This window comes from Calliphora vicina, chromosome 3 (genome assembly GCF_958450345.1).
Source record: "Calliphora vicina chromosome 3, idCalVici1.1, whole genome shotgun sequence".
Taxonomy (NCBI): Eukaryota; Metazoa; Arthropoda; class Insecta; order Diptera; family Calliphoridae; genus Calliphora; species Calliphora vicina.
Window position 1 is genome coordinate 45,718,937 of NC_088782.1, and position 144,179 is coordinate 45,863,115.

Sequence of the window (144,179 nt, forward strand, 5' to 3'; positions counted from 1 at the left end):
TGCTGGGAATAAAGTTAAATCATGAAACACGCTATTAATGAAAAGATTATGGTTTGTATTAACGTTAAATATCATAAAATATGTAATTTTTAAGCAATCTCGAACATTAGCTTCTTGAAAAATAAATAAGAATATTTTAAGAGAATATTGTTTAAATTTCGAATTCGTGTTATAAATAATTGAATGAAGAACATTTTTAAAAATTTAGTAAATTGTTAAATATTTTTATTTAAATGTTACGAAAATATCACTGAATCAATTCTGAGATTATTAAATCAGTACTTTAGGATTCACTTTGTCACAAAAATCTCTCTAACTTGCTACAAAAAAGTGGCGATCACTTCTTAATATCTCTCTTAAAGCTTTGTATTTATGCACAACCACTTACCAAAGCTTGAAATCTCAGCAGTGTGTTTCAAATTAATTGTTTTCACGATATTATTTCACCGTTTAATTAAACTTCTATTTCATTTTTATAGTTTGTTTGACATTTTCAAAGTATCACAATTATGGGTTGTGAACAACCTTGTCTCTTGAGAAAGCAAGATCGCCGAAGTACATCAACGTTTTTGTTGCATATATACAGAATTTCTAATGGAAAAAGTATATGAGAATTATAAAACACTAAGAAAAATACACAACTTGGCCAAGAATTATATTTAGAAGATATTTCGAAGAACAAGTTTTGCACATGCCTGTATGCAAGGATGTTGCGTCAATAGGGTAGTTGAATTGTTTATATCGTTAGTGCAGACAAAAATGTCTTTCCTTATACTTAAGTCAGTAAATTAACGCTCATAACCATTAGGGATGAATGTGATCAATTATTCTGTTGTACATGACACGAATAAAAGCGAAACTGCATTATTAATGAGACGATTATGATGTGTCTCCACAACATATTAGTAATAGGGGGGTCAGACGGCATGTATTGCTTGTGTATTGGGACATGTATTCGATACATATGGAATTCCATGTGTATGTCAAAATTCACGTTATACATACGATTCATAATTTCCACGTTCAAACGTACATATGTAATTGCATGTGACATAACCTCTATTAGTTTATTAGTATGTTGTTTTTAACAATATATTTATTTAAAACGTTTTTAAATCACAATAAATATATTTAATGCAATGAAACTTATTTTGTTATGATTTTTCTTTACTTGTTTTTGTTTTTTTTATTTTGCACTCACACAGTGTTGTATTTCAAAATACAACACTGTTATACATACGAAAATAGAACATGATCTAATTGCCAAAAATGTCACGAGTAATACACATGTATTTTACATACACAAAGTTTTATATGGATCACAGGGTATGTATATGTTTACATGTGGAAAAATTCCCAATACATGGCACAAAACACAAGCAATACATGCCGTCTGACCCCCCTTTAAGTGCTTCTTAATGTACGAATTATTCTTTAATCTTGAGCTAAAACTTCTTGTATAATTTAATCAAAAGGGTACATTCTGACATTATTAATCTCAGTAGGAATTAATTTGTCATAAAATTCTATCTAACTTGCTATTAAAAAGGTGGCGCTCTCTTTTTAAAGTCCGTCTTTAAGCTTTGTATTTATACACAAACACTTACCAAAGCTTGAAATCTCAGCAGTATGTTTCAATATAATTGTTTTCACAATATCATTTAATAAACTTCAATTTCATTTTTGTAGATCATTTCACATTTTCAAAGTATCACAATTAAGTTTTTTTTTCACATAAACATTTTGTCACCAAATTTTTTTTATCCAAACATTCTTTCCACTATTATATTTCCAACATTTTTTTGCCAGATTTTTTTTTCACCAACATTTTTTAATATTTATCTTCAATTATACTTAGGCGAATGGTAAATAAGATTTGGTACATCCGAATATAGTATTATTATTTGTTATTATCAAGTTAAGTGTAATTTTAAAATTTTTCAGGAGTATGCTAAAACTATTGAATTGATCGAAAATTATTTTTTATTTGTCCTTAAAGAAATTTCATGCCAATCGCATCAGCCAATTATAAATGACAGATTTATTTCAATGTTGAAAATTTTTGGAAAAATATATAAAACATATTGGTTCAAAACATTTTTCTACTAAACCGATTTTGCCTAGGGTGGATCGATTTTTTTCACAAAAAATCGTATAGCAGAAACGCATTCTACGAAAAATTCTAAGAAATTTTCCCCAAGAAACCATAGGTCTAAAATCAAATTCGATCTTGCGCATTTCGTCTTTAATCCAATGATATTTCAATATATATTTTTATACCTTTCACCTTCGTGAGAAGGGAATATATAAGTTTTTCATTTCGTTTGTAATTTCCGACCCTATAAAGTATATATATTCTGGATCCTTATAGATAGCGGAGTCGATTAAACCATGTCCGTCTGTTTGTCTGTTGAAATCAATTTTCTGAAGACCCCAGATATCTTCGGGATCAAAATCTTCAATAATTCTGTGAGACATGCTTTCGAGAAGTCTCATGTCATAAATCAGCAAAATCGGTCCACAAATAGCTGAGATATGAGGAAAAAACCAGGACCTATATCTGGATTACTAAGTCATTAATATAGACAATACGGATATCTAATGATAGATATTTCAAAGACCTTTGCAACGACCTATATAAGACCATAGTAAGTTGGACCTACAATTGGTCACAATCGGAAAAATATTTTTTAAACCGAATTTTTATTCTCTCAAAAAAAAATATTAAAAAAAAAATAATTTAGCGAAGGGTGTGAGCATTTCTAAATAAAACAAGTCTTCTAAAATCTGAAAAAATACTCTTTTTTCAATACCTTAAAATATAACAAAAATGTTGCTAACAAATAAATAAAAATAAGTTTACAAAAATAATAATTGAATCGCAACACACGAGTAACTCTTGCAACCTTTTTTGTTTGTTTGTTTATTTGTTTGTTATCACAACCTTCAGTTCATAAACTTATGTACTTTCTACAGATATGGGTCATAAAAAAATCTTTGCCAGAAATATGGGCTCATAATTACAGCTTAGTTTGCCCACAATTTCTTTTTTTTTGCACTTTTTTACGCTTCAGTTTCTTTATTTTTTATTTTATAGCTTTTCTGTTTTGTTTTTTTTTGTGACTTTTTTATATTTTTTCCCTGCCATTCTCTTATTAAAGTCAATGTTCCACATTCTTTTACTGATTACACACTGTTGACATGACTTGAATCCCATTTTAATGAGAAACTATAAGTAGAACTCATAATATTTTTTTGTCTCTCTCCCTATTTTTTTTGCATCTTTTAGTTTTTTCTATACAAATATGGGGGATTTCATGTCAAGTGAACCAACTTTTGAAATCGATGTCTTCCGATCGGGATGAAATTTGCACCAAGGTTAGCTCTATTGGATAGTAACTCAGACACAATTTTTCAACAACATCGGTCGAGAACTCTCTGAGTTATAGGGGGTAAAATTTTGACAATTTGGTCAAACAGGGGTTTTTTCTTATCCATGTAACTTATTACCTATTGTTCTTAGCAAAATGTGTTCCAAATAGTATAGATAGCTATTTCTTCGATCTTTCGAAAAAAAATATTTAAAAAAAAAAATAAAAAATTTTTAATATTTTTTTTCCGAAATCAAAAACTTTTTTGACTTTTTTTTAAAATACGCTATTTTTTTTATTTTTTTTTTTTCTTAAAATAAAGTTTAGATATTTTCCTTGAACACCTACTTGGTCGCTTAGTGGGATGCGAGTGGGATATCTATCAAAATAAATATTTTGTAACTCAAAACATAAAATTTTTGACTTTTTTTGCAAAATCAAAAACTTTGTTGACTTTTTTTTTTCAAAATGGACCCTTTTTTAATCTTTTTTTTAGGTCAAACAAAAGCTTAGATATTATCCTTGAAGACCCTTTTGGTCGCTTAGTGGGATGCGAGTGGGATATCTATCAAAATAAATATTTTTTAACTCAAGACTTACAATTTTTGACTTTTTTTTTTGCAAATACGATTTTTTTTCCAAATGGGCCCTTTTTTTAAAATTTTTTTTGTAGTCAAAAGAAAGCTTAGGTCCATTCCTTTAAGATATTTTTAGTCCCTTAGTGGGATGCGAGTAGGATATCTATCAAAATAAATATTTTGTAACGCAAGACATACAATTTTTTAATTTTTTTTTGCAAAATCAAAATTTTTTTCCAATATGGGCCCTTTTTTAATTTTTTTTTTTCTCAAAAGAAAGCCTAGGTCCATTCCTTTAAGATATTTTTAGTCCCTTAGTGGGATGCGAGTGGGATATCTATCAAAATAAATATTTTGTAACTCAAGACTTACAATTTTTGACTTTTTTTTTTGCAAATACGATTTTTTTTCCAAATGGGCCCTTTTTTTAAAATTTTTTTTGTAGTCAAAAGAAAGCTTAGGTCCATTCCTTTAAGATATTTTTAGTCCCTTAGTGGGATGCGAGTAGGATATCTATCAAAATAAATATTTTGTAACGCAAGACATACAATTTTTTAATTTTTTTTTGCAAAATCAAAATTTTTTTCCAATATGGGCCCTTTTTTAATTTTTTTTTTTCTCAAAAGAAAGCCTAGGTCCATTCCTTTAAGATATTTTTAGTCCCTTAGTGGGATGCGAGTGGGATATCTATCAAAATAAATATTTTGTAACGCAAGACATACAATTTTTTAATTTTTTTTTGCAAAATCGAAATTTTATTCCAATATGGGACTTTTTTTTAAAAGGTTTTTGCTCAAAAGAAAGCTTAGGTCTTTTCCTTTAAGACCTATTTTGTCACTTAGGAAGATGTGAGTAGGATATCTATTAAAATAAAAATGTTGTAACTCAAGACATTCAATTATTGACTTTTTTTTTGCAAATTCGAATTTTTTTTCAAAATGGGCCCTTTTTTAAAAATTTTTTTTTAGTCAAAAGAAAGCTTAGGTCCATTCCTTTAAGATATTTTAGGTCCCTTAGTGGGATACGAGTGGGATATCTATCAAAATAAATATTTTGTAACTCAAGATATACAATTTTTGATTTTTTGGCAAAATCAAAAACTTTTTTGACTTTTTTTTAAAATGGGCCCTTTTTGTAATTTTTTTTTTTGCTATAAAGAAAGCTTAGGCCTATTCCTTTAAGATGGTTTTGATCGCTTAGTGGGATGCGAGTGGGATATATATCAAAATAAATGTTTTGTAACTCAAGACATACAATTTTTGTGTTAAAACATTTATTTTGATAGATATCCCACTCGCATCCCACTAAGGGACTAAAAATATCTTAAAGGAATGGACCTAGGCTTTCTTTTGAGCAAAAAAAAAAAATTAAAAAAAGGCCCATATTGGAAAAAAATTTTGATTTTGCAAAAAAAAATTAAAAAATTGTATGTCTTGCGTTACAAAATATTTATTTTGATAGATATCCTACTCGCATCCCACTAAGGGACTAAAAATATCTTAAAGGAATGGACCTAAGCTTTCTTTTGACTACAAAAAAAATTTTAAAAAAAGGGCCCATTTGGAAAAAAAATCGTATTTGCAAAAAAAAAAGTCAAAAATTGTAAGTCTTGAGTTAAAAAATATTTATTTTGATAGATATCCCACTCGCATCCCACTAAGCGACCAAAAGGGTCTTCAAGGATAATATCTAAGCTTTTGTTTGACCTAAAAAAAAAGATTAAAAAAGGGTCCATTTTGAAAAAAAAAGTCAACAAAGTTTTTGATTTTGCAAAAAAAGTCAAAAATTTTATGTTTTGAGTTACAAAATATTTATTTTGATAGATATCCCACTCGCATCCCACTAAGCGACCAAGTAGGTGTTCAAGGAAAATATCTAAACTTTATTTTAAGAAAAAAAAAAAAATAAAAAAAAATAGCGTATTTTAAAAAAAAGTCAAAAAAGTTTTTGATTTCGGAAAAAAAATATTAAAATTTTTTTATTTTTTTTTTTAAATATTTTTTTTCGAAAGATCGAAGAAATAGCTATCTATACTATTTGGAACACATTTTGCTAAGAACAATAGGTAATAAGTTACATGGATAAGAAAAAACCCCTGTTTGACCAAATTGTCAAAATTTTACCCCCTATAACTCAGAGAGTTCTCGACCGATGTTGTTGAAAAATTGTGTCTGAGTTACTATCCAATAGAGCTAACCTTGGTGCAAATTTCATCCCGATCGGAAGACATCGATTTCAAAAGTTGGTTCACTTGACATGAAATCCCCCATATATGTATTTTTATATATTTTTATGACCCGACATGTGTGTTTGGATTTCTTTTTTAATAGTGTTCCTTTTGTGTGTGGGTGTTTGGGTGGATATTGTCAATGTGATGTAAATATTTTTTTAGCTCCTTTTTTTTGTTGCCCCAGCATCATCCATCGCCTTTTTTCAAATGGGTCAAATGTGTAACGAATTGTGAAGGATGAGATGCACATTTTATTCAAAAATAATAAAAAAAGATCTCCATATAAAAATAATAATATTCTTATTAATCATAATATATATTACAAGTAAGTATATTTATATTTATTTATTTATTATGTGCATGTGTGAATAAGGCTACTTTTTAATAGATTTGAGTTGATAAGAGTGTTTGTTTGAAATATTGATTTGAAAATTAAAACATTTTCGAATTTAAATGTATAATTTATGAAATCATCGTCCGACATTTTCTATTTTCAACACCAAACAAACCTTATCAGCAGATAGTAGTTGTGAAAAATATCAGCCAGCTAGCTCCTTTCATTTCAGACCTATCGTTTGTTCAACAGACAGACAAACGGACGGACATATCTAGATCGAAGCTTAGAAGCTTATGAGGACCCTGAATATATATTGTTACGAAATTGTGCTTGAATTCAAATATAACGATTTTAACGGCTGATTTAAAGTTGCATAATGCTATTTGAAAGCAGAGCCTCTCAAACGTTAACATATCTGTGGACATTATTAACATTAAATAAAAGCTTTGAGTTGATCATTGATCGTAAGTATGGCAACGCTGAATGTTTGCTGCGACTCGTATATTCGAATTCGAATATACGAGCTTTGACAGTTAAAGAACATTGTATAAAGTTCACCAGCGATGGTGTGTGTATTCGAAAGCTCTAGGCTTCGAATATACGAGCTTTGACAGTTAAAGAACTATCTAGAGTGCAGATGGGAGTGTTATAAATAGTGGCAGAGGTTGCAGTCGTGAGTCAGTTTATCAGAGACGCTATTCGAATAAACATCAACTGAGTGCCTTAAAGTGTGCTGTATTTTTCAAGTGAATTGGTGTACATTATAAGTGTGTCTGTATTTCTGCGAATTTATAAACGTGTATAAAAAAAATACTGAGTGCCTATTTAATTCTGTTGTTGTACATTTTAAATAAATAAAGAGTTGTTACAATTTTCAAACTACTAAACGGCTTTTATTTGTAATCAAAAGTATCCGGTTTATTTAAAGAAAATAAACCAACGTTTTGAAAAGGTTAAAACGTAACAATATACTTGCATGGGTCTGCGACAAATATTTTGATTATAAACGAAATGACAAAATCAATATACCCCAATCGTTTTTGTCCAAGAATGTATGAAAGATTTGAATTAAATATAAAATATAGTTTTATTTCTCTAGGTTTTTGTTCTTTATCTATGGAATACCGCATCGATTGAATTGCCTCCAAGGCTTTGCTGCCGGAATTATCCTTGATCCTTTTGAATTAAGTTAATACAGCAATCAATTTCCTTCTTCAATGCACAGGACTTTATGATCTTCATGGCATAGATACTTCACTTCAAATAACCCCAAAAAAGAAATCCATCAACAGTTAACATTATTACACGATCTAGTGGTCCAGTTCTGATCACCGAAACGAGAAAGTACATGACCAGGCAGTAAGTATCCAAAACCGATCAACCGGTTTTTTCATCTTTGTTAACTCCACCGGTTTCGGTTTTTTGACAAACCAGTTTTTGTAAGACGATTAACCGATTTTAATGAAATAAAATTTCTAAAGCTAATTCAAACATATTTGAGCAGCCGCAGAACAAAAGCTACTTTTTCGAATTTTTTTACAAATTAATTTTTTGGTATTTTTATAATATTTGGGTTGAAATCTTCTAGAAAAAACAATTTCACAAAATTTTTAAATTTTCAAAAAAGTAGCTTTTGTTCTGCGGCTCCTTAAGAATACAAAAATACAAAAATTCCGAAGATTTAGTAGACAATTCTCCACAAATAATAATAAATTTAAGGACACCTTTTTCATATTAAATAAAAATTTTACTGAAACCGTTAAACCGGTTTTTTAAAAGGCAATAATTAAAACCGGTTTTTTCAAAAACACACTTTTTCGGTTTTTGGACACTCTACCAGGCAGTAATTGAATTATTTCACGACATGTAGCAGCGACTTTAGACAGCAAGAACTCTGTTATCATGTCGCGATATCGATATCAGTTTTGTCAATTTTGACACCCTGAAGCTCAGCCAACATTCCAACAATAATTTTCTAATATCTTCTCTAATTTTTATGTTATTATTTGTGTATTTAAAATAACACCCTAACATTATTTTTTATAAAAATATCATTAAATATACACAAGTTTTTTCCTTCTAATATTCCCATTTTATTTTTTGTAATGTAACAATTTTAACTTTATTCTAATTCCTTCATATATTTCAAACATTTAACACAATGCAACAGATTGTCCAACATCTAATGTTGACAACAAAACTATTGTAAAATGTTAATTGTAGAGAATAACATGCATATGTAAAAAGTTATTGTTACAACTCTAACTCAGACATAAGTAAATACAAGTTAGAACTCAAGTATTGACAAAAGGATACTTTGTGTATTTACTTTATTATTTTTTGTAAATTTATTGAAATTTTAATGCAATTTTCTCTCTATTAACACATTCAATTTTATATCTAGTTACTTGAGATAATAAATAAATCCAAGTAATAGACATACAGGTAAACATTGGTAAATTTTCTTTCATATTCATCATGTCATAAACACCTGTATGGAAACTAGGGAGACCCTTATTTTGGACCAGGGAAAGGCAAAACATGGGCGCCGCGTTTTTCATTAACTCTTCTCTTACGTACGTGTGCACACGCATTGTAGAGAAATAAACAACTTTTAATCAGTCTAGCTTGAGAACTCAAACAAGCAGGTTGTGTATCGTTTTTTATCGCACAATTTAAGAATCAGCGTTGCCAGTGAAAAAAAATATGTCCCAACATTTAAAGATGTATGATGAACAATATGAGATTTTACATTTTTAATTGGGGAAAAGCGACGAAAGTTTACTGGCAACACCGATTCGTGGTGAGAGCGGAGAGAGTGTATAACTAATACAATCGTAAAATGCAATAGTATAGGTTGCCTTTCCCTGTTTTGGACTATGACGATTTTCAAAAATTGTTCTCCGTAAGTTTATGTTAAAATTTGTATAACGAATCGTATAACGTTTAGAGGTTAGATATTTAATTTGAAGTTTCCAGTTTTGGGGTCAAAGTTGAAATATTTTCAAAAAGTTCCTATTAAAAATGGCATTTCTTTTATACAAAGATGTTTAAACATTGTTCGTCAATGATACCCCATTATAATTCCAGATTAAAAAAAAATCATGAATTTTACAAATCTCAAATTTTACATTTAAAAAAATTTGTGTAACGAAATTTAACTTAATTGTTACTGAGATATATCTCAGCCATTTGTGGGCGATTTTAAATAGCAATCTAAGTTTGACTTAGCGGATATATTGATAAATCAATCATTTATATTACGTATTCGGTGGCTTCGGACATGACTATATCTACTCTGCTATATGGGCAATTTCACGAGAATGACTACCACGACTGAAAGCCCAAAAACCCTTGAAACTTTTTTTCAAGATGATTTGAATAGGAGAAAACACTAAAATATTACTATGTGTTTTTTATTGGCAAAAATAATAGTCTATACCGGTTAAAACAAAGCTCCCAATTATCATATAGTGTGAAAAGAATTTGACTCTGATTGTTTATTTGCCATTATAAAATTGTTTATTGAAACCGAATGTATATTTTCTATTAATTTTTTTAGTTTTTGTATACATATATTTACAGAACATATATTGTTTTACTATAACAGAAAAATCTGTCACGTACGGTATGTCACGTACGATATTATATTTTATTTATTATAAAATCATCCAAAGATTTTTTTTTATTTAAATATGACGGTTTGTAAAGGAAAAATATTTCGTTTAGTGTAAGAAATTAAAAGAAAACATAATGCCTATCACGATTCTAAAATTTTCGCATATTTTAACATGACTTCCGTTTTATGTCACGTACGATATACCCTAATTTCGCTCTATATTTTGGACAACAATGTTTCAAAAGAACTCTTTATTATTTTAAAATATAGTACCCTCTGAATGAAACATAAGGACAAAATTATTTTTCTGATACTCTTATCGTACGATGATATGGAATTGCCCATATATAACAACCCATAATATATATACTTTATGGGGTCGCAAATGAATAACTCAATTGTGGGGACCAGTTTGAAGAAAAATATACATATGTATTACTATTAAAATAATAATATATTTTATTTCATGAGCTTCATTAACCCAGGGGCCAAATTACCGCATTCGATATCGAGTAAAATTTATCGTAATTTTCTTATTTGAGATTATGGCATTCGATATCGAGCAACAAATTTAGTACATTTTATCATAATTTCGATATCGAAATGATTTTTCGATACGATAGCTCATTCGATCACGAATGCGGTAATTTGGCCCCAGGTTAACCTAATGTCTAAAATACAGTTTTTATTGCAATTTCATACAGTAATTTAAATAAAAACGTTACTTACAAAATAAGCTGAAAAATAATGGGAATTTGACGAAAATACTACTTATTTATACCCTTCAACTTTGTGAGAAGGGTATATATAAGTTTGTCATTCCGTTTGTAATTTCCACAATATAATTTTCCGACCCTATAAAATATTTATTCTAGATCCTTATAGATAGCGGAGTCGATTAAGCCATGTCCTTCTGTCTGTCTGTTGAAATCAATTTTCTGAAGACCCCAGATATCTTCGGGATCCAATTCTTCAATATTTCTGTCAAACATTCTTTCGAAAAGTTTCCTATTTAAAATTAGCAAAATCGGTCCACAAAGGACTGAGATATGAGGAAAATACCAGACAACCTCGATTTTTGACCTATATCTGGATTACTTAAGTCATTAATATAGACAATATGGATATCTAATGATAGATATTTCCAAGACCTTTGCAACGACGTTTATAAGACCATAGTAAGTTGGACCTAAAATGGGTCAAAATCGGAAAAAAATATTTTTAACCCGAATTTTTTTTTCACCAAAAAAAATTAAAAAACCAAAAAAAAATTTTTAAATTTTTTTAAAAAAAAATTAAAATGACACTTCGAAAAAAAAATTTTTCCAAAAAATTAAAAAACAACTTAGGAAAAATAATAAATTTTGTTTACCTAAAAATATTTAAAATTTGTATTTTGAAGTATAATTTGGTGAAGGATATATAAGATTCGCACAGCCGAATATAGCTCTCTTACTCGTTTTTCTACTAGGAAAAGTACTTATTTTTGTCGGTATCCAGACAATTTAATATAGACATATCTCCCATACAAGGTCCACTTCCGAAAATCACTTTAACGAGCATGAATCTCTTAAAAATGTTGTTATTTAAATAAAATTAATCATAAAGAAGTTTTATATAGACATAAATTGATATCGATCGGTACATAATTGGTCATAGCCAATTATCCCATCTGGAAATAACTCACGAAAATAAATTACTGAAATTTTAAAAGAAAAAAGTTTTTGCTCATTTACTCAGTGTAAGCTATCATATTTGTTTTTTTTTTTTGTATCTAGATGTATTTGGTTAACGATATCAGAAATGTTTGTTATTTTATATTTTAAATGCAAATTGTTAGCCGATTTTTCTCAAATGTTCAGCATTCGGGTTTCAGCTGACATATAACAATTTTAGACCTTGGGAGCATCGAAAATTGGAAAAGTGCAAAGAAGGGCCACTCTAATGCACACGAATACACTAAGCCATAAACATACATATTGCACAGTGGTACCAATTCAAAGAACCTAGTGATAAATATAGAATTTTGTCAAATTTATAACTGCAATTAAGTATGTATTACAAAACATTTGCACTACTGTATCCCTTATAGAGAGTAATTGTCACTAATGTCTGATCACTTGCCTGAATCCAATTAATATATTTTTGTCATTTGACATTTGGTAATGCAGCGAGAAGTCAGTTGGTTACTTAATACATCCCAGGTAATCTAGCGTGAAGTCAATTGTCACTTAAGTGTCTCTAAGTAATCTAAAGTGTAGTTACTTTAAGTTAGCTGGTGGGTAATAGGAGTAATCTATTGAAGAGTTGTCCAAGAAAGGTTTGCTTACAAGCAATCGGTTACTGGATTGTCTATGACATGTCTTTTTAACTGATTGATCGTGTAACCAGATAGATAACTGGTAAGGTAACTGACTATGTGTAACCGATATGTGACCAGCTACCAAAAGGGTCAACTGACCATCAACTTAGGATATGCAAGAGTTAAAATAACTAGTCACGTAAATAGTTATGTAACTAGTTGTCACCCTAAATGATTGTTAAAATCACTAGTTCGGGAAAGTCTCCTAGAACTGCTGTGAAATAACCAACACCATTACTAATACAACAGAACGTATGGTTTATTTCAGTAATTTAAACGATAGAATTCAAATATTGTGCAAAATACATAAAATAGACAACAAGGATTTATCAACAACAACAATATATTGGTTACAACAAATAAAAAACATTGATAAAATTGAGAACATCATCAAATAGCCACCAGCATTTATACTACTATTTGTTAGTATGAGTGTTTGTTTGAACATATGGGCATTTCCATGTCTTCGTATAAGAGTAAATATAAATAATTTATAGCCGATGGCCCGGGCTTTTATATATATATATATTTTTAATCTATATATATAAAAGAGTAACGTTACTGACTGACTGACTAATTCATCATCCCACAGCCCAAACGACTGAAGCTAGAATCATGAAATTTTAACTGTGGGTTCCTCCCTCCCCAAAACGATCCACTAAGAAGGGATTTTTGGAAATTCGAACGTTTAAGGGGTAAAAAAGGGTAAAAAGGGTAAATCCGGTAATCTTATATCTTCAAAACTAATACAGATACAAAAAACCTTGAAATTGCATGTTACTCAATTTAAAAAATAAGCTGACAGGTATTTCGTACTTTTTCGAAATTCGAACCTTTTAGGGGAGAAAACGGGTTAAAACTGTATTTTGGCACTTTTTTGGCACCCTATGTATCTTTTATACCAATAAACATAGAAACAAAATTTAAATCGTATTCTTTACTTATCAAAAAATAAAAAATATAAGTTTGGTACTTTTTGGAAATTCGTACCCTTAAGGGATAAAAATTGTGTTAATTTTTGGTACTTTTTCATAAAATATGTTTTTCTATAATTTGACGTAGACTTTCGAATATTTTACTATGAGCTTCCACCACGATACAGAAAATTATTTTAGTAATATTTTACCATCGCAATGGGGATAAAAAAGGTACCAAAAAGGGGATAAAATCGGGAAAATACATTTTATTGCAAATTATTAAGCAGATTTTGATAATTTTTTTAACATTGGTTCCTGGATTCATACAAAAATTAACTAACATGTTGTTATTTGGAACTTGAGTGCCAGTTTGGTACTTTTTTTAAAACATATTTATTATTGGGCACATTAACACAAATTTTAATCGATTGAGACATGTCTGTAGCATAAACAACTTTTGCAAAATGGAATATTTTTAAATTTCAAACTTGAGGGGTGTTCAAGGAGGAAAAGGGAAATTGGTACTTTTCTCCTAATGGTACCTTTTTAATATTTTAAATTATTTCACTTATCGACATTAAAGTTAGCTGATATGTGTCTGAGTGAAGTTAGTGTTAGAAATAAGGGATTATATTTAGGTACCAAAATGTGAGAACTGAACTATAGGTACTTTTTCATTCTTCTAATGGTACTTTTTGAATTTTCTATAACAATGGACTTTGAAACATGAAATTAAGCATATATGGTCCTAAGTGAGTGAGAATTCTAGGGGTTGACTTTTTGGTACTTTTTCTTTATTCTAATGGTACTTTTTGTAATTTCTTCACCAATGAACCTAGAAACATGAAATAAAGCTTACATGGGCCCGAGTGGGTGGGAATCCACAAGTGGCTGCTTTTTGGTACTTTTTCTATATTCTAATGGTACTTTTTGAATTTTCTATAATAATGGATATGAAATTAAGCGTATATGGTCCTAAGTGAGTGAAAATTCAAGCGGATACTTCATGGTACTTTTCTTTATTATAACAGTACTTTTTTAATTTTCTATAATAATGGACTTAGAAACATGAAATTAAGCATATATGGTCCTAAGTGAGTGAGAATTCTATTGGGAGACTTTTTGGTACTTTTTCTTTATTCTAATGGTACTTTTTGTAATTTCTTCACCAATGAATCTAGAAACATGAAATAAAGCTTATATGGAACCAAGTGAGTGGGAAACTGCAAGTATTTATGGTCCTAAGTGAGTGAAAATTCAAGGGGATACTTCATGATACTTTTTCATTAATTTAATGGTACTTTTTGAAATTTCTATAACAATGGACTTAGAAACATGAAATTAAACATATATGGTCCTAAGTGAGTTAGGATTCTAGCGGTAGACTTTTTGGTACTATTTCTTTATTCGAATTGTACTTTTAGTAATTTCTTCACCAATGAATTTAGAAACATGAAATAAAGATTATATGGACCCGAGTGTGCGCGAGACTTAATAGTACTATTTCTTTCCTCTAATTGGGGTGGCGAAGCGCACCGGGTCAGCTAGTATCAAATAAATAATTAAAAATAATTCTGTCTTTCTTTATATTCCATTCAGAGGGTACTCTATTTAAACCAGTAAGAGGGCTATATTCAGCTATGACAAATCTTATATAGCCTTCAGCAAATTTTAATGTTTTATTTCCTAATCATCTTGAAAAAAGTTTCAAGAAGTTTTATTTTTTTTTAGAAATATTCATGGAATTGCCCATATGTGTATACTAAATGGATATTGGTTTGTCATCCTATAAAGAGACATTTGCAAATGATATTGGTATAGGATGATGTGCAAATGCATGTACGATTGTATATATATTTGTTTGTTTGCTTGTTAGTATTTGGGTCATTGATTGTCCACATAACAAAAAAAACAAAAAAATAGTACTATTTAAAATATTGCAAATATTCATGATCCACAATCAATATGAATAAAATGCATGATGATTTTTACAGAAATATTATTTATGAAAAATAAGGAATATTAAGGTGGTTCTTTGCGGTATTCCGAATTATATCATACAATTTGAAAATTCATAATTACCAACCGTCAAATGCGTATCCACCTAAAGCTTTTTTAGGGTGGAGCAATGGTTGTTTTTCTCCAGGGTAGAAATCAAATAATTTCGAACGATAAAATGGATTTTCGAATCTTGTCTCTTCTGAATTAAAGAATATATGGTATAGGTGTTTTTAGCCTAGGTAAATGCAAAATATCTTTAGAAATTTAAAATTTGCATTCTCTTTTGAAATTTTCAATATTTCAATATCTATATTACGCAGTCAGTTATTTGCCAGTTATTGGATTTTCAATCTAATTTATTCGGTAGTACAATGAAATGATTGAAAATAAAAAAAAAACAAATTAAATATTTTATTCAAATTAATCAAGCTCCATAAATACATCATGTAATATTTTCAATATTTTTTCATACACATCGACAAATCCAATTTCGTATCTACCTTAATTCATATGCTTTAGTTAAAGCAATACTTTGTCAATTTCATTACTAGGATACACAAATGTAAATCTAATATTCGTATTATCTATTACATCCACATGTGTTGGTTTTATTTAAATAAATTCCTTCGAAATATGAAGAAAATTTATGTGGTATTTTAAACAATAAAATTATTTTATCTTTTTTGTAATTTATCAATAAACTTTAGATTGGGAAGATTAATACAAAACATAATTTAAGCTGGCAAAAAAGGAACCCCTTTAAAAAAATATATATTTCTAAATTTATTTCGAATTTTGAAGCTGTTTATTTTTGTATTTTACAGTTGTTTTATACCCTACACCACCATAGTGGGGAGGGTATTATGCGTTTGTGCAGATGTTTGTAACGCCCAAAAATATTAGTCTAATACCCACCTTAAAGTATACCGATCGACTTAGAATCACTTTCTGAGTCGATTAAACCTTGTGCGCAGAGTACAGGTCGCAATTTTGAAGATATTTCGATGAAATTTGGTACATATTATTTTTTCGGCTCAGGGACCAAGCCTTGAAACTGGCTGAAATCGGTCCATTATTTCACCTAGCCCCCATACAAATGTCCTTCCAAAATTGGACTTTATCGGTCATAAATGTTTAATTTATATATGTATCTCCACAAATTCCATTCCAAATAAGTTTTATATACACAAAATTCATGTCACGAAATTTTGTTACGATCGGTCCATAATTAGTCATAGCTCCCATATAGACCCGCTTCCGAAAATCACTTTAACGTGCATAAATCGCTTAAAAATGTAGACATAAATCACACGACCTAATTTCATGGTGATCGGTCCATAATTGAACATAGCCCCCATATAAGGCCCACTTCCGAAAATCACTCAAAAATATAAATTATTGAAATTTTAAAAGAAAAATTTTTTTGCTCTTTTACTTAGTGTAGGGTATTATATGGTCGGGCTTGACCGATTTTCAAAAAATACAAATGATTTTTTTGATTTACGGTCGGTATTGAAAATTTGTTTAAAACTATTCAAAAACTTTTTATTTTCATATGTATCGGGTATGTATTTATAAAAACAAATAAGGCAAATACAAATGTCAAAAAAATATAAAATAAAAATAAAATTTTCAGAAAAATATCAATCAACAAAGAAATAAACTATTTTTAATACTATCGTGTAAACAATAAATTTTTTTTCGAAACGATTTTTTGAAATACCGACTGATTTCAATAATATTTTAAATTTTAAAAGTGTTAATACTCAGTATTGCCGTCTATAAATACCTTTAGCATAGTTTCGATGAAAATCATCGGGATTGGATTAGTAGGTGTAGTAAAGTGTTTAAAATTTTTACGAATTAATTTCTTATTACTATATGGAGTTTAGCTGAATATAGGCAGAATTAGATTAGAGGACGTAAAAAGTAAATAATAATTTCGAATAGCTAGGGAACTATAATTGTAAAAGTCTTCAAACTTTACATGATTCAATTTCTTCTTATCAGTGACATGAAGTTTAACCAAATATTGGAGGGATCAGAACAGGAGATGAGTCACCTCCCATAAAAAGTAAATATTGACTTCTAAATATCTTTAGAATTACATATAATTGCAAGATTCTTCTAATTTTAACTGCATAGCTCTCTTATCATTTTACATACTAGTTTGGATGAAAATGGTCGGGATTTTATAAGTGGTCGTGGCATCTCCCATACCAAAGTTGGTTGAACTATAATTGTAAAAGTATTTAAAGTTTGTATGAATCAGTTTATTACAATGTGCTACGATGGAAAAAAAACTTGGAAAACGACCCAGCGTGGGTTATAGGTCTTGCTGAGTACATTACAAATTGAGTCCAGTGTGACCATTTTGGCATTTTTGCAGCTAGATTTAGCAATTTTTATTTTGATTTAGCTGCAAATTTTCGATTTAGCATTTGGCATTTTTTTTTATAATTTTTTAATAACACTATGCAACAAATGAAGACTTTTGGAAAAACACGAGATCATGACAGTATAGGTTCGACTCTACTACCAAAGGGTAGTAAAACCCTATACTCAGCTTGTCCATTTTGGCGACCGACTTTTTTTATGGGCCCCTAAAGTTTCTGAACATCAGTGGGGCCTCTAAAAAAGCTGTCATTAGTTTTTGTTTAACAGCCAATTCAGACATTGTGATACGGCTTAGCTTTATATGGCAATAATATAGGTAAGAGTCCGCCAAATAAATTTTGTTACAATTGTTTTCCAAAAAATAGCTTTTTCGTGCACTTTTGTTAAAGAAATATAGGAAGAATTTTTTTTTTACTTTTTTCAGAATTACTTCCAGGGACTCCTAATTTTTTACTAACAATATTTAGCAAAGTTGTAGCTACGGTAAATCTGAATAACTCTTGTGAACATATCAATGCAATCTGAACATATCTAGGTACTCTAAATAGCTGTCTTTGTAGCTTAAAAATTTTAGTTTTTTACTATTTTTTTACTCTAAAACAAAAATTGTTTGTTAAAAATGTATGTGAGTGTAAACTTCTCTATTGTGCTGGAATAACGAAGAATGAGCAAATCATTATCGGTATGATCCGGGCGCATCACTTTATCCTATCTTGATCACGCAAGACCGGCTTCATGCAAGACATGAAAAAACTTTAAAATTTTTGAAAGTGGGCAAGGTTTGTGGAGCTTCTGAAGAGTAAATATAAGCTTTTTATATAAGTTTTTAACCTTATGACTTGAGGATTGATATTTTAGTGAAATGAATTGATTTTGTTTTTTTTCGGATGTCATTTACCTTAAAAACTAACAATATTTCAAAATTGTGATTTTCCATCACGAAAAATAAAAACTTTGAATTAAGGTAAAATTTGAACATTTACAGACATCTCAATAAAATTTGGAAGTAATATAGATCTAAATGTTCTTAAGTCAATGGCATCACTAATGTTGCCATTCTTTGTTTTCAAACATCGAAATTCCTAAAACGGGGAAAATGTGTTCCAAAAACTGATTTTTTTTTAGAAAATAGCCCACTTTGACGTTATTTACAGTATGATAGTAAAAACTTTTTGTATGTATATAAACAACATATAGGGATCATACAAATATGACAATTTTGTGAGGATCGGTGCTTTGCGTTTTTAGAATTTTTAACTCAAACCTAAAATTTTGTTTCAAAATTGGACAACTTTGGATAGGGCTGGGGGGGGTACAATGTCCGCTTATGTTAGTCAAATTTTACTTTATACGTTTTTGCCTTAAGTTCTCTTTTCAGATCATAAACAAATGTATATAGTCCCGAAGAAAATTTGTTTTTTATAAAAGGACAAATATGGGGACTTTTTTGGGAAAAAACTTAAAAAAGACACGCATACAAAGTTGAAATATATAAAGAGATGCTTCAACTTTGGATGCGTGTAACTTTTTATAGGGACGAAATAATTGTTATCAGGTTTGTTTTATTTTCTTTTAAAATTTTATCGCAAATATACGTAATATATAAAATACAAATTTCGACCTTTCGTAGGTCCATCATATATAAAATACGAAAAAAAACGAGCAAAATTTAAAAAAAAAATTAAACCTAAATATCTCTTGAACTAAAAGACATAACCTACAGATAAATGCATATTTTTTGTAGACCTTCTCAAGGAATATCTATATTTTAAATTTCAGTTCATTCGGATCATAAATGAATTTTTGGCGATTTTTTTTTAAATGTGTGACATTGAGGGTCCACCCAATGTCACAACATAGAAGTGTGGACTTGATCATACTATTTTAACAAAAAATCTTTGTTTTAGCGTCAAAAAACAGCAAAATTTAGAGTGACTAGACACGTTCAGAATGCATTGATATGTTCACAAGAGTTTACCGTAGCTACAAATTTGCTAATTGCTAGTAATTCTAAAAGAAGTAAAAAAAAATTTTTTTTCTTCCTATATTTGTTCAACAAAAGTCCACGAAAAAGCTATTTGATTAAAAAAAAAACAAATAAAAAAGGTCCCATTTTGAAAAAAGTCAAAAAAGTTTTAGATTTCGGGAAAAAATATTAAAATTTTTTTATTTTTTTTAATGGATAAGAAAAAACACATGTTTGTCTAAAATGTCAAATTTTGACCCCCTCTAACTCAGAGAGTTCTTGCCCGATCTTGTTGAAAAATTGTGTCTGAATTAATATTCAATAGGTCTATCCTTGGTGCATCCCGATCGGAAGGCATCGATTTTAAAAGTTGGTTCACTTGACGTAAAATACCCCATATGTATAAAGTCTGAAAAATATACATACTACATATATTTTTAATTTTTGTTTTATAATTTTAATTTATGATTCTTGAAGAGAATATATAATTTGTTTGGTTTTGAGTTCGATGTGGTTTTATTTATATAATCAAACATAATTTGTAGAAACAGCTGTAAAAATAGTGAAGAATTACTTCATTATATTATTAAAAAAATTGTAGCATTATTTTTGGCATTAAAAATCCATTTAGCATTATTTTGGATAGGATTTAGCTGCAAAAATTTTTGAGACCTGGTCACACTGATTGTGTCTAAAAATTTCAGAAACACCCTCAAATTTAGAAGTTATTCGAAAAACCGTTTTCAGTGATGTTCGTCAATTTATCGACCTGTAACTCAGTCAGTTTTAGACCCACTTTAAATTTTTTTAACGGGTTTGGAATGAAAACTGACTACGCTTTGATACTTTAGTAATTAATACGTATTGTTTTTATTAATAATATCTAAAAGAAAAAGAAAATTTATAAACTTTTTTTGATTTTAGTCACTTTTCATTGCTTATTTCGATATTAAAGCTTTAAAAAATGTATGCCAAATTATAAAGGAAATTTAGTTCTTAACAAAACATGGTTTTAATTATTCAAATTGGCTAAAAATTGCGAAAGTTATTCAACTTTTCATTAACATCTTTTTAGTATTTTCTCCCCCAGCGCAGACATTTGTACTGTTGACAGATTGGTGCACCAAACCAATATAAATATTGCTGTTTGCGTACAGCTTGTATTTATATTAAAGCTGTCAACGAAATTTTCAATAAACCTAACAAATTAATGCGCATGTCCAAAAAATAGTCAACCTTACGTTGACAAAGCAGTACTTAAGCACCCACGAAACAGTTGATGTTGATTTAAATTCTTTTTTGCTCAGGCATGCTCAGTAATGACTAAAATTCGATTATGTAAAAGAAACGCAAGTTTGTGTATCTGTTTGCAGAAATTTTATGCTTGTGCATCAGCTATTTATACTAAAACTTTAAACCGAAGCGTATGGGAATTTTTGTACAAACAAAATTTTCAATAAACCTTAAAAATTAATGCGCATGTGCGAAAAATAGTCAACTCGAAAATGTGCGTCAGCTATTTATACTAAAATTATAAACCGAAGCGCATGGGAAGTTTTTGTACTAAGGTGATGAACGAAAATGTTTTGTTTGTTTATTTGTTTGTTAGTTTGTTTGTCGAGATTTAAGAATGTAAATACAGTGCATCTTCGAATTTGCCCGGACTATAGTAGTGAAAATTCTTGAAATATTCTAAGTGAAATAAAACATGAATTTACTTTTTTGTTGCAGATATAAGTATTTATATTTGGCCATACCTTGGCCCGATATTTTAAAAATTTAAGTTAGACAACTAAATTAGCAATAATATACAAAAGATTTGAGGTCAATATCTATTATGCATCCAAAAATAAACGAATTTCAATTTAAATATTAAAAAAAATAGTAGATTTTTGTTCTTTTTAGGTCGAAGAGTTGACTTAACTCTTTTTTTATTAAAAAAAACGTTCTTTTAGAACATATAACAATTTTATGTTTTTCTGTAAGGTATCTTTACGGAGAACATTTTGGTATAAAAAACATGTCAAATTTTTCAAATATGTCGCCCCTACGCTCTTCGGAATTTGACCTATTTTTTTATCAAAAATTCTAAATTTGGGCCACATGTTCTAAAATCCCAAAGCTGGGATTAGAAAACAAAAAGCAGCTTTGGAAACCTTTATGTTTTCCCTATTTATCGCCAAAGTATTTTCCCAGCCCCGAAAGAATTGTTGACCCTATAGGCAAAATTCTAAAAAATACCATTTTTGGAATTTTCGCTCCAATTTTTAGGAATTGCGGATTCCTTAGATCTTTTGAAAAAGTGTTTTACACTTTGTTATTTAGAATGACAAACATAAAAAACTTTAAAAATATCATTGAGTTTCGTTAATAAATAAAGATTTTATTATATATTACATATTCATTGAGTTTCTAAAACTAAAATTTATATCAAAATTTGAATAGGATTGCAAATATTAGGAACAATTTGATCCATATATTTTCCGATCTTTATTGTTTTGTTTAGATAAGTTAATTTTTGGTCTTAGAAAAAAAATGTCAAGTCAATATCTCAATTAGATTCAAAAATATGCCACTTTAAAACTCCGTCCTTCAAAAATATTGCACTTTTTCATACTAAAAATTTTTTATAAATTTTCGGATCGGTTTTTAATAACCGATTATAACCGGTTTTCTTGGTAAGGTCGGTTTCGGTTTTTTTGAAAAGCTCAAATTTCGAGTATCGAAGAAACCTGGTTTTTCTCCTCGAATAGCCGGTTTTTTCTAAAAGCGAGTTTTTATGAGTTTTAGTGTATTAAAAAATATTCAAAATCCAAAAAAAAAAGATTTAAAACAAATACTTCAACTATTTTAGAAGACTTTTTATATTTAGAAAATGTCACAAGTGATCTGGTAAGCCTGAAAAATTACTAAATGCTTTGTTTTCTATATGTCCTACAAATGAACCGAGTAAAATATGATTTTCAATGTCTAGTTTTATAAAAACAAAAAAAATCTATATACTCCAAAGCATTTAAACTGTGTTTCACTTACTTCTAAAAGATTATTTTACCTTCATAACGTCTTCAAATTTACTGACGTTAACGATCTTCGGGTCAAATTTGTCATAAATAGAAAATTGATTTTTAAATAAAAAAAACCTAACGTAGTTGTTAAAACTTGAAATTTAACTTCAAAGTCATAAAATATCAAAAATATCAACCACTTATTTGTAGAAAAAATTCAATTTTAATTTCAAAATGGGTAAAATTTTACCCGAAGACCTTATGAAGGATAAGAAAAACAGTAGTTCAGCAAGTATGATGAAAAGAGACAGATATATATTAGAGCTACCAAAGATATATTGCAGTGCCACCAAAGCTTTGAAAAAATTTAACTTAATTGTGCGTAACAAAAGACCTTAAGTCCAAACAAGTTTATAGATATGTTGTTGCCAATTTGTTTTTCTAAAAACATAACGTAGTTGTTAACATTTGAAATTAAATAAAATATCAAAAATATCAACCACTCATTTTTAGAAAAAATTAAATATTAATTTCAAAATGTGTCAAATGGGATAGAAGAAGTAATCAAAATTGTTTTAATCACTATTATTTTAATAAATAAAACTTTTTTCTTCTTATTTCCAGGCGTTTTAATATTTTCAAAAATCCGATTAACCGGTTTCGGTTTATTTAAATTGCAATTTTTCGAAGAAACCATAATCGATCACCCTAGTCAGAACTAAAAATTTTAGTATGAAAAAGTGCAATATTTTTGATAGACTTAATTGTAAAGTGGCATATTTTATAATCTAATTGAGATATTGACTTGAAATTTTGTTTGTAAGACCAAAAATTAACTTATCTAAACAAAACAATATAGCTCGGAATAAATGTGGATCAAATTGTTCCTATTATTTGCAATCCTATTCAAATTTTGATATAAATTTTAGTTTTAGAAACTCATTGTAATAATTTCTTTATTTATTAACGAAACTCAATGAAATTTTTAAAGTTTTTTATGTTTGTCATTCTAAATAACAGGGTATAAAAAAACTTGACAAAAGGTCAAAGGTTTTCCCGCAATTCCTAAAAATTGGAGCGAAAATCCCATAAATGGTATTTTTTACAATTTTGCCTATAGAGTCCACATTTCCTTCGGGGCTGGGAAAATACTTTGGCGAACAATAGGGAATACATAAAGGTTTCCAAAGCTGCTTTTTGTTTTCTGATCCCAGCTTTGTTATTTTAGAACATGTAGCCCAAAGTAGAATTTATGATAAAAAATAGATCAAATTCCGAAGGGCGTAGGGGCGACATATTCAAAGAATAGGACATGTTATTTATATCAAAATGTTCTCCTTAAAGATATCTTTCAGAAAAATATAAAATTGTTTTATGTTCTTAAAGAAAGTTTTTTTTAATTAAAAAAAAGTTAAGGCACCTTTTCGCCCCAAAAAACAGCTAAAATCAACTATTTTTTGAATATTTAAATTTTATTTTTGGATCCATAATCGATATTGCTTTGAAATCTTTTGTGTGTTATTCGTAATTTAGTTGTCTAACTAATAACATAAATTCGTGTCCATTCGTTAAAAAAGTACGACCCATTTTTTGAAAAAAAACGACCCAGGTATGGCAAAATTTTAAAATTTCAATTTTGAAATGCCTATAACTCGAAGAGTATAAGAGCATGTCGACATCGTTGTCAATATTGAGTCAAAAAATTGTATATGTTACGCCGATATCGATAACAATTGGTAACTTTTGACAGCGTTTTGTACTTTAACCCGACTTATAAAAGTAAAAAAGTAACCCAACTGTCAAAAGTTACCAATTGTTATCGATACCGGAGAAACATACACCAATTTTTGACTCAATATTGACGACGATGTCGACGACGCCAAATAGAATAAGGGGGATTATTTTTTTTTATAACATCCTTTCATATTTATTATTTTACTAAGATAGGAGTAGCGAAGCTCACCGGGTTAAGCTGGGTTTTATTAATGACCAATTCTGGGTCCGTATTATTATGGCGCTATATCGTCGTTGGAAAGGTCTTTGAAATATCTATCATTAGATATCTATATAGTCCATATTAATGATCAAAAAGAGGTAAAGAAATGTGGTGGTTTTTTGTTTATATCTCAGCAATTTGTGGGCCGATTTTCTCGATTTTAGATAGTAACCGAACCGAAACTGTAGCAGATATATTATCTATGAATCATGTTTGTAAGTTATTTGGGGGCTACGGAAAGTTAATTTCAACATATATATGGGCATGTCTATATTGACTTTCTCTAACCATCCAGAATATAAATTCTTTATGTGGTCACAAATGAAAAGTGTAGAAATTGCAAACGGAATGATAAACTTTTAAAGGTTGTTTTTTAAGCCTGATAGAAAATGTAAAAAATCAGCCTTATCATGTAAGGCGTACTAGATTAAAGAAATTATTCAACCTGTTTCATTAATCTAGTACGAAACTGTCGTTGTCGTAAAACGACTACGCCTTACATGATAAGGCTGAATAACACAAAAAAGTAAATTCAAACAAATGTTTTTATTCCAAAGATAAATACATATCATTAACATTTGAAATTGATTTCGGGCATATGGTCACCGCTGCGGTTCTTGCCGAAGCGCATTCTGGATAAATTGTTCAAGCGTCAATCTATTAATGAGTATCCTGATCATAAATGTCGAAAAGTGAGCGTAGCATGACAGTTCGTTTGACAATTAACCCCTTCGTTAGTTCTATCGGCCTTTAAAAGCCCTTGTCACTCTTGGTGAAGGTAATAATAACCAACAGAAAATAATTGTTTAAATTCTTTCAATTTGTAGCTCATAGGCTAACTGGGGACCTAATGGGTGGCCTAAAAGGTCATTCAAGATTTTCCATTGCTTATAAAATAGCTTTACATGTTTTTAATTATTTATTTAGTTCAATTTATTTCATTTCTATTTCCCTTTACCACAAATTAAACTCTTTAATTTCAAATTCTTCTCCAAAAAGGCGCTTATTTTCCCTTTAAAATGCCGTAAAATAGCTTTAACTACTTTTCAACAAACGACAAATTAATGAACTTTGAAATACTCAAAGAATTTAAATGTGAAGTTCATTAGGAAACATGAATATTTATGTTGTTTTTTTCAAGCGCACAATACGGATAAAAAGATTTAAAACATAAATTCTTTTAAATTGAAAATAAATTAACTCAGCTATTAAAATAAAAAAACAACACAAGTTCCCTACCCTTCAACGATTATTAAAAAAAAAACGGAAAAAAATAAAACAAAAGACGCCAAAATTTAGCCCCAACAAAATAAAAGTGTCATTCATCAATTGGTTTTTTTTCGTTTCAAAGAAAGCAAACCCCGAAAATATCAAAAAAAAAAATAAAAAAAGATTAAAAAACCTCCATCAAAACTCAGTGTTTAAACAAAAGAGGATTCGTATACATTTTATGGATTTTTTAAAACATTGTTGTTGGTTGTTGCTGCCGCTTGTAGTACGGGTTTTTGGGAACTCATTCATTCATTCGTTCAATATTTTCTGAAGTATCCCAGTGTAGTCAAGGTTGATTAGCATCGCACCTGGTGTTGAGTATCTTTTTTATTCATTCCTTCCTTTTTTTTTTTTTGCTTTTAACACATGTTTGTAATATTGTTTAAATATCGACAAACAAACACACACCTTTTTGTATCTGTGGATTTGTAAGTATGTTTTAATAAAGTTTGTTTTTCTTGTTTGTTCAGTGATTCGAAATTTTTCGTTAGTCAAAATCTGAAATGTGTGAGTATTTATTTTGGTTTAGAAATTTGCCTGTCTGTCTCTCTCAGTCCCCCACATTATGTGTGTGTGTGTTTTGTTGTATTCGAACATTAATTTTGATTATTTTTTGGTAACATTAAAATTATCTAATTGACTAAACCATTAAAATAAAGCCGACATCAATCAATGTTGTGAAATTTTGGAGGGGATTTCAATTTGTTTGCTTTGGGAGCGCTTCTTAGGTGGGACTTTTAATGTAAGTGGAATTTCTTTAATAAAATCCTATATATTTTTATACCCTTCACCTTCGTGAGAAGGGTATATATAAGTTTGTCATTCCGTTTGTAATTTCCACAATACAATTATCGACCCTATATATATTCTGGATCCTTATAGATAGCTGAGATATAAGGAAACAACCAGGACTACCTCGATTTTTGACCTATATCTGGATTACTAAGTCATTAATATAGACAATATGGACATCTAAAGATAGATATTTCAAAGACCTTTGCAACGACATATAAGACCATAGTATGTTGGACCTACAATGGGTCAAAATCGGAACTCACTGTTGATTATCTATATCGTAGAGAAATTACTTTACCTCTCTCTCTTCAAATTTTGTTCCACATGAAATAAAGTCGATTCTTATCGTAAACTAGCTGACCCGGTGCGCTTCGCCACCCCAATTAGAAGAGTGAAATAGTACTATTAAGTCTCCCTTTGTGAATCTGATTGCAAAAAGTACCATTGCAATAAACAAATAGTACCATTGATTATCACTTTTGAATTCGCACTCACTAAACCATAACCCGTCAAGTTTGAATTTTAAATTTGTATACAGCCCAATTATGAATAAAAAATTCCGCGGGAGTTTGTTCCCCGGGAGTTTTTTTCCCATTGAATTTGATAGGAAAAATGAGAAAAGGGTAAAAACTCCCTGGGAATTTTTATTCATAATTGGGCTGATAGCCTTTCCTATATTATCAACTAATTTTGATTCTATAACAATTAATATTCAAAAATTATCACAAAACCGAAAAAAAACGAAACCGCGGTTTTGAAATTCTTCGGTTTTTTGGAAACTCTAGCTCCGTTATTATAGTAAATTCAAAAAAGTACCTATGAGAAGAAAGAAAAAGTACCAAGAAGTATGGCCTTGAATATTCACTCACTTATGAAAACAGACGCCTAATTTCACATTTCTATGTCCATTATTGCAGAAAATTCAAAAAGTACCATTAGAATATATAAAAAGTACCAAAAAGCCCCCACTTGTGGTTTCCCACTCACTCCCATATAAGCTTAATTTCATGGTTTTAGGTTAATTGGTGAAGAAATTACAAAAAGTACCATTCGAATAAAGAAAAAGTACCAAAAAGTCTCCCCTACAATTCTCACTGACTTAGGACCGAGTATGCTTAATTTCATGTGTCTAAGTCCATTGTTCTTGAAAATTAAAAAAAAGTACCATTATAATAAAAAAAGTACCATGAAGTATCCGCTTGAATTTTCACTCACATAGGCCCATAAACGCTTAATTTCATGTTGCTAGGTCCATTATTATAGAAAATTCAAAAAGTACCATTATAATATAGAAAAAGTACCAAAAAAACAGACACTTGTGGATTCCCACCCACTCTGGCCCATGTAAGCTTTATTTCATGTTTCTACGTTCATTGGTGAAGAAATTACAAAAAGTACCATTCGATTAAAGAAAAGTACCAAAAAAGTCTAGGACCATATATGCTTAATTTCATGCTTCTAAGCCCATTGTCATATAAAATTCAAAAAGTACCATTAAAAAGTACCTATAGTTCAGTTCTCACATTTTGGTACCTAAATATTGTACCCTATTCCTAACACGAACTTCACTCAGATACATATTAGCTAACTTTAATGTCGATAAGTGAAATAATTTAAAATATTAAAAAAAAATACCATTAGGAGAAAAGTACCAATTTCCCTTTTCTTCCTTGAAACAATCAAGTTCGAACTTTAAAAATATTCCATTTTGACAAAATTGTTTATGCTACAGACATGTCTCAAAATATTAAAATGTGTGTTAACGTGCCCAAGAAAAAATATGTTTTAAAAAAAGTACCAAACTATTTATCCGGATTTGGCCCAATATACACCTTGGCACTCGAGTTCCAAATAACACCCTGATAGTTAATTTTTGTACGAATCCAGGAACCAATGTTAAAAAATTATCAAAATTGGCTTAATAATTTCAATAAAATGTATTTTCCCGATTTTATCCCCCTTTTGGTACCTTTTTTATCCTCATTGCTTTGGTAAAATTAAATTCAAATAAATTTCTGTATCGTGGTGGGAGCTCATAATAAAATATTCGTATGTCTATGTCAAATTATAGAAAAACATATTTTATGAAAAAGTACCAAAAATAAACACAATTTTTATACCTTAAGGGTTCGAATTTCCAAAAAGTACCAAACTTATATTTTTTATTTTTTGTTAATTAAAGAATACGATTTAAAATTTGTTTCTATGTTTATTGGTTTAAAAGATACATAGGGTGCAAAAAAAGTACCAAAATACAGTTTTTACCCGTTTTCTCCCCTAAAAGTTTCGAATTTCCAAAAAGTACGAAACACCTGTCAGCTTATTTTTTTAAATGGAGTAACATGCTATTTTAAGTTTTTTTGTATCTTTATTAGTTTTGAAGATATAAGGTTACCGAATTTACCCATTTTTACACCCTAAACGTTCGAATTTCCAAAAATCCCTTCTTATAGGATCGTTTTGGGGAGGGAGGAACCCACAGTTAAAATTTCGTGATTCTAGCTTCAGCCGTTTGGGCTGTGCGATGATGAATCAGTCAGTCTGTAACGTTACTCTTTTATATATACAGTGGTGGCCAGGAATTTAAGACAAAAATTCTTTGCTAAATTTCACGTGATTGTCAATTATTTTTTAAAATATTTCCACAAATATGTATGCATGAGGATTGTTTTAACACAAAAGTGTGTTTTATTCGACTGTGTCAATTCATACATATTCACCACAAACACATACAATTTTTCTACAACTTCACCATAAATTTTTTTTTTTAAATAAACATATTTTCTCACATTTATATCATTATATTTTTAATATTATAAAATATTCGGACCAAATTTCGTATTTTTAGTTCCATTAGTTTCGGTCATATCATGTTATTAACAGCGGATGTTCACTGAGGTGGGTCAACGTATTTCCACATATCTTTGTCCATATATGTTTTACCGATTTTTCCAAACATTTTTCAGAAACTAGAAACATTAATAATAAATTTCATACCCTTAGAGGTCCTTTTATTTTGGCTCTATCGCACTTAAAATTCAGTTGATGAAAAAAATTCAAGTATTTGTCTTAAATTGGTGGCCACCACTGTATATAGATAAGGAGAGTCCCACAATTCACACAATATTTGAATAAAATAGAAAACTCAGTTGTCCTTCTTCAGATTGTTATTTTTTCCAGTGAATCATTGAATTATTGGGTGTTTGATTAAAAAATATTATTTGTTATTGAACAAGTTTTTTTTCTTCGAAAATTTCAAATTTTGATCCAACAGAGCATCATATGTGGGAAGTTTTGCTTTACTTCTTTAATTTGAAGCACGTCGATTGATTACCGAAGCTTATGTTGCATCTGTTTCATAGGTTTCAACGTGCGGTTCAGAAGTGGTGGTCGCCCAGGACAGCCAAAACAGTTTGAAAATGATTTTTGTCAAACTCAACAGAAGCTTGCAAAATCATTTGGAGCTACTCAATCAGCAATTTAAAAATGTTTGCTAGTAGCAGGATTCATCCAAAAGTAGGGAAATTGGGTGCCATACGAATTGAAGCTGAGAGACCTTGAAAGACGATTTTGTATGTCTGAAGAGACCAGCCGAATCGACACCAAACCAAATATCAATGGCCCTAAGGTAATTATCTGCCTTTGGTGGGAGCAAAAGGGTCCTATTTATCTATCTATGTATATAAAAATGAAATGGTCCATGTATGTAATGGCATCATGTGAGAACGGCTGGAACGATTTTGGCTTTTTTTTATTCGATTCAAAATTTTCAGGAGATGGTTTGTAAAGAAAAAAATTGCTGGTAATACTCGGAATTTTTTTTTGAGGCCAGTCAACCTAAAGTATGCAGTACAAATTTTGATATTTTATTTGCAAAAAAATAAGAACAGGCAGGTTTATGTGGGTTGGAGAAACTTGATGAACTAACATTAGTAAATAGCTACCGGTCGAAGCCGGGGCAGTCAGCTAGTTATGAAATAAATTCGGAAATAACCCTATATCTCCTTCAGTTTTTGTTGTCTTACATAACTTCTCAGTTATTTATTTTAGACATAACACTAATAACTAAAATAATTTACACAGTTTCAATTAAAATTCATTAATATTTATTTTACATTTAAAATTTTTTTTGTTAAAAATATTTACATTTTTAGGAACTATTTTTATAGATATTGTTTTTTATTATTATTTCAATTGTTTTTTTTAACATATTGTTCCTTTTTTTAATTAGTTTTGCTCTTAAAGAGACTAGACTTTATTAAAAACTACATTTTTTTATATTAAAATTATAACTTTTTTTAAAAAATACATGGAAGATTTTAGGTTACAAATTGCATCGGCGATTTAAACATTCAGTTTTAGTGAAGAAGTTAAGTAACAGTTTTTAAATATGAATTAAATTGTTTAAGGCTTTATTTATAAAAATATAAGTAAATTTCAAATAGCTTTTATATTTTAAACTGATGATAGCTATTTGGATGATTGTAATTGTACAATAATTTAGAAATTTCCTATTTAATTTCAGAAATTTCTAATTATGTATATTACAGAAGTAACTAACTATAAATCCGAACATTGTAATTCTATTTCAGAATTTTCCATTTCAAAAATTTCCAATTGTACTTCAAAACTATCCAATTGTATTTTCGAAGTTTCCATTTGAGTTCCAGAAATTTTTAATAAAAATAAAAATGGATATTTCTGAAATATAAAATTCTGATAAACAAATTGAAAATTCTGAAATAAAATTAAAATATTTTGAAAAAGAATTAAAATGTTCAGAAATCAATTCTGAAATTCAATTGAAAATGATGTAGAAATATAACAAATTAATTTCATATAAAATGTTTTAATGCAGTATTCAATTGAAGCGTTTATTTCAAAAACCAGTTAAGCAACAAAAAATCCTAAATTGAGTTATTGGGTGATTACTGTTTTGTAAAGGTAAATGCATCATTTAATGCCCAAAAAATTAAATATTGCCCCCATTTTATGGTTTGGCAAAGACGAGAAATCCGTGTTTAGAGCAGTAAGAAGTCAAGTGACAGCGCTTGGCTAGTTTTATACTATGTAATACTAGGTCCTATTCAATTTGTTTTCATAAATGTTGCAGGTCTCAATGAAAAAAGTAAAAGATTTACTAGCTATTAAACCTTATATGAAGAGCTTTAGAGAAATATTTTTCAATGACCTACAAGCTGAATATATGCAGAACGAGCGTATGATTACGAATAGTTATTTCACAACAAATATGATGTTAAAGTGTTTAAAAAGTTAATTTCTCATTTTACATTTGAAGTTCCTAATAAAATTAGTACATTTTCTATGAAATTTAAAATAGTGATGGTTGTTTGTTTCAGAAACCAGTGAAGTACAAACATTTTATTATTTTTTAAAATATACGTTAATATAGATAAAAATAAAGTTTAATGTTTATCATTAAATGAATAACTTTTATAAGAAAAAATTTAAAAAAATTCTTTGATTTACTCAAAATCAGTAATTTGTTGCTTGACTGGTTTTATAAATAAACGATTCAATTGGAAAATTCTGAAATTGAATCGGAAATTTTTGAAATACAATTGGAAATGGTATAGAACTAGTGTTTTTTTACAACAAGTTCCAAATATGTAACAAGTTCAGTTTATTTGAAACTGATTTTCATCATAATTATAAAATTTCGTAAATTTAAGCATTTTAAGTTTCAATTCTTGAAAAAATCATAATTTTTCGAGGAATTTAAACCAAGTTATAAAGATTTGAAAAAGTTTTACAAATTTATACTGAATTTCTATAAGTTTTCTATCAAAGACATAAGAATATTTTCAAAACTGTTATCTCTTTCTTCTAATACTGAATGTTCAATTTCGTTTTCTTGATTTTTTTTTAAATTTTTTTAAATCAAAATTTCAATAACTTAAAATTAATTCAATTTCAATAAATTAAATGGAAGCATAACTTTAAAGTAAACATATTTGGGGGATTCAAACAGTCTCCTATTAAGTCATATTGTCAAAATGTCCTAATATTTTATTTTGTTTAAACTAAAATAATATATTAAAACATTATGACAATATGACTTAATAGCAGAGCATTTGTATACCCCAATTGTTTTGTGTTTTATACAAAATACAAAAAAAATTATATATATAAAGAATATTTATAATTAATAGAACTACATCACAGATTTTTAACAAATAAAACATTAAATTTTCCCTTCTATTTACTTTCTTCTCACACACAATCAACAACAATAAAAATTAAAATTAATAAAAAAATAAAAATAATAAAAAAAATTGTTTCACTTTGTCTGCTTAATCAAATAATCATCTATGAGGACAATAACTAAAATAAGGAAATAGTTTACAGTGTAACGAATAAAATCGCCGGGGATCAGTTTTCGTATCGAAACCATCAACCTTAACCACATTCCATTGATTTTTCATGAGAGCATAGCTGAAGGACACTTGATTTTGATAAGAGTCTGGCCGTATAAACTCCATGGGCTCCAAGTGTGAGTGGAAATTGTCGACAACAGTGAGGGGCACTTTTAGTAGATGTTCTGTAAATTGATAAAGAAATAATAAATATTATTTTATGTTGTGGTTTATTGTTTGCATTGCTGTAAACTTACCTATAATGAAACCCATGGTAACATCATCAGGAAATCTTATTTTATCTCCAATACTTATAAATTTGCCACCACCTGCTATGGGCAACATTTTTAATGTCAGGGCTCGACTTAAACAGAAGCCAGCACCACCTGTTGCAAACCAAAATGTAATCTTTTTATTTAACGAAGTATTTTTCTGTAAAAAAGAAAAAAATATAAAAATGAAAACAAAATCAGAAACACATAAAAATGGTAACAGCAAACAGAAAAAAAACTAACTAAGTACATTATTTATTAAAGGTTTTATAAAGATTTATTTTATATTGTGTTTTCGAGTTTTAAGATTGTTGTCGTTTTTTTTTTGTTGCTTCTTGGTTTTTTGGAGTTTAAGCTGATTTTACTTGGGTAGTAAAAAAAAAGGATTACAAATGAAGTAAATAAGACCAGAGGGGGAAGTTTTAAATTATATTTGTTTAAATTCAAGTTAACACTGTTTAAACCTTGTTTTAGGTAAATAGGGTAAGTGGGGACAATTAAATATCAGTTATAAATGTAATCATATCACTGATTCTAGGCTGTCGGGTCAAACCCTACCCTAACTAATAATTCAATATTAGCTTAATTCATTAAAATCTCAATTTTGAATTAAAAATGTGAGCCATACATTCCAAAAATAAATTTCAAACACATAATTCTTCAGCTTCAAAAGCTTTGAATAAAGCTTTAAATAAAAGCTTTTAATAAAATAATGAATTCATCGTTAAATTAATTCTTAAAAGAATTCCTTAAAACTTTGAATGAATCAGTTTAAGTTATTTTAAACCTAATACAAGCCCTACCCTAACTAATGAATTCTATTTAAGCTTAATTCATTAAAATCTTAATTCCCAACTAAAAACGTGAGCCATTCATTCTAGAAATTCATTTCAAACACATAATTCTTTAGCTTCTTTCAAAAGCTTTAAATGAAGCTTTTAATAAAAGAATTAATTCTCGTTAAATTAATTCTTAAAGGAATTCCTTAAACCTTTGAATGATTCAGTTTGAGTTATTTTAAATCTAATACAAGTCCTACCCTGACTATTTAATTAAATTTAAGCTTAATTCACTAACATCTTTATTCCCAACTAAAAACGTCCAAAAATTCATTTCAAACACACAATTCTTTAGCTTCTTTCAAAAGCTTTAAATAAAAGCTTTTAATAAATGAATTAATTCATCGTTAAATTAATTCTTAAATGAATTCCTTAAACCTTTGAATAACTCAGTTTAAGTTATTTTAAATCTAATACAAGTCCTACCCTAACTAATTAATTCAATTTAAGTTTAGTTCACTAAAATCTTAATTCTGAATTAAACAAATGAGCCATTCATTCCAAAAATCCAATTCAAACACATAATTCTTTAGCTTCTTTCAAAAGCTTTAAATGAAGCTTTTAATATAAGAATCAATTCATCGTTTAATTAATTCTTAAATGAATTCCTTAAACCTTTGAATGATTCAGTTTAAGTTATTTTAAATTTAATTATTTTAAATCTAACTAACTAACTAATTCAATTTAAGTTTAATTCACTAAAATTAAATTAATGAATAGCTCACAATTCATTCCAAAAATCCCATTCAAACACATAATTCTTCAGCTTCATTCAAAAGCTTTGAATGAAGCATTAAATAAAAGCTTTTAATAAACGAATTAATTCTTAAAGGAATTCGTTAAACTTTCGAATGATTCAGTTTGAGTTATTTTAAATCTAATGCAAATTGAATTAAAATAATTTTTCTTTATTCAGTTTTGTTGTAATCAATTACAAAATGAATTAAAGAAATTGACTTAAGCCTTTAATCATTCAATACATTTTAAAGCTATTTTGCATAGCTGTAACTTGTGAATAAAATACAAAATATAAATATTTTTTATATTATTTTAGTTTTTGTTTCCAATTATAAATACTTATTTTCCAAATTATTTATTAGTTAAATAAAGTATTTGTCTAATTTATTAATAATATTTACAGTTAAATTTATCCATATTTATATCTTTTAAAACCAAATAAATTATAAATATAATCATTTTATATTACTTTAATTAAATTATATTGATATTTTTTTAGAAAATAGTAAAATTTTATATATTCAAATAAAACAAAGTTGAATAAAATTTTAATTTATTTCATTTAGATACAAAAAAAATCAACTAATTTCTTTGGAATATTTATTCAAACAATACACAAAAAACTAAAATTATTCAAACAAAAAATTATTGAATAGAAATAATTCTAATAAAACTTTAGAAATATTTTTATTTCTCACAAATTTGAAACAAATAAATTTATTTTTCCAAAAATAACTGAATAGAAATAATTCTAATAAATGTTAAAGAATATTTTTATTTCACAATAATACTGATGTAAAATGTCTTCTGATTGCATTCTGAGTTGAAAAAGTTATTTTCGAAACGAATTACAAATTTTTTTCAGATTTAGCTTGTTTTTTCTTAGTTTGGGAATGGAAAAATTCCGGGAAATTCGGAACCCTAATTCTCTGATATCTAATATTCTATTTTAAAAACTACTACTTAATCATTGATTATCACTAGAATATGAACACAGATTTATGGTTTCAATTGGACGTTTATTACTAATTTAAATTGTGAAGAACAAAACTCATGAATTATTTTTGAAAACTGTTTTAAAGTAACTAGTTGTTCAAAATGATCGTCTGACATGGCATTCCTCCTAGGGCTATTTATCATTGAATTATTTTTGAGCATTGTTTTTGTTTTTTCGTAGCAAACGAAGGATCTTCTTCATAATCATCGGATGAAAAATCTTCATCGTCCGATCTCATTTTCACACACAAAAATATTTTTTTATAAAATTGTTCAAAAATTTGTTGTTAAAATATTTGACTTTATTTTCACAAATAAAATTATTCAAAGAAAATTTCTATGAATAAAAGTATTCTAAATTTTTTTGTTGAATATTTAAATATTTTTCTTTTTTTTTGGAGAAATAACATTATTCAAGGAAAATTGCTTTGAATAAAATCTATCAACAAATTTTCGAATAAGTAAAATAATATTTCATTTATAACTAATAAACTAAATTAATATTTAATTTTTACTATAAAAATATATTTTGAAAATAATTACATGTTTTCATATTGATTAAAATATTTTAAAATCTGTTCATTATATATTGGATAAAATACAACTTATTGTTACTAAAATACAAATAATATTAGTATAATTTTATGATTGTTTATTCAAAACTTTTAAGTATAATTTATTTAATATCGTATTCTATTTAAATCAAATAATATTTATTGCTTTATATTCTAAATAGATATATGTTAATTAGTATCCTATTTTGAATAATATAGAATGATTTCAATATAAATTTAATGTTTCAAATATAACTAAAATTCAAAAATAATTAAGTTGTTGGAAATATTTTGAATGAAAATATTCACAATTTACAGCTATGCTATTTTGTAATGGATTTGAATTCAAGAAAATTTTAATGATTCAATAAGGAATTAATACAATTAATAACTAATTTTCTAGACAATGAATTCAGTACATTTGAAGTACAAAGGAATTAAACCTATGAATAGATTAGAATTGGAAAAACATTTAATCATTCAATACATTTTAAAGCTATTTTGTAATGGATTTGAATTCAAGATTTGAATTTGAATGATTCAATAAGGAATTAAATCTATTAAGTGTGAATTCTCTAGAGAATGAACAATATAATTAAGTATATGAATAGATTTGCATTGAAGAAACATTTAACCATTCAAAACATTTTAAAGCTATTTTGTAATGGATTTGAATTCAAGAAAATTTGAATGATTCAATAAGGAATTAATTCGACTTGAAGTACAAAGGAATTAATCCTACGAATAGATTTGAATTGAATAAACATTTTAACATTTAAAAGGTATTTTGTAATGGATTTGAATTCCAAACAATTTGAATGATTCAATAAGCAATTAATTCTATTAAGAATGAATTCTCTAGAGAATGAATTCAGTACATTTGAGGTACAAAGGAATTAAGCCTATGAATTAATTCTTCACAAATTTATTAACGATAACATTTATTTTGATTTCGAAAATGGATTTATGAATTATTTTTTTGCGAACCTTTGATGGACGGGCGGATGGAGATCATTAAATCGACTCAGACTCAGAAAGCAATCGGTAGACTTTACAAATGCACTATAAACTCCACACTATGGTGGTGTAGGATACACAAATCAGGCTCCGTAAGGATGTGATGCGTGATTAGTGTCATAAGTTTCTTCTCTCTCGCTATTTGAGGAGCTTTTGAAAGCTCTGGAAAGATGCATATACAAAAGTGTTTAGGAAATTCTATATAGAGCTTTTATTTGTAAAGTCCTTTGTGACTGCTAAAGCTTGGAATAAAATGAAAGCTTGGAATAAAATGAAAGCTTGGGATAAAAACACCAAAAAAGGCTATTCATGACTCAGTTAAACAAATCATTTAAACTCTTACTTTCAATTCCCTTTTCATAAACCCCCTGGTTCAACTAGTGTTAAACACACAATACATTAAACCAATTTTAATCGAAAACAAATTAACTTACACAAAAACATTAAGACAGTTTAAATAACCGGAATGGTTGCTTAACCTACAAACCGTCTGTTTAAATGACTCCTGCTTCCAAGTAATTTAATACACAATTTTTTAACATAAAAACGATTTAAATTACCTGGCCACAACAACCAATATTAAACAATCTTCCTTATATTTAAAGCCCCAGTTAATGGTGCAGAAAATTATGACAACAATTAATAAATAAAAAACAAAACAAAAAAACCCTCCTTAAGAATTTATATTTAATTAAAATTCTTAACAAAAATAAAAGCAAATTAAAAAAAAATACTTACACTATCCAAATGTATTTCCAAGGGTGAGGAAATGCTGGGTTTACCCAAATACCAATCAACCGAGGGACTGTATTCATCTAAAAGTTTTACCAGGCGGGGTATATTTACATAATTGTCATCGTCAAAATGACAGAACCATCTGCAAAAGAAATTAAAAAAGGAAAACATAAATATTGTTGTTAGAAAACAAATAAAGGAATGAATGAATGAATGTTAAGTATTAATGTTAAATAAATATTACAATAATTTTTTATTAAATAAATGTTTAGGGCAATGTGTTATTATTTGAGTTGTTTGTATGTTTAAGATAATAGATGAATTTTGAGGTTGCTATTGATAAAAATAAAATAAATAATATTAGCCAGCCTTAAGCCAAGCTTTATATTGACATTTTTAACACAAGCCTTAAGGTATGCTTTAAATTTTAACTAATGTTGCTAACGGGAATGGAGATAGTCTATGTGGTGTTGGTTGGTGTAATGATTATTATGGCTGAAAACTAATATCTCCTGTCCGTTTCATACATATGGTCCTGCCTTTAAACACCTCTTTTCCTCTCATTTCTTTAAAACCTCTTTTTTTAAAAAAAGGTTTTATTTCTCTAGTTTCTTTTCCTTATTCTTTTCACTCTTTCTTATTTTTTTTTTCAATTTAATGCTTCATTTAAGATTTTTTTTCTTGTTTTTTTTTGCCAAAATTTTTCTGTGTCTAAATCTGTCAAGTCCTTTTAGTTTCATCCCTTAGTTATTTGATATTTTTTCAATATGATTTCTTGTTTTTTTCGTTTTGGTTTTCTCGTTTAAATCTTTAATATTTTTCATGTAAGAACATGCACATCTTTAAAAAAGCTTAAACATTTTATGTTTAAGACCTTTATTTTGGATGAATTAAATTGTATTAATTTAAAAATAGCATCCATCCTTAATGCGAAAGTTGCAGGAAATTTGAGATTTTTTTTGTTATTTAAGATGGGTTCATATTTAGGCTTTATAATTTACTTTTTTTATTATTTTCCAATAAATTAACAGGAATAAAAATGATGGGTATTAATTGACAAATAAATTTGAACACTTTAATCTGAAATTGAACGGAAGCTGCTGGCAAAATTAAAAAAGAAAGAATATCGAGAAGAAATGTTGTAAAAGTTAATTGGATTTATGAGGTTATAGAAAGTGATCTTTGCGAAACTTAAGCTTACATAGTGAAATAGAATCAGTATGAGAATGTTAATAAATTTTGAAAATAAGGATATAAGAGTTTTAGTTTAATGTAACACAAGATTTCCGTTTTCTTTTCAGTAAAACTACCAAATAAATTTGTCGGTTTATTAATGTTAATATATTAGTTGGAGTATTACTCAGTAATGTGAGGTTAATTCCCTTTATATAACATTATGACTTCCCAGGAATGAGTTTGGTAATTCAGATTCATCAAAACTACTTGTAATATTGTCGTCTCACATTATTATTTTTTTTTTGTAAAACATTAACAGATAATGCTAGCAATCATAAGATATGATCACTAATACAAAATGTGTATGACCTTGAAAGCCTTTATTATATTACTTGCTGTTATTTACTCTTACAAAGTTCAGGTAAGAACAACTAAACATTTGTGTGAAGTAGAAGTTATGTGTATTTGCAAATATTTAAACAATGTGAACGAGCCTTAAATTTTATATTTGAATGATAAGTTATTTTAAAGGTTAATTATGTAAATTTATCTTGTCAGAGGATGTGCCAGTTTAATTTACTGTCAAAAATTCTTTTATAATGTTAATTGCAACATTTTCTGTCACCCATTTGTAGACTAAAGAAATGTACTGTCAAACATTTCTTTATATTATTTAAAAGCTTTGCTCACAAATATGTTCTCAAAGCAATCTTTTTACAAAAATGACTCTTTTTAAAACATTTCAATTTCTTTTTTTTTTGTTCATGAAAACATTTCAAAATACGCTTTAACTTTGCTCTAAAAAAAACAAAATTAAGAACAAGGTCTACTTTTTTTTGGAAAAAAACAGAATGTTTAAATGTTTGTGTTACAAACAAACAAAAACTTTTCATTGTCTTTCCAATTTTAGTTTTTTTAAAAAAAAAAAACATGTTTCAAACTAAAAACACACATAGAAATTTTATAATAAAATTGACATGAAAAACTTAAATGCTGCTGCCTGGCTGTGTCACACATAAAGGCAACATACATACAACATGTTGTAACTAAAACAAAAAAATTAAATACAAAAAAAAATGTTTAGCACAACTACTATACACAAACATGAATGAACTAGTATCTCGTTTATGTATCTCGAATTTTTTTCTTTTAATAATAAAAAAGCAACATAAAAAGTTATTATATTTTAAAACAGAAATGTTAAAGTGTAAAAAACGTTTAAATGGAATTATACAAAAAGAAGAAAAAAAAAAACATGAACAAACTACATTTTTACTGTACAACAAGTGACACAACAAATTAAAAGAATTTTTTATTTTAAAAGGCAATAAACTATTTAAGCAAAATTTAAATATAGTAGTTTTTTTATGGAAATTTCTAAAAGAAAAAGTATTTGACTTACTTTTTACCACTTTCCAGAAAAACATCTAGTTCCGCTGACATTTTACAGCACAAAGCTTTGCGGAAATGTCCCTGAGAACATTTGGTATTGATTAAGTGACCATCTGGAAAAAGAAAAATAAAAAAACATGATTTAATAAATTTGTAAAAATAAAATAATTTGAGTTAATTTAAGCCAGTGTAAAAAATATGCCTGTATTTTGCTACTTTTGTATATTACATGATGCCAATAATTGTCATTTGTCATCTAAAAGCCAAATACTAAAAAAATTGAACTTCAAATGACCTACATAGTTACATACTCATTTTAAAAATAGTAGTATTTTTAGTACTTTTTTCTTAAACTTCACAAAAAATGGGCATAAAACTGTTTTTTATACTTAAGAAATCGATTTAATGATTTAATTTAATTTTGATTCAAATTAAAAAAGTAGTATATTTACTACTTTTTTAAAAACTCCCTAAAAAATTAGTAAATTAGCTACAAAATCGAATTTATGTTTTTTCTTTATATTGTTTTAGCAATCCCGGAAAATATAAAGCATTTTAAGTAAAATTCAAAAGGTAGTATTTTTACTAAGTTTTCTTAAACTCTATAAAATACGCTTAAAACTCATTTTTATACTTAGAAAATAATTTTAAAGAGGTTTAGTTCTGAATTTAATGAACAAAATGTGTTTTGATTCAAATTAAAAAAAGTAGTATTTTTACTACATTTCAAAATTAGTAGTAAATTATTTACAAAAAAGAATTTATGTTTTTTTTTAAATTCCGGAAAATATAAACCATTTTAAGTAAAATTAGAAAAGTAGTATTTTTACTATATCAAATGCTCTTAAAACACGTTTTTAAGCTTAGGAAATAGTTTTGAAAGGTTTTTATTTAAAATTTAAACAAAAAAATGCTGTTTGTTTAAAATTAAAAAAGTAGTATTTTTACTACATTTTAAAAACTACATGAAATTAGTAGTAAATTATTTACAAAAACGAATTTATGTTTTTCTTAATAGTGTTTTCGCAATTCCGGAAGATATAAAGCATTTTAATTAAAACTAAAATAGTAGCATTTTTACTACGTTTTCTTAATATTTATAAAACGAGCTTAAAATATGTTTTTATGCTTAGGATGTGTTTTTAAATAACTTTTGTTGCTAATTTAAGTAAAAAAGATGAATTTGAATTAAATTTTAAAAAGTAGTATTTTTACTACATTTCAAAAACTCTATAAAATTAGTAGTAAATTATATACAAAAACAAATTTATGTTGCCTTTATATTGTTTTGGCAATTTCGGAGCCATTTAAGTCAAATTAAAATAAGTAGTATTTTTAATACGTTTTCTTAAACTTTATAAAACGCGCTTAAACGTTTTTATATTTAAGAAATCCTTTTAAAGAGCTTTTGTTCCCAATTTAAGCATAAAATTTTAAATTTTAAAAATAAGTATTTTTACTACATTTCAAAAACTCCATAAAATTATTTGGAAAAACGAATTCATATTTCTTTTATATTATTTTGGCAATTCCGGAAAAATATAAAGCAATTGAAGTAGTATTTTTTACTACGTTTTCATAAACTATATAAAACGCCATTAAAATATGTTTTTATACTTTGGAAATCTTTTTAAAGAGCCTTTATTCCAAATTTAAGCAAAAAAATATGAATTTTTATTAAAATAAAAAAGTAGTATTTTTATTACATTTCAAAAACTCCATAAAATTAGTAGTAAATTATTTAGAAAAACGAAATAATGTTATGTAAGTAATTCCGAGAAAAATTAAACATTTTAAGCAAATTTTAAAAAGAGTAGTATTTTTACTACTTTTTTAAAAAACTCCTAAAAAGTGTATTAAATACTTATTTTACTATTAAAAACTGTTTTAAAGAATGTTCCTGCTAAAGAAGCCTGTTTTTGAATACCTTCACGTCCAGCATTGGTTGCATATGGTAAAATTTTAATAAAAAATCAAGTAAATTTGGATTTAGTTTCAAATAAAAATCATTTCCATAAAAAATTTTATAAATTATCAAATATCACAATATTAAGGACAGACATGGAATGCACTTTTTTTTATTTTAGTGAATCAAAATCTTAGTCCTTATGATGAAGTCTTTGTATGATCACTTTACAGTAGTTTTTTTAAGAATTTATCAGGAAATTAAGGGCTTTTCTTATATGTAAAACGCACAGCCATTTACTAGTTTTATTAAAATCTTATAAATCCAATAATGTCTATAATATTTAGCTAAAATTATAAAATAATGCAACATATTCTTAAACAAAATACAGCATTAAGTCATTCATTAAAATTCTTTTAAATAAAAAAATGTTCTGTTAAAGATTTTCAGAAAAAAAACCTTAAATAAAATAAAACGAACAGCTAGCTCATTATAGAAATATTTTTGAAGTGTAGCCACAAAACTCTTTCAGTTTTTTTTTTTTAACAGGCATAACGCAGCAAACAAAACATACAAAGGTGCGCCCTAATGAGACAAAAATTATTGAAATTTTTAAAATAGTTTTATCGCTTTATCAATTTAAGTGAAACACACATTGAGGAGAAAAAAAATATTTTAAAGATAAAAACATAAAAACAAACACACACAGACATTTACGCATTTTTATTTCAAACATATATAAGTATAATTGGCTACAAAATCCATTAATAAGGGCCAAAAAGGTATTTGACAAACCAAATCGTTTATAAGGGGGCAAGAAGAGAAAACGAAACACTAACAATCTATATAAATAAATGGTTTGTATATTTGTATCTTATGGGGAGTAAGTGTGTGTTTGTTTTTCTGTTCTTAACGGTTTTGGTATTTGGTCCTAATCAAAATTCCAGTAGTCATGTTATGTGTTCGTTGATGCCTTTTGATATAAACGTGCGACCAGAGGATAAATTACTTTTGGAATGTATTTTTTTTTTTATTTGTTTTACCAATCAAATTTTTTTTCTCGTTGTGGCTTCTGTGGCCTCACATTTTACTAAGAAATATGATTTTAAATTAAGCAGGTCTTTTTTTATATTTTATTTATAAGTTATGGAGTCTATTTGGTTGGCATGTTAGTTCAGTGATCTTCGTTTGTAATTTATTTAATGTTTGATTAAAATTAATAGATTTGGTATGATAATTGTGTGGCATAGGATGGAGTGAAGTGACCAGAACACCCAGTGGCAAGTAAGGAAAAAGGGTTAAATACAATTTTAATTAATTAAAATTAACAAACTTTAAATAAAAATCCTATTAATTGTATTGACAACAATCTGATACTTTGTAACTTGTTTGTAGAAAACATAAATTATAGTTCTGAAAAGTATGAATCAGGAATTGCAATGAAATTTTTATTTCTCATCAAAATAATAAACAAGAAGCACTTTTCTCACCTTCAGAGTACTACTTTCAATAGAAAATAGTTTTATACAAACATTTTTCTATAGAAAATATACTGTTTGAACAAAATTTAAAAAAGTAGTATTTTTACTACATTCCTAAAACTCCAAAAAATTTTATAGAAACTAAAGAGTTTTTGTCAGTAATTCCAAATATGTCAAAAATATTGATTTTGGTAGAAAATTTAAAAAAGTAGTATTTTTACAAATATTTTATAACTCTTAAAAAACTAACATTTTATTATATAAACACATTTTTCTTAACTGAGAACGATTTTATAGAGCTTCTGTTAAAAATTTAGTAAAAATATGCTACTTTTTAAAAAAGTAGTATTTTTACTACTATTTTGTAGTTCTTACAAAAGTAATTTTTTATACTATAAACACTTTTTTCGTAATATTAGATGATAACTCCAGCAAAAATATGTATTTTGGAAGACAATTAAAAAAGTAGTATTTTTACTACTTTTTCATAACTTTTAGAAAACCTACTTTTTATTATATAGAAACATTTTTCATAACTAAAAACGATTTTATAGAGTTTCTGTTAATAGTTCCAGTAAAAATATGCTATTTGGAATACAATTTAAAAAAGTAGTATTTTTACTACTCTTTTTTAGTTCATATAAAACAATTTTTTTATAGTATAAACACATTTTTCATAACAAAGACTGATAATTCCAGCAAAAATAAAACTTTTGGAAGTAATTTAAAAAAGTAGTACTTTTACTACTATTTTATAACTCTAAAAAAACTAACATTTTATTATATTTTTCATAACTAAGAACGATTGTACAGAGTTTCTGTTAATAGTTTTAGTAAAAATATGCTATTTGGAACACAATTTAGAAAAGTAGCATTTTTACTACACTTTTATAAATCTTATAAAACTATTTTTTTTATAATACAAACACATTTTTCATAACAACGAATGATAATTCCAGCGAAAATAAAACTTTTGGAAGCAATTTAAAAAAAAGTAGTATTTTTACTACTCTTTTGTTGTTCTTACAAAACTATTTTTTATAATATAAACAGATTTTTTATAACAATGAATGATAATTCCAGCAGAAATATAAATTTTTCAAACTAATTAGAATAGTAGTATTTTTAGTACTGTTTTTTGTAGTTCTTACAAAACCAATTTTTTATATTATAAACACATTTTTCATAAAAATGAATGATAATTGCAGCAAAAATATAACTTTTGAAAGACAATTTAAAAAAGTAGTACTTTTACTACTCTTTTATAAATCTTATAAAACATTTTTTTTATGCTATAAACATCTTTTTCGTAGCACCGAATGATAATTCCAGCAAAAGTATAGCTTTTGGAAGACAATTTGAAAAAAGTAGTATTTTTACTACACTTTTATAAATCGTATAAAACTAATTTTTTATAGTGTAAAATATTTTTCCAGCACAAATTTAACTTTTCAAAGACAATTCAAAAACGTAGTATTTTTACTACACTTTTATAAATCTTACAAAACTATTTTTTTATAGCATAAACCCATTTTCCATAACAATGAATGATAATTTCAGTAAAAATATGCTATTTGGAATTTGAATTTAAAAAAGTTGTATTTTTGCTACTATTTTGTAGTTCTTACAAAACCAATTTTTTATTATAAACACATTTTTCATATCAAAGAATGATAATTCCAGCAAAAAATTAACTTGTGGAAGACAATTTAAAAAGTAGTATTTATACTACTCTTTTGTAGTTCTTACAAAACTAATTTTTCATATGAAAGAATGATAATTCCCGAAAAAAATACAACTTTTTGAAGACAATTTAAAATAGTAGTATTTTTACTACACTTTTGTAAATCTTATAAAACTAATTTTTTGTAATGTAAACAAATTTTTTATAATTGTGAACCATTTTAAAGACTTAAAATAATTCTACCAAAAATGTGACATTCGGGTAAAAAATACTAATTTTACTACTATTTTGAAATACTTATAAAAGTAAATCTACTGAAAATTATAGACAAATGTTTCGTGCGTTTTACTAAAACATTTCCCAAATTGAAACTTTTCTCTTAAACACAATATTCTTTCAAGGCCAAATGAAAAGTCTTTGAACTTCATTTCTTATGTGTGCAATAAAAACTTTCACCAACCTTGGCAAATATTTATGCAAATAATTTGAAAAACCATTTATTCTGTTTTACCTAATCCCCAATGATTTCATCATAAATCTGTCTTAGACTAATGGGATTTTTGCTTTTGAACTTAATTGCCTGAAAAAATTTGATTATTTCTTGCTTTTCAAAAACAAAAAATTTACAGAGAAACCAACCTTAAAGCATTTAAACTATATTTTGTTGCTTGTTCAAAAAGAAATCAAAAAAAAAACGCAGCGTTAATTTTAATATCCACTTAAAGGAAATTTTAAAATGGAATTTAATATGTTTGTGTCTGCTTGAACATCATTTGACAGCTATAAAAATCAAACATAAATCAAAATAAATGCAATATCCTGCTCCAAAAGCCTCACACATACACCCGCTCCTTCTGAACACACACAATAACAGAAATGAACAAAAAACAAAACCAAAACAGCCTTAAGAAGATACATAGACAGACAGACAAACAATGAGATGAGACTTAAAAGACTAAAAACGAAATCAGCAATCTATAGATTATTTCAGACAAAACATTTTTGCATACATTAAATCACACAACAAAAAACAAAAATAAAGTAAATGCTTTAGCTGAACAAAAGAGAAAACCAAAAAAAATGGCTCAGATATTCAACAAAAATAATCAAACTGAACTGAAGTGTCTGTTGGGAGCTAAAACGAAAAAGAACAACATTTATATTGCGTGTGTCTGAGCTTAAATGTTTGGATGGATGGATGCGTTATGTTGAATATTTTGTTTTACCATTTTTATTTATGGTGCGCTGCTTCCTGTTTATGCGTTTTCAGCCGTTGTACATACGATTGTTCGAACAATCGTATTTCAATTTTGGGAGTATTCATCAAAAGACGCTAATTGCTTTCTAAAACTTGGCAATTTTCACAAGCCCGTACATGCATGAGAATACGCAACAAAATAATAGGTAGAAGAACTACAGTAAAAGCTGTTAAAACAAGGCAATTTACACAGTGTAGTGGGACAGCATCAAAATAGTTTGAAAGAAAAGAATATTTTCTACAAAATTTAAATGAAGTAATATTTTTACTATTTTGAAAATTCATTAAAATTACTACTAAACTAAATTTGTATTCAAAAATGCTTTAAGAAAGACCTGAAGTCGAAATTTAAAAAAGTAGTATTTTTTACTACTTTTGAAAAAACGCATAAAACATCCAAATATACTTTTTTGTGCCGCTTGTGTTTTAAATAAAAATTTAACACATTTTAAGACAAATTTGAAAAAAGTAGTATTTTTAGTACTTTTTTTTAAACTTTATAAAACGCTCTTTAAACGTGTTTTCGGACTTATAAAACCTATTTCAACAGTTTATATTTAAAATTTAAACAATTAATGGATTTTGAACCAAATTTAAAAAAGTAGTATTTTTACTACAATAAAGCAACTGACTAAAATTAGTAAAATACGACTTAAAAACGAATTTCACATGTAATTTCACAAAAAATTAATAATTTTAAGTAAAAATTAAAAAGGTAGTATTTTTACTACTTTTTGGAAACTCTTTATAAATTTTAAAAATTACATATTTTATGCTTAAAAGCAGTTTTAAAGAATGTTTTACAAAAATTCTTATAAAGATACATACAATTTCAAGAAAATAAAAAAGTAGTATTTTTACTACAATAAATCCACTACCTAAAATTAGTAATATACGGCTTAAAAGACGAATTTCACAAGTAATTTATGGTACTTTTGCCACTCCGTAAAAAATTAATAATTTTAAGTAAAAATTAAAAAGGTAGTATTTTTACTACTTTTTGAAAACTCATTAAAAATTTAAAAAAAATTCATATTTAAGGTTTAAATACAGTTTTAAAAAAATTCCCATAAAGATAATACAATTTCAAGAAAAAAATAAAATAAAACAACTGTCTAAAATTAGTAAAATATGGCTTAAAAAACGAATTTTACATGTAATTTGCTATGATTTTGCAACTCCGTAAAAAAATAATAATTTTAAGTAAAAAAAAGGTAGTATTTTTACTACTTTTCCAAAATTTATTATAAATTTTAAAAAATACATAAAGAATGTTTTTTAAAAAATTCCCATAAAAATTATACCATTTCGAGAATATAAAAAAAGTAGTATTTTTATATTAATGTTGACTAATTATCTTGTTTCCCATTTTCCCGAAACCCGGTCCATTTTGTAAACACTACATTGTAACGTTCTTAAAATTAAAGCTAAATAAAAGAAATATAATATTAATTTTCTTTTAGACACAGATAAAAGAATAAAAACAAAACCAAACAAAAAAAATATATTCCGAATATACTACGCTGCTCAATATTTTGTATTAAAAATAAAACCTATACGTATGAAGAATGTATGTATATAAAATTCCAATTTAGTCGCACATCAAACCACTCCGCCTACTTGACCGCCTTCTACTGGCCACTGTTGTATTGCCAAACAACATGATAATGAAGCTGAAGCTAAAGCAGATGACTGTTGATGTTAATATTGATATAGCTGCTTGCCATTATAATAATTATATCAAAGATAATGATGAAGTAAACATCATTGTAAGAACAATCTAAGAGTAAATGATTTTTTAGCTTGTTATATTCTTTAAAGAAAAGTTGAAATAAACCAACAATAACCGTCATCACCCAGCAACCATTTACCACCAAAACAACAGCAAACAATTACCAAACATGAGTTTTAGCAGGTCTGTCGTCTCTCCAGCTCCATCTATCTAACTGCCTCGTTTTGTGTGTTGAACTAAACATTTAAAGCTTATGATTTTTAAATACAATATTACTCTACTGCCACCAACACTAACCGACCAAACCAAACAGCAACAACAGTATCATCATCATCGTCATTAATGGCAGCAGTAGTCATAAGTATTAGCAACATTGAAAGTACTACTACTACTTCTGATGATTTGTATGATCATCATCGCCATCATCACTATTAACATTATATTGTTGCTTTAGATTCCCAGGCAGGCCTTAATGCTGCTGTTTTTAATACTATTAGGTAGATACAAATATAGCTGAACGGGGGGCTTTTAAATTAAAGCATACTTCTCTATAGAAAATACTGTTATACACAAAATTTTCTATAGAAAATACTGTTATACACAAAATTTTCTATAGAAAATACTGTTATACACAAAATTTTCTATAGAAAATACTGTTATACACAAAATTTTCTATAGAAAATACTGTTATACACAAAATTTTCTATAGAAAATACTATTATACACAAAATTTTCTATAGAAAATACTGTTATACACAAAATTTTCTATAGAAAATACTGTTATACACAAAATTTTCTATAGAAAATACTGTTATACACAAAATTTTCTATAGAAAATACTGTTATACACAAAATTTTCTATAGAAAATACTGTTGTACACAAAATTTTCTATAGAAAATACTGTTATACCGTTTCTATAGAAAATGCAGATATACAGAACATCTATCTATATATATATAAAAATTAAATGGTCCATGTATGTAATGTCATCACGTGAGAATGGCTGGAGCCATTTGGCTAATTTTTTTTTTATTCGATTCGAAATTTTCAAGAGATGGTTTGTAAAGAAAAAAAATTCCGTGTAAAACTCGGAAATTCTTTTTTTTTGAGTTCAGTCAACAGTAATAAAAAAGCTCCCTAAAGTATGCAGTACAAATTTAGATATTTCATTTGCAAATAAATAAGAACAGGCTGGTGTGCGTGGGTTGGAGAAACTTGAAGAACTAACATTAGTAAATGCTACCGGGCGAAGCCGGGGCGATCAACTAGTTTTCTATAAAAACTACGGTCATACAGGACATTTTTTAGAGAAAATACTTTTGTACAAAAAACTGTTACACATCCAATTGTCGAATAATTTTAATTGGCTTCAGCTTCATTGCATTAATGGTATCTGAGCAGATATTCAGGTCACGAATGACAGCAAAAATATCAACAAGGAGTTCAAAACTGCAAGTTTGCCTCTCTTTTTGACAAAAAGACACTAATACTTTCTTATTTAAATTTGATTTAGTTGACTCTGCAAATGTCGAATTTTGTACCAACATAGCGTCATATGCGCTATGTACACCGATTCCTCGGCGGAGATTATGGTGAATGTGTTTCAGCGGTTTCAACGTGCGAGAGATGGTTTGTGCGGTTCAGAAGTGGTTATTTTGACACGGAAAACAAAGATCGCCCAGGCCACAATCCATGAATATTTCTGTCAAACTCAACAAGAGCTTGCAACATCACGAGCAAGCAAATGGATTCATTCAAAAGCAGGGTAAAATTGGGTACCAGCCTGGCCAACCAGCCAAATCGATACCAAAGCCTAATATACATGGCGGTAAGGTAATGCTCTGTATTTGGTGGAACCAAAACGGTCCTATCTTTGATGAGCTGCCTGTACCGAAATGCTTGAAGCGAGCATTGGCCAGTAATATTCCATCATGACAACGCTCGGTCACATGTTGCAATACCTGTTAAAAACTATTAAGAAGGAAGTGATTGGGAAGTTTTGCCTCACCCGCCATATAGTGCAGACCGTGCCCCGTCCGATTACTTTTAGTTTCGATCGCTGCATAACGCTCTCTCTGGGATACGCTTCACTTCAGAACAGAGTATCCGATATTGGCTTGATTCGTTCGTGGCCTCAAAAGATGAGCAGTTCTCTTGGTTTGGAATCCATATGTTGCCAGAAAGATGGGAAAAGGTCATAGCTAACATTGGCCAATACTTTAAATAAATTTATATTGTGCAAATGTTTCAAAATAAAAGCTATACATTTAAAAGAAATCCTGCATTTTGAAGCCCAATATAAAATTAAATTTAAATATTTTTTTTTATATTTGAGCCTATTTATTTATTGCTACCCCTAATACTTTCATTTCTTTAATATTGGCTATTTTGATTGTTGATTACTGGCGATGCTGATGCTTGTGCTGCTGCCGTTTTGTTCCCCAACCTCATTCTCATCTGTTTAATATTGCTTTTTTTGTGTTCTTTTCATTTGCTGCATGGCCCATATAAACTTTAATCTTCTACCGATATTCATTAATAAACACACACAAAAAAGCACAGAACAAAAAAAAAAAGTTATTAAACAAAATATAAAAAAACGATCCTTTTCACACAAATAAACAAAAGAGAAAAACTGACAAAATACGTTGCTTTCGTATTGTAAAACCCTTTTTTCATTATAATTTCCATGATGATTTGTTTTGTTGGTGCTGGTGGCTGGTGCTCTGGCTGGTTATTGTGGTATCTGTAGTGTTGCAAATGTGCTGAATAATGTTGCGCCCGCATTTTTAATTGAATTGCAAAATGAGTTTTTTTTAGTTTATTGTGTATTTTCTTTGTTTTTCAAACCAATTTAAATTTATTTTGTTTTTAGTTTAATTTAAATTTGATTTAAATGAAGCTTTTGGAGTTTTGTTTTATGTAAACTTTCACACATTTTTTGTTTTGTTTCATATTTGAATGATAGTGTGTTTTTTTAATGAGATTCTTGTTTTTAAATTAAAAATTTTTAATTTAAATTTAAAGCTTAGGGGGATTTTGAATTAAATTTGAATAAATTGTTATGACAGAGACAAACTACACACGTTTGACCATTAAATTTATAAGGGTCATATTTTTAAGAGAATATCTTTTACAATTATAATTTAATTCAAATCTATTTAACTGTAATTCATTTAAATATCTATTTAAAGGAAAAATGGCCTTTATAATAGCTTGTTTTACAATTTTTACAACACTTACTTGTCTTTTGTTGATAATATGGGTCATCAGTATCCGTAAAGAACCAAGTCTAAAAGCAAAAAGAAAAAACAAAGAAAACAAAAATTAAATAAAACATCATTAAAATTAGACTATCGTCGTATTATTATTATTTATACTCAAATATAACCAAAACTTTATGCAAAAAGTTTTTCTGTTTGTGCAATTCCCTGCCTCTATTTAGCTTTATCTTTATTTTTATAGCCTTTAAGCCATATCGTTTCAATTACAACTAGTTTAGTTAAACTTTAGTTGAATTTAGTTTAGTTTATGTAACCATAAATATATATTTACTTAACAACTTATAGAGATTCTTCGTATTCACAAACGTATTAATACATTTCATTTGTGCTTAAATATAACGAAGAGAACAAGAAAAAACTACGTATTTGTAAATCAAAAAGTAGTTTTTGTCAAATTATAGCAAAAGTTTGGCTCAACATCAGTTAACAAAAAGAACAGAGTATGAGCAAGAAAAACTTTTCTGTTTACAGCTTTTCCTCATCCTGTCAAAATGATGTGCGCCCAAACTTTTAGCACTGACAGCATTCATTGGCGAGAGAAAAAAAAACTATTGGTATTTGTGTATTTTGGGGGATAAAAATAAATAGACAAATATTTTGTAAACTTGTATTAAGTTGTCAATATATTGTCGCTTTTCGTTATGTTTGTAGTTGTTATCCACCGAATCAGAGATTTTAAGGAACAGAAACTAATTGCCATGTTTTCGCATTTGTATCTACGTAACTATTTTATTGACAAAAATCGTTTTTCTAGTCCTATTTTGATGAAAACTTTAATTTTTTCAAAATAAAAGCTTTTATTACAAATAAAGGTTTTTTGTGGTTAAAGTACCATTTCTGAGAAAAGCTTTTTATTGTGAAAAATTTATGTTATTTTTCAACAACATTGAGAGTTTCAAAATGGATTATTTGTTTAAAAAAACGTTTTTTATTATGGAAAAAAATCCTTGTCAAAAAGCTTTAATATGAAAAATAATTTTTCTTGTAAAATTCTCTTACCCCCATTAACACGAAGTCTGGTTAGGCCTTAACTAATAGTTATACTGTCGGTTAAAATTATTTTTGTATGAAAACTGTCAGTATAACTATTAGTTAAAACATAACCAGACTTCGTGTTACTGGGGGTTATTAATATAACAATAACTTTTCCTATGAAAGAAGCTTTTTCTTATGAAGAACTCTGTTTCTCGTCAAAAAAATTTTCTTCACACAAAATAAAATCATCACAAATCTTTTTCATATGTATAAATCCATAAATTTGTTGTGACGAAACCTTTTTTGAAAAGGTTTTCTATTTAAATATATATTTCGTGTAAAAAAAGCTATTTTTTGAACAAAGTATTTCTTGTGGAAGAAGCTTTTTTTGTTGAAAATAATTTTGTTGTCGAAAGATTTGTTTCTTTTCTTGAAAAGTGTTTAATTTTCATTTATAAACGTTTACTTTAAAAATTATTGCTTATTTATGCTTTTAAAAAGGCTATTTCTTGCAAAAAGAATTTTTTTCATTTGTTATTGTGAAAACGAATATTTTTCTTATAAAAAGAGCTTTTGCTTATAAAAAAAACTAATTTTACCAAAAAAAAGCATTTGTATTTAAAAGACCATCTTCTTGTGAAAAATAAGAAAAGTTTTTCTTTGTAACTTTTAAAAACGGAGTTGCGATTAAAAAAAACTTTTTCTTAACAAAAACTTTTGAAAAAAAAAGCTTTTTGTTTTTAGAAAACCTATTTCATGTAAAAAACGTTTTTTTAATTCTTATTAAGAGAAAAAGTGTTTATTGTGTAGAAAAGCTTTTTCTTGTAAAAAAAAAAGCTTTTTCTTTTAAAAATGCATTTTCTTATAAAGAACACATTTTGTCAGGAAAAATGTTTATTTGTTTTAAAAATAGCGTCTCATTCTGAAAAATAAGAAAAGCTTATAATTATAGGAAGAGCTTTTTCTTATAAAAAAAATTCTGTAATAAAAAAAGCTTTTTCTTTTAGAAACTAATAGCCATTTTTTTGTAAAATACAATACTTTTTAGCCTTTAATTGTATGAAATTGTGTTTGTTCACAAAAACGTTTTTTTCTATAAGAAGAGCTTGCTTAAAAAAAGCTTTTGCTTTATAAATTCGGCTTCTAATGAAAAAAGCTCTTTCTTATAAAAGCAAAATTTCAAAAATGCTTATTTTTTCGTGTAAAAAAGTTGTTTTTTTTTGGAAAATTAGTTTATTCTTGTCCGAAAAAAGCTTTTGGTATAAAAATATCAGCTCATTTTGAAAAATAAGAAAAACTTAATCTTATAGGAAGACCTTTTCCTTATAATTCTTATAAAAGCACATTTCTTTTGTGAAAAAAGCTTTTTCTTTTAGAAACTGAAAGAGGTTTTTTTTTGTAAGGTACCTCTTTAGCCTTTTATTGTAAGAACATATGTTTATTAACAAATTTTTCTATATGAAGAGCTTTTTCTTGTATTGCATAAAAAAGCTTCTTGTAAAAAAAGCTGTTTGTTATAAAAACAAAATTTCAAAAATTTGTACCCTTTCATTACCCTTTAGAAACCAAGAAAATTTATTGATGTTAAGTTTGTAACAACAACTTTGAATAATGGCTGTTAATTAAACAAAAAAATGCATAATCTGTTTATTAAAGAATAATTTGAATAACTTATATTAGTTTGAAATACAAATCGTATACAATTCTAGTTTGTTGGCTAGATTTTACTAAGTAAACAAAATGTTGGAAATAAAAAAAAATTATAAAACGAACAGACCCAATATATTAAATAAACAAGTAATAGAGTATGGTCTGTCAAGCCCGACCATATAATACCCTACACTAAGTAAAAGAGCAAAAACATTTTTGTTTTAAAAATTTCAATAATTTATATTTTTGAGTGATTTTCGGAAGTGAGCCTTATATGGGAGCTATGACCAATTATGGACCGATCACCATGAAATTAGGTGGTGTGATTTATGTCTATATGAAAGTTAACTATGTTGAATTTTGTGTGTTTACCAACATTTTTAAGCGATTTATGCACGTTAAAGTGATTTTCGGAAGCGGGTCTATATGGGAGCTATGACTAATTATGGACCCATCGTAACAAAATTTGGTGACATGAATTTTGTATATATGAAACTTATTTGGAGCGGAATTTGTGGAGATACTTATATAAATTAAACATTTATGAACGATAAAGTCCAATTTTGGGAGGACATTTGTATGGGGGCTAGGTGAAATAATTGACCGATTTCAGCCAGTTTCAATAGGCTTGGTCCTTGAGCAGAAAAAATAATATGTACCAAATTTGATCGAAATATCTTCAAAATTGCGACCTGTACTCTGCGCACAAGGTTTATATGGACAGCCAGTCGACCAGCCAGACGGACGGACATCGTTTAATCGACTCAGAAAGTGATTCTAAGTCGATCGGTATACTTTAAGGTGGGTGTTAGACTAATATTTTTGGGCGTTACAAATATCTGCACAAACGCATTATACCCTCCCCACTATGGTGGTGTAGGGTATAATTAGATACGCTTTGTAATTCAAGATTTAACTAAGTGAAGTTATTCAAATCACATTGTAATCAGCAGCTTAGATACCATTTGTTTAATTGCAATAATTAAACAATATTTAATAATTCAATTTAATGATTTTTAATTATTATGAAATTAACATTTAAATAAACGTATTTGATAAGGCAAGGCTTTATTAATAAAATCTGGAAATAATATTTGAATACTATTGTCATTAAGCTAAATTTTCAAAAACTTCAAATTCAATCTTTTAAACACTGCTTTTGTATTTTCTTGTTCTGTTTAAATTTTGTGTTAAAACTTTATTTTTTATTTACACAGAAATTTATTTATTTATTTATGTATGTTTTTTTTTATTAAACAAAAATTATGACTAATAAAATTTACGAGTAATAATAAATGCTGATAAAAAATAAATAAACTTCCCATAAAACTGGGTCACTTTAATTGCAATTATAAAAGTTGTATTTCAAAAAAAAATGTGTAATATTTTTGCTATATGAAAAAAAAAACTAAAGTAATTAATCAAAAACAAGTTTAAGTTTTATTTTGCGAAATTAAATTTTTCAATAACCGCAACTAAAATTACAAAATGTGGAGCAGTTTTGGTTAAAATTTTATTTTAAGGTGTGTAGGTAAGTGAGTTTGTTATTGAAAATTTTTAAATTGAAAAACAACTTTTCATTTTTTTTGAGGCAATATTAAATTAAACTCTTAAAAGCTGCTTTAAATTTAACTATGAATTTAATAAAGAAAATCTTGAACTATTTTGGAAAAATAATTAAATTATTTTCTAATATTTTAAGGAGATTTAAATAACAACAAATAATTCCATCGATTTTAATTAAACAAAATTAATAAAGGCTGTTTTTATGTTATTTTTGTTCTAGAAAATTTAATTTTGCACATAGGCTATTTTTACCACCAACTAATAGTAGAAAATTCCTTTGAAATTCTTTTATAAAATAAACCTCTATAAATCACTTGGTAATTTAAAGCTTAATAGTTTATTTAACCTTATGTTTGCAATTTTTATATTCAAAATTCCTTCAACTTCCACTTGAGTTTCTGGCACGTCCAGTTTGTCATTATTTTTTCTTTTTTTTTCTCTAAAAATCTATTTAAGTTGCAGTCATTCTTTTTATAATATTTATTTTATAACATAAATAAATATAAATATTTTTTTTAGTTTTGTTTTTTCTCATTTAAATCAACCGCATACACTTTCTATACAAATAATAAGCACTGAGGAGAGGAACAAAACAAAAACAACTGGAAACTCCAAACAAATAACCACATTTATTGTCATTGTCATGCATGACTGGAACGTGCTCAGAAAACAGTTTTGCTTATATCCACAATTTTATTTCGTTTAAAATATATTTTAAATATTTTTTTTCCTTTATTTAGTTTAGCTCACAGTTGTTTTCTTTAACTTTATTTTTTCAAGTTTTATTAGAATTTATAACGAATTTTAAATGTGTTTTTGTGTTTACGTTTTGAAAAATAAAAAAATTCAATGTTTTTGTTCAAGCCACTTCTCCTGTTCATGTTTAGAGTCGTCAAAACAAAACTGAACACATAAATCCTGGACGTGCCTTAGCATACGTTGTCAATTTTTTTCTTTATTTTTTTTCTTGTTTGTAAATAAATTCCTTAAGAAAAAAAAAAACATTATTTTGAAAATTTGACGAATTTAATGTCAGTCGGAATTGAAAATGGACTTATAATTTGACAGCTTTTGAAGCTTTACGGCATGTGTAATGAGAAATTTCATTTATAAAATAAAAGTGTTATAGAATTTAAAGTATGAAGACATAATTCATTTAATAATAAGTTGTAAAACAAATTTTTCTAATTTAAGCTGAAAGTAAACAGAAGTTTTTGAAAAAGGTACTTTTTGTTTGGTACTTTAAGAACCCCATCGCCTCCTTTTTATACCCTTCACCTTCGTCATTCCGTTTGTAATTTCTACATTTTCATTTCCGACCCTATAAAGTATATATATTCTGGATCCTTATAGATAGCGGACTCGATTAAGCCATGTCCGTCTGTATGTTGAAATGAATTTTCTGAAGACCCCAGATATGTTCGGGATCCAAATCTTCAATAATTCTGTCAGACATGCTTTCGAGAATTTTGCTATTTAAAATCAGCAAAATCGGTCCACAAATGGCTGAGATATGAGGAAAAAACCAAGACAACCTCGATTTTTGACCTATTTTTGGACCTATATCTGTATTACTAAGACATTAATATAGACAATATGGATATCTAATGATAGATATTTCAAAGACATTTGCAACGACGTATATAAGACCATAGTAAGATGGACCTACGATGGTTCAAAATCGGAAAACAATTTTTAACCCGAATTTTTTTTTTTTTAAAAAAAATTTAAAAAACAAAAAAAAAATTTTTAAAATTTAAAAAAAAAAAAATTTTAAATTTAAAAAAAAAAATTGGTGAAGGGCATATAAGATTCGGCACAGCCGAATATAGCACTCTTACTTGTTTATCTATATCTATCTATATAATTTCACATGATCATGAACATAAATAGTTTGTAAAACAAATATTTTTAATTTAAGCTGAAAGTAAACAGACATTTTTGAAAAAGGTACTTTTTGTTTGGTACTTTAAGGACCCCATCGCTTTCTTTTTCATATTTATCATAATAAAATTTTACATTTTCAGTGCTGAAGTGCAACCTCTAAATTTTTTCCTATTTGTCTCAATTTTTTCAAAGCTCCCCTAATGTTCATACTAAAACTATACACACAGTTTGGAATTTTAAAAATCCTTTAGCAAAATTTTAATATTTCTATTTATCAGCATAAACAAAACACATAAAAAACCCACAACGTGACAAAAATTCTTGAAAAGAAAAACAAAATATTTAAAGATCCTTCTGTTCTTTAATGCTTTTTAAGTATGTTTTTTAACACAAAACCTGTATAAAAGTATTTCAACCTGTATGGATAAAAGAAAAGACTTATTCGTCTGACACATTAAAAATCTGATGACTGTCATTATCATCAACGTCCTCATCATGTGCAGCAGCTGCTGTTTTAAATACAACTACAATAAAATCTTAACCTTTACGTACACAAAACAAGTAAGAAAGTATGGTCGGTCAAGCCCGACCATATAATACCCTACACTAAGTAAATGTGCAGACATTTCATTTTAAAATTTAAATAATTTATATTTTTGAGTGATTTTCGGAAGTGGGCCTTATATGGGTGCTATGATCAGTTATGGACCGATCATCATCAAATTAGGTCGTGTGATTTATGTCTATATGGAAGATATTTATGTTGAATTTTGGGTGTACACCAACATTTTTAAGAGATTTATGCACGTTAAAATGATTTTCGGAAGCGGGTATCTATGTGAGCTATGACTAAATATGGACCGATCGTAACAAAATTTGGTGACATGAATTTTGTGTATATAAAACTTATTTGGAGCGAAATTTCTGTAGATACATATATAAATTAAACATTTATGACCGATAAAGTCCAATTTCTGGAGGACATTTGTATGGGGGCTAGGTGAAATAATGGACCGATTTCAGCCGGTTTCAATAGGCTTGGTCCTTGAGCCGTCCTTGTGTTAAATTTCATCGAAATATCTTCAAAATTGCGACCTGTACTTTGTGCACAAGGTTTACATGGACAGACAACCAGTCAGACGGACGGACGGACATCGTTTAATCGACTCAGAAAGTGATTACAAGTCGATCGGTATACTTTAGGGTGTGTGTAAGATTAATATTTTTGGGCGTTACAAACATCTGCACAAACGCATTATACCCTCCCCACTATGGTGGTGTAGGGTATAAAAACACAGATCCAAAAAATATTTAAACAGTTTTTTTTTTTGTACTATAATGTGGGAGACCACTTAAGGTAATTAACACAACTATAAAACACATTATTTAAATATGTCATTAACATATACATACAACCAATATACATATACTTATAAAGACTATAATAAAAACAGAAATAATAAAAAAGGGTTTAAAAACCACCTTGATATTGGTCTTGTAGTCATACCAGCCATAAATTTAAAAACTATACCCAGGGCCACCATCAGTGTTTATGTTTGAATGTGCAACAATGTTGCTGGAGTTGGCAAGATGACAGTTATTGGTGAAATATAAGAGAGAAAATCAAATTGTTTGGTGGAGAGTTAATTGGTACGCATTTTTGAAGAATGGAAGTGAAGAGAGGAAATAATTTGAGGATATTTCTTCAAAATAAAACACTATTAACCCAGCAAAAACTTGTTCATCTCTGGCAATTACTGAATAACATACTTTGCAATGACTACTGCATACCGTCTGCATTACTTTGAAGTAGTCGCATAATGACTTTTTATACCCTACACCACCATAGTGGGGAGGGTATTATGCGTTTGTGCAGATGTTTGTAACGCCCAAAAATATTAGTCTAACACCCACCTTAAAGTATACCGATCGACTTAGAATCACTTTCTGAGTCGATTAAACGATGTCCGTCCGTCCGTCCGTCCGTCTGGTTGGCTGGCTGGCTGGCTGGCTGGCTGTCCATGTAAACCTTGTGCGCAGAGTACAGGTCGCAATTTTGAAGATATTTCGATCAAATTTGGTACATTTTACTTTTTCGGCCCAAGGACCAAGCCTATTGAAACTGGCTGAAATCGGTCCATTATTTCACCTAGCCCCCATACAAATGTCCCCTCGAAATTGGACTTTATCGGTCATAAATGTATAATTTATCTATGTATCTACACAAATTTCGCTCCAAATAAGTTTTATATATACAAAATTCATGTCACCAAATTTTGTTACGATCGGTCAATAATTAGTCATAGCTCCCATATAGACCCGCTTCCGAAAATCACTTTAACGTGCATAAATCACTTAAAAATGTTGGTATACACACAAAATTCAACATAAATAACTTTCATATAGACATAAATCACACGACCTAATTTTATGGTTATCGGTCCATAATTGATCATAGCTCCCATATAAGGCCCCTTCGAAAAATCACTCAAAAATATAAATTATTGATATTTTAAAAGAAAAATATTTTTACTCATTTACTTGGTGTAGGGTATTATATGGTCGGGCTTGACCGACCATACTTTCTTACTTGTTTATTATCTGTTATATAACTTAATTTCTTGGAATTATTGGCTGTGTGACTTAAAAATGCGGGATTTTTAGCTTTTATTTTGAGAGAGAGAGAGAGAGGTTAAGCATAGATCGAAACTAGATCGGGGCAAGATCTGGACTAAACTTCCCAACCACTTCTTTCTTAATAGTTTCTAACATTTATTGCCATAATGAAATATTAGACCCCTTTCACACAAGGCAATTTAGTTGCGCAACAACAAAACAGCATGCAAAATTTTCTTCTCCTTAACCCGACATTACCTCTGGCATCAACAAACACAAGAGACTTGCGCAACTAAATTGCCTAGTGTGAAAGGGGTCTTACGGTTTCATTTCTGGCAGCATATTCTGGAATGCTCGCCAATGCTCGCTTCAAACGAATTAGTTGCGTTCGGTACAGGTTCCCTGTGATAGTCTGCTCAGATTTCATCAGCTCATAATAAATAGGACCCTTTTGCTCACACCAAATGCAGATAATTACCTTAGCGCCATTGATATTTGATTTGGTGTCGATTCGGCTGGTTGGCCGGGCTTCACATACAATCTCTTACACTTCGGGTTATCTCAATGGTTCCATTTTTCATGGTAACTAATGATTCGGTGCAAAAATTATTTTCTTTAGAGCTCAAGCTGCATTTCAGACATACAAAATCGTCTTTCAAGGTCTTTCAGCTTCAATTCGTATGGTACCCAATTTCGCTGCCCTTAGATAAATCCTGCTGCTTGTAAACGTTTTGAAATTGCTGATTTCCCAATGATTTTGGAAGCTCTTGTTGAGTTTGACAGAAATCATCATGGAGTAATGACTCCAATGACTCTTCAAACTTTTTTGGCTGGCCTGGTCGATCGTTATAATCACTGTTAATTATAATTAATAGTATTAAAATCACTATTTCTGAACGGCACAAACCATTTCTCACAAGTTGAAACCGATGAAACACATTCACCATATGCTTCGATAAGTGAAGAGGCACTTTTTTTCCGAAATATGCCCGTAATTTCAACGAATAGATATCGACGGTGTAAAATACCCAGCAGATAAATTTACCTAAAAGGTAACTTGACATTCACTTCAAATCAATATCTACGGGTAAAAATTACAAAACATGTTTACTCCATAAGCAACTAAGCACTGAAGGATATTTATTTGTTGAAATTACGGGCATTAAAGATGTAAAGCAAAACTTCCCGCATATGACGCATTGTTGGCACAAAATTCGACATTTTCGAACCATGAAAAACTTTGTTATTTACACCATAATGATCAATAACTAAGTGAGAATAAATGACAGATATGTACCAATAAAAATGCCATATAAGTTATTAAAAACTAAAAACCACATTCAAAAGATAAAAAAATCTATTGATAGGAATAAATCAAAGAGCAACTCTTTTGTCGAAACTTTCCTTGAACATGTTACATAAATGTGGCAGAATTTCGTTTAAACCGTGTTGAATAAGCTGGTTGTCATAGACATAGTACAATGGTGGTAAATCCCACGACCTCGATTCTGGTCCTCGAAACAAGAGAACGCATGACCAGGAAATGTCTCTAGCAGTAATTGAATTGGCGGTAATTTTTTGGGACAGATGGAATAAAAAACTTCTCTTCCTTGTCACAAATAATAATAATAAAATTTGACTTTGGGAAAAGCGCACATACCGAATTTTATCGAAATATCATTAAAATTGTGCCTGTAATTTGCGCAAAAGGTTTACATGGACAACCAGCCAGGCGGACAGAAGGACGGACAGTGGGATGGACATAGCTGAATAGACTCATGAAGTGGTTCTAAGTCGATCGGTATACTTTAAAGTGGGTGTTTCACTAATATTTTCCGGCGTTACAAACATCAGCACAAACGTATAATACCCTCCCTAATAATGTGATGTGGGGTATAAATACAAAAAACTGTGTTTTTTACTTTCATTTTGATAAATATTAAGTTAAATTCCAGCGAATATATTCGCGAGTTGCAAAACTGGAAATGTTTTTCACAATGATTTTACATGAATAAAGCTGACCAGTAGTTTAGAAATTACATATTTACTATCATCTATTTTTGAAGCGGCCCATTGTGCATGGTCAGTTAATAAATAAAGTGTGGGTAATATGTTTGTTTATACACATAAATATTGTTGTCTTCAATCCTGCCTTTAAAGAAATCAAACCAGCAATTCTCACATTAATATAGTAATTCTTCTTTTCCACAGTAGTGGTTTGTTTTTGTAACAATTCCAATTTATTTTTCCCTTAAATATTTCTTAGCTTTCCCACAGTTTTCTTTCATTAACGCAACAGAAACTGACAAATATTTACATAAATTTTAATCAGTTTCTGTTTGTTTGACAAACGCCCAACATACCAAACCCAGTTTTTTTATTTTTTGCCTGGAATCATTTTTAATTTAAATTTTACAATTCCTAAGGGCTGTGTATCTGTATTGTCTGGATTATTTTATAAGAAAAATTTCTTATAAAATTTGAAAGAAAAACATGTATGAATGTGTCGTCTGCATGTGAGTGAGTAAGTAAATAAATATTGGCAGTCATTCATGAAATTGTATCATTTTTCAAAAAAAAAAGAAACTGCACTCCAGCAGCAGTAGTAGCAGCTGAAAGTAGCAAGTACTACTACCAGCTACTTGTACTTCAAGTGACACACATCCAATTTTATATTTATTTTATTTTATGTTTATGCTGGGAATCCGTTTTGTTTTTGTTGCTTAAGAAGGAACAAAATAAATATGAACGTGTTTAATTGTGAAATATGTAGGGGTGTGTTTTTTTTTATTTTTCTTTAATTCTTTTATACATTTTGAGTTATAATTCCCCCTTTTTATTAAATGTTTTTTCTAAGATTAAATTGTCGCTTTTTGTGTAATTTCTTGTAAGTTAATTTACTTTAATTTTACATGTGTAGTTAGTTACATGTGAAAGTGTGAAAGACGGGGGGATTTGAAAATAAAAACTGTTGCATATTTAGGGGGATTTATGAGCAAATTATTTAAATTAAATAGTTATGCATAATTTATTACATGTGCATTCTATTAAACAGTTAAGGAGAAAATCTTAGTAATGAAATTTTTAAGAAACATGAAACATCTATAGAGAAGTGGTTGCAAATAGTCTTCATAACAGTTTATTCTATGGAAAATTGTTTGAGTAATATTTTTCGGTAGAAATTTGCCTGTATAACAGTTTTTTCCATAGAACAAATTTGTGTATAACAGATTTTTCTTTGTGTATAACAGTTTTTTGTATAGAAAAATTTGTGTACAACAGTTTTTTCTATATAAAATTTCTGTATAAAATTATATTCGATAAAAAATATTTTATATAACAGTTTTTTCAATAGAACAATTTGTGTATAACAATTTTTTTCTATAGAAAAAATGTGTATATAATAATTTTTCTATAGAAAAATTTGTATTTAATAGTTTTTTCTACAGAAAAAATTGTGTATAACGTTCTTTTCTGTAGAAAAATGTCTGTATAACAGTTATTTCTATAGAAAAATGTGTGTATAACAGTTTTTATATACAAAAATGTGTGTATAACAGTTTTTTATATACAAAAATTTGTGTATAACAGCTTTTTTGTGTATAAAATTTTTTTCTATAGAAAATATTTTATATAACAGTTTTTTTTATAGAAAAATTGTTGTATAACAGTTTTTTCTGTAGAAAAATTTGTGTATAAGATGTTTTTCTGTAGAAAAATTTGTGAATAACAGGTTTTTCTGTAAAAAAATTTGTGTATAACAGTTGTTTCTCTAGAACATTTGTGTATAACAGTTGTTTCTGTAGAAAAATATGTGTATAGCTATTTTTTCTGCAGATGAATTTGTGTATAACAGTTTTTTCTATGGAAAAAATTAGTGTATAACAGTTTTTTCTATAGAAAAATTTGTGTATAACAGCTTTTTCTATAGAAAAGTTTTTGTATTACAGTTTTTTTCCATAGAAAGGTTTGTGTATAACAGTTTTTTCCATAGAAAGGTTTGTGTATAACAGTTTTTATATATTAAAATTTGAGTATAACTGTTTTTTCTATAGAAAATATATTTTTTTTTCTAGAAAAATTAGTGTATAACAGTTTTTTCTGTAGAAAAATTTGTGTATAACAGTTTTTTCTATAAAAAATTAATTTATAATATTTTTTCCTCTAGAAAATTGTTGTATAACAGTTTTTTCTTTAGAAAAATTTGTGTATAACAGTTTTTTCTATAAAAAAATTTATGTATAACAGTTTTTTATATAAAAAAAATTGTGTATAACAGTTTTTTATATAAAAAAATTGTGTATAACAGTTTTTTCTATAGAAAAATTTTGTATAACAGTTTTTTCTATAGAAAAATTTTGTATAACAGTTTTTTTTATAGAAAAATTTTGTATAACATTTATTTCTATAGTAAAATATGTGTATAACAGGTTTTATATAACAGTTTTTTCTATTAAAAAATTTGTAAATCTTCTAGAAAATATCAATTTCCCAAAATTTTTAAATTTTAAAAAAAGTACCTTTTGTTCTGCGGCTTCTCATAAAAAGGATTTTTTTCTCTAATAACAAACTTTTATAAAAACAAGTAAGAAAGTATGGTCGGTCAAGCCCGACCATATAATACCCTACACTAAGTAAAAGAGCAAAAACATTTTTCTTTTAAAATTTCAATAATTTATATTTTTGAGTGATTTTCGGGAGCGGTCTATGGGGGCTATGACAAATTATGGACCGATCACCATGAAATTAGGTCGTGTGATTTATGTCTATATTAAAGTTAAGTATGTTGAATTTTGTGTGTGTACCAACATTTTTAAGCGATTTATGCACGTTAAAATGATTTTCGGAAGCGGGTCTATATGGGAGCTATGACTAATTATGAACCGATCGTAACAAAATTTGGTGACATGAATTTTGTATATATAAAACTTATTTGGAGCGGAATTTGTGTAGATACATAGATAAATTAAACATTTATGACCGATAAAGTCCAATTTCGAGGGGACATTTGTATGGGGGCTAGGTGAAATAATGGACCGATTTCAGCCAGTTTCAATAGGCTTGGTCCTTGGGCCGAAAAAGTAATAGGTGCCGAATTTGATCGAAATATCTTCAAAATTGCGACCTGTACTCTACGCACAAGGTTTACATGGACAGCCAGCCAGCCAACCAGACGGACGGACGGACGGACATCGTTTAATCGACTCAGAAAGTGATTCTAAGTCGATCGGTATACTTTAATGTGGGTGTTAGTCTAATATTTTTGGGCGTTACAAACATCTGCACAAACGCATTATACCCTCCCCACTATGGTGGTGTAGGGTATAATAAATAAAATCTTTAAATAACTCACCTGATCTTTGGCCAGTTGAAACCATGTCTTGACTATCAAAGCCAAACGACTGTCATGATAACTCTTCGTTGTCTTGACACTTATGAAAATATCATCCAATTCGGTGGTGGGTGGCTTGGGAGTACCCGTCACCGATCGCTGTGAGAGATCACGTAATAAATGTTTGTTGCGCAAATAATGAGCTGAAGCGGTGGGCCTCTCAATGGGCAACTCGATGTCGGAGAAATTAAAACTATGAATGTCCTTGCGTATAATTACAGTGGTGGGCTGATTAATGGTGGTGTGTACAGGATTTGCTATTAAATCCTGGGTGGAGGAAGATGATGATGACTGAGCTGCGGCGGCAGACAAAGAAGATGATGCTGCTGCTGATGATGATGATGATAATTGTGTAGTTGAGGTGGGTGTATTTGTGGTAGATGTTTCGTATTGTAATAATTTCATATGATGTGTTTGTACTTCACCCACTTTATGGTGGTATTTTTGTGAGGGATTTTGCGAAATCTAAAATGAAAAATAAAACATAAGTATTGTTAAAAGCTTTAAAATTGTATCATCTTATAATATAAAATAATCTTTGTGATTCAGTATTTATTTATTATTTATTTAACTCTAAAAAAAGTGCAAAAGAAAACCTCAACAACAGGGGGTCGTTGTATTTAACACGTATGAATACAGGGTCTCTTATATCAGTTTCATATCTTACGTTTAATATTGTTGTTTTTATTATTATTTTTTTTTTCATATTAAAAGTGTCGTTTTGCTGTGAAACACATGCAGGCTGCATGTCATCATTGTCATCGTCATCGTTCGTCGCCATAGTCTCATCATCACCGCCACAGTCAAACAACATTTTACATTCAACATACGAGTAGAGTTCCCTGGTACTAAATCGCACATTGTAGGTTGAATTTTATTTTGCTTTTTGAAATTCTGTGTAAAGTCTTTTACACTTTTTATTTTATTTCTTCATATTAAAACCAATGTGAGTTTTTATTTCACTTTTGTTACTACTCTGTTTTTGTGTTTGTGTCGTTTTTTACAATTGAACAAGTTGTTACAATTTTTCCCTTTAAATTGTTTGAGTTTTTTTTTGTTCTTGTAATATTCCCCATGTCAGTATTTATTTTATTTATGTAGCTTTGAGAAGAGCTTTAGTAGAGAGTTTTTGAAGTTTAGAGATAGGTATGATTAGTTTGATCATTTGTTTTTCATATAAATGTTACCAAGATATTATAAAATCGTTCAAAAGGGTCTTGAAAATAATGTGATTCGATAAACTCTAGTAAATACCAATCATTTTTGAAATTTCTTTTAAAATGAAATGACAGAAATGACAGCTATTTATTTTGATTTCGATTAATATAGTATATCGAACTTAATTTCAGTTATAAATAAAATAATTCATTTTATCGATTTTTTTCTCAAAAGTGAGTAAACAGCAGTAAATTTTTTGGCTTTTTTTAAGATCATGAACATCATTATAGTCCGACTTAAATCTTTTTTTCAGAACCGAATCTATTATCTCCAACTAACCGAAACTTTTATATTTTAGTCGATGGATAGATTACAGGATTTTCATTATCTTAAAAAAAATTAAATGTTATGTGATGTTTACTCATTCTTGAGGCTCTGTGAAAGTTTTTACCTTTTAAAAGTGGTGGATTATTTCCTTAAAATAAACCGTATTCTTTTAATTGCTAATAAAAGCGATCAGAAGTTTAAAAATTGTAACAGGTCTATATTTATTTAACCCTCTAATGCTTAAGCATGCCTCAAGGCACTCATTGCAAAATGTCAATAAATGCAAATATAACTGATATTTCATTTCCAAAACTTTGAAAGCTTTTTAAAATGATAAGTGCGTTTTTTAGCAACTGTTACATGAGTTTTAGAAATGCAAAAATCAGTTAAATTTGCATTTATTCACATATTTGCGATGTGTGCCTTGGGTATGCTTGGGCATTAGAGGGTTAATGTTAGCAGCTTTAACAGTTAATGTACTTATAAACAATGTTAATAAGAGAGTGTTATCAAAATTGTTCACAATCAGAAGTTTCGAGCACTGGAAATGTTTATAAACAAGATGAATGTTGCAAGCAACCGCTACAGACCGTTAAATTCAAATCGTTAAAGCATTTTCGTAATAATTTCTTTAAACCAAAGCCAAACATTTTTTATAAAGGGCAAAATTAAAAAAAAAAGTTTAAATCGCCCCCTCCTACGATAATTGTGCCAGAGAATACCTAAACTAAATCAAAGGATCAATTCACTCATATTTATTCATATTTTAGGGGTTTACATAAACCAGCTAGATCGTTCATGGTTTATTTAATCCTCTCTTACTACTAGTGTCTGCTTTTCTCTTGCTAATATTTCTCTCTTGTCTTATGTATGACACAGGGATGGAAAAGCTGAAATCATGGTACCTTATTTGATACTACTTTCAAACTATTTTCAGTATTTTATTAGGACAAATTAATTTACTCATTCCTGTAGACTTGAATGATTTGATATTCGATAAAAGCCTGTCCGTTCATGTCGTAATAATCTTTGCCTTTTTCACCATACGAAAAGAAGAGAGAGAATTTTGTGTATGTCAGTATTGTTTATAGAAAGTTTTTTGTATAAGAGTTTTTCTATAGAACATTTTTGTATAACAGTTTTTGTATATAGAAAATTTTGTGTAAAACACAATTTTCCATTCCTGATATGAACTTTGTATTTTCCTTTTTTGTTGTTATTCATGTTTTATTTTTCTTACAAAAGTGTCATCATCACTTTTACATATAAAATGTTCCCTTTTTTATATTTTTTTGTCTGTTGTTGTCATTGTTATTGTTGTGTTTTATTCCCTGGAAATTTAGTACCGGTGTTGTTGTCATCTAAAATGTACTATTCGTATGCTTTGATATTGTTAAAACATACAAAATACACATTTTAACACATATAGATACGGATATAACCCGTATTATTAAATGGAAAATAAGAGCACAGGTCACGCGTGATATTACTGTAGTTTTATTTGAAGTTTTTTGTAGTTTTTTTTTTAGGAATTGTGTACTAAAAAAGGTACTATTTTTACCAAATACATAAACTATAACACATGAACAGTAGATGTAAAGAAGTCAAAGAGTTTAGTTTTAGATTTTAAAGCTACCGAGAGTGAAATAACAAAGACACTAAAGCGCAACAAACGATCACTTAATTAAGGCGAATATGATAAACCTACTCACAGAGAGGTAGAAAGTATCTTGTTTATAGTACTTTATAGATACATATGTATCTAGGTATGTATATAAGTGTTTATGTACAAAATTTTAATAAAGAAATGGTTCTTAAAAAAAACTATGATAAATTCAACATGTTCATATATATTTCAGCTAATAAAAGGTAAAATTTTCGCTTGTCTCAAAATAGCAGCAAAATTTTGATAATATTGTGGGTTACTACTTATGTTTTGAGATACATGTATAGACAACAATTCAAGTGTTGTTAATTACTTCAATGTGACACCAATAATAAAAAAGTTTTTATATAGAGAATATTTTTATATTGGTTCGTGCAGCGATCTTCGGTAAGATCTTACTCAATAACAGCCACTTATTGTGATACAACTATACTGTGATATTGTGTTTCGCTAACCTTTCATGTTCCAGAAGGTGGCCCGTTGCTAGGAAATATCGCTACGTTTATTGCAGGATTATGATGTCAGTAATCGCGAAATTCATGTATTGATTAAACATTTCACTGAAAAATAGATTTTACTTAATGGTCGATTTGCCCATATAAAAGAAGAAAATATGTTATACATGAATCTGCATGGTTCGGGAGACGTCTTTAAGGTTGTGATAGGCATGTTGAGAATGGCATTTATGACATCTAAAAATCGTATTATGAATATTGAAAGTTTGCTGGCTATAGTTCGAGCATAATTATCTTGAGCCATGAGGCACATTTTCAACATGACGACTTTGATAATCGTCAAAATTTGGGATTCAGAGAACCCTCATGACAGTGTGGAAAACAAATGCATCTACAACGTGTCGCTGTTTGTTGAGAATTTTGGGTGAAGGCATCATTGGGACATACTTCTTCGAAAATGAGGCTGGTCAAGCAGTGACTGTTCATGGTGATGAAACATATGAAACATTTCCTGGTCGTGTACTTTCATGTTTACGTGATCAATTGACTCTGTGATTTGATCGTGTGATTTAACATCATTATATATCTTTTTATGGGATTTTTTGAAGTCAAAGCTCTATGCCAGCAAGCCGTGCATTAAAAGATGAAATTCACGAAATCCAGCCTAATATATTCAAAATGCTCATGGAAATACACAACAAAAGAGTACGTAAGTACCAGCATTACCTTAGCGCCATGGATGTTTGGCTTTAGTGTCGATTCGGCTGGTTGTTCGGGTCTCTCTTTCAAGGTCTCTCTGCTTCAATTCGTATGGTACCCAATTTGCTTGGATGAATCCTGCTGGTCGCAAACGTTTTGAAATTGCTGCTTGAGTAGCTCCTAATGATTATACATGCTCTTGTTGAGTTTGACAACAATCTTCATGGAGTAATGCCTCCTACTGTTCAAGAAGGCCTGTGTGATCTTTGTGCTCCGTGTCAAAATCACGACTTTTATAACAGTTATTTTGTAACTTTAAAAATAAAAGTCGATCTAAAACAGTTATTTTCAAGGTACAAATAAAAGTTCAAATGAAACTATTAAAAAGGGAGTTTTAATTTGCGCTCATAAAATAAAACTCGTTTGAGGAAATTTGTTTTTCCCTTCAAAAAATAAAACTCATTTTATGTAAATTAACACCTAAAGCTTGCCGTTGGTCCGATCATTACAATTTGTAAAGCGCCTTGCATTGCAATTGAATAAATCGTTATTGAAATAAAAACAAGTGGGATTTTAATTTGTTATAGCTTGATTCCTATTATTAAATTGTCGCTCTTTTTTATACTGATACTGAAAAAAGGAAAAATAAAACTCCTCAAAAGAGTTTAACGACGGGAAAAATAAAACTCCTCATATGAGTTTTATTTTAGACGGGAAAAATAAAACTCATATGAGGAGTTTTATTTTTCCCGTCGTTAAACTGCTAAATAAAACTCTCTTTTTAACAGTTTCATCCGAAATTATATTTTTACGTGGAAAAATAACTCTTAACACGGGACGGGATTAGATCTTCCGATATGGCTGCTTGAGACTTCTTTGGAATGCTGCTCTGTCAGCACTCAGAGAGAATATCTGACAAAACTATGACAAATTATCGCCAGAAGTTCTTTCCAGAATGATGGACAATTAGGCAAAATTATCAAAAACCAAATTATCATGGAGGCACCCATTCGATCGATATTATCTTCAAAATGTATGAAAAGTAAAGGACCAATTAACAATTTAAACAAATTATAAAAGTAATTTGTATTTAAAGATACAGCAAACCAACATATGTCAAAGGTATTATCCGATAATAGTGCGAGATCTTATTTCCCGAAGTTCCAGACAGATCGGTTGAAAATAAGATAAACTGAACACCATAAATGGCGGCACCCACTCGACCGATATCATCTTATGTTATTTAATTTTAAAGTTATAGCAAAACAATAAAATGTGGGTTATTTTGAACCAACTGGTAGATTTGAAAACACCCGAGAAATGGAAATAATCCTGTAATTTCAAAACGAATAGTCCGATTTTAATAAAATTTCGCATGGCTATAGAAAAACTACTGATTAAGTTTTGGACCTCAAAACTGATGGGTTCACAAAACTTCAAATTGGGAAGCCTCGAGTATAGAAAAAATTCAAAATGATGCCTATTTTTTATTTTTGTTTTTGATCAGATTTGAAATATTGTTCTATATCTACAAAATACCTTGTCATATTTATAGATATTCTTTTATATTTTACGAGATATTCGTATTTTAAACTTTTAATTTTACAGTATTGTAGTGGTCTATCGGTGTTGGAAAGTAAATTTTAAACTTTTTTTTGTAGGACAGTATCGCGTATTGACTTCTTTTTTAAAACAAGTTAATTTTTATTTTAATTTACATGCGATTTCAAAGCGTGTCAATTGAGTTGCAAATAATGTTAATATATTGAAATTTCTACATAAAAAGCACTATCAATTTCTATGGCCATTTTTTTTCTTTTTTTGCTTATGCTAAATACATATAACGTTATAAGGATATTAATTTTTATCCTGTTATTCCCTTTTTATGCAAACAGCAAAATTGCACCTGTTTGGTTTTTGTTTGCCTTTTTTTCTATTTTTTTGAACATTCATTCGGGTAAACACTGATAATTCCCTGGGTTATAGAGAAGAAAAACAAATAAATTTTAATACATCGACAAAAAAAATACACCTTTTATATTATTTTACCATTTGTTTGTGTGTTTTTCCGTTCAGCAGTAATGTAAACTCTGTTAAAAATCCATAAAAATAGCTATTACACAGATACATAAATATGCTCAGAGGCACTCATACTTTAAAGATGCAGCTACACAGATACGTTTGTTTTTGTACGAATGTATATAACTGCATTTTCATAACTATTATATTCATTCATTCAACGAATAAACAACAACAACAAACTACATTTACATTTTTATACAGACATTTGAAATTCAATGTTTTTGTATTCATTTTATTTTATGTATTTTTAATATTTGTAGATATTTGGTTGGGTTTTATAGGGATTTTTGGTTTTGATATTTTCTGTATTTTATTTTTTTGGTAGATCAATATTAAATTTAATTCTGGCCAAAAGAGAATAACAAACGAAACAACAAAAAAAGACAAGTAAGAGAGCTATATTCGGCTGAGCCGAATCTTATATACCCTTCACCAAATTATACTTTAAAATAAAAATTTTAAATATTTTTAGGTGAACAAAATTTATGTTTTTTTGCAGTTTTTTAATTTTTTGGAAAAAAAAATTTTCGAATTGTTTTTTAAAAAATTTTAAAATTTTTTTTTTAAATCTTCAATTTTCTTTATAAATTTTAAAAATTTTGCTTTTTTTTTTTAAATTTTAAAAAATCCTTTTTTTTTTTTGGTGAAAAAAAAATTCGGATTAACAAAAAAAAAATTTTTTCGAATTGTTTTTTTAAAATTAATTTTTTTTAAAAACTTTTTAAATCTTCAATTTTCTTTTTAAATTTTGATTTTTTTTTAAATTTTAAAATAATTTTTTTTTTTTTAAATTTTAAAAAATTCTTTTTTTTGGTGAAAAAAAAATTCGGATTAACAAATTTTTTTTCCGATTTTAACCCATTGTAAGTCCAACTTACTATGGTCTTATATACGTCGTTGCAAAGGTCTTTGAAATATCTATCACTAGATATCCATATTGTCTATATTAATGACTTAGTAATACATATATGGGGTCAAAAATCGATGTTGTCCTGGTTTTTTCCTCATATCTCAGCCATTTGTGGACCGATTTTGCTGATTTTAAATAGCAAACTTCTCGAAAGCATGTCTGACAGAATTATTGAAGGTTTGCATCCCGAAGATATCAGGGGTCTTCAGAAAATTGATTTCAACAGACAGACGGACATGGCTTAATCGACTCCGCTCTCTATAAGGATTCAGAATATATATACTTTATAGGGTCGGAAATGAAAAATATAGAAATTACAAACGGAATGACAAACTTATATATACCCTTCTCACGAAGGTGAAGGGTACACAGAGTAAAAACAGATTCGTGATAGCAACCGAATTTGTTGCCAATCGAATGATTCGGTTGCACACATCGAATTTTTCAGTTCTATCAACAGAAAGTCAGTTGATAAAGAAGAAGTTCGGTTGAAGCAACCAAACTTTTGTTACCCTTTCCAAAATTCTGTAGCCACAACTATAATATTCAATCACAAAGGTAGAATCATTCGATTGACAACAAATTCGGTTGTTATCACGAATCTGTTTTATCTGTGTATAAAAGGACAAGTAAGAGAACTATATTCGGCTGTGCTGAATATTTTATACATTTTATGAAAGTTCAAGATAAAGATTTGGATTAAAAAATATTTTTCCCAAATTTTACCCTACAATGGCGTTATATCGTGGTTTCAAAGGTCTTTGAAATATTTATCATTAGATATCCATGTTGTCTATATTAATGACTTAGTAATCCAGATATAAATAAAAAAGGTAAAAAATTGAGGTACTCGTGGTTTTTTGCTGATATCTTAGCCATTTGTGTGCCGATTTTCTCCACTTTAAATAGCAGCCGAACCGGCACTATAGCGGATATAACAATGTATGAATCAAGTTTGTAAGTTATTTAAGGGCTACGGAGAGTTGATTTCAACATACAGATCATAACGATCCAGAATATGAATATTTTATGGGTTCACAAATGAAAAATGTATTGTAGAAATTACAAACCGAATGACAAACTTATATTATACCCTTGGCGCTCATGGTGAAGGGTATAATAACTGAAATAAATGTGAATTAAATATAAACGAAAAAGTGTTGATTTCATTTACTACGAGCTCTAAAATGCACAGTGTTGGGTGCTGATGATTTCATAAATACAAAAAAACACTCAAACTTTATATATTTAAAACCAATATTTTTATTTTGTATACCAAACAGCATTAATGTGTTTAAGACTCAATGTGATGATTGATTTATGTTTATAATTATTTTTATTATTGATTGATTTTCATTTTATTTACTCGTTTTTGTGTTTTCTTAGACCTAAGTCTTCTTAACTTGTTGAAAAGGTATCTTCGATGACAACTATTAAAATGTGATTAACATTTTATTTCAATTCTTATTTCTAGTCAAGAAGTGAAATAGTAAAAAAAAAGTATTAAATAACATTCTGCCTTTGCTAATAAATTTGTCGTTTTAATAGGATTTGATTTTATGACTTTAAATTAAATAAACATTTAATCAACTCATTTGTCTAAGAGATCACTATTTAAAGACAAACTAATTTAAATAAAATATTAAGTTACTTGTATCGTGTAACGTGTTTGTGTAACTTTCATTTCCCCCATAAGAGAAATAGTACTCGACTCACTGTGTGGCTGATCGTGAAGCAAGTGGTAAGGAAGAGGTTTATTCTAAAAGAATGAAGAGAGAGCGCGAGAGTGCTCATTTAATATAGAAAAAAATGCCGATCGCTCAAACTCATGTCCATACACAGTACAACACATGATTTTGGGACTCAATTCTGACAATTGCACGTGAAAGTAGCCCCAAAAATAAGAACTTCTGCATCATTAGTTTTGTCAAGTTGGCTGCCGTAATAATTTAATGGCCATATGATTTTTTTCCCCCCAAGGTGGATTCGGTTCATAATTGGATTTGTAATCCAGTTATTGAGCAAAAAAGGTGAAAAATTGGTAAAAAAATTATTAAAAAATTGGCATTTTTGCGAGTTTTAAGGCACTGGATGCACCTTTTTCGGGTAGGTATGTTCCGTACTTTTTTTCAACCATTTAATATCTTCAAATTTGCTTCAGCCACGAAAGAGATATTTCGTACGGTATACGAGATATAACCGTGCTAAAATATTGAAAAAGTGATAAAAATCCACCTTGAGGAAGAAAAAATCGTATGGCCATTAAATTATTACGGCAGCCAACTTTAGAAAACTAATGATGCAGAAGTTCTTATTTTTGGGGCTACTTTCACGTGCAATTGTCAGAATTGAGTCCCAAAGCAATGAACTGAAAAATGCTGTACTGTGATATTTATCTTATGTTTGGTAGTCAAACGTACTAGCGATTTCATTGGTCAAAGGTAATGCACAGGTAATCAAGTGATCACGTTTGTATAACTTTGCCAGTTCGACAAACAAACTAATTAATCCATGATTGCTATTGTAATGTTGGCAATTGGTACCTTTCTACTGTCATATCATAGGGTTAAAATAATCATTTAAAGTGCCAATGTATAAGTAGTGGAGATGCATTTTTACTGGCCTATTCTCCTCACTAATCAGAAGTAAACAAAAATATCGCTATTTATACTCAACTTTTAACCCTAAAGCCTAAATACAAACCAAAACTCTAATTGAAGACATATGATCTCCAAAAACCTTTTATAAAAACCGACAAACACCAAAGCCAATAAAACAAAAGTTTAACCACCAAATTTAAAAGCTAAATGACCACAAATATTTTCACTTTTTTTTCTTCTAACCAAAACATTTTCTCAAAGAAATTCATAATAAATTCGTTTCGATTTGTTTAAATTACTAACAAACTATATTTTTATCATTATTTAATAGTTTCCCATAAAAAAATATCTGTCATTTATGTCGGCAACAGCTGCAGGAAGCTGGTAAAATAGTAGCAGTTTTAAGCCTAAAAAGAATTTCGTTTATTTTAAAATGCTTTTAACTTAACTTAATTTCTTTTATTTAAATTAACTTTCCCATGATTTTGTTTAAAACTTTTTTTTAAAGTTTAATATTTAGATTTAAGGAAACTGGTTGTTGTTATTAATAATAAAAATCAAATAGAAATATCGTAAAAAAATAAGAAAATCCAAATAGATTTAAATTATATTTTTCTTATGCTTTCACATGCAGCTAACTCTCTGGCTTGTTTTAAAATGTTTCTTTATTTTATCATAGGTTTTTGGGTCGTTAATAAAAAAAATGCTCAAATGTTTTAAACAGCGGCATTAGTGTTTAATTAACACAAATATTTATGAGATAAATTCATTTTCATTCACTAGCAAAGTCTATCACCAAAGTGTATTTCTTGTTTTGTTTTGAACATGTTCCTATAAAATTGATCTACTAGTTGTATGTCTATGATCTCTTTGTGGTTTCTCATTAGCTAAAGGGGGGAAAATTAACATAAATATTTTAAAGAAATTTTTGAAATATGACAACATTAATTAAAAATTTTTGGAGAAATAAATAATAAGGAAATTATGCAACTACTACTACTTTTTCTAAAATATAATTTTACTGATACAGAAAGTGCCACTGATACCCAAATTCTAATAAACGAAAAAATGTTTCTAACATTGTGTTAAACAAATGTCTAAATATATATAATATCATGTATTTGCAGCTAGTATTTATCGTTAACATATTTATTCAATAGACAACAAATTAATAAAAATAATTAGAAAATGCCAATAAAAGCTCGAGTAATGTCGCGTTCTTGTACATAAATCAGAATACTGTTATCAGTATTCTGTGACCGATCAAATTAAGAGGCTAACAGTTTTAATTCAAATCTATAGTTGGGCATTTTAATAATAATAATCAGACTATACCTTTAATTTTGATTTTCAAAAATGCACTTATGTTTGCTATTGCACTATTATTTTAACATGCAAACAAATATTGCAATAAACCAGCTGAGAAGACGCCTTGAATTGCTATCGCTAGCAAATACAAATAGCAAGCTGCTAAAAAAAGCACAATTGTACTAAGGAAAATAAAAAATTGACAATTATACCTGCAGGTAAACACTAGGAAAAACAGTAATGAAGGCAAGAGTTAAATTCATTGAAGCACTATATAAAAACTTTGAAACGTTGTTGAAATTACTTAAACTATGGAAAAATATGTCACGTGCTAAATTATACTAAAATTTATAAAAACACGAATTCAAATATTTCATCATGACAACTATCATTTTTTTTTTTAAATTTAAAAATTTTTTTTTTTGAAAAAAAAATTCGGGTTAAAATTTTTTTTTTCTCCGATTTTGACCCATTGTAGGTCCAACTTACTATGGTCTTATATACGTTGCAAATGTCTTTGAAATATCTATCATTAGATATCCATATTGTCTATATTAATGCCTTAGTAATGCAGATATAGGTCAAAAATAGGTCAAAAATCGAGGTTGTCTTGGTTTTTTCCTCATATCTCAGCCATTTGTGGACCGATTTTGCTGATTTTAAATAGAAAAATTCTCGAAAGCATGTCTGGCAGAATTATTGAAGACTTGGATCCCGAAGATATCTGGGGTCTTCAGAAAATTGATTTCAACAGACAGACAGACGGACATGGCTTAGTCGACTCCGCTATCTATAAGAATCCAGAATATATATACTTTATAGGGTCGGAAATAAAAAATGTAGAAATTACAAACGGAATGACAAACTTATATATACCCTTCTCACGAAGGTGAAGGGTATAAAAATTGATTTAAAAAATATTGTTTCAATTCGCTGATGTAGTCGAAAACGAGTTCTATTTTATGTCGCGTTCTTGAAAACAACCACACATCTATTTATTTAAATAAACATATTGCCATACGTATGTCACGTTCTTAACTTTGTAAATGCCCTTATGTGATTTGTATTATATCAGTCGTGTGTTAAAAAAGCTGATTTTTGTATATTTCGCTGATAAGTTCCTGTTTATATTAGGTGTCTGTACTAAATATATATCAGTTTCTATATCCAAGTAATAATTTTTAGTAAAAATAACTAGAAAAGCTTTCATTACCAAGTAGTGGTTAAAACTGAAAATTTTAATAGCTTTAGAAATTTTTAATAAAACGGGTATCCAAATAGGATAATTATGAGCAACAAGAAATTATCTCAGTCTCAACAAATCGGCAAACGAATGCAGATGAGCTGACAAACCAAAGACCCTAATAGAACTACTCGTCTGATTTAAAATTAGATTATAAGGCAGTAATTACAAAACTATCTTTATGTAATGCAAATGGTGTGTAGTACTGAAATGCTTTATGTTAAAAGTGATCGATATGAAAAAATAAAACCAAAGGATAAATTGAGCAAATTTGAATAACGATCAGAGGTTGCTCATTTTAGTTTCGAAAAATATAAAAAGGAAAATATTGGAAAAAACATCAATTCAAAATAGGCTTTTTTTTACACATATGTAGATGTTTAAATATAAAATATAACTTACAATTTGATGCCAAAAAATTCAAAATTTTTAATTTTCAAAATTTTTATTTACGAAATTTCAAAAAATCAAAACACAAAAATAGCCAATTGAACCGTGAATATTACAAAAATAATATAAATTTTGACACATTTAATCCATAATAACACAAAGTCCAAAATACTATTCAAAGCAAGTTTTAGCCTCTCTACTAGGTTTCCAAATCTCTCGAAACTTTAGTCCCATAAAAAAATTAAGAATTTATTCATTCCCGCGAATTTTCCAATAATAAATTAAGCCAAAAACCAATATAATCAAATAATCGATCAAAATTCAAAACAATAAATAAAAACGATTTAATAAAAATGTACCAAAAAGGTTTCTACTGATTATTCTCATTATTGTTCTGGGTCAGACGAATTAAAAATTGTATTTCTATGTTTTGTAATTTAGGATATATAAAGATTACAAGAGGGTTCTACTGGTACATAGTTTTAAACGTTTAAAAGTACCAGAAACCTGACGGCTCTTTTTTTGACTAAAGGCGAACGCATTTCAAATTTTATTTCTAGGTTTATTTATTTAGTTCGTTTTTGCTCGTTTTATTCGCCTTAGCGTTCGAACAAAAGGTACTTTTTCGATTTTTTTTTTCAAATTGATTTTTTTGGTATTTTTATAATATTTGGATTGAAATCTTCTAGAAAAAAATCAATTTTGCAAAATTTTTAAATATTCAAAAAAGTACCTCTTGTTTTGCGGCTGGCTTCTAATATGATGTAAAAGGAACACATTACCCGAATTTAGAGGTTTTGGCTATGCGATGATGAATAAATCAGTCAATCTGTAAGCCACGTTCCCATTTTATGTATATATATATAAATAGATAATAATGGCATTTGGCCGATTTTGTCACACTTGTAGTTTAATAGTTATAAAATCAATAAATTTTATTGTTTTATTAAAAATTCCGACTATCTTAAATCTGGAAAACAGATTGTTCTGTTTGTATGTAATTAAATTTATACCACAATTATTATTTTCTCTACACAGAAAAAACTACTTCTTAAACCGTTTCAATTCAAATATTTGTCACATATTGAACTGGTTTCAATTATTTCATAATTAAATCAAGTATTCATTTGCTCAAAAACAAAATTTCTTGATATTTTCTATTGAATTTTGAGTTGTGAATTTGATTATTTTGACAATTGAATATACAATTTTCGTTATTGGTTGAATTTCAAATACAAAAATTATTGAATAGATAATTTTCGTAATTGAAAACACATTTTTATTATTTTTTGTGTTTCAATTACGAAAATTATCTATTCAATAATTTTTGTATTTGAAATTCAACCAATAACGAAAATTTTATATTCAATTGTCAAAATAATTAAATTCAATAGAAAATATCAAGAAATTTAGTTTTTGAGCAAATGAATACTTGATTTAATTATGAAATAATTGAAACCAGTTCAATATGTTACAAATATTTGAATTGAAATATAATTTTTTCTGTGTAAATAATGATATCCTTAGAAGCAGTAATGTTAGGCATCTTAATAATTGCTTGAAGATCTTATTATTTCAATTTGATTCATTCTTAATGAACTCATTTTTCCGTTGCAGTGAAAAAATTTTAGTTGGGTGACGAAAATTCTGTCATTTCAACCACAATACTTCTTTGCCAACTAAATATCTTAGAACCGAAAAAATGGATGAATATAATATAATCATTGGATTAGCAATGAATCTGAATATTTCAACTTTAAGAAGAAAACGAAAGAAAAACTCCCTAAAATTGCCGACAAAAATTTCTCGAAAATTTCGAAAAAAATATTCCCGGAAAAGAGAACTCTTGCTAATCAAAATGTATGTAAACAAGTTTAAGTCACTACTATTATTGTTTTCTCTAAATAATTCCTTTGAGAAAAAAATATTTAAATTTTTTAAGTTGAAATTTTTGCAATTTTAAATAAATTTTTTTTCTGATTTTGTCCCACAGAGTAAAAAGTTTGATTCAGTCTTATTGGCTTAATATTGCTGTAGTGGCTGAAAAGTTTTAGTTGGAGTGACAAAAATTCAGTCTCTTCAATTCTAGTTCTTTTTTGTCTGCTACTATCTATTCATATATCTATGGATATAATGGCATCATTCGATTGACAACAAATTAATCAGAATATTGATACTTTAAGAAAATGGGAAATTGTTCCTAGTATAATTTTCTATAAAGTTGTTTGTAAAGTATCTGGATAAATCTTCAGAGATAAAACAGTTTTGGTTATGATAACCGAATTTGTATCTAGTCGAATTATTCAGTCTTAATGACAGAATTTTTCTGTTGAAACTGACAAATTTTAGTTGAGGTGCCAAAAAGCGCACAAAAACTATCTAGCATGCCGGTTCGATTCCCACACAAGGTAATTTTTTTTCTGATTTGTTTTTAGCCACATATTGTTGGGATGAATGTAAGTACATTCGGATTGCATGAATTTTGACAAATCTCGATCAAAGACAACTAGTGTTTCAGTCAAATAATGTGTGGTTATCACTTAGCAGTAATATTACTTGCTGGCTACTAGGTAAGTAGAGGAAAAGTTTGGGCCCTGTGAATAAAATTTTATAGATGGCATAACTTTGGAATACGACACAACTTTGGAAACAAAATCATTTTGTTAAAAATTTTATCGAATTAAAAAAGAGACATTAATTTAAAATCTTCTGAAAATATATTCAAAACAAATATGTAATCTAATTTTAAGTTTGCTAGAAGTTTCCACCTATTTAGTTTATATGTAGCCCATGTTTGTAGAAATAACTCTATTTCTACTGAAGTGGAAATACCGCTAATTGAGTCTTCGATAAGTCCTTTTGTTAGTATTGATAAAAACCCACCAATTTTAAGATGTTGAATCATATATTTTGCTTGTGTTTTTTAATTTTTAAATACCACAACTTCTAGCCAACTGCTAATGCTTTAACTCAAAAATTCCATTGATTCTAATGAAACTAATAATTTAATTTCTTAATTAAGCCCCCTTTTCAATTTGTTCAAATTTGTCCACACCAACAAAGTCTTATTGTTCAGTCGAATGTATGTATGTAAGTGCTTACCTCGATATTGGGATATCCATATGAACTTTGGTAAAACACCAAAGTGGTGTAGATGATGATCACGGCAAGAGTCATTGCTTGTAATTGGCGCTTATAACGTTGTGGCAATGACAATAAAATAGAGCTCATGCTTTAATACACATCATGGGAAGATATTTTATTCTTTTTTTTGTTTTATTGCTGTTTGTATTTGTTTCTATTTTTGTATTATTTCTATTCTGATATGATTTTAATCCTTTTTTTACCACTAAACAGCTTATAAAACACAACAAATTTACACACACGAAAGAATAAAAATAACAAAAAACTTAAGCGGATTTAACAAATAATAATAAACATTATTTTTATTATTTAAAATATAAATTTAAACGTTTCTTTTTTTTAGGGGATTTTCAGTAAAAATAACAAATTTTTATTTATTTTTATTATTATTTTATTTGTTGTTTTGTTTTTTTCTATAAAAGAATTTCTTTTTTATTATTATTATTATGATAGGCACTTTAATTATTCATACATATTTGTATTAATATTCATAAAGTATTTTTATGAAATTATTAAATTATGCTAAAAAGTTGTTTATTTTTTTTATGTATTTTTGAGAAATTAATCACTTTTTTTTAAATTGAAGTGTGTTGTATACAAAATAAATAAATCACCGCCAGCTTAATTTTGTATACAATGAAGAACGTAAGTTAAAGTCCAAAAAAAAATTTAAATAAATCAACCGTGGCTTGTACAACGCTTCATAAAAGTCAAAACGCGACTGTTCAATAATGAAAACCCTCAGATACTTTACACATCGTGTGCTCACTCAGAAACACTCAAACAAAAATACATTCTTGTTTTTTGTGACTGGAATGTATCCAGATACATTCTCTGTTGTAGTTCGTATAAATAAATATCTTTATTATTTCTTGTGTGAGCCGGAACAACCAACAAGTGGTTGATCGGTTGTATGGTTGGTTGGAAAATGAGCTCGTGTTGTTTGGCGGCTCTCAAAAGCAACAGGAATTTTCCAATTAGATCATTTCCAGTGTGGAGTTTGTTTATATTTTTTGGTATCTAAAAGATATAAAATTCACTCAATTTATTTTATAAACAAGAGATTATTTTTTTAATTCTCTTTTATTTTAAATTAGTTTGTTTTGTTTTTTAGAGCTCGCCCGCTCTCCTCTCATATGAAATTTTTTCTTTACATAAATTTTTGTTTGACTGTTTTATGTTTTTTAAAAAAATCATGTGTTGCATTTTAAATTATCGTGCATTATTTTGGCCGCTGGCCGTTGTTTTATTTTTTTTTGTCTTGTGTTGGGTTTCTTTCATTATTAACGTTTTGCACCTTTTGTACGCTACTCTTGGGTCTTAAGAATTATTTTTACAAAATTTTCAAGTTTCAAATAGAATCAATCAATTTTTCTTTAACACGAACAAATTAAAATAAGGGAATAATCATAAAGTTGACTAAAATCTGATATTTGATCAGAAATTGATCAAATTGTAATTAAAATTCGCCACACCGAACAAGAAGCTAGAAGGCTTAGGTGTAAATAAAACTGTATTTCGTTGGGAATGCTTTGGAATTTTTTTTTTTGAATAAATACACTAAATCCCGAATGTCGCCATAAAATAGGTTAAATTTGGAAGGACCTGTGAAGGACACCAATTAAAAATGGGACACATTTTCTATATTTTGAAAATCTCTGTAATAATATCTTTAAAAAAAACTAATAAAAATATTGTACATTGGCAAATGCGGGATTTGCAATAGTTGGCGTATATTTTGAAGGTCTAATTCAGTACCAACAAAGCGTCATATGCGGGAAGTTTTGCTTTGCTTCTATAATTTCTAGAAATGACGCTGAAGTACGCCGATTGCTCTCCAAAGCTTGTGGTGAATCTGTTCCATCGGTTTCAACATGCGAGGGATATTTGTTCGGTCCAGAAGTGGTTATTTTGACACGGATGACAAAGATCCCCCAAGCCAGCCAAAAAAGTTTGAAGCCCAAGAATTGAAGGCATTTTTCCATGAAGAATATGGTCAAATTCAACATGAACTTGCAAAATCATTGGTAGCTACTCAATCAGCAGCAGGATTCATCCAAAAGCAGGGAAATTGGGTACCATATAGGGTTTTTATCCCGGGAATTCCCGGTACAAATTTCTCGGGAATTTTGCCAATTTTTCACCACCCGATTCCCGGGATTTTTAGTCGGGATTCCCGGGAATTAAAAACTGACGAAACTACAAAGAAAACAAGTTAGAACTCGTTTTTTTTTTTAAAAATTTTAAAAGTTTTTCGTTTATATCTCTGCAATAATATTTTATTATTATTTATTTGGGGTTTTCGAATGAACATTTAAAAATACACATGGAAAACTGCACGATCTAGAAATAAAGGTGACTAATCTTCAATGTCAATATGTACCGGTGCGAATTATTTCAGCAACTTCTAGTAGAACAAAGGCCCCTACTCTTGATGGCACATCATTTTGTATTTTCAAGTATAGAATGGATTTTGGCCTTGAAAGAAAACACAGTAATAGTACTTGTTTTCTAAATGATTAAAAGCTAAATAAAACTGAATGAAGAAACGACATTTTAACTTAATTTGTAGTAGTTTTGAATCAACAAAAATGTAATCATTCAAAGTTAGAATGATTAATTAATTAATACGAAGCTCTATATATACATAACGATTCGGGAATAGCCGGGTACCCGGGAATGTAGAAACAAATTGTCCCGATTCCCGGGAATCAAAAAAGGTCGAGAAATTAAAAACCCTAGTACCATACGAATTGAAGCCGAGAGACCTTGATAGACGATTTTGTATGTCTGAAATGATGCTTGACTGCTATAAAAGAAAATCATTTTTAACCGAATCATTACTTGCGATTAAAACTGGATATATTAAGAAAACCCGAAGCGTAAGAAATCACATTTGAAGTCGGGCCAACCAGCCGAATCGACACCAAAGCCTAATATCCATGGCGGTAAGGTAATGTTCTGAATTTGGTGGGAGAAAAATGGTCATATCTATTATGAGCCGCTGAAATTTATCTAGACCATGACAGGGAACCTGTACAGCACCCAACTGATCCGCTTGAAGCGAGCGTTGGCCGAAAAACGCCCAGAATAACTATGCAGATCGATATGAAACCGTAATATTCCATCATGACAACGCTATGCCACATGTTGTAATACCAGTTAAAAACTATTTAGAATGAAGTGGTTGGGAAATTTACCTCACCCGATTTATAGTTCAGACCCTACCTCGTCCGACTACTATTTGTTTCGATAGATGCGGAACGCTCTCTCTGGGATACGCTTCACTTTGCAACAGAGATTCGTTCTTGGCCTTGGAGTTTGAAATGGTTGACGGATTACAATGCTTTGCAATGACGACGCGAAAGCAGGATGTTCTTTTGAGGGTTTCTAGATGGGCGCATTTCCTACAGGAATTTGAATATATCATTGAGCATAGATCTGGGTCAAAGATGAAACATGAGGATTTCGTAAAGGACTCTTTACGAAATTGAATATACGAAGTCCAACTTCAGGACGACTTCAGTCAAAGTAGTTCGTAAAATTCAGAATGGTTATTATGAGGACTACTACCTGAAATAAGATATTTTGCACAAGGTAATATGTAAAGAGCTGTTGAACATGAAGAAGAAGATAATAAAATGCCTCATCCCAAGGATAATTTTACTTCACACAGGATGCAGGATTTGGTGAAGAAAGCCTTCTATATTCTTAAGCTGAGTACTAAGAATGAGAGTATTGGAAGGATTTCTCAACCCTATAGACAACTCAAAAGCATTTTGGTGGATGTATTTTCGAAATTCGTTTGGCTATCCAACGAAAAGCACTGGTACTGGAAGTTGCTGATGGTTTGCGGAAGGAAGCACATGAGAATATTCAATGGATACAACAAGAATATAAACGAAATATAAATAGAAATGGTATTCTCTAGAAGCAGTATGCAGTCAAATAGTCGCAATCAAATTCACCCAGATCTGTTCTGATTTGAAGGTCAACCCGAAATTCCAGAGGGCATATAGGATCGTTGGGAAGCTCAATCATGGTCGAGAAAGTAGGAGTATATGAATGCTCTGGTAAATGTACCACTGTCGCGAAATACATAAAGCCGTGTTATTCTACATTTGGGTCGAAAGTACCGTCAGAAGGGCCGAATGTAGGAACTGGAGGAAAGGAGATGATATGATTACAGAGATTTGCGGGACAGTTGGGATGGTTTATTACAATTGAGGGTTTGGGCAAACTGCAGTTATTGACTTATAAACATATATGAAGTTCTTAAAAATGTAGCATACTATTTCCAGCCGACCATAACTATCTCACTACATTTAACAATTTTCAAATTGTCTACTATGCCTACACAAAAATAATAACAACAACTCCAAAAACACACTCATATCCTGTGAGACTAGGAAAAAAGTTGAAAGTCTGAAGGTTTTCATTGTCATCTACGCATTTGCTAGCGACCTACACAAATTTAAACATGAGTTACAAACTTTATTTTCAGTTGTTTTGTTTTTTTTCATCTTCTGTTAGACTTTTCCTGTAGGCTCAATTCATTTACATTTACAAAATAATATGACTTGATCGCTTGGAAATAAAATTATACAAAATTTACTATTTCATTTGTACCTGTTTTTATTTTATTTTGTATTCTTTTTTTAATTTTTTGCCTTTTCTAAAACCAGCAAATATTTATAGAGGACTCAGTCGGTGTTAAATTGTACAAGTATTGATTCTACTTATTTGCACTTCACTTCTTCTCTTTCATTTCACAGTAAATGTTTTCTTTTTTTTCGTATTTATTTATTTACTTGCCATTTCTGTTTTGATAACGAACTTGACCTTTTCTATTTAATTTATGCCGTCAATCTTTATTTCATCTTTGGTAGAAAAAAAAAGTAAAAATCATGTCTCGTAAATGATGAAACTAAATATTTTTTTAAGGTTAAAATTACATCACAAATACAAAAATGAAAATAAAGTATCATTTGGGATAAAATGCAATCGGTATTAGAAAAGAAAATCTATTTTCCATTTCATTAAGTTGCTATTATATAGATACTTGGTTTTTAAAATCACACATGATGTTTTAAATTCAAAATATTTTTTGTTAAAATCGAGAGATTTAAAAATGTAAAACAGATTATGCCATTTTGAAAGAATAAAATGGATAAAATATCGTAGTACAATCCAAGGAATTAGAACAGACACAGAACTGTCCCGTCATTGACTTTATCATTGACATGAATATAAAAAATGCCTGACATTGTTAACCAATTATAACTTGATAACAAAAAAAACATACAAATACTAAAATTTTGTTCACCGAAACTTATGGTGAATGTGTTTCATAGGTTCCAAAAGCAGCAAAATTGGGCTCCATACGAATTGAACGGTATAAAAGAAAATCATTTTTGCACCGAATCATTATCTGCGTTTAAAAATGTCTCCATTATGATTAAACATACAAATTTTTCAAAGAGGGCAACGTTTGTGGATCTTCTGAGGTGTAAATAAAGGCTTATTATATAAGTATTTGAGATTGTTGAAAACCTTAGGACTTGAAGATTGATATTTTAGTAAAATTAAATAACGTCATTTAACTTAAAAACTTATGGTAATTTTCCATGAAGCAAAATATAAAATTTGAATTAATGTAATATTTTAATATCATAACAAAATTTAGAACTAATTATCTTTAAATCAAACGACATGAATAAAAATTCCCCGGGAGTTTTTTCCCTTTTCCCATTTTTCCTATTCATATTCAATGAGAAAAACTCCCGGAGAATTTTTTATTCATAATAAGGCTGACTATAATTTTTTACATTTTTAATTTTCAAGTACCGACATTCCTAAACCGGGGAAAATGTGTTCCAAAAACTGAGTTTTTTTTAGAAAAGTGCCTACTGTCACGTTTTTTACCGTGTAGATATTTAAAAAGCATATAGAGTTATTTATGAAAATTGGCAAAGTTTGGATAGTTCTAGGGGGTGCTATGTCCGCTTAAGTGAGACAAATTTCTCTTTACACGCTTTTGCATTAAGTTATTTTTCCGAATCATATAAAAATTCTAATTTTTTTTCATATGGGCTTTTTGGGAAAATACGTAAAAAGTACTCCCTTTTTTACAAGTTCCAACTTTGAATGCGTTATTTCTACATTTTTCATTTCCGACCCTATAAAGTATATATATTCTGGATCCTTATAGATAGCGGAGTCGATTAAGCCATGTCCGTCTGTCTGACTGTCTGTCCGTCTGTTGAAATCAATTTTCTGAAGACCCCAGATATCTTCGGGATCTAAATCTTCAATAATTCGGTCAGACATGCTTTCGAGAAGTTTGCTATTTAAAATCAGCAAAATCGGTCCATAAATAACGGAGATATGAGCAAAAAACCGGGACAACCTCGATTTTTGACCTATTTTTGATCTATATCTGGATTACTAAGTCATTACTATAGACAATATGGATATCTAATGATAGATATTTCAAAGTCCATCGCAACGATGTAGATAAGGATACAGTAAGTTGGACCTACAATGTGTCAAAATCGGGAAAAATCCTTTTTAACCCGAATTTTTTTTCATCAAAACATTTTTTTTGTCAAAAAAAAAATTTAAAAAACAATTAAAAAAAAAATTAATTTTGTTTACCTAAAAATATTTAAACAAATTTATTTTGAAGTATAATTTGGTGAAGGGTATATAAGATTCGGCACAGCCGAATATAGCTCTCTTACTTGTTTTTATTTTATTTAGAATTTTATCGCCAATATAGCTAATATTCTAAAAATAAATTTCGATTCTCCGTAGGCCCGCCATACCCAAAAACCATACAAAGGTCGACCAAAATTAAAAAAAAAATAAATTAATAAACCAGAATACCTCTTCAACTAATAGAGATAACCTACACTTTTCAGCGTATTTTAGATCTTTTCAAGGACTATTTATATTTAAAATTTCAGCTAATTCGTATCATAAAAGGGTTTTTGGCGATTTTTTTTAAAAAAATTTGAGACTCGAGGTGGCCAACTTTGAGGGTCTACGCACTGGCCCCCATTAGCGCTAGGAAGCTGAACAAACGTAAATCAACTCGAAAACACCTCAGCTCAAACCATTGAAATTTCGTAACAATACCTCCAATAGTTTCCAAGATACCGAATTATTTCCAAAAAAAAAGTTTCTAAACCACTGTGCGATGCAGAACGCTCTCTCTGGGATACGCTTCACTTAGTGAAATTGGCTTGATTCGTTCATGGCCTCAAAAGACGAGCTGTTCTTTTGCCGCTGAATCCATGTGTTTCCAGAAAGATGGAAAACGTCATAACTAAAATGGACAATATATTGAATAAATTTATTTTATACAAATGTTTCAAAATAAAAGATGAAAATTTTAAAAAATCCCGAATTTCTAAAAATTATTAAAAATATTAACTAGATACAATTTGTTTGTTAAGAACAATTTCAGTATTCTATTTAACCATAACTATTAAATAAACAAATAAGCGGGCTATATTCGGCTGTGTCGTATCTTATACTCAAACCCGCAAGAGTGCCTCAAAGCATGCATTACAAAACTCCAATTATCTCAAGAAGTAATTATAATTTTTTTTTAAATTTAACGGTGACTTTAGTTACAGATTTGTTAACATTTCCCAAGATGATCGAATTGCATTCTGACTTTTAGTTTTTGTTCCGTGATGTCATAATTTTAGCACGTGAAATTTTTTTTTTAAGTTTTACTAACTTTTTGTCGCTTGATCTATTCGAAATATTATTTTTTAAAGGTAAGAATTCTTTGTTCAGTTTATACATTTTTAACGGTAAAACAATTAACAAAAGGGTGTTGAGAACGCAAAAACTAAGGGGTACCTCAGGGCACTGTTGCGGGTTGCGGCTAAATTTATGGACGTGTTATATTTCATAGTTTTTTACTTTTTTTGTTATATTTTTTGTTATATAAAACAAAATTATAGGAATGGCGATAGAGACCGCAGTCGGATTAAATTATCCGCCTTGACTCATGATCAGTTGTTACTCCACAAAAATATCCACAGCCAGGAAGTTCAAAAGTTGGCAAAAAAGCAAAACATCCAATTAATGACGTATGCTGAAATATAATGAAGTGGAATTGCCTAGAGCTAAAAAAATGTAATTAATGAATACTTCCTATCCAACTTTGCTATCGAAGGTAAAATAATAGAGATATTAGTGATTTTTAAGTTAAATTTGAACAATTTTGTTTTCATAAAAAATTTTTGGGGTGATTTAAAAAAAATCTTAATAGTTAAATGAGAAATTAACCCTAAGCTCTTTGTTGTTGTGTATTATTTCTGACTTTCTGGTTGAATTTTTTTTTGGTGTTTTCAGAGACTTATAGTAAAATTTCAAGGATAATATTTTCGAGGAACGTTTTGACCCCTTAAATCCCTGTTTTAATTGTTTTTTTTTTGCTCTTTTTTAAAAGAAGGACAAAAAATTCCCAAAATGATCTCCGTAACATTTTACATAAATTTGTTGAACACATTTTATACCTAAAATGTAAGGATCACATGGTTTCTTATGCCGATTAACAATAAAAATGTGCCAGAGTTGGGAAACTTTAACCCCCCCTCTAATTAAATTCAGATGTACACTTTCAAAACGACGATACACGTGTCTTTTTTTTTGTCTCCTCTATCACAATTTATTGGTCGGACCTTGTTATTATACCCTTCACTTTCGTGAGAAGGGTATATATAAGTTTGTAATTCCGACCCTATAAAGTATATATATTCTGCATCCTTATAGATAGAGGAGTCGATTAAGCCATGTCCGGCTGTCTGTTTGTTGAAATCAATTTTCTGAAGACCCCAGATATCTTCGGGATCCAAATCTTTAATGTTTCTGTCAGATAAGCTTTCGAGAAGTTTCCTATTTAAAATCTGCAAAATCGGCCCACAAATGACTGAGATATTTGGAAAAAACCAGGACAACCTCGATTTTTTACCTATTTTTGACCTATATCTGGATTACTAAGTCATTAATATAGACAATATGGATATCTAATGATAGATACAGTGTTGCCAGGAGCTGGCGAAAAAAGAAGCTATATTGGCTTCAAAAAAAGGCCAGAAAATGCTAAACCGCTTTAGAAAAAAAGCCAAAAAAAGCTAAAATATTATAAATTAAGAATTTTGGTTTATATTTATTTTTAAATAAAAAATTAGAAAATATGTTCATAAAATTCATCTGCTTTACTTAAAGGAAGTACTAAAAAGTTAAATACTAGATTAACCATGTCAGAAAATGGACATTGTTGGTTCTATATTTGTCCATTTGTAGTTTAATATATTCTGCCCCTGAGCCTTAAGCTTCGTAATTTTATTAGCACTTTAATTTTTCACTATCAATATGACATAATATATTTTTTTTGGTTTTACTACTTTATTATCAACGGGAAAAAAATTGATTTTGCGTAGAGTTTTCATATGGTAATCTTTGTCGCAATTGCTCAATTAGTTTAATTTGTCGTATTATTTTTGTCATAATCTTCACTAATTAAAAAGTTCTTTATTTTATCTCTCATTCATCAAACTAGTATGAAAAATGTGTCAAAAACATTAAACAATTTTCAATTGGCGACGATAATGGATCAAATTCTTTGAATTTTAAATCAGAAAACAGCAAATGATTTATTTACTTTTTGTACTTTGTGCAATACTGGTTTTAAAAAAAGATGGTACGCCAAATTATAATCAGTGTATTAATTACTTAAAAGTTTGGCTTTTTAGAATTGCTGGTTTGACGAAATTAAAACAAAATGGGTTTTAACTCGAAGCATAGATCCACAAGGCGTTTAACGGCTATTCATCGCCATCGAGTATCACAAGCCTTCAAGAGTTTGTGGGGCTCTTGTCCATTATATAATGATGAATATAATGTGTAATAACAATTTTGTCTTGAAAGAGAATTTGCTAGACATTTAAGCTTTCAGATATAAAATACTCTATTTCATTTTGAACCACTTGATATTGGCAATTGTTATTTGTTCTTTTAATACTGCACAATTCTTGAGTATGTTGAAAAGCTAAATGAAAATCAGTAATGAATTAAAATGAAAATGGTTCACAAATATAAATTTAGCCTTTTTATTTACTCTTTAGTCTCAAAATTTTTAGCCTTTTTTAATTTCAAAAAAGGCTATTTTGAAATTAAGAAAAGGCTAGAAAAAAGCCACGAAGCTAAAACCAAAATTTCGAGGCTAAAGTGTAAATAAAAAGGCTAAATTTAGCCTCAAAAAGGCTAAACTGGCAACACTGGATAGATATTTCAAAGACCTTTGCAACGACGTATATAAGACCATAGTAAGTTAGATCTACAATGGGTCAAAATCGGAAAAAATATTTTGTTAACCCGATTTTTTTTCCCAAAAAAAAAATTATAAAATTTAAAAAAAAAATTTTAAAAATTCGAAAAAAAAAATTTTTCCAAAAAATTAAAAAACAACTTTGGAAAAAAAACTAAATTTTTTTTACCTAAAAATATTTAAAATTTGTATATTGAAGTATAATTTGGTGAAGGGTATATAAGATTCGGCACAGCCGAATATAGCTTTCTTACTTTTTTTTTTGTGTTGTACAGTGTAATTAGAATAGACACTTGTAGACCTTTGTTTTGGAAAATTGTGATTCCGTTTATAACACATCGAAATATTCATCACAGACCCACAAATGAATATATATTCTGGGTCGTTATGAAATTTTAAGACGATCTAGCAAAAAAGTTTTGATCTTCATTAAGAGTATTTTGAAAAACCATTACAAAATATTTTACGTCTCTTAAGGACAGATTCCATATACGGAATGTAATATGTCAGTTAGAAGGTGTTTATGAGAATAATTAAAATACTTCATATTAAATAAAAAATATTGTGAATTACTGTTCCACTGTTTTGAATATTGTCTATTGAAAGAATAACATATTTGCATTTATCTCAAAAGTAGTGTTTTTTTTTTGTTTTTAAACTAAATCTGCAAATCATAAATAACAATATTTATTTGAAAACAACTAACTTTTATTTTACGACTAGTTGATATTATTTAGTTTATGTTTTAAATAATCAGACCTGACTTAAAACACTTGTAGGTCATGTAATCCTCGAATATTCGAACAACACAAGCAACAACAATCTAAGCCCCAGCAACAACTACAAATATATCGAAAAATACAGCAAAGCGACTTTAAACAAAAGAATGAGGAATTGTGTTTTGAATCTTAAACAAAAGATTTATTAAAGCAACAAAAGACTTAAAGTTAAATAAACGTTAAGAGAAACAGCAACATTCATACTTATGTACGAACGAGTACAAACTACGGCGAGTATCCAAAGACTTGGTAACACAAGAAAAACGGTTGCCTTGCGGTTAGGCGTGTCTCCGTAGACGCGAGCCTAAAACTTTACAACAGCAACAACAACAACAATTACATTTAAGGCGACGACGACAGAAACTACGACTTATTGAAGCATTACATTATAAAAGCAACAACAACAACATTAACAATATCGTCGAGATATAAAATAAAAATATAGTTAGTTAGTTTATACTTTAGTCGACTATAAAAAAAAACATGTTCAAATAGTTTTAGCCAGAAATGATCCCCGGTAGCAATGAATAAACTTGGTTACATGTTGGCTTAATGTATGACTGTGTTGCAGCAGTCTGTCCATTCTTATGTTTCCAGCCACTAACTTCGAAGACTTGAAGACTAGAAGGGTATGTTGTTGCATAAAACTTAAATAGCTAAGCCAAGAACAACAATAATAACAACAACAACATGGCAATAACAATATTGGTAACAGCGGTGGCTGCAAGAATTGCACTAAACAACGATCAGCCAGTTGAAACGTTGAAACATTTGAATTGTAAGTTCATTTATTGAACTAAAACCACAAAGTAACAATAAACTACTACAACCGTATACCGGCACAGTGGTGATGAAAGTTTTAGGTACAGAGACAATATAAGATTTCTACAGTCACATGTTGACAGCTTTTTTTAAGCGTTATTTTATCACACTTCTCAGATATATCATTTGGAATCGACAATTCTTCTACCATTCCAAAATGCAAAATTTTATTTTTAAGTGATAGCTTTTAACAGTGTAAATTAAAGAAAAACAAATTGGTTATGTTGATAACAGGATACACACAATGTTCCATAACATTTTTAACCCAAAGACGTCACATTGTTCGCTCATGAGAGATTTATCCCGATATAACAATATTTTAATTTCGACAATAAAAATTCGAGATTTTTTCAAAATTTTAGCTTTTATTTTTAACTCTTTCAGTAACGATTTTTTGTGTATAAGTTTAACATTAAAACAATTGTATTTTTACTTTAATTAAGGTTAGTTTATTATAAAAATTAAGAAAGGTTTTTTGTGGAGTGAAGTGGTTAGTTTATTAACCAAAATTAACTATGATACAAATTTTTGTTTCGTATATTTTTTTTGGAAATCGAATATTTTTGACTAAATTTTCTGAACAAACAACCGAAATATCAAAGTAACACTGAATTCGATGAACAATAAACACTCTGCACTTTTTTTACTGAATGCGTGAAAGTCTATTAAAAAAAAAACTGATTTTTAAAATATTTTCAAATTAATATATTTATCTAACCAGCAAAGTTTTGCAAAAAATCATAAACGATGACTTCAAAAAATATAATTGTTTAGCAAAATGGCAATAGATAACAATAAACTATGTTTTAAAGACTATAGAAAATGTGGTTAGTATACTGACCACCCAACCGCAAAGATTTAAACCATATGTACAATATAAATTAATCCAAATTATTGCGCATTGTTAGCTATAACCCCTTCCCATCTTTCTGGCAACATATCATTTAAATCCAAGAACGAATCAAGCCAATATTGGATACTCTGTTCGAAACAAATAGTAGTCGGACGAGGCACGGTCTGGACTATAAATCGGGTGTGGTAAAACTTCCTAACCACTTCATTCTAAATACTTTTTAATAGGTATTGCAACATGTGACCGAGCATTGTCATGATGGAATATTACGGTTTCATGTCTGTCCGCATACTCTGGGTTTTTTTTGGCCAATGCTCGCTTCAAACGAATCGGTGCAGTTGCCCTGTAATGATCTGGTCGGATGTCAACAGCTCATAATAAATAGGACCATTTTGCTCCCAGCGAATACAGAGAATAACCTTAGCGCCATGGATATTTGGCTTTAGTGTCGACTCGGCTTGTTGGCCGGGCTTCACATACTATTTCTTGCGATTCGGATTATTGGAAGGGATCCATTTTTCATCGCAAAAGTTTATTTCTTTTATAGCGTTTCAAGTTCTCTCGGCTTCAATTTGTATGATACCCAATTTCCCTGCTCTTGGATGAATCTTGCATCTGGCAGACGTTTTGAAAATGCTGTTTGAGTAACTCCCAATGATTTTGCAAGCTCTTGTTGAGTTTTACAACAACTTTCATGGAGTAATATCTCCAATTCTTGACCTTCAAACTTTTTTGGCTGGCCTGGGCGTTCTTTGTCATACGTTGAAACCGATGGAACGTCCGAATGACCAAGGTGCGAATTGAATTCTTTATGACCACTGAGAACTCCTAAGATGATTTCCCTTTTTCTTGTCGGGATCTTAATTGCATGATCTTGGAGGCCAATTGACAGATCCATTTCTCGAAATCAAGTTATCGCCAAATTTTGAATTCAATAAATCGATGGTTGGGGTCGCCGCATATCACGTTGCGCCATCCTGTTGAAACGACATCACGCCCAGATCAATGTCATCCATATTTTCAAACAAATATCCACTGATCATGATGCGGTAAAGATCTCCATTTAAAGTAACGCGGCTTCATTTTCAAGAAATAATGTTACACAAGCGTGTAAACTGCAGCAAACTGTGCATTTATTTCCAATTTTATTTATTAACAAACCTGTTAAGCTAAAAATTGGCCTCATTGCTGAACACAATTTTGCGATAAAACTTAATTTTTGCTTCATTTTTAAAGAAATAAGATCCGATGATACTAAATACCAGCGTGGAAACCGCACCAAACGGTGCATTTTTCTGGATGTAATAAAATCTTTATTAAACCAAAAATTAGCCCTATTGTTGAACACAATCGTCTATAAGTTGTCCGAATCAGATGACTGATTTTCAAAGTAAATCAGTCATTTGTTTCGTCATCTAAAGGCCCTAACACGAGTTGGGTCCTTTTTATATTAAGCCAACGATATGCAACAGCTTTCATTGCCTTATTTTCCAATACGACATGAATCGAAATAACAGCAATCAGCCACATTATAGAAGAGAGATCACCATCCTTGAGGTTTTCCACAACAACTTTTCCTTGTTTCCAAGACAAGCAGTAATAACTTTCAATTTCTGCCAGTATACTTCAACATCTATGTATAGCAGAATTAACCAACTCACACAACTGCTGGAGACCTCTGATCTAGAGCTTTTATAGACCGTTGAATTGCTATAGTTGTTACGTTATACATCTAGGAAAGCTGCCGTCATATACAATTTGCATTCTGCTGATCGCTCAATTGCTCTTGCAACATCATGAATAGCTGTTTCCATAGATCGAACCTTTCGGTAGGCATTTTGATAGATCCAGAGAGTAAAGAGCCCTTCAACATCAGCCTTTTATGTGAGTCGATATGTTTTTTTAAAAATATTCACTAGGAAAGATGCTAGTCTTTTTGGGCCCCTCTCCAACCAATCGGAACGTTGTCGATAGAGACGCACAGTTTGTATATTCCAGATAACTCTCGATTTCAGCCTGTATATTCCAACATCTAGAGTTTCTTTAGCCCGTTGAATAGCGATAGCTGTCACGTTCTACATCTAGGAAAGCTACCGTTGTATACTATTTGAATTCTACTGATCTCTCAGTTGCTCTTGTTTAGAGAAACCGTTTCAAGTTGAAGTACCTATGGACCTTTAATTATGTCCCAAACAAACAACACAACGTGTTTCTTACCATACACTCAACACAACTTCTGTAATAACAAATATTTAAAATTTTGTCTACTACAATATCTAGACGACATAATTTTCATGAGTGTTCCTTTTTCATAACAATTGACTTTAACAATAGGTGGGGTACATTGCAGTTTTTTTCTTGTCTCAATACTCTACAAGTTGCACAGATCACTTGGCAAATAAGTCGTTTGATTTCAATAAAGACAGAGAGAGGCAAAAATAACAAACAACACCTTGATACTAAAAACCAGAACTTGGTCACTAAAAATCCAACAACTACTCACATTCATATCGAGTATTTATGCAGTTGATTCTGTTTTTGCTGCAACAAAAATACAATCAACTCGAATGTTAAATTAAATACGAGTACTAGATAGTATTGTACTGAGTATGCAATGAATTGAAATGGTCAACGGTTTTGTTATTCCTCATGTCTTGGTGATACTATGGATGGATGTGGACTGGACTGGGCAAGCGGAACTGTGGCAGAGAACAAAAGAAATTGTATGAAAAAGAGAAGAAAACTATAGCCCCCCAGAAGGTGAATTATTTTAATCCATATAATAATGGATAATAAAGCAAACTGGTAGACAGGCGAACACAGCTGGCCAACTCTGTTCATTTTTAGTTGTGTTTTAGTTTTCTGTTTTGCACTTCACTTCACATTTTATTTTATGTTATTTCAAAGTGAACCAAATGCAATTGCGCATTTAAGCAAAATTTTTTTTTACTTACTTTTTACAAATGTAAAGAAAAAAAAATAAACAAAACTAAAATGCAAACGAAAATAATAATAATAACACAACTTTAATGGAGTAACAAAGGCGTTGTAGTTATGATGACATTTTACAGGGTAACAATAATTTAAAAGATATTTAAATGTTTCTTAATATGCCATATACATCTCAACAATATCTAAGATTTCAATATTAGCAAACGTTGAATATTCATTAGTAGTAATTCGTAGTAGCTAACTAATTCTTCAACGTTGGGGAACTAGTTCTGCCGTCGCACAGTGGCGGCATTTCAGTTTTTCCTTGCAAAAATCATAACTTTTGAACCAAATGAGATAAAAATTTAAAAAGCATATGATAGATAATTGATCAGCCTATGAAATGAATGTTTGAAAATGGTTCTACGCCTTTCATGTGCCTACTGATGGGTAAGCAAAGTTGAAATTTGTGGAAAAATCAATTTTATGGAAAGTAAAATATAATATTTTTTAAAATTTTTTCATTTGTTATGTTTCTTTATAAAGGGTTTTATAATTTAAAATTATTCCAGAAAAGATTAAAAAATTTTTTTTTTATAGTTTTTTTTTATTTTCCTTAAAAGTTGAGAAATATTGAAAAAATGGATGATAGTTGGTAAATATCGCTTTACCCGGACAACTACAAAGCAAACAGCACAATTTTCTATTCTTTATTATTAATGAAATAATTTCCAAAAAAATATGGAAATAATAATTTAAAATTTTATTGAAATGTCTTTATTAGTGTTTCATATATGAATTTATCTAAATTTTTGTGTTTCGATGTTATTTGTCGACGTAATGCTTGGCAGTAATGGAAAAAAATCGCGACGATTTTTGTTACAAACTATTTCTCGCCTGCGCACAGTGGTTGGTGCTGTATGGAGTTGGCGGCCAAAAATACTTCCAGTGTAGGTATCAACTTGTAATTTCGGTCACGGCTTTATAAATATGTCAGAACTATTTAATGATAAAATGGGAGTGGTTGATGACTCATACCCTCCTCCTACCATACCTTAGCATCCAAATTCACCCCAACGCGCAGTGCGATGTTATGACATTCTAGTTAATCAAAATTCCATATCTCGGTAATAAATAACACTGCCTGAGATTTGAACTACCTTTTGTACACGTTGATGAACCCTCATTACTATGTTATACTTGTTTTTTTCCAGTCAGCTCGCGTTTTCGAAATATCGCGATTTTTATATTTTCATTGAATACCCTATTTTTTTGTGTTTTTCTTCAAAATTTTGGGTAATGCAATTAAGAATGTGAAATTTTTTTAACATGAGACTGGTCTACGTAAACATATGCTTCTTTTGAGTATAATAACTCTAATGGATATTTTGGCATATTTGTCTGATCTTTCGGGAAAGTTGAAATTTGACTTTTTTAGCTTTATCCTTACTAAAATTGTGCATTATGAAAATTTTAAATACAAATTTATCACTGCGCATTCAAGGCATTATAGCGAATATAGTTTTTAATTAAAATGAAAAATTAGTTAAAAATTTAATGACATATTTAGATAATATCCCGAAATTTTACATCCTAAAAAACTATTTTTTTTATAAATAAATTTTTAGGTAGTCATTAGTCTTATTTTTTAATACACATTTAAATCTAACTACAGCAATGTAAATACTTCATTTGACGTTTTTAAAATATTGCGAATTTTGTATATACGTGATTTACAGCGTTTTTGGTGAAAATATCTTAAATTTTTTTTTAAAAACACTAGTATTTTACAGAAAAAAATAAATTTTTACAAACATATAGATTTATTTCTACATTATATATCCAGGAATTGTCTATGTTGCGAATTTGAATAGCAAAGCAAGCAAAATACAATTGGAGAACAGTGTTGTAATTGATTTTCGCTGATCTTTTAACATATATTCGTCACAAATGTAACAAAACATATTAGGATCTTTAACACAGCAACTCATCTTACTAGCCATAATGAAATAATATAACAAGTGAAATTATATTTATAAAAAAAACAGGTGTAAAACATTCAAGTTACGAACATTTATATAGTTTTTTTAATATGAAATACATATGAAAAATACTGTAAAACTTTGAGTTATTTGCCAAATAGTTTAGTATATTTTCAGCGAATTTTCAATATTTTTATATAAATTAGTTTATTGATATTGAAGTTTTTATTGTATATAGTGAAAAAATTTTGAACCCTTTTACCATAGGTCAAACTTATAAGGATGAAACTGAAAAAAGTTAATTTTCAACATCCTTGCGATATCACCAATATATCCTGAAACTTAAATAAACAAAATTGATGTCAAAGAAAAGATAATTTTGTGTAGAATACTAGTACAAAGATGCATTTTTAATTTTAGTCTCCATTTATGAAATAACCCAACAAAAAGACAAAAAAATACAGAATAACCAAACAAATTAAAACCGCGATATCTTAAAAACAAGAGCTCTTCAAAAAAAACTAAATATAGTTTTGACTATGTAATGTCCCATACATGTTTTATCAAAAACATTTTCCGCGGCACCAAACCAAAATGTCAATTTTGTTCCTCTGTGTAATAGTACATTTATAATTTTTGGTACAATATATAATAAGGATATTACACACATTTTTTTCAAAAATGGGCGTAATTGGACAATTGCCACACCCACTCCCCATATAAGTGAAACTATAAACTTTTTAAAATTGATTAAAAATTAAAAATCAATAAGAAATTGATTCACTCGCTCATGTGAGTTTAATAAAATCGACTCCTTTTAGGCAAGCCAATCAGAATATGTATTTTGAAATTTTGTTTTTATACGATTGCATTTTTGACAAAATTTTGAAATTTTGTTTGCAATTATAATTTAAGCGTGTTTCTAAATGACTTTCTTTAAATGTGTAGCCCTCATTTTTAATATAGTTTTTCACGACATCCTTCACTTTTCGAGCTTTTTCAGCATTCTAAGCACCAAATATCAAAAATATGTTAGCGCGAAAGTTTGCAATTATAAGATGTGACTATTGCAAAAACAAATTATAATAAGGACCAAATTCATAAAGTAAAAATATTAAAAGTCCGTGGAAAAGAAAAAAAACAAACACAATTCTTTACATGCATAACAATAACAAAGCAACGCGAACATAAACTAACAAAACACCTCACAAAAATTCAAAGTTGGACATCAAAAACAACGAGGCCGCTTTGGTGTATGGGAGATACATCAAAGAGATGCAAAAGGATGCAGCTGAAATTTGCAATTTTAGAATCTTGGAATATTAACTAATAAACCAGAAAAAATACCATTGGAGACATCAGGGGGAAAAACAACTAAAACTCTAGTTGAAATTGAAATATATGGACGAACGAACACTAAAAATTACACTGGGCAAATATTAGTTTTATAAAAAATACACAAGAAGCTAAACACATTGTAATTATATTAAAATTAAGTTAATACCTTCCAATTCAATATTCATTTTGATTTTTTTCAAAAAAACATTTTTTTATATGGTTTTAATTAATTTAAAGTTGCGCTTAATTTTCCACTTTTTCACTCTGCAAAAACCAACTGTCAATATGCTCTCACTTTTGAAGCTATTCTTGAAGAGTATTGTTGGAATAAAACAAAAACAACTATAAATATTAAAACCTTGTTTTTATAAGAAATAGTGATGACACATTTGGTGAAAACTTTTCACTTTGTTTTTTTTTATTTTTGGCCTATGGGATCGACCAGTGTGCTGCGGCGCTATTCTTTTTTACATTGCAAAACTTGTCTCTGTAAAGTAGTAAAGCTTCTTTTCCTAGTACATGTAGAGCACTGTATTTTTGTATAATGATTTTTTAAGTATAATTGTTGTTCAGTAATAAAATACAAAAATTTTCTGTTTCTACGGCGACTACTCATAATTTCGTATTACATTAATAAAAATTAGTTTTGATGTCACGATGTCAAAGGTTTTTTTTAAAAAAAAAACAAAGACAAAATGCAAAGCGTTTTGCTTGTCTGTAGATACACCCAGAGTGTCTGGCGGGAATCGAACCCGCAACCCTCAGATTGATAGCCCAACACTCTATCGTCTAGTAGTCCAATTCTAATGCTATTAAGCTGCATCAAGAATATTTTAAGTCGATCCTAACGGTTTCTAGTTGTAATACAAGTTTAAAAACTCATAAAAATTTGTCAACAAATCATTTTTATGACAAAGAAATAAGGCCCAAATAAAATGAAATAAAGCCCAAAAATATTTTATATGAAGTAAACAGCAATTTTTCTTCTTTTTGAATTTACTTCATTTGGAAGTTATTTCATAGTGAAATAATTCCCAATTTAAAAATGAATTAACTCCCCAAAAAAATGAAATAAAGCCCAATTTGAAAATTTTCCAATTTTATTGGAACTTATTTCATTTTCCTACTTGGGCGTTATTTCATTGGGTGTTATTTCATGTCGCCGAGTAGCATATTTGAAATCGTTGGACAATTTACTGTAAAACAGGTTTATTCAATATTTTTTAAGCGCACATGTCCTTTTTGATTTTTGCAACCTCACTTGTTCTACGGGAACCACTGTCCGTCGTCAAGTCTATTATATTGCGAAGGCGGGTCAGTAAGTCCGTGCCTTTTTGAATGAAACACAGGTTTTTTGATAAAAAAAATAATTTTATTTTTCAACATAGTCTCCTTTGAGCTCTATATACTTTGTCCAACGTTTCTCCAGTTTTATCTATCTCCTCGCAAAAACAAGATTTGTCGAGGTCATCTAAATATGTACTTATTTGTGAGTTTATTTCATCGTATAATTTAAAAGTTTTTTTGTAAAATTGTTAATTTTATCAATCTTTCCTTAACACCCTGTTTTCTATGGCTCATAGATCGCTCTAAGTAGTAGTAATAGTAGTAGAGATTTGCCCAGTCCAACAGTCTTACAGCCATAGCACAAAACCACTCATTTTCTGCCATAAAGAAAAAACAAAACACAGCTGCGTTTTTTAATGAAGCCTTTTGCTTCTAATATTTGATACATGCAATTTGACTTATTTTCTACAAAGCAAAAAAAAAAAAAACCAACAACTAGGAAAAAAATCTCTTAGATCTAGATACTCGAACTCATAACTGCATGTAAGAATATACTATACATGTGCCCGCTTTGTGACCACTGACTGCCATCTAGTAGTCAGCCAGCCAGCCAGCCAGCAGAGCGAGCAAACAAACTACTACCAGCCAACCAACTAATCGTTCAAATGCATGGTGAATCATAATTTTAGTTTTCTTTCTAGTTTCATTTTTCTTTTACGTTTTTTTTTTTTTCTTCACTCATTTATTCATTTAATTTAAATAAAAAAATAGTGTGTTTTATCATCTAGTTTTTTTATTTTTCAACTGCCTAGTTACTTGGCTTAACTTACCTTAACTCTGGGGAGTTATAATGAAATGAAGCAAGTTTGAATATGGTATTTGGGGTTGAGACGAATTTGAAATACTCACTAACTATTCAACTGATCGATCTAAATTACTTAAATAACTTTCGTCTAGAATGGATTTTGAGTACTGTTCATTATAAAGCTCATAATACGCCCAAATTTAATAGCTGAAAATTCAGACAGCTGTCAAAAGTAATCAGGCAGTATTCCATTGGTTCCGATGCAGGCATATTTGTCTCCTCTTCATCAACTTTTTAGTCTGCTATCCGTCATGTAAACCAAATTTTCTAAATTTGAGCAAAATCGGATAAGTTTTTTGATTTCACCTAGCTTCCATATGGGCTTATGTCTAAATTAGAAGATTTGGAATGATTTAAAGCAATTCCAATATGCAAATATGGAAACTGTGACCAATACGGTAACAAACAGAAAACACAATCAATATATCCTACCAACTATTTAATGCTGAATATAGAAAAGAGTTAATAGTAGCTGGATTTGGTAACTATCCATATATTCATATGTACATGTTTCAAGCCTTCCAAGTGTGGAAGACTTTAGGAATTTTTTTGTTTCAGCTTAGCTCAGTAGGAAATCGTTCTAATAACTTGTTCCAAAATAAAATTACCAACAACAGCAGTATTAATATGATTATTTGCATTTTTCATAAAGTCAAATACCAGTTTCAGCAATTTCAGCTACAACTCATACAATTCATATTCATACATCTATTTGCTGGAGCGAGAGCAATCATGTCTACATCCGCATGAATTTAGAGTATGAAGTTGGAGAGCTGCTGCTGTGGTTGATGTTTTTGTTGTTGTTGTTGCTATTGTTAAGCTTAAGGATAATTTATATAATCATACCTTTTGCAGATTTATTTTTGTTTTTTGTTTTTTAGTTTTTGTTCTTTTCTTTTTGTGCAGTCCAAACGAAGAAAAATTTAAATTAATTTATGTTGTTCATTTCTAACAAATATTTGTTGGGATTTTCTTGACTTGTTTTTCGTTGGTTGGTTGGCTTGCAGTCCGGCCGGCCAGTCGTTCGCTTGGTCATTTGGTTATTGTTGGTTTTTGGCTTTTTGACCATATGTTTGTGATTATTGTTCGGGCTTTTAATGTTGCTGTTGTTGTTACTGTTGCTGTTATTTCTGTTGTTGGTTTTGTGATTGATATTTCCAACACATTAACCTGACAGTAAGCGGCTTCAGATTAATGTAGGAACATGCATTTATATATTTGGTTATGTTCAGACACACGCACACAAATCACTTGTGCACTCACACTTAGAGTCATTATTCATATGTGTATTCAAATGTAAACATGTGTTGGAATGAACGCTACAATATAGGGAGTGGCAAAAAGGGATGCGAATTTAAATTCTCTTATTTTTAAACAAATATTCAAATATCTTTTAAACATGGCCCAAGATATCTCAACTAATCTAAAATTAACTTAACTAAAATATGATTGTGACTATTAAATAAGTAGGAAAAAATAAAGTACTATCTGTAATGATTTTGGAAATAATGATAAACATTTTAGATAAATGATCTTTCAATAGGGATTTCCGATCTTTCCGATCGAATTTACTGTCAATTATTAATTTTGCTTTGCGAAATCACCATGGACCTATATAGCGTTCAACAACACGAGCAAATAATTAAATTTTTATATCAAAATGGGTGTTCTGTTCGGGTAACGGTTCGCGCGCTTCGCCCATTTTACGGTCGCCATAATCGTCATACTGAGAGCAGTGAGATTTTAGTACTAGTTCAGTAAACAATGAACCAACTCCAGTACGACGACGAAACGCAAGATCTTCCAAAAACATTGACCGCGAGACTGTGCAGGAGAATCCGAGACAGTCGATTGCGCGTCGCTAACAAGAACTCCGCCTATCGTAGACCACAACTTGGCGAATTTTGTGTCATGAAAACTTTTTGTGTCGGTTTTCTTTAACCCGTTTGCACCCGTACAACACTCAACTGACCCAGGAGCTAAAGGTAAACGCCCATATACAACGATAGAGTAAATGGATAGAGTATCAAAAATCGAAAACCGGCCAACCGGTTTTCCTTGAGAACTACTTTGGCCAGGCCATCACCGTCAAACGGCGAGCGCTACAGGTCGATGATTACCAACTTCTGAATTGGATGATATGGACACCAACGACATGTGGTTTCAACAGGCATTAGACATCCTGCACGATCGATTTGAGGGCATGGTCATCTCACATGCAGATGATGCGAACTGGCCACCGATATCGGGTGATTTGACACCGTTAGATTTTTTCGTGTGGTGTTTTCTTAAGTCGGTCAAGCCCGACCATATAATACCCTACACTAAGTAAAAGAGCAAAAACATTTTTCTTTTAAAATTTCAATAATTTATATTTTTGAGTGATTTTCGGAAGTGGGCCTTATATGAGGGCTATGACCAATTATGGAATATGAAAGTTTATTATGTTAAATTTTGTGAGTATACCAACATTTTTAAGCAATTTATGCATGTTAAAGTGATTTTCGGAAGCGGGTCTATATGGGAGCTATGACTAATTATGGACCGATCGTAACAAAATTTGGTGACATGAATTTTGTGTATATAAAACTTATTTGGAGCGCAATTTGTGGAGATACATTTATAAATTAAACATTTATGACCGATAAAGTCCAATTTCGGAAGGACATTTGTATGGGGGCTAGGTGAAATAATGGACCGATTTCAGCCAGTTTCAATAAACTTAGACCTTGGGCCGAAAAAATAATATGTACCAAATTTGATCGAAATATCTTCAAAATTGGGACTTGTACCCTGCGCACAAGGTTTAAATGGACAGCCAGCCAGCCAACCAGACGGACGGACATTGTTTAATCGACTCAGAAAGTGATTCTAAGTCGATCGGTATACTTTAAGGTGGGTGTTAGACTAATGTTTTTGGGCGTTACAAACATCTGCACAAACGCATAATACCCTTCCCCACTATGGTCGTGTAGGGTATAAAATAAATTACTTTTATTCGATCAAAATTAAACTCCTATAATTGACATCCTAATAAACGTCACCCTAGTCTATATAATGCTAGTACAGTTCCGGGACGATTCCGTTTTGCGAATATTGTTCAAAGTTGCACGATCATGTATGTTATGGGGTATGTATTTCAAAATCTTTAACAAACTATTGAAATATGTATTTCCAGAAAGCTGTTTATATTGCTAGAAAGGTCTTTTAAATACTTTTCATGTGGTACCAAATATATCTGTAATAGTTGTTTATTACCCATAGATATTAAATACCAAAAATATGATTTTATAAGAAAGTCCCATTTTAGGAATTTTTTAAAATACCACCTTTTGTTACAACACTTCGTATGTATATTGACCTGTATCTTTAACTGTGTTTGTTCATTACTCCAATATGTAGAGATAAACATTTGTCAAATTTTGAAAGCAAATTTATAAAATGAAAATGTAAATTTATTGATTCTCATAGGTCCTACAATAGTTAAATGAAATATTTACCGTTCTACGGTAATTAATTATATTTAGTTTAAAGAATTTTGGGAAATAAAACATACTTAATTGCTTAATTTAAAAAAGGTTAGTCTGTTACCAAATTTATTTATTTGGGTAACACCAACAAATAATTATACAATAATAGCTATTAAATATGGGAATTCAAGCATCGATGCATCTGTGAGAGTTAGTTCTTGATAACGCTCGGGAATTTAATGCGAAATGAATGTCTATTTAAGGTTTTTGAGACTGAATTATGAAGTGTATATTCTTTAAATTCTAGCTATATGTAAGTATATTGCGCATGTTGCTTTACTTGGAAATTTACTTAGAAAAATTCAAATATAGAGGAAGACTTAAGTCTAAAATGTGAAACCTCGCACTAATTTCAATTATAAGAAGTATGACAGCTAATTCGGCTGTGCCGAATCTTTTATACCCTTCACCAAATTATACTTCAAAATAAAAATTTTAAATATTTTTAGGAAAACAAAATTTATTTCTTTTCCAAAGTTGTTTTTTTTAATTTCTTGAAAAAAAAATTTTTTCGTATTGTTATTTTAAATTAAAAAAATTTTTTTTATAAATTTTAAAAAAAAATTTTTAGTTTTTAATTTTTTTTTTTGTGAAAATTTTAAATATTTTTAGGTAAACAAAATTTATTTTTTTTTAATTTTTTGAAAAAGAAAAAGTTTTCGTATTGTTATTTTAAATTTTATTTTTTTTTTTTTTTAAATTTAAAAGGTCTTTGAAATATAAATCATTAGATATCCATATTGTCTATATTAATGACTTAGTAATCCAGATATACAGGTATGTTCTGCAAATCACATTTTATAAAAGTGGTTTGAAATCACATAAAAGGTGTTCTGAGCACATAATTTTGTGATTTTAAAACGTTCAACAAAGTCACTAATGTTTTCAAATCACTTGGTTATTTCTGCGGCTATTGCATGGAAAATATTAAAATAAATTATTTAAATAAATTAAACAATATGTCCTTTATTAATTTTCTTATAGAATTACTTGTTTTATTAAAAAAACACTTAAAATTTAATAAAAATCTAGAGACACCTTTTCTGCTGTAAAAATTTTATTTGCTTTTGTGATTTCTTCTGTGGTTTCAGGTTTGTTTTCAGTTGTCAGCTGTTTATGCTTTTCGAAAATACATGGAAGCTTGCCAGACTAAAATTTTTTAATGTTTGTCTAAAATATGTTCAATATCTTTAAATTAATTATAGAATTCGTCATAAAATTTATAATATTTGTTAGATTATATTATAAGTTATCAATATGCGTTAAGTTTTTTGCGCTAATTGGAAAAAAATGCAACAAAGTTGAAGCAAGTGGTAACCAAAAGCAATTGTGTACTGTGGCAGCTTTACTGTTTTGTTTTCTTTTTGACATAGTGGTTGAGCTTGCGCCATAGTTTTTGCAAAATTTTTATAAAATGTAGTTCCATTCTTTTTAATTCAATTAAAGATATAACAGAAGCTCCAGGCATTTTTTTATTTTCACTTTAATATTTCTACAAAATTATTTGCAAAACAAAACATTTAAAATAAACGAATCAGCTGTTTTCTTGTGCTTTCGAAAATTTAAAATCACACCGAAAAATACAATAACAGTGTGATTTACAGAACAGGCACAAATCACACGTGTGATTTTAAAACGGTATGTGATTTGAAATCACGTGGATTACAGAACATACCTGATAGGCCAAAAATAGGTCAAAATTATATTGTGGAAATTACAAACGGAATGACAAACTTATAAATACCCTTCTCATAAAGGTGAAGGGTATAAAAATGGCGCGTCTGCTACCTCCGTGGTAGTGTCAGGAAGCTTGTCTCTATTTTCGTGATAGTATATGGCAAATTTCTGGAGAAAGCAGATCTTGAAATCGGAACTTCAAAAATTATCTGCATGAAACACTTGAAGTGAGTTTATGTGGACCCGTAAAAACTGATCTTGTACTTTTCTCGCAGAAATACAAGATTAACAATTTCCACGCCTCCGTCTAAAAGGTGAGAAACTGTAATAATCCTATAGCTCAAATATCTGGGATTCATTTGGAATTATAAGCCATACTAGAACAACAAAACTGAGATGTGAGTAGGTAAATCCGAAGAGAGCATATTCCCTAGGGATAACCTGGGGCATAACTCTTAAAAATGTAAAATGTTTTTTTTTGATTACTGGATGGATCTTAACAAATCAAGGCCATTCATGCTGAAATGCTTTCTCGTTGATCTTATGGCTCCCACCGCCGACATGGGACTCGACACTACTGGCGTATAGAATCAAAGGAACTTTGGCCGTGCGACCATACTGATCTATATCAGTAAACATAAGGACAATATTGACTATTGTACACCCAGACATTTCTTTGATAAGGACTTCAACAGGGTACAGTCTCTCCAAGAGAACCTATTTCAGATATTTAATGATGGCTGGAAGACGAGTGTGGGTAGGTTTTTATATTGCAGGGACTGGAACACATGTGTCTTTTGGACTACCGAACCAGAAAAGTTTTCTACAATTGAGATCTCAACTGTAAAGTGGAGGAAGTTTTACAAAACATAAGAAGAAGATAGTCGGATTTACAGCGATGGTCACAGCCTTGAAATCTCGTTTGCTGGTCTACATAACATCCAATTTTATTTTGGAATGCGGGCTTTTTCTTAACAGTTGGACATTTTTATGTTGTACCGGTAACAAAGTGAAAATATATTCCTGTAGTACACTCAAAACTTTCTTCAATATGGGCTTTAATATCTCCTAGGAAACCCATTTAAGATCTGCACTGATGGATCGAAGTTTAACACAAGTGCCTTTTATTCCACCGAATCAATATGATGTTCATTAAGATAGACCTCAGCCGTGGGCTGTAAAACAAATGATTTTTTAACGAAGATATTCGATCAGGCAGCCGTGAAATCTAAGAAGTGTGTCTTCACAACATTCCATTCTATCCTGGAATTCCGGGATTCTCTGAACGAGATGGCGAGACAGTCTATATTTTCTAGAATACCGGGACACCAAAGTAGTCCTTGATCATGTATTTCGAATTGAATGGTTAAAACGGAGCTTCGCTCTTAGATTATGAGAACGACCTATTGATAAGTTTTCCAGCCGTGGGCTGCAAAAAAATGAGGTTTTAACGAAGATACGAAGAGGATATTCGGCCAGGCAGTCTCGAAATCTCTGAAGTGTGTCTTCAGAACATTTCATCATATCCTGGAGATATGATAACGAGATGGCGAGACAGTCTGCATTTAGTTTGTATTGATTATCGGGACATCAAAGCATTCCTGAAACAAGTATTTCGGATTCACTGGATTATGAGGTCGACCTATTGATAATTTGGGCCCAGTCATCATTTAAATAATGAGTCCAAAGGAGATCTATGATTGTGCGCAGATGATGGATTAGGACTTTTTTCGACCAGCAACGCTAACAAATATTCCTCGAAATTGATTATGAAATAAGGTGGCAAGGAACACTGTTCATCTCCAGTTCGGTATATACGCTAGGATGTTGAATATCCCTTATGCTGGAGTTGTCATGATGAAGGAGAGGACGATACTGGACAATCCCAAACTGTATGTATGGATCCATCGGATATGGATATCAGATGGTTGGAAATCTTCATGATAACTCGGATTGATTGGACGAATAGAATTATTTTCTCTTCTCGACCTCATTTTTCCCAGTTATCATAAAGGGACATTTGTGTGTCACACTGTTTAACTTAACCTCAACTAGAACTACACATATTGACATCCAAATGAAGTGATTTCTTTCCAACTTGCCTCAGCTGCATTTAAAATAAAGAGCTTCTTCTTTGAACCGCCGTTTCAACGTTTTAATCTCACCAAACAAATTACTTTATTTGTGTGTAAACATTTTAACAAAATTATAGGGTTTCTTTACAAAATCATTTCCAAAAATATACGCCTTTAAATGACACTACCGTTTTGTTTTATTATTGTTATTATTGTGTGTGTTGCCTTGGCTTTATAACTACATATTTATTTAGATGAAAAATTATTAGTCATCTATATTTATTTTTAATCCCAGCCCAACAATGCGGTACAATAATTAATAATAAAAAACACACGCACGAAAACCTCAATCCTACAAATACTTGTAACGCTCAGAAACAGCAGAAGAAGAAAGAATAATAAAATAGAACACGTTCAAACAACAAACTATTAATTTTTATTGTTGTAGTTTATTAACTGAGTTTAAAGCCTTCACATTAATTTTGGCCTAAACAATCGTTTACAGGCGGTCGTCGGTCATGTCATTTGAAAGTCTAAACAAATGAATGACTGCCTGACTGACTAACTGGCTTTTAGAAAGAAGGTTGTTTGAAGAAGGAAATACAAACAAGTTAGATAATTGTATTCAGCTGCAATGAATCGTTTGTAGCCCCTACTAAAACAGGAAAAAAGAATTTGTAAAATCGTTTAAGTAATTTAAGTAGTAAGATGGTTGAAGTCGGTCCATTATTTCTCCTAGCCCGCATACAATTGTCCTCCCCAAATTGGACTCATTTGTCATTAGTCGGCTTGATTTGTTGCAAACGGATTGACAATTTCAAAATATCTCTCATTATTTTGGTAGCGCTCGGTAAAAACAAAAAAAGGAAATATTCTCTCAATTCAATAAGGAAATGATGAATGAAAATTGATGCGTTAAATACGTTTAAACGTTTATTTCCAACTATGAAATAGAAAAATTAACAAAAAGTAAAAAAAAAAATTATCGAAATTAAATGTGTTTAACACTGTACTCCTCTTTCATACAGCATGTACAAAACAGATTATTTACCGTCTAAATAATATTCTAAATATTTTGGGTTTAACACGTAACAGGTATTACTGTAATACAATTGAATTGTGAAGCGAAATGAATTGAAATTTCCAACAAAAGGTACAACAATAAAGCAAATGATTGATTTCTAAACATTTGTTAATTTTGATGATTTGTAAAATTTTGTATTTATTTCTTTTCCTATTGTTTGTCAGGTGTTATTGGCATTTTGGATTTTAAAATAATATTAAATAGAGTAGCGATGTGCTTTCGAATTAATTGAGGTATTTATTGAAAACTAATAAAAATAATATTTTATTGTATTTTAAATTGTGACTTCCGAGATGACATTTATTTTATTTTTTTAATATGCAGACAGCATTAAATTGATTTTTTAAGAAGAAATATCCCAGCGACATATTTCGAATAATCGGAAACTTATTTACATACGTATAATTATTCGAAGGATTTAAGAGCAGAAGAACTTATCTAAGATTATAAGTAGACAATATTTAAATTTTTCCACATTTATTGAGACCTGCAACATTTATGAAAAAATAAATAGGCTAGGGCCTAGTATTACATAGTCAAGCTCTTAACTTCTTTCTGCACTAAACACTGATTTCTCGGCTTTGCTTCACCATAATATGGGGCAGTATTTGATTTTGTTTGCATTAAATGATGTATTTACCTTTACAAAACAGTAATCGCTAGGGTATTCGAATTATTCGATTTTTCTCTTGTTCGAATAAAACGAATAATTCGAATAAGAGATTTTAACTTGTTCGAATAATTCGATAACATGTTTAAAATTAATCGAATTATTCGAATAATTTAATTTTTTTAAAAAAGTAAAGAATGAAGTTTTGATGTCGGTTTTTTAATATTTTATTGTTAAAGAAAAACAAAAAATAACGTTAAAGTTAACAATTCAAGTATTGATAATGTTAAAAAACATTCGAAAAGAAAGTCCATCATTAAATTTTCATCAGAAATATTCTGATCAGATTAACTCCCGAACAATCTTCAAAACAATTGACATGATCCTGAATTCAAATACAATATAAACGTATTAAGAACTTTTTTATGTCGTTCATTAATTCGGGTTTTAAATTGAGTAACTAATTCTTTAGTAAATTAATTATTCACTATTTCTAAATTATTTATAACAAATTGTATTATACATCAAGCTCTATCAACGTTGCCGAATCTTTGCTTAATAAAGTGGTCTTGGGGAATTACACAATAAAGGGAATCTGTCCAAAGTTTGATATCATTGTCAGTGAACGTGGCTAATTTGAAGTCAGGCAGTGCATGATTGACGCATTTACAAATACGCTAAGAGTTTATTACCATGTTAGACAAATATGTTCAACCATGTTCAGAATCATGTATAAGACGAACTCCATGCTTTTCTTGCAACAAAACGTTAGTTTGCAATATTTGTGTTTATCATTCGATTTATTAAAAATTTTGCAACACTTACGTACGCGGTTAATAACATCACTTATATACATACATATATTTTAAGATCATGGTTTTCATCTAGTTCAATGTAATTATTATAAATGTCATCCTCAATATCACTTTCGACGACCGATTCAAAATCACATTCTCCATCACATTCAACTCCACTTTAATCTAATTTTATTATTAATTGCGATTCTTCTAATATTTCGCCAGCTAAATAACAAATATTTTATTCTGTACCTTTTATTTTCATTGGTTCAAGTCCTAAGTTAAAAATTAGTTTTTATAATTGTAACTTCTTGCAGTAATATTTATAGAAGGAGCTATCGGAATACTCATCTACAGTGATCAAAAGTCCTTTTGTCTTTAGTTATTTGTCGAATTTCAGAAACAATACAATTTTTGTGAGTCATTATTACTTATTTAAATTTGAAATTATGAAAAATTTTAAGCAATTTATTAAATTTAAATATATATGAGCATTTATTCGTTTTATTCGATTATTCTACATAAAATTGTTCGAATTATTCGTTATTCGAAAATGACCATTTTTAAATTGTTCGAATAATTATTCGTAAGAAATTATTCGATTAATCGAACGATCATTAGTCGAATGAATACCCTACTAATCGCCCAATAAATAAATTTTGGATTTTTTGTTGTTTGACTGGTTTTTGAAATAAACAATTCAAATGAGGGTGAGATATGTAACATAATTTACCAAATATTTGTGCATATTTAGAAAGGAAACTATTTATATTTGTGTCATTTATTCTCAATTAGTTATTGAACATTATAATGTAAACAACAAAATAGTTTTTTCTTCACAAAAGTCGAATTTTATGCCAACAAAGCGTCATATGCGGCAAGTTTTGCTTCACTTTTTTAATTTGCAAAAAAGTGCCCCAGAAGCTTACCGATTGCTCACCAAAGCTTATGGTGAATGTTTTCCATCGGTTTCAACTTGCAAGAGATGATTTGTTCGGTTCAGAAGTGGTAATTTTCACACGGAAGTCAAATATCGCCCATGCCAGCCAAAATGTTGTTGTCGATAAGAGTTTGCAAAATCATTGGGAGCTACTCAAGCAGCAATTTCAAAACGTTTGCGAGCAGCAGGATTCATCTAAAAGCATGGAAATTGGGTACCATACGAATTGAAACCTCGAGTCCTTGAAATGCGATTTTGCATGTCCGAAATGCTGTTTAAACAATACAAAAGAATAATTACTTGCGATGATAAATGGATGCATTACGATAACCCGAATCGTAAGAGATCGTATGTGAAGCCCGATCAACCAACCGAATCGACTCCAAAGCCAAATATCCATGGAGCTAAGATAATTCTCTGTATATGGTGGGACCAAAAGTGTGCTATCTATTAGACCATCACAGGGAACTTGTACCGAAAGCAACTGATTCGATTAAAGCGAACATTGGCCGAAAAACGCTCGGCCACATGTTGCACTACCTGTTAAAAACTATTAATAGTGAAGTGGTTGGGAAGTTTTGCTTTATAGTGCAGACTTTGCCACGTTCGACTACTATTTGTTTCGATCTAAGCAGAATGCTCTCTTTGGGATTCGCTTCACTTTGGATTCGTTTTTGACCGCAAAAGATGAGCAGTTCTTTTGGCTGGGAATGCATATGTTACCAGAAAGATTGGAAATAGTCATAGTTAACAATGGCCAATACTTTGAATAAATTTATATTGTACAAATATTACAAAATAAAAGATAAAAAATTGAAAAAAAAAATCCGAATTTTTAATTCAAACATCCAATAATATGCTATAGGTTGTATAGCAGGGAAGCGCAAAAAGAGAAATTGTAGTTTGTGTGCATGTATGGGTTAAAAATAAAAAATTTGCAACAACATCAAGCAACAGAATGAAATATTTGCATTTTTACGCTCTATTGTTTGCAACTAAATGAGTTATTTGCATTTTTTACGCTCTTGCTGTGTGTTTTGTTTACTTTCGGGTTGTGTACGTGTAAATTCACGAAAATGTTCGTAATCTCAACAATATGAACGCCTACCAATGTTGTAAAGTATCAAATAAATATAAATCAAAGGTTCGAAATAATAATTCTTAGTTCAAACTCATTCATAGCGTATCGAAAAAAATAAAGCCCAATAAAAGCTCCGACTTAAGAGTCGCTCGCATCAGTGACTTTAGGAGGATGTAATGTCTCTTCTTAAATAATATGTGGATTATTTGTACTCCCGAAGCTCAAATTGTGTTTGGTTAAGAATCAGAAATTGAGTAATATTCATTCGATCAATGTCACTGACGAATAGTCCGTTCAAAATATAGTCACTAGTATTCCATGTTTTGGGAAGTGGATATAGCGATTCAATTCATATTGACATATCAAAATAAAACTGACAGTTGCCGCCATTTTTAAATGTTATAGCATCACTTTCATTCGTTAGCCATAATTTCACTGGCCTCCAGTCTGTATGAAAGATTTAAATGGCCATTTTATTATATATAATAAAAATATAACAACATTTAGTAAATATGTATGTCATTGGAAAACGGATGTTAGACAGATACTATATTATATTAATAACCCATTTGATAATTTATTTTAGTGGTAATTAAATTCCTTTCAATAATAAATTAGTGAGAAAGCAACAGTTTAGTATGTGAAAAACACAAACAGCTCACACTGCGACAGCGGATATCAAAATGAGTTCAAACGCAAACTTTTACAACTTGGTTGCTTTTTTATGAAGACAAAATATCAATAATAACAATAAAAAAAACTCAGCGAGCCACTATTTAAAAATCATTTAAAACTTTATAATTATTGAAAAAGAAGAAGTAAATGTTAATGGAATTGGTATTGGGAATAGCCACAGCAGCAGTCAATAAATCGAAAATTTACTGATCTTTATCGCTGACATCATAAAATGCCCACCTTTTAACTTTAAACTTTTTTGTTAAAAATTCAACTCCAAAAAAAAGCTTTTAAATTTTAAGATGAGAAAAGAAAGACTCTTGAAAGCATTAAAATTAAATAAAAACAAAATCCTAAAAATCTCAAAAGGCATAATGACATTAATTTATCAATAATACTGTGGTCATTTATATTGTAAGTCAACATTAATCCCCAATAATCAAATTCTCAAGAAATTTTAAATAAATTTTTTTTCACTTGGATTTTTTTGAATACGAAAAAAAAAATAAATTAACTGTTTTTGTATCATTTGTAAAAATGTGTGCTGTTGTTGTAGTTGTTGTCGCTGTAGTTTATTGTCTTTTGTTTTTCCTGAAACTCAATTGACTTGACTGGGTTGCTGAAGATGGAGATAATGAAGAAAGAAAGAAAAAAAATATAAATTAACTTTTAGCACAATTAACAGGAATTTCTCATATAAATAACAGTCAGCAAATGTTACAAACAGCAACAACTACTACAACATTAGCAACATCAACAACAACAACAACATGAATATACCGACACAGTCAGCAATAAACATTAAAAACATTGATCTCCTCTTAACAATCTGTCAATCAACAGAGCAACAACAATCATTTTCGCCCTGCTTGCTGAATGACAGCAGATACAGTGGTACCAGTTGGGATCAAATATGAGATTTTTTGATCTCATAATTGTGGATTAAAATTCTCAAGTACTTATTAAGATTAATGTAAGTCTTCAGATTTTTTTTTCTTCTTGGACTAGCACTCAGGGGATGACCCCTACTCATGCAAAGCACTGTGTTGGAACTAGGAATATAGGTTATGGGAGGGAGGAAATAGGGAGTAGTGTTTGCGGAAATTCGATTTGAACTATCCTATATCCTATATATAAACAAGTAAGAAAGTATGGTCGGTCAAGCCCGACCATATAATACCCTACACTAAGTAAAAGAGCAAAAACAATTTTCTTTTAAAATTTCAATAATTTATATTTTTGAGTGATTTTCGGAAGTGAGTCTTATATGGGGGTTATGACCAATTATGGACCGATCACAATGAAACAAGGTCGTGTGATTTATGAAAGTCTCTATGAAAGTTTACCATGTTGAATTTTGTGAGTATACCAATATTTTTAAGGGATTTGTGCACGTTAAAGTGATTTTCGGAAGCGGGTCTATATGGAAGCTATGACTAATTATGGACCGATCGTAACAAAATTTGGTGACATGAATTTTATATATATAAAACTTATTTGGAGCGCAATTTGTGGAGATACACTTATAAATTAAACATTCATGATTGATAAAGTCCAATTTCGGAAGGACATTTGTATGAGGGCTAGGTGAAATAATGGACCGATTTCAGCCAGTTTCAATAGGCTTGGTCCCTGGGCCGAAAAAATAACATGTACCAAATTTTATTGAAATATCTTCAAAATTGCGACCTGTACTCTGCGCACAAGGTTTACATGGACAGCCAGCCAGCCGACCAGACGGACGGACGGACATCGTTTAATCGACTCAGAAAGTGATTCTAAGTCGATCGGTATACTTTAAGGTGGGTGTTATATATATATTTTTGGGCGTTACAAACATCTGCATAAACGCATAATACCCTCCCCACTATGGTGGTGTAGGGTATAAAAATTACAGGAAAGGCTTCAGCGGGAAGTATGTACCACGGTTAGTACGGCTAAATAACGAATTTTCCAAGTAATGTGTTATGCGGTCCACTGGCCAATCGATCACAAAGGGATATGTTCTTGATCAAAAACATGTATTGCGAGTATCAGGAACAAGTTCCCTAATTTCATCAGCACACATTCCATTGTAGTACCGCTAGAACAGTGAAACGCACCCAACATTGCGTCGGTGCTCCAGCGATTCATCAGCGAATACTCACCTTCGCTCTCTCCTGTAGATGGTTGAGAAGCTCTAAAATAGACTTCGAAGCACCAGCCCAGACCTAGGAGTTATATTCCATTTTCGATCGAATACATACCGTTTCAGAAAACCGAGACATTCAAGTGTCTCGGTCTTTCGGCACTTGAAAAATGTATTAAGAGCAGAGAACAACATTATATTCTCATGCCCAGAACATCAAGAGCTTCAGATTTCACAATATTTACACCACCAATAAATACAAATGAAGCGACATGTTCTGTCGTTTGTTTTTGTGTAAATATTAGGGTGGCCCTTAATAAACGAAAGTTAGATTTTGGCCATTCTCACCCCCCAGTTTGGTGAACATTAGTAAAAAAATCATCCTGAAAAAATTTTAGGTAAATCGGCTGGGGTTAAGATGTGCCGCAAGTTTTGGGATGCATTTACAAGGGGAAAAAAGGATTTTTTTTTCAGTTTTTGTAAAAATTTTGCCATTAAAACAATACTTTTCCAATTTAATTTAAAAGAATAGAAATGTGTACGCAATTGTCGTTCTAATGAGACATAAAAAACAGAAATTGGTCAAAAAATGTTAAAGTTATTAAAAAATCGCCAGGCCATTAACGTGTCTCAGGCAACTAGAACAAGAAAGGTAGGAACAAAATTAACATATTTTGATAAATATTAAAATAAAAGCTCATTTTTACTTAAAATATGTCCATATTTACTTGTATATGCGTTTATGTCTTCGAAGGATACCGTTAACCTATTCTTAGGTATGAACAAAAAAATAAAATTTTTTTAAGGGCAGTTTCAAAACTCCATTTTCAAATTTTTAAAATTTTGTTTAAAAAAATTTCAGAATTTTTTGATCATCTCATTGGGATTTATTATGAATATAATAGGGAATAAAAATGTGAAAAAATTATGAAAATATCTCTTCTAGTTTTTCCGTACCTGCGATTTAAATTTTGAAATTTTCGAGAAAAACCAATTATTTGGCAATTTTTAGGCCAATGAGCTCTATTTCCTTACTCTTATGAATTTTAAGCAAAACTTATTCAGAATATTATAGTCCAGATAATTCTAAATATACTTTGAAACTTTTACTAAAATCGAAAAACGTTAATCCTTAAATCGTGAAGGTCAAAGGTCAAATTTTTCAATATTTGGAATTTCTCTTGGAAAGATTTCGAAATGTTCGAAATGTTGTATATTTTTGGGACGATTATGATGAAATTTAACAAAAACATAACACAAAGCCTAGTATTTACAAAAACAGCAGAAAAATTAAAATTAACGTTTAATGGCACTTTGGGTTAAAATTATCCCAAACTTTTAAAATCATAATTTTTTTTATGGTTTTAGAAGTTTGGGGTCATTTTAACACCAAGTGCTATATAGGGTTAATTTTAATTTTTCTGCTGTTTTTGTAAATACTAGCCTTTGTGTTATATTTTTGAACATGCAACATGCGAGCGTTGAAAGTGACCACATTCAGAGATTGTTACCAGGTCCCGATTAAATGAATCATTTATGTTTTGCCACATTGCCCCAATCTTCGACAGTCTTGGTCTATAACTGAATGAATATGAATGCCAAATGTTTCTGTCATCTGAAAAAGAATAGATAGAATAGAATAGAATAGAATAGAATAGAATAGAATAGAATAGAATAGAATAGAATAGAATAGAATAGAATAGAATAGAATAGAATAGAATAGAATAGAATAGAATAGAATAGAATAGAATAGAATAGAATAGAATAGAATAGAATAGAATAGAATAGAATAGAATAGAATAGAATAGAATAGAATAGAATAGAATACAATACAATAGGAGAAAGATTGGATCCTTGCGGTACCCCTGAATTTATCTTGAACTCCGAACTCAAATGTCGGGAAAGCTGGTACGGGGGGAATTTTTTAGAATGTATTTTTCATTGACTGTCTTCAACTCATCCTTTACCAGTGAACTTTAAAATTCCTGTGGATGTTCTCATTTCTAATGAATCATAGTGCACCCACAATGGTCCTAAGAACTTTCATTTAGGCTCTCTGGTTTTGAAACGTTTTTATTCAGAATGTCTTTATTTATAGTCAATGTCAAATTTTGCTTTATCACTGCTTAACCAGTGATGGCTAGAAACGATAGTTTTAATAGGTTTGAGACAATAGATTTTACCCTATGGCAGGAGAGATCCTTCAGACATTTTCACACTTATGATTTCTTTAAAAAAATTTTCTTAAATGGATCTTGAAGTAAACCTATAAAATACATTACAATATTCCACGGGAATTTATTATGAGACCTATTAGTTTTATTTTCATTTCGCTACGTGTATGGCGGTCATTCTCTTCTCCTGCTTTCCTGTGAGTCCCACTCAATGAGTGTTCATGTTAGATTCATCAACTGGTTTGCGTAGTATGTCGCCAATCAAATTCCATTTGCGCCTCAGTATTTCGGTTCGAGTTAAATATTTAGAATTTAGTTTTTCTTGATTTCTGACCTTCCATCGATTTTAGAGGCAAATGACTGAATTGATATATGGTTTCCTATATCCGCAGTTTGTTGTAAATAATGCTGCCGAGGTAGCACAAGCTTCCAATATCTTCAAGAACCATATCGATTATCTGAAGGGCTACTTTGCTGTCGGTAATCACACGCATGGATTTTGTCTCCACATGTTTATCTTCAGTCCTGCTCTCGTTGTCGATACCTCAAATAGACGAAGCTTATGCGGCATGATTCTGATCGTGTGTGGCAGGAGGAAGACGTATTCGCATTCGACGTAATCTAAGTCTCCTCTACACGAGGAGAGCATACTGAGAGATGTGCAGGATCCTTTGGATCGAAATTCTATAAATTGATGGTACAAAGTAGATATCTTCCCCACGTACTGTTCAACAATACTTAATACTACATTAGCACGGAATTTTCCTAGTCGAAAGACTGCTTCCTTAGCTCCAAGTTACCTATAGATCCTCGGACAGATGATCTGTTCTGGGCCGAATAACCGCATTCGATATCGACTAAAATTGATCGTAATTTTCTTATTTGAGATTATGGCATTCGATATCGAGCAAGAAATTTCGTACATTTTATCATAATTATGATATCGAAATGATTTTATGGCGGTAATTTGGCCCCTGCTTTGATTATAGGATGGATTAACTGAGCTGAGGTGGGAGTCTGCTATCAATAATTCTGGTGGAATGTTGTCGGTTCCTGATAACTTGTGATTTTTCAGAGCCTTGATAGCCTTCAATCAGATATCCACGCTCATCATTAAAAATTTTGTTGGCCTGAGATGGCCAACTTTGAGAATACTAGCCCACATTTCAACTAAGAAGCCGTGAAATGCAACTCAAGAAACACATCAGCTCTGATCGATATATGCTGTACGAGCTATAGTGGAAATTTTTCACGCGATGTTTACCGGTTAATTAATTTATCGTTTTGAATGATTTGACAATCAGGGACTGACTGTCTGGAATGGTAAAACGAGAAAAAGAGAGATATCCTGTAACTAACGACTAAGAACATCCTACAAATAACTCATTAATTTGCACTTGAATAATCCCAAACAAGTTTTAAAATTATAAGAATTCTTACTAATCCACAGTGCAACTCCCGTCTTATACCCCAGAAACTTATGAGGAGCCACAATGGAAGATAGACAAACAGGGATAGAGAGCAAAGAATGAATAAAACACCGCAGAAAGTAATTGACAGTTGTTGCACAAACATCGTATGTCTGTCTGTCTGTCTCTCTGTTCAGCTGTCCGTCCAAGTGTCTGTTGTATTGTCTGATATGTTTGACTTTTGTTGCTGTTACTATTTTAACTATTTGTATTCATGGCTTTGATTGCAATATTTTACTTTACCACTTCTTATTTTTTCTGCTTCATATTTAACCACATTTTTTTCTCTCTTTTTTTAGTTGTACACATCCAACATTTTATGTTGTATGTATTTCCTGATTGCTAGACTGACTGTCAAGTCTACGACTACATTTCTTTATAAGTATATCTTTTTTTTTCTCTCTCTAAATATTATTGCTATTGCGGTAATCTTCTTGTTTAGATCACCTTGTTGATCATCATATTAAATACTATGTATGTTCGAGTGTTTTCTTTTTTTCATCTGACGATCTGAACATTGAAACCAGAATTATGATGGAAGTGACTTGAAAAGAATTAGCTGTGTAAAAAATGCTGCCACAAACAAAAAAAACCCATATTCCACATTAAACTGACAGATCAATGATTTTTCATATGAAATTGTAAAATTTGTTGCAGTTTTCTTTTGTTGTTGTTGTTGTAGTTGCTGTTGTACCACAATGTTACAAGAAATGCTTAATCCTTGTCATATTTTGAAGTCTGTTTATTGGTTGGTTTCTTATTAATAACTTTTATGTGATTTACAGAAAAAGCTTGAGGGCCTAAGACCGGTTTTGAATGATTTTTATGCAAGAAGCCAGTTTATAGGAGTTTTGTTATGATCTTTTTTAAAATAAATAGTAGACCGTAATGGATTATGGCCGGTATAAATCTTTTATATTTGTAGTATTTTTACGAGATAATAGTCACCAATAATATGATTCATGAAAACAAAAATCACTTAACCAAACGCAAAGTTTTAAAACCAAGAATTGGAGGCATTATTCGATGAAAATTGTTGTGAAACACAACAAGAGCTTGCAAAATCATTGGGAGCTACTCAGGCAGCAATTTCTAATCGCTTGCGAGCAGTCCATCACAGGAAACCTGTACCGAACGCAACTGATTCGTTTGATGCTAGCATTGTCCGAAAAACGCCCAGAATATATGGCCAGGATGGAAAATTACTTTCCATCCCGGCCACATGTTTTTGCTCACCCGGTTTATATTCCAGACCATGTCCCGTCGTACTACTATTTGTTTCGGTCGAAGAAGCATGATATCTCTGGGATACGCTTCACATAAGAACAGAGTATCCTATATTGTCTTGATTCGTTCTTGGCCTCAAAAAGTTTGCCAGATAGATGGGAAACGATCATAGCAAACAACGGCCAATGCTTTAAACAAATTTATATTCAACAAATATTTCAAAATAAAAATGAAAATTTGATCTTTAAGTTATACACCCAATAAAATAATGTTTTTTATAAACTGACATAGACATAGGATTATTTTATTATAACCTCCCACTACGATTTAAACATAGGATCCAAGATGTATTAACCAGGTGGCAGCGTAACTACAACAATTACAACATACAAGAACAACAGTAATTTTTACCTTCTAAACTGTCATAAACAAAATTCACAAAAACACACTTTTTAAAATGAAATAGTTTTTTTTGGCACTTTAAAATATGTTACGCACATAAAGCGGTGACAAAAACATAATTTCTTAAATATAATATAATCTTTTTACTCTTATAACAAATTAAAAAAATTTTGTAAACAAGTTTTTGACATTTCAGAAGGTAAACATGAGTAGAGCAAAAAACAGTCAGCTGGTGTTACGCTGCCACTTGGTTAAATACGCCTTGATAGGATCCTTCAGTCACGAAAAAATTAACTAACGGGGTGCATTTTGAACTCGAGTGTGAATGTGTAGATAAATCCAACTCAATCAATCTGAGATCACTAATATTTTATATCTTAAATCGTCAATAACTTTGTAAATACCGCAATTTTAGAGAAAATTGGCTCAACCCTTGATGACTCATATTTTATACCAAAAATAGATTTTTGGTATAAAAAACTCAAATCTCAAAAATCGATGTTTAGTATAAAAAATTCAAATATCTTCAATTGATAATAACTTTGTAAATACTGCAATTTCAGGGAAAATAAGCTCAATTATTTTTTCACCAAAAATATTTTATATCAAAAATCGATATTTAGTATAAAAAATCAAATATTTTTAATCGTTAATAACTTTTTAAATAGTTTTACTAAATACTGCGATTCTACAGAAAATAGCCCAATCTGTGATCACTCATATTTTATACCATCACCAAATTTTTAGTATAAAAGACTCAAATATTTTAAATCGTTAATAACTTCGTAAATACTGCGATTTTAGAGAAAAAAAACTCAATATGTGATCATGATTTATACCAAAGATCACTCATATTTGATACAAAACATCGGTTTATATTATAAAAATCTCAAATATCTTAAATTCACTGAAAATCACTGAGTTTTTAAATAATTATACCCGTCACCTTCGTAAGAGCCTCAAAAGTGATTAAACACCAAAAATTATTGAAAATTATTAAGATAATGAAAACCCTAAAATCTGTCCGTAGATTCAAATTTAAAATTTTCGTTTTGTTGGAGATTGAGTTGAATAATCGATTTGGTTCTGAAAAAAAATTTTTATTCGGAATATAATGATTTTTATGATCTTAAAAAATCAACAAATTCACTAGCTATACTCACTTCTGAGACTTTGTGTATATAAGTTTGTCATTTCCGACCATGTATCCTTATATATAGTGGAGTCGATTAAGCCATGTCAGTCTGTCTGTCCGTCTGTCTGTCTCCCAACTTTCCAAAACCCCCAAATAACTTTTTTTTTTATTTTTTTATTTTTTTTTTTAACTTTTTATTTATTTATTGAATCTGCCTATATCATTAGGCCTAACAATAAGTGATTAAATCTTATAACTAAAATTAAAACTAATTGCTCTCTAAAGAGAGCATTTCTTGATGCATGGACCTCATCTTAGCGGGGTGGTAGATCTCCTCTACAAAGCCTTGATCTGGTTTGGCTCTGTGCGAGAAGCCGAGCAAGCGGATTTGGGTATGATTGCAGTTTATATATATTTATCGCGGACTTTCATAAACTCATCCTTCACTAGTGGCACTTCCAAGTCCCTGTGGATGTTTTCATTTCTTATGTAGCATGGTGCACCCGTCATGGTCCTAAGAGTTTTGGACTGGGCCCTCTGTATAAGCTCAATACTGGAATTACTGGCCGTTCCCCACAATTGGATTCCATATGTCCAAATTGGTTTTAAAATGATTTTATACAGGGTGACTTTATAGTCCAGGCTTAACTTTGATTGGTCACTTATTAACCAGTGAAGGCTAGATGCTTTTAACTTCATGTGAAGTCTCTTGGTTTCTATATGACGGCGCCAAGTAAGTCTTCTATCTAAGTGAATACCAAGGTATGTAAATACCTTACATACACATTTCATACATCAATATCTCCGGAATTCTTCCGGCTCGGTTGCTATTTAAAATCGAGAAAATCGGTCGACAAATGACTGAGATATAAGGAAAAAACTAGGAAAACCTCGATTTTTGACTTATTGTTGACCTATATCTGGATTACTAAGTCATTAATACAGATAATGTGGATATCTAATGATAGATATTTCAAAAACCTTTGCAAAGACGTATACAAGATCATAGTAAGTTTGACCTACAATGTTTTTTAACCAGAATTTAAAAAAAAAAAAAGATTTTAAATTTTTTTTCCAAAAAATCAAAATAAAAACTTGGAAAAAAAAAATACATTTTGTTTACCTAAAAATATTTAGAATTTTTATTTTGAAGTATAACTTGGTGAAGGTTCTCTTACATGTTTTTGACAGTTCTTCTTCCAAAAATTTTAAATTTGTTTTCCATTCGTATTATGAATCATGTCCTTAATGAAAATAAGCTCAATCTGTGATCACTAATTTTTTATACCAAAAATCGATTTTTAGTGACAAAAAAACTAAAATATTGAAATCGTTAATAACTTCGGTAAAATAAGCTCAATCTTTGATCACTCATATTTTATACCGAAATTAGATTTTTAGTATAAAAAACTCAAATATCTTAATTCGTTAATAACTTTGTATGTACTGCGATTTTAGGGAAAATAAGCTCAAACTGTGATCATTCATATTTTAAAACAAAAATTGATTTTTACTATAGAAAACTCAAATATCTTAAATCGTTAATACGTTACTTTATTTTATGTAAAAAAAATTCAAATATCTTGCAGACAACATTAATACAGAACATTGTGCGCTTGGAGCATTTTGAAAATGAAAAAGAAAGGGCAAATTGGGATTATTATTAAACTTATCGGTACTTTTTGAATTTTTTATAATAATGTATGCGGAAACAGGAAAGAGACCATGTCGTTACCTTAATATAGAAAGGCCCTAAACTCATGTTTTTTTTTTGTAAGCCCAGATTTTCGTGTACTTCGATAAATGGTATGCTCATATATCATAATTAGGCAAAAAAAATCTCGACTTAAGGAAACACTTAGGGCCTGTCTATATTAAGATAACGATATATGGTTCTGAAGGGGTAATTATTGGTACTTTTTCTTAACTCTTCTTTACAATTTAAATAGAAAGATCAGAACAATGGTTGTTTAAATTTTTTTTGGTATTATAACTGTTTACAGAATATTTGTAATTAGCTAATCACAGGCAATTATTGATTGGTGTAACAAAGCGAACCCAGTTTGCTAAAAAAATTAATTTTTTGCATGAAAACATTTCCCAATATACATATATTTATTTATTTGATATGGAATGTAGTTAATACAAAAATACCACAATTTCAAGAAAAACTTTTGAAAAACATTCAAACAGCTATTGCAATAAATTATTTATTCGTATATTAAGAAAACAATAAAAATCACAAGGAAATTATTCTCAGATTAAAACTTCTTCCCCCAAAGGCAAAAAAAAAAACTGTTGTATTCTTTCAAATTGTACAGATGGTGGTGGAAAAACAAAATTTTGTCTGTCTGTCTGCTCTAAAACAAAGTGAAGCTAATCATTTAAGATGATAGTTTTATTAACAAATTATGGTCTTCTCCCCTTTTTCTAATATATCGGATGAGTCTGGCTCATAATCTCAAGAGTATGTGGGACTGTAGCAGAGTATGTAATTACAATTTAGTGTGGAACTTTGGATCTAGCTGTGTGATTAAAATAAAATTGTCTTTTCTTCCCTCCCCTAGAGTGGTATGAGTATGAAAACGAACTGTATTCCTGTAAAAACATTTGTTACACATTGAATTCATTCATTCGATTTATATGAGCAACATTTCAATTCATTGTGCGGCAAAAAAGGAAATCTGTGTCATTAACTGTGGGATACAGATGCTGCTGACTTTTAATCTACGTATTGTAGTATGTAGTACTTTTATCTAGTGTGTCTGTTTGGGGGTATGAGAGTACAAGTACTTATTTGCCAGAAAGATACACAATTTACTATTTGTTATGTATTTTATCTAACAGCATTAAGTGGTTTTGTCACAAATATGTCTCATATGGCATCATAGTTCAGTTCTCACGCACAACCAACAAACAGTTGGAGAAAAATGACAAGAAAAACTTTAGTTTTGTTTTTATTGATGTTGCTTCTGAGTTTTTCCTTCATTTCATTTGATTTCATCGAGTTTGAACGAGTTGTGTGTGCTGTGCTGTGCGTCTTGCATCATTTTAATTGTGTGAAAAATTGTCACCACAAAACTAAACAAACAATTCATAAATGACAATAAAATTATGTTTAATTTTTCTTCATTTTTTTTTTTTTTGTTCTTCTCAATAGTACAGCTATGGATGGCAGACATACAACATTCAAATGATTTTTTCTCATAGAAATTATTGTGTGTAAACTATTTTTAAATGAATTTAAGTACATGTGTGCAGCAGTATATAATTACAAATTGCACATAAGTGCAACATAAAATCATACAAATACAAGTTCAACATCCTTTGCAACTTGTTCGTTTTTTTTCAATTTATAGACTTTTCAATATTTATTATGTATGTAAAGTACAGTAACTGATGGTTGGTCGTTTCCTGGAAACTGATCCTACAATCATTATTTAAATCATTATCAATTAAGTAGATCGTCTTTAAGTTTGTTTGAGAATCATTTGTCCATTTTCATCCACTGTTGCGGTTTTTTTTAGGAAAGTTGACGACATTAAAATTTTTTTTCAGGGACACCTGTACATATATTCGACACTGTGTATAGAAAAAGAGCTATGTTTAATTTTTCAAATCCACAATCGGTACCTTGTTTCTATATTGTACGTGAGAAACTTTTCCTTCGAAATACTCATATATTTTTGTTAAACACAGAATCGTTTACTGTGTCTGTACTTTTAATGTATTCAGTTTGAGCATTACCTAAATCATTCTATTAAAAACTGAATGGCTACTATAAGTTTTAAATTTTTTACGATTCGAAAACTTCTAGCAAGTTATAGAAACGAGATACGGAAAGTCTTATTTATCGTGCTCACTAATCCAATTTCGAATATCTCTAGAACTTAGAAAAAGAGCTATGTGTAAATCATATAGAAAAACTATATTATATACCTTTCACCAAATTATACTTCAAAGTACAAATTTTAAATATTTTTAGGAAAACAAAATTGTTTTAAATTTTTTTTTTTTTTTAAATTTACTAGTGAAAAAAATTTAAATTTAAAAAAATGTTTGTGATGAATAAAAAAATTTGTCTTAAAAAATATTTTTCCCGATTTTGAACCATTGTAGGTCCAAATTACTATAGCCTCATACATCGTTGCAAAAAAAAATTTGGGTTAAAAAAAATGTTTTTCCCGATTTTGAGCCATTGTAGGTCCAACTTACTATAGCCTTATATATCGTTGCAATGGACTTTGAAATATCTATCATTAGATATCCATATTGTCTATATTAATGACAAAAATAGGCCTTCACCAAATTATACTTAAAAATATTTTTTTTTAAATATTTTTAGGTAAACAAATTTCAAATTTTTTTTTTTTTGAAATTTTTTTATAAAAAAGTTTTTTTAAATTTTTTTCTTTTCGAAATTGTTTTTTAATTCTTTTTTTCCAAACATTTGTTTTTAAATTTTTTTTTAATTTTTAAAAAAAAAATTTTTTGATAAAATAATTTAAGACAAAAAAATTTTTTTTGGTGAAAAAAAAAACTCGGGTTAAAAAATATTTTTCCCGATTTTGACCCATTGTAGGTCCAACTTACTATAGCCTTATCTACATCGTTGCAATGGATTTTGAAATATCTATCATTAGATATCCATATTGTCTATATTAATGACTTAATAATCCAGATATAGATAAAAAATAGGCCAAAAATCGAGGTTGTCCCGATTTTGCCCTTATAACTCAGCCTTTTGTGGCCCTATTTCGCAGATTTTAAATAGCAACCGAGCCGGGAGAATTCCCGATACATATATTGATGTATCAATCATGTTTGTAAGTTAGTTTGGGGCTACGGAAAGTTGATTTCAACATACAGACGGACAACATAGAAAGCCTGGACGCAACCCCGCAATCGGATTACTCATTATGGCGAGCAACAAAAAATCTTAAAAGACCCGTTATATGTAAGTCCCCCTTGCGAAATTCAAGTGGTGGTTGGGCAAGAAATGATACTGAAAAAGGGAATCTGTTTGTTAATCATTTAAAAAAAGTATTTACACCGAACACATCAAACGAAGCAATTGAGTTGCCACCTGTTGCACCCTATTTTGGAGCAGCCGTACCCCTACGTTTTGAGATTCGAGAGATCGAAAATGCTATTGCTGATTTAAATCCCAAGAAAGCGCCTGGTATGGATAAGATCAGCAACAAGATCCTTATGGAGCTACCCCGGATAGCAATAAAAATAATTATTTTTATTTTTAATGCTATATTACGACTTGAATATTATCCTCCAGAATGGAAGGTTTCACTGGTTACCATGATACCCAAGCCGGGAAAAGATCACACAAAAGTAGAATCATACAGACCCATCAGCCTATTGTCTAATATATCAAAGCTATTTGAGAAGATACTTATGAACAAGTTGTACCCGATGTTAACTGAAAACAATTGTATTCCGAATCATCAATTTGGATTTAGAAGAAAACACAGTACTATCGAACAAACCCATAGACTTGTAAATATGGTGAGAAAAGCGTTTGAAGAAAAGAAATACTGTTCTGCACTCTTCATCGACATCTCTCAAGCGTTTGATAAGGAATGGCATGCTGGATTAATATACAAATTGAGTCAAAATTTACCGGCAAACACACATAAGCTGTTGGAAAGCTATTTAACTGGTCGAACATTTAAGGTTAAAGAGGGAAACTTTTTAAGTACTGCACAACCCATTGAAGCTGGAGTCCCCCAAGGCAGTATACTGGGACCTTTTTTATATTTGATGTATTCGTCTGATATGCCAACTAACAATCGCACTCATACATCAACATTTGCTGATGATACTGCTATTCTAAGCATTCATGAAAACCCTCAAGAAGCGTCTCGTTACTTACAAAACCACATATTTGAATTAGAAAAATGGTTAAAACAATGGAAAATTAAAGTCAACGAGCAAAAATGTACACACATTACATTTACATTGCGTAGAGAATCATGCCCCCCTATTCATATCAATAACCAAACAATAATTCAACAATCGGAAGTGAAATACCTCGGAATACATCTCGATCGTCGCCTTACATGGAAAAGTCATATAGATGCAAAGTTGACTCAAATGAAATTGAAATCAATTCAAATTAATTGGCTTATTGGCAGAAACTCCACGCTTAGTTTAGATTGTAAACTTCTACTTTATAACATGATCATAAAACCGATATGGTGTTATGGCATACAGTTATGGGGCACGGCCTCAGCGTCAAATGTAGAAAAGATCCAAAGACGCCAAAACAAGTTTCTAAGAATGATCACAGTTGCCCCCTGGTATATCAAAAACGCGAATATACACAAAGATCTAAACGTGCCCATTGTAAAAACTGAAATCTCGAAAAACGTACAAAAATATTTAAAAAAACTTGAAGTTCACCCAAACCCGCTGGCCCGCAACATATTAGATAACCGTGGCCACACTCGATTAAGAAGGAGGGACACAGCAGACCTAATCTAGAAGGAAGAATGCCAATTTAACCAAAACAACCATGAACACAAAATTTTTTCGTCCGGCACTGGCTGGACTAATTAAATAATAATATTAGATATAAGATTTGAACCACTTATTGTTAGTTCATTAAATAATGAAGATACAATAAATAAATGATGAAAAAAAAAAAAAAAACATACAGACCGACATGGCTATCTATAACGATCCAAAATATATAAGTATGTATACTTTGTATATGTACAATAGAGCGGGTCGATTTGTAGGGACGCAAAAAAATCGACCAAGTGACAATGAAAATCGTATTCTAGGGATCAAAAAAGAAACTTTTCCTCAACCAAAACTCTAAAATGAATTCTGATGTTCTTTATATTGACCCAAAGGTCAAATTTCAAAAAAAAAATTGGAGAATTTTACTAAGCATATTTTTTAACTCATTTTTGGGCTTGTTGACGCTAAAACTATTCGTGTTGATTATTTCGCTCATTGCGAGCAAAAGTTATGTTGGTTTAAAGTTCAAACTAAATCTTAACAAGTAAGCGACCTCCACCAAATTATACTTCAAAATACAAATTTTAAATATTTTTTTTCCAAAGTTGTTTTTTCATTTTTTTTGGAAAATAAATTTTTTCGAATTTATTCTTTAAATTTAAAAAAAAAAATTTTTTTAATTTTTTTTAATATTTAGCGAAAAAAAATTTTGGTGAAAAAAAAAATCGGGTTAAAAAATATTTTTTCCGATTTTCACGCATTGTAGATCCAACTTTGGTCTTTGAAATATCTATCATTAGATATCCATATTGTCTATATTAATAACTTAGTAATCCAGATATAGGTCAATAAATATGTCAAAAATCGAGGTTGTCCTGGTTTTTTCATTATATATATAGCCATTTGTAAACCGATTTTCTCGATTTTAAATAGCAATCGAGCCGGAAGAATTCCGGAGATATTGATGTATGAATCGTGTATGTAAGTTATTTGGGGGCTTCGAAAAGTTGATTTCAACAGACGGAGAGACAGACGGACATGGCTTAATCGACTCCACTATATATAAGGATTCAGAATATATACACATTATAGGGTCGGAATTGAAAAGTATAGAAATTACAAATGGAATGACAAACTTATATATACCCTTGTCACGAAGGTGATTGGTATAAAAATAAAGCTATGCTGATTCTCATAGACGCATGATTAATATTATTTATTACTTACATCACATTTATATTTATCATACGCTCTATAAACAAAATTTATACACAATACATACTTCATATAAAGTGCCAAAAATGGTGATTTTTTTAAATTTATGTATGGGGGCCTCCAGAGGGGCTTCCAAGGGTTGTGCCACTAGTATGGGTGGGTCGGCCGTCCAAAGTTAGTGGGGATCGGTCATACATTTAGACTCGATTGGGGTACTTTAAATGGTTCAAAGTGGGAATTTTCAAAATTTGATCTTTGGGTCAAAATAAGAAACATCAGAATTAATTTTTGGGGGTATGGTTCCTTGGGCAAAGTTTCTTATTTGGATCCCTAGAACACGATTTTCCCTGTCACTTGGGCGATTTTTAAATCAACCCTCCCTAATGTACAATAATATTATTGTCATTATTTTCTATCATTAGGAATATCTTTAGAAAAGTTAAATTTCCTGTTTTAATTAAATATTATGATCGCCGATTTTATTATTAATCAAATGATTTAGTCTAAATGTCTGAATTTTTCTGTTGTGGCTGAAATATTTTAGTTGAAGTGACAAAAATTTGGTTATTTAAATCATAATTCTACTTTATCAACTGATTTTCTGTTGCTAGTAGCAAAAAAATCTATAGCGGAAATCACTCTTCGTTGCAAAATATCCCTGCAAATATGTTGCAAATCTAATATAAGTATTAGTGTTTATAATAAACCGACTTTTTAAAAAACCGGTTTGTCGGTTAACCGAAAATTGGCCTTTTCTAGAAAACGGTTTTTCGGTTAACCGACATCTAAAAAACCGGTTAAACCGGTTAACCGTCATATATATGTAGAAAATATAAAATGTCCAATAAAGTATACACAACTTTAAAATTTTTAGTTTTTAGTAGCCAGGAATAATGGTTAATATTAAATAACTATAAATATACAAAAGTGCAAAGTCCATTTTATTTTGTAAAAATTTCAAAATTATTATCTCAGTCAAATGGAATTGAATATAAATATGTTACTAAATATATAATACTTGTTTTAATTATTGTTTTTTTCATTAAATTTTAACCAAAAAATGTAAAATTAATATTTGATAATTTTGAAATTTATTATCACCTCGACTTTTTGATATGAAACAGAAAATGTTACAAGTCCTCAAAAATTACCTATAAGATGCAAACGCACTTCTTCTTAGCTGTGATTATTTGTTATTATAAATTATACCAAATCATGGATTTTAATATTTCAGAAAAGGACTTTGTACACTAAGCTAACAAAATGATTAATAAAGTAAAATTTTAAGATCAAAATACACGAATGAAGTCAAATTTATTGAAAGAAGGTATGTACATCAAATTCAATTTAACGTTTCGTAAAATCATCACAAAATTTATAATGAATCATTATTAAAATTTAGTTTAACTTCTAGAATTATGCGGAATTTAATTTTTAATAGTTTCAATATGTTCAATTTATTCTGAAAAAGTTTGTAAGTAAACTCATCGTGCTCTACTATTTAGAATAATTGTAATTCTTAAAAATATTAATCTAAAGAGGTTTGTATTGTAAATCAGCAGTAGAGGTTTCAAATCAGACCGAATGTTTGATATAATGTGTACACAATGAATATAAAAAATGCACAAATATAAGATTTATTAATTTAAGTCCGAAATTTTGAAAACCGGTTAACCGAGTGATAAAAACCGGACAAACCGGTTAACCGAAAATCAACATTTTAAATTAACCGGTTCGCAAAAACCCGAGATTTCAAAGAAAAACCGGTTTTTCGGTTAACCGGTTATCCGGTTTATAAACACTAATAAGTATACATGTACAAGGTAGTTTGCAACGAAGTGTGATTTCCGCTTATGGAGAATCTAATGATTTGATTGGCAATAAATCACAGCGACTCTGAGAATTCCGGCGAAATTGTTGCTGATTAGGAATACTAATAGTAAGTGATACATATTACTAACATAAGTAATAATAATGTTTCCATACATTAATGACTAATTATGAAAGTAAATAGGTAACTTACCATTAAAAATATTGCCCGTCATTGTAAAAGTTTGTGTAATAAAACTTAATTTGGCAATTTGTTTAACAAAAATCAATTACACACACAATATTTAAACTAGAGTTTCGTGTTCGGCTTTAACCGAAACTGCGGTTTTACAAGGCCTACAGCCGAAACCGAAAACTGGCATTTATTCTTCGGTTTTTACTTTTAAACTATATTCAGTAGAAAAATTCAAAATTTAGAAATGAAAAAAAAAAACTTTTTATTTGTATGGAAAAAACAGTGAATAGCATAATTTTAGATTCTGATGTTTCATCCAATTTCTCTAAAAACAAATCGATGTAAAAAGAAAACCTATCAATAAAACAGTAAGAGAGCTATATTCGGCTGCGTCGAATCTTATATACCCTTCACCAAATTATAGTTCAAAATAAAAATTTTAAATATTTTTAGGTGAACAAAAATTTTTTTTTTTAATTTTAAAATTTTTTGGTTTATTTTTTTTTTTGGTGAAAAAAAAAATTCGGGTTAAAAAATATTTATGGTCTTTATATGTCGTTACAAAGGTCTTTGAAATATCTATCATTAGATATCCATATTGTCTATAATAATGACTGAGTAATCCAGATATATGTAGGTCAAAAATAGGTCGAAAATCGAGGTTTTCCTGCTTTTTTCCTGATATCTCAGCCATTTGTGGACCGATTTTGCTGATTTTAAGTAGCAAACTTCTCGAAAGCATGTCTGACAGAATTATTGAAGATTTGGATCCCGAAGATATCAGGGGTCTTCAGAAAATTGATTTCAGACGGACATGGCTTAATCGACTCCGCTATCTATAAGAATCCAGAATATATATACTTTATAGAGTCGGAAGGGTAGAAAAATGACACAAAGTCATTTCAAAATATTGATCATACGAGTATTTCCTGACAATTAAAATTCAATTGACTGTTTATTCATTAAATTTTTAAAAAAAACTAATGCAAAATTTTAATAAAAAAGTCTTAGTTATTTTGGAATTCTTCGGTTTTTTTCGAAACTCTAATTTAAACAAATTTTGAACAATCCAATTTACCTAAAAAATTGATGCTGCAAATGTACCACGCTTATGATGATGAAGTCATAAATCATGACTTTATTTAAAACAGCAATGATGAAAGTGATCAAATATGTCATCTTTATAGGTAGACGACTATCCTTGTTTTTCGACTAACCTATAACACGTAATTAAGTCGTTTAAATTCAACTACAAAACCACACATAAAAATTTCATAAACGAAACAAATTCAGAAATCATCAGCACGCACTAATAAAAAAAACTTTATTTAACCTTTTCATTCAGAGTACTGGCCAAAATAGATAAGATTTTTTGATGTTTTTTTTTAAAAACCATAAAAAAACATTTATTTTTATAAAATGAAATATATAAAAAAACGTACTACAAAAAACTAAACCGCTTTTTGTGGTAATAAACATTTATTATTATGTATTTTATTTTATTTAATTTTTTTTATTTTTTTTAACAAACTTATCTTTGAGCACACATCTCAATTGAGTAAACGAGTACAATGAATGAATGTGTTGATGGTTCAAATGAATTATTAAGGCTAAATTATTTTATTTATTTTTGTTATGTTCCTCGTTAAACTTTAAATTGTTTAAATAATAAATAAAACAAAACAAAGTAAAGTAAAGAAAAATAAAATAAAAGTATGAAATCATACTTTAAGGTTTGTGCCAATGAATAAACATCAAATAAACACTGCGCAGGCGCATAGTTTATTACTCTACTCTTCTACTTAATGCTGCTCATACTTTTATCACATGTTCGGATGTGTGTATTTATGCTCTCTCGTTTATTCAAGTGCATGTTGTTCGTATTTGTACAGCATGTTTGTTGTTGTTGTTTTTTATGTTTGAGTGATAAAATTGTACAGCATGTACTTGAAATCCAACAACATTTGTTTTGTTGTCGTTGTTGTTCACTTTAATAATGTTGGTAAATAATAAAGGAAAATGAACCTGTTATCAATTGTATTTAATCAAACACAATTTACCTTTTTAGTAATTTTTTTTTTGCTTTTTGTTCTCCTGTACGTGCTGTGTGTGTTTTTCCTTATAAGTGTGTTTATTTTTTGTTTGTTTTTGTTTATTTTGCTGATGGCACAATAAACAAATTTCTTTTGATTTCATTCTTTTCATCTTTATTATTTTAATGTTCCTTTATTTTATTTTTTTTATTGTACAACTCTCATACTGATCTCATGATTTTACGAGTAGTTTCTCTTAATGTCTGTCTACTTGGTGTTTTTTTCTTCTTCGCATTATTGTTGTCTTTAATCGGTCTACCTTTTAAAGATCGTTATCAACGTGACACAACGAATAAATGTAAAAAAAATGTAAATATTTGTGTTTATTTACTTGTTGTCGTTGTTGGTGTTTGACGAATGTGTTTAAAAGCTTTGTGATTTACACTGACAAATTATTGCTATAAACTGTCATAAATAATTATTTAACGAGGGAAATGAACAATTATTTGTAAAAGCGTTAAAGGATGGTGTAACATACTACAGCATTTTTGATAAGATAAAACAAAACTCTATGAACATTTTCTATATAATAAAGACATCTCAAGATCATGAATCTCTTCAATTTTGACACAAGTTCACAAAAGAAATATTTCGGTACGGTAGGTAGTGATTCACTATTTTTATTTTTTAATTTTCATCGAAAGCTCATAAACAAATTCCCGTTAGATTTATGTTTTTGATGAATAATACAAAAAAATATAAATTTTAGCATAATTTTTATGTAATTCAATAAAATGCTACTGAAAATTTGACTATTTTCACAAAATCTACTACCCTGTCCATGTTTTTGAGCGTGCTCAATTCCAATCAATATATTTTGTGAAGAAATTGAAAAAACTCGAACAAAGAATTTTACTATTTAATCAAAAAAATGTAAAATTTTTGACAAAAATTTAAAGTAATTAAGCTTCATAGTTAAAAATCTGATTAATTTTTCATAAATTTGTCACGTGTTAAGGTACGGTCAGATTAGGTAAACATTTGACGCTTTTTTATTTTTCTGTATTTGCCCAAAATACTTTTGAAGCAATACAAATTTTATTTTCTGGACACACTACGCACATTTGTTTGCCCATTTTTGTTTGATAAAACAGACATTAAATATTGTCAAATACACACATAATGGAAAACCCCAGCAGTTAAGCAAGTAGTCAATGTATCCCTTAAAGACAGTAATTGCCACAAATGTCTTATCACTTGGCTGACTCCAATTTATATATTTTGGCCATTTGACACGTGTGTGCACTTTGTAGTGCAGAGAGAAGACAATTGGTTAATTTATACGTCTCAAGTAATCTAGCGTGAATACAATTGTCACTTAAGTGTCTCTAAGTAATCGAGAGAGTAGTCACTTTAAACGTTTTGTGAGTAATTCGTACAAACTGGTTTTTTACAAATTGTGTTAATATAATTCTCATACAGTTTATTTTTATTTTTGCTTAAGTATACTGATATCGCATGTAACATAGCATGAAGTCAATAGTCACTTTAGTGTCTCTTAGTAACCTATGGTGAAGTAACTTCAAACTTTTTTTTGTACTGCAGTTTATTTTACCCACCAGAAGCGTTGACTACCTTCGATCAGCTATCCGATAGTCACATTGTAATCAAAAGGGTCAATTGACCCCCTGCTTAGGACATGCACATGTTAAAATAACTAGTCAAGTAGCTGATCAAGTAACCAGTTACAAAGCTAGCAAGGTAACTGACGCTATGTAACCAGTTTGTCAATCCAATGCGTTGCCTACTTTGGACCAGCTATTAGACAGTCCCATTGTAATCAAAAAGCGACAATTGACCCCCTGCCTAGGACATGCCCGTGTTAAAACAAGTAAGAAAGTATGGTCGGTCAACCCCGACCATATAATACCCTACACCAAGTAAATGAGTAAAAATATTTTTCTTTTAAAATATCAATAATTTATATTCGTGAGTGATTTTCGGAAGTGGGCCTTATATGGGAGCTATGACCAATTATGGACCGATCACCATAAAATTAGGTCGTGTGATTTATGTCTATATTAAAGTTAACTATGTTGAATTTTGTGTGTATACCAACATTTTTAAGCGATTTATGCACGTTAAAATGATTTTCGGAAGCGGGTCTATATGGGAGCTATGACTAATTATGGACCGATCGTAACAAAATTTGGTGACATGAATTTTGTATATATAAAACTTATTTGGAGCGAAATTTGTGTAGATACATAGATAAATTAAACATTTATGACCGATAAAGTCCAATTTCGAGGGGACATTTGTATGGGGGCTAGGTGAAATAATGGACCGATTTCAGCCAGTTTCAATAGGCTTGGTCCTTGGGCCGAAAAAGTAATATGTACCAAATTTTATCGAAATATCTTCAAAATTGCGACCTGTACTCTGCGCACAAGGTTTACATGGACAGCCAGCCAGCCAACCAGACGGACGGACGGACGGACATCGTTTAATCGACTCAGAAAGTGATTCTAAGTCGATCGGTATACTTTAAGGTGGGTGTTAGACTAATATTTTTGGGCGTTACAAACATCTGCACAAACGCATAATACCCTCCCCACTATGGTGGTGTAGGGTATAATGACTAGTCACGTGGCTATTGAAGTAACTAGCTCCCACCCTAAATGATGGGTAAAATCACTAGTTCGGTACTGTCTCCTAGAACTGCTGGGACATGTTTGACTTTCGGTGGTCACACATTCACAAATATTTGCGTTATAAAAATATTTGTTCAAACTGTCAGAAAATATAAAATTATTTTTTCAAAAATACAAACGAATATGGGGAAATGACAAAAAAATTGGAAATAAGTCTGTAAATTCTAAACTAATAGTCCGATGTTAATAAAATTTCCTACGACTATAGAGGTGATGTAGCTGAGTTTAAATTGTTAAATTTGGGCTTTAAACTCGAAGGTGGGACGGAGCTCCAAGGCCCCAAAGTAGAGTATCTCCGGTATATGAAAAATTAAAAATGATGCCAAATTTTTGTTCTCCAACCGATTTTAGATTTACAGGAAGAAAACTACAAAAAACATTGTTTGCACTATAGTTTATCTCTTATAGTTAACGAGATATTCAGATTTGAAAATTAAAATTTAAATTTTTTTACCTATCTTAGTCTGGATTTTTGCTAGTAGCGGATCGAAATCTCTACCGATTTTGTTCAAATATATATTTTTGAATTACCAACATACATATATGTATATTAGTATTAAGAAAAAATAATTATTTCAAAATCTAAATCAAAAGTTATGTGCATTTAAATTAAAAAAATAGTTCTTTCGCGATTTTTTTTTTTCGAAATAAGATTAATCGCTTAACCGATTAATTTTGGACGGTTAACTGTCCGAATAATTTGAAATTGCCGATTTTCAAATAACAAATAAACAGATTAATTTGTGTCGATTAACCGAAATTCGTTTTTTTTGCACTTTAAAAAAATTTGTTTGTATTTATTTTTCCGTTTCAATTCAAATACAAATTTCAAATTAAAATAGATATTTTTGAACATCCAATAAACATGATTAGTGAGTATGTATAACAACTGACATATTTAATTTACATGTATTTGAAAATTTGTATTTAAATGTATAGACGAAACTTTTTTTTGAAATAAGTCTTTTATCATAACTAAACGAAACTATTTTATTAATCAAAATCTATAACAATCCAAAAAGGAATATTCTTTTTATAAAACATTACTTCAAAAGATCTCACTAAAACCCTAAAACCCCTCACACATCGCTGCAACAACGACATAATTCAAAAAAGTCGTTTCGAGAAAAACGTATTTGAATATATTATGACATTTTACTATTTCTTAAATAAATTTTCAACAAATCATGCGATTTCAGAAATATAAATAGTAGATGTTAATATCTTTCTAATCAAAAATTATCTCAAATACCTTATTTGCTGTTTTTTATATTTTTGTACACAAAATTCGTTGTAGTATTTTCAATTTAAAATGAAAATAGAAATTATTCGGTTAATCGAATAATTTTAAATTAACCGAATAAATCTAAACCTCGATTAATTATTTGCTCGATTAACCGATTAATTGAATATACCTCATGGGCCCACCAGGAGCGGGACCAGGGGACCCCAAAGTAGGACACCTCGGGTATGTTCAATTTTAAAAATTATCCTATTTCTTCGTTTGTGTTCCGTATATGGAATCCTTTCGTCGAGCTCTATATTATCTCTTATAGCTTAGGAGATATTCGCATTTGAAAATTAAATTTTCAACATTTTTACCCACCCTACTCCAGTTTTTTGATGACCGCGTTTCCAAATATTTTCCATTTTTCTTTTATAGGTTTAACAACGAATGTATATATCAAATAAAGAAAGAAAGAATTGTTTAAAAATCCAAAGTTACATGCATTTGAATTTGAAAAAGGCGATTTTTTGCTTTTTTTTTTGGGAAAAAAGTACTTTTATTATTTTTAAGTTATCTAAAAAATTTCGAAGAGGATGTATAATTAATTTGTACTTTTTGAAAAACTAACTTTACATCAAATATTTTAAATGAAAAAAAATTGATAAATTGAAAAAACGCCTATTTTTTATGTAAAATTCAACTTTAGGGCAAAAATTCTCAAATCGCATAGTCGATATAGAAACTCATTTTAGATGGCCCAATATGTTCTTAATTATTTTGTAAAGGGTTCCGATAACCCCGCCCCTGGTATGGATATTATAGCCAAAAAACGAAAATATCCCATTTTTGGAATTTTTCAACACTTTTTTGGGAATTGCGGGATTCGTGATTACAAATTTCAGAATTTGTTTTTGTTTTTCCATTTTCAATAAATAAATCTATATAAGTGTAAAATTTCATTAAAAAATATTCGTAAATAAAAATTTTATTACAATTTGAAAAATTTGTATCTATGCAAAAACATAATAAAAAGCATTTTTTGTCATATTTTTCACTTTAATATTTTCCTATAGAAATGGAAAGTGAATAATAAGGAGGGAAAATACTCTGTCAATAAATTGGTACCAAAATTGCTACATCTTCAGGTATAATCATTAATTAAAAATGGAACTAGACGTAAATTCAACCATTTCCAATTTTTGAAAAATATTACCAAGTTTTAGAACTTATTTTAAAATTCATGATTAAATAAAAGACAACAAAATATTCACTGCTGAATATTTTACAAGCAAACCTCAACAAAAAAGAGTTGCATATCAACGTTTTCCTATTCCTGTTCCATTCTTGACATCAACGTTTAGCTTAATTATACTAGAATTTTCAAATAACATGTGGGTTTTATTGTATAGCTTTTAATTACAATAACTACTCATACATGCAATTAAATCTAATTAAAACAAAAAATATTCTCTATATTAAACTAAACTCAATAACATTTTTTTTTACTAATAAAACTTTATAACAAATAAAACAAACTACCAGCAGTAGTAGGTCTTTGCAAATTTATCATTAAATTTAATCTCTCAAACTCCCACTTACAGTGTGTACAAAAACAGCCAAAAAAAAAAGAAGTATGTATGTCGTTCACAAAACTAAAAACGAGTAACGATAATTGGTAAATATTTGCAAAACTTCGAGGACAGAGATGGGTAGACATGACACTTGAATGATCATGTTTACAGACTATTAAAATGCAACAAGAAGACTTTTTATTTTCATACGAGTGGCAGACAACATAACGAATTGAGTGAGGCAGACAGACAGACAACGACGAACAGAATCTAAAGATTAACTAACCGACTTAATTTATGTTAATTAATTCACTTTTAAGGACCAAATACAGCAAAAAAAAAGATGCTGAAAATATACAAAATAAGAGCTTTAACGCAAAATCAAAATGAAATGCTTCAACAGAATTCGAAGATGGAAGATGATGTGGATGACAAAATAAAACAATATAGACCAAATATGTATACAAAATACAAATATGCCCAGCAAAAAATTTAATTTGTTAAAAAAATTCACAATATAAAACTGTATTTCAAGGAACGTCAATTGTTGCATAGACCAGAGACTTCACGTTCCAATTGACTGATCCATTTCTAAAGTTCAAGTTATCGCCAAATTTTGATTTCAATAAATCGATAGTTGCGGTCACCGTATAGCACGTAGTGAAATTCTGTTGATACCACAATTCGCCCGTATCAATGTCATCTATATTTTTAAACAAAAAATCATTGATCATGGTGCGGTAACGATCTCCGGCATCGTTAATGTAGAAATAAGGTCCGATGATGCCAGCAGCGTGTAAACTACACCAAACGGTTCATTTTTCTAAATGTAATGGAGTCTGTAGGGTCTGATGTGGGTTGGTCTTACTCCATATACGAAAATTTTGTTTATTACCAAACCTGTTAAGCCAAAAATGTAAAGTAAATTTGGATAATTTTGTAGCGCTGCACAGTGGTATGAGAAAAAAAAGAGGGAAATAAATCTGTAACTTCTAAACCCTTACTCCGATTTGAATGAAATTTCAGACACGCAAAGAGGAAGTGTTGTCGAGATTAACTTTATAATGTTTAAACCTCATGAGCTCACCAAGAGCTGGGCCAGGGGTATCCAAAGTAGGACACCTCGGGTATGGTCAATTTTAAAAATGATCCTATTTCTTCGTTTGTATTCCGATTTCAAAAATCTGCTCATCGAGTACTACATAAAACCTCCTCGCAGCTATCAATTATCTCTTATAGCTTAGGAGATATCCTCATTTGAAAATTAAATTTTCAACATTTTTACCCACTCTACTCCAGTTTTTTGATAACCGCGGTTCCAAATTTTCTCCATTTTTCTTTTATAGGATTAACAGCAGATCTATATATCAAATAAAGAAAGAATTGTTTAAAAATCTTGACTGAGTCCAAAGTTACGCAAGCGATTTTTCGCTCTTTTTTTGGGAAAAAGTACTTTTATTCTTTTTATGTTATCTAAACAATTTCTAAAAGGATGTATAATGAATTTGTACTTTTTGAAAAGCCAACTTTACATCAAATATTTTAAATGAAAAAAAATTTATGATTTTTGATACCGAGGGGAACAGGACCATTCAAAAAACACCTCTTTTTTATGTAAAATTCAACTTTAGGGCAAAAATTCTCAAATCGCATAGTCGATATCAAAATATAGTAACCCAATTTTGATGGCCCAATATGCTCTAAATTATTTTGTAAAGGGTTCCGATAAACCCGCTCCTGGTATGGATGTTATAGCCAAAAAACGAAAATATCCCATTTTTGGAATTTTTCAATACTTTCTTTTGAATAAAAAAAAATTTTTAAAAAAAGGGCCCATTTTGAAAAAAATTCGAATTTGCAAAAAAAAAGTCAAAAATTGCAAGTCTTGAGTAAAAAAATATTAATTTTGATAGATATTCCACTCGCATCCCACTAAGCGACCAAAAGGATCTTCAAGGAAAATATCTAAGCTTTATTTTAATAATAAAAAAAAGTCAAAAAAGTTTTTGATTTCGGAAAAAAAAATATTAAACATTTTTTATTTTTTTAAAATATTTTTTGTCGAATGATTGAAGAAAGAGCTATCTAAACTATTTGGAACACATTTTGCTAAGAACAATAGGTAATAAGGTACATGGATAAGAAAAAACACCTGCTTGATCAAAATGTCAAACTTTTAACCCCTCTAAAGATAGAGTTCTCGACCGATCCTGTTGAAAAATTGTGTCTGAGTTACTATCCAATAGAACTAACCTTGGTGCAAATTTCACCCCAATCGGAAGACATCGATTTCAAAAGTTGACATGAAATGCCCCATATTAATAGCTAGACATTATTAAAAAATTCATTGTGTTAGTTCAAATTT

The 144,179-nt window shown here is 29.4% G+C and overlaps 1 protein-coding gene across 1 annotated transcript; it reads right to left on the reverse strand.

The window, feature by feature from the left end:
- Positions 1-33,125: 33,125 nt before the first annotated feature.
- fng (Fringe glycosyltransferase) lies at positions 33,126-82,542 on the reverse strand. Its single transcript, XM_065503454.1, has 7 exons — positions 82,315-82,542; positions 66,336-66,839; positions 52,248-52,296; positions 40,953-41,055; positions 38,378-38,516; positions 33,481-33,655; positions 33,126-33,408 (listed from the first exon to the last, which is right to left on the reverse strand). Exons 1-7 carry the CDS (start codon positions 82,441-82,443, stop codon positions 33,173-33,175), a joined length of 1,335 nt encoding a protein of 444 aa, XP_065359526.1. The 5' UTR covers positions 82,444-82,542; the 3' UTR covers positions 33,126-33,172.
- Positions 82,543-144,179: the final 61,637 nt, after the last annotated feature.

Bases quoted from the DNA above. Each gene is read 5' to 3' on its own strand.
- fng (XM_065503454.1), bottom strand. From the start codon at position 82,443: ATGAGCTCTATTTTATTGTCATTGCCACAACGTTATAAGCGCCAATTA. The intron at 41,056-52,247 runs GTAAGTGTTGTA...TTCTTTTTCCAG, and splicing joins ATATTATCAACAAAAGACAA to ATGGTCACTTAATCAATACC. The intron at 33,409-33,480 runs GTAAGTTTACAG...ATCAATTTACAG, and splicing joins TACCATGGGTTTCATTATAG to AACATCTACTAAAAGTGCCC.